The sequence below is a fragment of the Alosa pseudoharengus genome, unplaced genomic scaffold, assembly GCF_046254945.1.
Source record: "Alosa pseudoharengus isolate Yale_2024_CS ecotype anadromous, Long Island Sound unplaced genomic scaffold, YU_APseudo_1.1 YU_APseudo_1.1_scf_4, whole genome shotgun sequence".
In the NCBI taxonomy this organism is placed as follows: Eukaryota; Metazoa; Chordata; class Actinopteri; order Clupeiformes; family Clupeidae; genus Alosa; species Alosa pseudoharengus.
The window spans coordinates 34,834,688-34,974,656 of NW_027468774.1; the positions used below are offsets into that span (position 1 = coordinate 34,834,688).

A 139,969-nucleotide genomic window follows, 5' to 3' on the forward strand; every position below is an offset into this window, starting at 1 on the left:
TGTACCACTCTCCTTTCAAGGTTTTTCTAAAAATTAACATCAGTATAGCATCTCAAGATACTGCATCTCTTTTACGGTAGTCTCCACACTGCAAGTGACCAGTCCTACAAACACTTACCTCATCGAAGTCTTCACCAAAACCAACAGGTCTGGAAATAGCGTCTGAGATCTCTTGTGCAAGTTCCTGCTGTTCCGTGATATCCTGCATCAAATCATCCACTTTGTCTATGTCCCTGTAACCCCATGAAATTGATACATGGTTGAGTAAAATATAACAATCAAGAACCACAATACCCTGAAAGAACACGCCAATTTTATTAATGGACTTACATGTTTTCGTGTGCGGCCTTCATAGCCTTTGCTGCGAATCCCATATTCTTGAGCACCTCGGTGTTGGTGTTGGCGTTCTCCAGTGCCTCCCGTTGGAACTCGATGGTGGACAGAGTTCCATCGATCTGTGCCAGCTGCTTCTCATAGCGTTTCTTCCTCTTCAGTGCCTGTAAAGCAGCTGTTTTGAGAGTACATAGGTTAGTTCACAAACATGTGGGTAATCAACATAAGTTAACTGGTTACTTAGCTACTACAGTCATGGAACACCACACCCTATGTGTTATTACGTCAAACGTCCACAAATGTGTCATGTGAGGGGATGCCCGATTGTCGCAAATGGCACACACCCAGAATAGATCATGTCATTACCTTTACAATGCATTTTAGATGAAGGAACAGGATAACATAACTTGTTGGCCAACCACCACTAGCATGACAACTTCAGCCCTAACGTTATAGCGTGTTGTGAGAGAACACAGCTGAATGTCAACTTGGAGTGAGTCCTGTGGTTACAATGCTACCATAAACTACAATTAACGTTAGCTAGCTGTTGAGAACCCACTGACGTTAGCCAGTTCATTTGATTAAACTAATACATGTTTGTGGTAGGAGACCCCCTCACTCCCCAGTTCCACCAGAACGGGATATAACACCGTATGTTTCGAAACAATCCTTTGACAATACTCAAGCTAACGCTTTATAAGTATCCATATTTATCGTTAGCCTGCCAACTAGCTAGCTAGCTTGCTATCTGACATGAAGTTTCACAAGGCGTTTCAAGTGAATTGGCTAACATCAAACTGATATATTCCATTATTTTAAAAGTAGCACTGTGATACAATGTTTTAGATTCCATCATCAATACTCACAACGGATATACAAAATCTAACTTGCCTCGTTTGTTTTTCGTGCCGTTCTTTTTAGCAGTGACAAGTTCCTGTTCAATCTTTTTCTCTAAGAACTCCTGTTTTTTGGTCAACATCTCCTCTGTCTCGCGAAGTCGTTGGATGGCATCTTGTGGACTCGGTCCTTTTCCTCCTTTATTCCCTCCGCCAAACAACTTTCCAAACACAGACATGTTGAATAAAAAGGACAAAATCGAAACCTTTCCTCTAAACAGCTAGCTAAACGCCACTGAGTATGACTAGCTACGTCTTCGTCTGCCTTGTTGATGTTCTATTTCCGCGTTTAGGCCTGGTGACGTAATTTTCCAAGGTGGTGCTTTATCGCCACCAGCAGGAGGAATCGAAGAACTGGTTTGGGCCATGTTCCCTATGCGTGTTCAACACTATAGTGTGCCTACGCTGGCATGGAGTTACTACAGAGTAATTGGCATTGAAAAAATAACAATGGCGTTGATAAAAAAAAAAACTAGATCAACTACTAATCAAGTACTAGATCAACTTTGAACCGTGGTAAAGTTGGTTTTATATTGGACGTTGGATATTCGACACATTCGAAAAATCTATTTAGCACTGACTACGAGGGTCGAGTTTGTGTCAAACCAACTTTAATGTGTTTAAACAAGGCCTGCCTATATTACACAAAGCTTCTTTTGTCCAAAAACCCATGTTTTGATTTTATGAATTTTTTAGGCTGATAAAAGATTTCAATCTATTATGCGGCTTCACCTTTTGACTTACCCATACTAAAACACATCTGTTGCACTCAGCTAACTGGCCTTCATAGTACACAAAGCTTCTTTTTCCCTAAAACCTACTCTTTGATTTTATACAATTTTTAATGTTAAATGTTTCAAATCTATTATGCGGCTTGCCCTTTTGACCTACCCATGTCAAAACACATCTGGTGAACTCGGATTACTGCTCTATATAGTACACAAAGCTTCTTTTTCCCAAAAATCCATTCTTTGATTTTATAAATATTTTTTAATGTAAAAAAAATGCTTTAAATGCTTTAAATCTATTATGCGGCTTGACCTTTTGACCTAACCATGTCAAAACACATCTGTTGCACTCAGCTAACTGCCCTACATAATACACAACGCTTCTTTTTTCCAAAAAACTCACTTTTTGATTTTATATTATTTTTTTACTATTCAAAAATGCTATAAATCTATTATGCGAATTGACCTTTTGACCAACCCATGTCAAAACACATCTGCTGCACTCAGTTAACTGCCCTACATAGTACACAAAGCTTCTTTTTTTCAAAAACTTACTCTTTGATTTTATATACATTTTTTACTATTCAAAAATGCTATAAATCTATTATGCGGCTTGACCTTTTGACCTACCCATGTCAAAACACATCTGTTGCACTCAGCTAACTGGCCTTCATAGTACACAAAGCTTCTTTTTTTCAAAAACGCACTCTTTGATTTTATATAAATTTTTTACTATTAAAAAATGCTATAAATCTATTATGTACCTTCCCCTTTCGACTTACCCATATCAAAACACATCTGCTGCACTCGGCTAACTTGCCTACATAGTACACAAAGCTTCTTTTTTTCAAAAACACACTCTTTGATTTTATATAAATTTTTTACTATTCAAAAATGCTATAAATCTATTATGTGCCTTCCCCTTTCGCCTTACCCATATCAAAACACATCTGCTGCACTCGGCTAACTGCCCTACATAGTACACAAAGCTTCTTTTTTCCAAAAATGCACTCTTTGATTTTATATGAATTTTTTATTATTCAAAAATGCTATAAATCTATTATGCGGCTTGACCTTTTGACCTAACCATGTCAAAACACATCTGTTGCACTCAGCTAACTGCCCTACATAATACACAAAGCTTCTTTTTTCCAAAAACTCACTCTTTGATTTTATATAAATTTTTTACTTTATAAAAATGCTATAAATCTATTATGCGAATCGACCTTTTGACCTACCCATGTCAAAACACATCTGCTGCACTCAGCTAACTGCCCTACATAATACACAAAGCTTATTTTGTCCAAAAACTTACTCTTTGATTTTATATACATTTTTTACTATTCAAAAATGCTATAAATCTATTATGCGGCTTGACCTTTTGACCTACCCATGTCAAAACACATCTGCTGCACTCGGCTAACTGCCCTACATAGTACACAAAGCTTCTTTTTTCCAAAAATGCACTCTTTGATTTTATATTATTTTTTTACTATTCAAAAATGCTATAAATCTATTATGTGCCTTCACTTTTTGACCTACCCATGTCAAAACACATCTGTTGCACTCAGCTAACTGCCCTACATAGTACACAAAGCTTCTTTTTTTCAAAAACGCACTCTTTGATTTTCTATTATTTTTTTACTATTCAAAAATGCTATAAATCTATTATGTGCCTTCACCTTTTGACCTACCCATGTCAAAACACATCTGCTGCACTCGGCTAACTGCCCTACATAGTACACAAAGCTTCTTTTTTTTTAAAACGCACTCTTTGATTTTATAGAATTCTTTTACTATTCAAAAATGCTATAAATCTATTATGCAGCTTGACCTTTCGACTTACCCATGTCAAAACACATCTGTTGCACTCAGCTAACTTGCATACATAGTACACAAAGCTTCTTTTTTTCAAAAACGCACTCTTTGATTTTATATACATTTTTTACTATTCAAAAATGCTATAAATCTATTATGTGCCTTCCCCTTTCGACTTACCCATATCAAAACACATCTGCTGCACTCGGCTAACTTGCCTACATAGTACACAAAGCTTCTTTTTTTCAAAAACACACTCTTTGATTTTATATACATTTTTTACTATTCAAAAATGCTATAAATCTATTATGCGACCTGACCTTTTGACCTACCCATGTCAAAACACATCTGCTGCACTCAGCTAACTGCCCTACATAGTACACAAAGCTTATTTTTTTCCAAAGCCCACTCTTTGATTTTATAGATGTTTTATTATCAAAAAATGCTATAAATCTATATTATACATTTATTGAAAATTTAAAAAAATCCAGTTGATTTACACAGCCAAATGGAACTTTGGATGGAAAACAAAATATAGTTAACTTAATAAATATAAATGATGTATGTCTACCTACAAAGAGGTAGCTTGTTTTTTTGCATTTTTGAATAGTAATAAATTAATATAAAATCAAAGAGTGAGTTTTTGGAAAAAAAAAGCTTTGTGTACTACTGTATGTAGGACAGTTAGCTGAGTGCAGCAGATGTGTTTTGACATGGGTAGGTCAAAAGATGAAGGCGCATAATAAATTTATAGCATTTTTGAATAGTAAAAAATTTATATAAAATCAAAGAGTGAGTTTTTGGAAAAAAGAAGCTTTGTGTATTATGTAGGGCAGTTAGCTGAGTGCAACAGATGTGTTTTGACATGGTTAGGTCAAAAGGTCAAGCCGCATAATAGATTTATAGCATTTTTGAATAATAAAAAATTAATATAAAATCAAAGAGTGCATTTTTGGAAAAAAGAAGCTTTGTGTACTATGTAGGGCAGTTAGCCGAGTGCAGCAGATGTGTTTTGACATGGGTAGGTCAAAAGGTCAAGCCGCATAATAGATTTATAGCATTTTTGAATAATAAAAAATTTATATAAAATCAAAGAGTGAGTTTTTGGAAAAAATAAGCTTTGTGTATTATGTAGGGCAGTTAGCTGAGTGCAGCAGATGTGTTTTGACATGGGTAGGTCAAAAGGTCAAGCCGCATAATAGATTTATAGCATTTTTGAATAATAAAAAATTAATATAAAATCAAAGAGTGCATTTTTGGAAAAAAAAAGCTTTGTGTACTATGTAGGGCAGTTAGCCGAGTGCAGCAGATGTGTTTTGACATGGGTAGGTCAAAAGGTCAAGCCGCATAATAGATTTATAGCATTTTTGAATAATAAAAAATTAATATAAAATCAAAGAGTGAGTTTTTGGAAAAAATAAGCTTTGTGTACTATAAAGAAGGCCAGTTAGCTGAGTGCAACAGATGTGTTTTGACATGGGTAGGTCAAAAGGTCAAGCCGCATAATAGATTTATAGCATTTTTGAATAGTAAAAAATGTATATAAAATCAAAGAGTAAGTTTTTGAAAAAAAGAAGCTTTGTGTACTATGTAGGGCAGTTAACTGAGTGCAGCAGATGTGTTTTGACATGGGTTGGTCAAAAGGTCAATTCGCATAATAGATTTATAGCATTTTTGAATAGTAAAAAATTAATATAAAATCAAAGAGTGAGTTTTTTGGAAAAAAGAAGCTTTGTGTATTATGTAGGGCAGTTAGCTGAGTGCAACAGATGTGTTTTGACATGGTTAGGTCAAAAGGTCAAGCCGCATAATAGATTTATAGCATTTTTGAATAATAAAAAATGTATATAAAATCAAAGAGTGAGTTTTTGGAAAAAATAAGCTTTGTGTATTATGTAGGGCAGTTAGCTGAGTGCAGCAGATGTGTTTTGACATGGGTAGGTCAAAAGGTCAAGCCGCATAATAGATTTATAGCATTTTTGAATAATAAAAAATTAATATAAAATCAAAGAGTGCATTTTTGGAAAAAAAAAGCTTTGTGTACTATGTAGGGCAGTTAGCCGAGTGCAGCAGATGTGTTTTGACATGGGTAGGTCAAAAGGTCAAGCCGCATAATAGATTTATAGCATTTTTGAATAATAAAAAATTAATATAAAATCAAAGAGTGAGTTTTTGGAAAAAATAAGCTTTGTGTACTATGAAGGCCAGTTAGCTGAGTGCAACAGATGTGTTTTGGCATGGGTAGGTCAAAAGGTCAAGCCGCATAATAGATTTATAGCATTTTTGAATAGTAAAAAATTTATATAAAATCAAAGAGTGAGTTTTTGGAAAAAATAAGCTTTGTGTATTATGTAGGGCAGTTAGCTGAGTGCAGCAGATGTGTTTTGACATGGGTAGGTCAAAAGGTCAAGCCGCATAATAGATTTATAGCATTTTTGAATAGTAAAAAATTTATATAAAATCAAAGAGTGCATTTTTGGAAAAAAAAAGCTTTGTGTACTATGTAGGGCAGTTAGCCGAGTGCAGCAGATGTGTTTTGACATGGGTAGGTCAAAAGGTCAAGCCGCATAATAGATTTATAGCATTTTTGAATAATAAAAAATTAATATAAAATCAAAGAGTGAGTTTTTGGAAAAAATAAGCTTTGTGTACTATGAAGGCCAGTTAGCTGAGTGCAACAGATGTGTTTTGGCATGGGTAGGTCAAAAGGTCAAGCCGCATAATAGATTTATAGCATTTTTGAATAGTAAAAAATTAATATAAAATCAAAGAGTGAGTTTTTGGAAAAAATAAGCTTTGTGTACTATGAAGGCCAGTTAGCTGAGTGCAACAGATGTGTTTTGACATGGGTAGGTCAAAAGGTCAAGCCGCATAATAGATTTATAGCATTTTTGAATAGTAAAAAATGTATATAAAATCAAAGAGTAAGTTTTTGAAAAAAAGAAGCTTTGTGTACTATGTAGGGCAGTTAACTGAGTGCAGCAGATGTGTTTTGACATGGGTTGGTCAAAAGGTCAATTCGCATAATAGATTTATAGCATTTTTGAATAGTAAAAAATTAATATAAAATCAAAGAGTGAGTTTTTTGGAAAAAAGAAGCTTTGTGTATTATGTAGGGCAGTTAGCTGAGTGCAACAGATGTGTTTTGACATGGTTAGGTCAAAAGGTCAAGCCGCATAATAGATTTAAAGCATTTAAAGCATTTTTTTTACATTAAAAAATATTTATAAAATCAAAGAATGGATTTTTGGGAAAAAGAAGCTTTGTGTACTATATAGAGCAGTAATCCGAGTTCACCAGATGTGTTTTGACATGGGTAGGTCAAAAGGGCAAGCCGCATAATAGATTTGAAACATTTAACATTAAAAATTGTATAAAATCAAAGAGTAGGTTTTAGGGAAAAAGAAGCTTTGTGTACTAGAAAGGGCAGTAAGCCGAGTTCAGGAGATGTGTTTTAGTATGGGTAAGTCAAAAGGTGAAGCCGCATAATAGATTGAAATCTTTTATCAGCCTAAAAAATTCATAAAATCAAAACATGGGTTTTTGGACAAAAGAAGCTTTGTGTAATATAGGCAGGCCTTTAAAGTTGGTTTGACACAAACTCGACCCTCGTAGTCAGTGCTAAATAGATTTTTCGAATGTGTCGAATATCCAACGTCCAATATAAAACCAACTTTACCACGGTCAACTTTGATGCTTTTAAAAATTCTTCTCCTTACCTTTTTTTAATGACAATCTTTTCTTTGCGCTGACCCACTTGTCAACATGACGTTTTTGTCAGCATAGGCTCACCTTATCTCATAACAAAGGCTAACATTAAAATGATTTGGCTAAGGGTTTCCGTTGGTAAAGAGGGGCAAAATACTAAGACTACATCATGTCAAGTCATGTTCATGCTCAAGGCAACTAAAACCTTTAAAAAGACATTAAGAGTGAAAGTTAGATAAGTTGATGTAGCTCTCAATGCAGGTCGTATAGAGGGGAAACAATTCAAGAAACAGGCAACAAAGTTGTTGTTATTTTGTCTTATGTTAAAGTTGTCCTATAATAGTTTGCATAAACTAACTTGAAATGATGCATTGCATTCTAGTAGATCATCCTCTTGTTATAATAATTATATTACTTGATAGGGAAATTGTGTAGTCCACGGTCATCTCTGATCACCAATGAGTATTTTGGCATTTAGTTCAATGTGCATATTTAAGAGAACTGCCAAGATTGTGTATTAGTGGCGTGCCCGACCGATTGTGGTGGGCCACAACATTTTTTTTGTTCTAGGCCTACTCCAGCAGTGCCTATTTTGTCTAAATGTATTCCAGGGGATCTGGTTCCATGCTAAAGCAAACAACATGGTCTACAGTAGACTACTGTATTATTGTAATACAGTTTTAGAATTATAGAGTTCTAGGTTGCCAAGGTGCCAAGATTTTGATGTTCTTTTTCTGTTTGTGACTCTAGGGTAAGCAGCATAGATATATCTATGATATATCTATGGTAAGCAGCCTTGAGTCCACTGGGAGCAATGGTTTTCTTCTCTCTGAGAAAATTGGTTCATTTAGACAAAAACAGTGTGTGAAATAACTAGTCCAAAACTGTTTGGATGTACACATAACACATACAGTAGGCCTACTGTAATTTTAAGTCAACTAAATCTGCTGTGGTCAATAACAGTACGCCTATGGCAGGTTTGCTGTTTAATGGAAAATGTATGTAAGTAGGCCTAAGTTATATTTTATCACATAGGCCTGTAATTCTATCAACTAAATCTGCTGTGGTCAATAATATAACTAATCCAGAATGCTGCAGCTCGCCTGGTCTTCAATCAGCCAAAGAGGACACATGTAACTCCTCTCCTAGTTACTATCCATTGGCTCCCTATAGTAGCCAGAATTAAATTTAAATCTCTCACTTTGGCCTATAGGACACTGAATGGATCTGTTCCTCGTTATTTTAATTCAATGAACAAGACGTACATCCCCAACCGCCCACTGCGGTCTTCTGAAGAGTGTCAGCTAAGGAAATTCAAGGTTTCTACATCCATCATGAAGGCCATCTACACTTCAGCGGTTGAGAGTGTTCTAACTGGTAGCATCATCACCTGGTATGGGAACTCCACAGTTAGAGATTGTAGTACTCTGCAGAGAGTAGTGCGCTCAGCTGAACGTACTATAAGAACTCAACTCCCTGCTCTACAAGATATCTATTCCAGAAGAGTACTCCTAAGAGCCCAAAAGATTCTGAAGGACTCTTCTCATCCTAACAATGGATTATCCCTACCGCTGAAATTAAGAAGACGCCTATGTGGTCACAAAGCCAGAACTGAGAGACTCAGGAGAAGTTTTTATCCCCAGGCCATCCGAACTCTGAACTCACACTATACTGACTTTGCACACATTCACTTCTCAGCACTCATGACCCCCCCCCCCCCACACACACACACACACACACCTACATGACTTTTAGCACTTTTACATAATAATAATAATAATAATAATAATACATTTTATTTAAAGCGCCTTTCAAGTCATCCAAGGACACTGTACAATAAGAAAAAAGGATATAGACATAAGAGTAGCATCCCTCTCCCTATGCTATGCTTATTTTTTTTTCTTATTTCATCACATGTCAAAACACACACACACACACACACACACGCACACACACACATATCTGACTTTCTCCAACTTTTGCACATCTCCATAGAACTTTTTATTTATTATTTTTGATTTCTCCTCCATCTATCTACCCATGTCCTTGATTGCCTAGCCTTTCTGTCCCCCCACCCCCATCCCCAACACACACAAAAAAAACACACACACTTACATCATCACTGTCATCACCTCACATACATACAGCACACTGCTTGCTACAGTAAGCCTCCTCTACATACTTGCTGCACACTGCCCCCCCCCCCCCCTCCCTACATACACAGCACATTGTCTTCAGGATCTTCTCCAACACATATCCTCTACATACTTACAGCACACTGCCCCCACCTACCCACACACACACTACACACACACAGTCACTGCTCCACTCCCCTCCCGCCCACACACACATCTGCACTGTCATCACTCACATACATCATACATACAGTACTCTGCGTGCAATAGTAAGTCCCTTCACCATACTTGCAGTCAGGGCCTGAAGTTAACTTTTTTGGCCACCAGCCACTGTGGCAGGTGAATTTTGAAATCCACCTGCCACAGTGGTTTTTTACCAGCCAAAATTATTTTGTGCCCAAAATAAAGGTGAACGACTCAGAAAATGCATAAGAATGGTTCTTGAACTTGTACAGAATACACATTACAGTACTCAAGTAAAAGTAAAAAAGTACTTTGTTAATAAATTACTCAAGTAGGTCTAACAAGTTACTTTTTTGTAGGCCTACATTTTTATATTTTTGATGGACCTTTAAAGGGATACAAAAGTATCCTTTATGCCTATTTGCTTTTCTCCTCCTCTGTAGGCTAATCATATAGTCAAACATATTTTAAAAGCCCAATTCAAATACATTTTATTTAATATACTTTGTCATAGCCAGAATAAGCATTACGTGGCTATGGATTGAAAAGCAGTCTTCCAATACATTGCAGCTGATTCTTCTGCTTTGCATTGCTAGAAGTCTGGTTATAACTCCACCATACAGACAATGTAACCTAAAAACAATGGCTATATTATGGGTAGACCTATATTTAGGCTATAATAGCCTAGGCATATCCACTCGGGCAGAGCGACAGAGCAGGCTATCTGTTTTCTCAGCCGACCGGATCATGTCATGTCCTGCAACATAAATGAATGCTAGGCTTTTTCTAACTTGTATGCTCGATTTCCAGTGCATTTGATTTGCTTGTAAATTAAGTTGTAGGCCTACTTTCCTTGTCCAATGTGATTGTTAACGATGCTGGCCAGAAATTAATATACGTGAAAGTTTCCGTGTCATGTCATAGCCTACCTCTAGTCTCGTTGCTACTCTGGCAGCCTCGCCAGAAGATGCAGCAACTGTACGTCATTGTGTTAACTGAGCTGTTAGCTAGGCCAGGCATTACTTTTATAATCGTGGGCTAACGCATTCTGAAGCCTTCTTTTCTCCTGGGAGAGGTGCGCTTTTCCCTCTTCGAGATACTTTCTCCAATAATAAACTTGTACTCGTAATGTAAGGCAATTGAAATGTAGCGGAGTAAAAGAGTAGATTATTGGCTCAAAAATGTACTTGAGTAAGAGTAGAAGTAGGCTACCGTTTTGAAAAAGGAAAGATGTTTGCCGTTCCTCGAAAAAAAAATGTAACGCGTTAGGCTACTACCCACCCCTGCAAATGGGTTTGATCTCGCTTTCTCCGAGCCTACAAACGGCAATCTAGACAGTGCATCTCCTTGCTCAGTGTTGTGTTGTCTTATTGGCTACCCGCCAACGTGGCAGGTACATTGACAGTTTCACCCGCCAATCCCAAAAGTTACCCGCATTTGGCGTGTGGGCGGGTGCCAATTTCATGCCCTGCTTGCAGTACACTGCACCCCCACCCCTCTCCCCTACATACACAGCACATTATTTCATCAGGAAGCTTCTCCAACACACATCCCCAACATACTTACAGCACACTGCCCCCCCCCCCACCCCCAATACACAGCACATTGTCTCATGAGGAAGCTTCTCCAACACATATATTGCACACTGCCCTCTCCCCACATACACAGCACACTATCCCATCTCCCTTGTCATCCCCCCAACACACACACCAAGACCCCTGGCAGTTGGGTTAGCCCCTTGAGCCGTGGATCTGCCCAAGGTTTCTTCCTTAGTAAGGGAGTTTTTCCTTGCCCCTGTTGCTCTTGGGTGCTCCTTGTTGGTGCCCCCCCCCCCAATCCCAATCCTCCCCCACCTTTCTTATGCAGCCCTTGCCACTTAATCTACTAAACCCCTCTTCTACTGCACTTTTTACCCCCCCCCCCCCCCTCCATAAATGCACAAATAGGCTGACACCAGACATAATTTCACTGCATTTCTTACATCCAGTAACTATATGCATGTGACAATAAACTTCCTTGTATCCTTGTCTGTTGTGTCGACCAGTCATAAACACTAGGTCAAATTCAAGACTTTTTTCCTCAGTGGTTCCATGTTGGTGAAATGAGTTGCCCAGTGCTCTCCGTTCCTGTGATAGTTTTGGGTCTTTTAAGAGGGGTCTAAAGACATATCTGTTCAACATGCACTTCATTAGCAATTCTTATGTGTTATGGTTTGTATAGTATTGTTTTATTTTCATTAGGCTGTTGATTAATTTGACATTGTTGTTTATTATTGATATTCTCCATAATGTAGTCTTACCATGCTATTATTATTGTTATTATATTATTGATTGAATGTACATTATTGTTTATTGCTATTTTCCCTTTTTTTTCAGTTTATTTCATTAGTCTATGATTGATATGAATGGACATGGTTGTTTATTATGCTTATTATGCATGGTTGTTTATTATTTTGCTATTCTCCTTATTATAGTCTGACCAACATCTTAATTTGTTCCCTGTTAAAACGGTAAGTATGATATTGTTTTGTATTTGTATGTCGCTTTGAAAACCATAACCATAACCATAACCATAATGGTATATTATAGCTTCTAGATTAGGCTATGGCCAGCAAAGATTCTAGAGCGCTACGCTCTAGAATCTTTGATGGCCAGTGCAGTTACATCTGTGACTGTGATGTCATACTTACACACAGCTGACTGATGTCATAAAGGCGAATTCCGCTTAACCAAAGATCCTTGGTTAAGCGGAATTCGCCTTTATGACATCAGTCAGCTGTGTGTAAGTATGACATCACAGTCACAGATGTAACTGCACTTAATTATCAACCGTCTCTGGCTTAACTGTTGAGAGACACTGATCTGAAAAGAGAGTGGGCCTTTTGTCAGTTCTCATAAAGTAATGAGATGTAATGTGGAGATGATTTTCTCTACAGGCTTCAAATATATTGCTATAAGTGCATTACAAGAAAACAAAGGTAGGCCAGGTATTTTAAATATTTAATGTTAGGCCTATATTGTAGGTGTGATGTCTATACAGATTCATATATCAGATTCACATACAAATGGATAGTCTATAAAGCATTTTTTAAAGATAGACTTTGCAAGATTTTCACATTAATATAACCTTTACTAGATCAATTTGATGGTAAACGAACTTGTAATATTTGAATTGTTCACCTACCATATACACCATAGACATAGGCTAGCGAGTTGCTACCATACCGTTGTTTTCTATGGGAGGGCACCATGGGCGTCGGAGGCATTCTGAAAGTGGGTGGGACATTTCATTGGGGGGTATGCATTTGGACTAGATGCAATTTCCTGAATTCTGGTACATTTTAACAGGTTATTTAGATACTTCTATATAGTCTAACAAAATAAAGCTATTAATTCAATGACTAATTCGGAACCAGCTTTATTAACCTCATGGTATAGTTAATCATGCAGTTGCAATATCTGTTGAATTAAGTTATTTAATGCTTTGAATGCAACCCCGGAGTGGCTTTCGGGAGGATTCCCGGTGGGCCGTTAACTTTTTGTGCCAGTCTGAATGTCGTGAGCTTAATTGTTTCTGAAGTTCATTTGCTGCGCCCTCGCGGCACTTCAGCAGCCTACATGTAGAACGGTCGCAGCCCCTTACTCGCAGTTTCCCCAAATATTAACAAAGTAGCACTCACAAAAACTGTTCGAAAGTCGCAACTATATCTAGTCTATATTTACAACAATTAAGGGGAGTTTATGAGCGGTCCCTCCTCCAGTGGTACGGTCCTAACGAACGCCATGGTGACACACAGTTACAGTAATTGAGAGAAAAAAAAAATTGTTATTCTTCCACCGTCCAGTCCAGCAGCTGTCAACATACAACGGAAAACAGGCGATTTTGGAAGGTGTGTAGCCTATCTGCTTTAACTTTTTAAATCTAGGCGGCATTCCACCCAGTCCACCCAGAGTCAGAGGCCTACCCTCTGTGATATGAATGAATGTTCTGCCTTCATATGCTCAAGCAGGCCTTGTCCATGTCACAAATGTGTCCGACTTGCTGCAGCCACAATCATCTTGAAAGTAGCCTAGCCTAGGCCTGACAGGAGATAACATTCTACAATTTACACATTTTTTTCTCCTCTGTTGATCTCGGACATTGTTGGCGAATTTGTATATGCTTATAAAAACAAAATACCACTTAATTTCGGGTTAAAATGCGTTAACGCGCGTCACTGAAGTTTGTCCCGACTCCCGAGTAAAATATTTACCAATTTTTTTTGTAATGCCTTACATTAGCCTACCACGTTACAGCAAATTAGGCCCATTAGGCCTACATTATGGCACTTTTATAACGCCTTACTCCCAACACTGTATAGGCACAACAAAACACTAAGAGGGGAATTAACCCAAGTGCGTGCGTAAAGTCAAAAAACGCGTAACTACGCATATTTCACCCTGCCAGAATTCTCCCGTGTCATGCGCGATAGAGTGAGTTACGCGTTTTGGCACCCCTAAACTGGGTGTTTCTTATGTATACAACTCCTGCGTGCATTCGGCCACTGACTTTCCAGCTGGGTCTCCAACATGTCGCTCTCAAGCTCAGTCGCTTGCCGCCTTGCCAGAGCCAGAGGCTAAAACACGCTACTACATTTAAACACAATTGTTGCCGCAATTCGAGGCATTCCAGCCTACGAAATTAATAAAAATTAAATCATGCATAATTTAAAAATAACTCAATAGGCTACTTGGCTACGCAATAAGGTTTCCATTACAGCACCGCGGACATTCAATGAACGCATGAAAGGTTTGTTTGAAATCCCGACACTCTTTCAAGTACATGGAACGTAGGGCTAATAGTGATCATCAAATACCTCCCCAGATTTCAATGCCCATCAGTCCCAACATTTAACAATATAATCAAACAGTCCAAAAGTAAATTAAATATCAAACTAAACCGAAAATGTCATGCTTTTGAAGGCCTACCAGTATGCCGCTCCAAGAAACGCATGTCTCAAAATAAAACTCGCATAAGAAATAAAGGGCTGTCTCGAATACAATCCTGCCCCTAAAGGCCTGTACTTTGTCTTAAAACCCCAGCCATAATTTCAGGATTTACAGTATCTAAGTAGACAAACTGGCTTCATCCAACAGAGTGAATACCAGAGGTGGGACAAAGTCACTGTTTGGCAAGTCACAAGTAAGTCTCAAGTCTTAACGCTGAAGTCCAAGTCAAGTCCCAAGTCAAGACAGAGATGTCCCAAGCAAGTCCAAGTCAAGTATTACCAAGGCCAAGTCGAAACATGAAAGTTTCACGTGCGCACATGAAAGTTTTATGTGAAAAGGTTTTGCGTGTGCACGCGAAAGTTTCACGTGCGCACATGAAAGTTTCGCGTGAGTAAATGAAAGTTTCGCGTGAGCACATGAAACTAAACTTTAGATTTTTTTTTGCTCACGTCCTTAGGGGCTCCGTATATAAGCACAAGCCCAAAGACAAACAAAGTAGGCTATCCTTTGTTCTCTTACTGAGGAAAAGTAAGAGTGAATAGCCTACAGGATTTTTGATTCTAATGAGTTCACTATGTGATAGCCTACTATGTCCCGACTTTCATGCTAATGAAGCAACTTTAAAGGAACACACCGACTTTTTGGGACTTTAGCTCATTCACCGTTTTTCCCAGAGTTCGACAAGTCGAACGTGCGATATGTATGGAATATCATGTATGTGTATGCGATATGTATGTGGTGTGGAATTGGGTTAGCCTATTCACTGTCTCCCCTAGAGTTAGATAAGTAAGCAAAAGCATTTTTGTCTCCTTACATGCATTGTCTTACAGCTTAGTGAATGGAATCTCTTGTTGCATTGTTAGTAAAAGTGAGCCAATAAAAAAATCCCTAATTACTTGTGGCCTGTTATTCACAACGAGTAGGCTACAACTGGCCATGCAGATTAAGAAGACGAGGACATTTAGGCAGATATGTTGACTTGAGACTACAGTATATTGGGGCGAAGCACTGCTACTTGGGTGCAGAGATACGCAACACATAGCCTACCTTGTCTCACTCGCCACAGCACAGACAATCTCTAGGCTACTCTTTAAAAACAGCCCCTACAAGATGCTTGGCGATTCTGACCTTTTGACGATCGAAACTTATCTCAGCAACAGAGACATGATGCCCCAACTGGTCCCTAACAAGTCAAGAACTAGGCCTACAGTGTACATTGTACTCAATGTCCCCAAATATGTTGCTGGCTGCACTGCATTCTAAGCCATTCTATGTTACACACCCCATAGCTGTTTTGTCATTCAAAATGTTAGAATGGCTTAGAATGCAGTGCAGCCAGCAACATATGTTATGTAGGCTATATATGTAGAGTATTGGTCTTCACAACTGAATGTAAATGCCCCCGCCCCTTTTTTACAATATAAAAATGTCTAGTCATTTGTTATACCAATAGGCCTACTATAATAACAGTGCCGCATGGGGATTTGAAGAAAGAGGACCGATGCAGGCTATTTTTTTAGACCATTAGTAATTAAACAAAGTGTTCTATCATCATGGTCATGCGATCATTGAGGGCGAAGAGTGTCCAGCGCTCCACGCTCAACTTGTTTACCATTATGAGTGCACCATCCGTGTAGCCTACTTGCAGCGCACTTTGTTGTCAAAATTATCAGTGTGAATGCACTCATGTGAATGAATACACAGTGCTAGTGACGACCTAGTGACCATCCAAAGGATTTACATCTTATTATTGTGTATAAAAAATATTACATTAAAAAGGAAAAATGGTTGTGCTTTTGATTTTTTAATATTTTTAAAAACAGTATAGTTCTCTACTTCTACTTAAGTAAAGGAATTGTGTAGGCTACTTTGTTCACCTCTGCTATTGGTTTTACCAAGAATATTTGGCAGTATTTTTAAACTACAAAAATACACACCTTTAAAGTATTTTGGTAGAAAATGCAAAGCCATCCTCCTTCTAACCTCTGTGCGTGAGACCTTCTCAGCAGCAAGCACATGCTCCAGTACAGAATAAGGCCCCCACTGACGTGCAAATGAGCGATAGAAAACCGCAAATGAAAGCTTGATATTTATGTTGCAAAACACAACGCTGATATGGGTGTAAGCTTGAAATGCCATCAGTCATTGATGATGATTTATTGATTGTTTCGGTTAGCTCCGTGGAGCAAATTAAATTGTTTAGGCTATATCGAACCCATCGAACCACATCAAAGGGATCAGAGGATCCATCACAATATCACATGATCCAAGTCAGACGACAAATGGTAGCATGTTCAGTGATGTTCATCCCTTCTCACAATAGATAAGAGACCTGCATTCCATGCGAAATAGCGTTGTAATGCAGGTGTAACGTTAACGATGAACTTGAGGCTGCTGAAGTTGGTATGGGCAGAAAATAGTTTAAATTTTACCCATGCCGCAAGTCAAGTCATTACAAGTCAAAGGGGCAAAGTCAGAGTCGAGTCTTGAGTCAATAGCATGGAAGTCCAAGTCGAGTTACAAGTCATTTCTAATTTTGTCAAGTCGAGTCTGAAGTCATGAAAATCGTGACTCGAGTCTGACTCGAGTCCAAGTCATGTGACTCGAGTCCACACCTCTGGTGAATACGAGATTGTGCAGTCTTAGCTGTGGTTAGTGACGTGATGCTGTTAATGGGGAGTTTTACATAGCCTAGCGTAAACCTATAGGTTATTATTTATTTGGCGTACCTATAAGGCTTTTTTCCTTATCAAAAAGTGAGGGGGACGACTGATCTCTTCAACACTGCGGGGGATTTGGCGCTTGTCGCTGTGTGTGTGACAGAAGCGGAATGGGAGAATGCGTGTAACAAAAAAAAAAGCTTACGAACAATTTACGCGCAAATGGGAGAATCCAATGAAAATGACAATGAATCACTAAACAGATGCTGAAAACAGCACTGGTATTTCGCACGGCAAAAGTGGGACGTCCAAACTAACAATTTTAAAAATATAATGGCTCCGACGCCCATGGAGGGCACTGACAATTGAAAAAAGTTGATAAGATTACATTAAGGAGAATAGCAATAATAAACAAATGTCAATCAATCAATAACATAATGATAATAAACAAATACTATAATATACAAACCAACGCTTAATAAACTAAGTGCATGTTGAACAGATATGCCTTTAGACCCCTATTGAAAGACCCACAACTATCACAGGAACGGAGAGCACTGCAACTCATTCCACCAACATGGAACCACTGAGGAAAAGAGTCTTGCATTTGACCAATATTCATCATTTTTATAAAATATAATCATTTTTGCCTGTTGTTAATCCTTCACCTCCACAACAAAAGCATTTTCATTGTGTACAGGGGGGACAAGTCACAAGAAGTTTGTTATTTACAACAGCGTAAAACAGTTACAACAGAGTAAAATGGTTATGGTTATGGGATTTGACAAATGCTTTTGTCCAAAGCCACATATACATACAAAACAATACATTATTCAAATTTAACAGGGAACAATTTAAAATGTTGGTCAGACAAGGAGAATAGCAATAATAAACAATAATTTCAATGCAATCAATAATATAATAACAATAACAATAGCATGGTAAGACTACATTAAGGAGAATATCAATAATAAACAACATCAAATTAATCAACAGTCTAATGAAAATAAACAATACTATAACATACAAACCATACTATTGATATTCTCCTAAATGTAGTCTTACCATTGCTTTTATATTATTGATTGAATGGACATTATTGTTTATTATTGCTTTTTTCCCTCATTTTCATTGATTATTTCAATAGGCTATTGATGGAATTGACATTGTTTATTATTGCTATTCTCCTTATTATAGTCTGACCAACATTTTCATTTGTTCCCTGTTAAATTTAAGTATATTGTTTTGTATTTGTATGTCGCTTTGGACAAAAGTGTATCCATAACCATAACCATAACCAAATCTAAATTGCAATTTTGACAACAAATAGGATAAACCAGAGCCATATAAAGGTAAAAAAAAAATGGAACATTAGCGTCAATGGAGTTGTCGTAACTCTACCTTTATATGGCTCTGGGATAAACTGAATGTTGACATCAGTCTGGTTGACATCACTAACTTGCTCTGATGTCATAATGGTTTCCATGGAAGCAATCTATCCATCTTATAAGCTTGTGTGTAGGATAATTTTATTCACTTCTCATAGTACAGAGATGAGTATCAGTACAGAGATGACATATTTTAATTTAAAAAATGATTTACTTAAGTGCATGGAATATCAAAACAGCAAGTGTAAGTAAGTGGTTAATTTTCAACAAATCAATGATTGATTAAATAGACTTGGTTAAAAAGGCCTTTTTTTGAGATATCAAAATGTAAATTTAATCATAATTGTGGCTCAATGCAGTATACATAGCCTACACTGAGTTTTTCCCCCATAGCATCACTGAAAATGTTAAAGTGTAAGGATAGAATTCAAATTAGATTCAAGTTAGAATTCAAATTGAAATGTATGTTCTGAATCTAATCCTGATTCTTGCAGAATGCTGTGATGTCCAGTAGGAGACCTGTTGCTGAATAAGCAAATCTGCAGCAGGTAAAGGGTTGGACTTCTGGGAAATAGGGTGGTTGATTATCATTGATGCGATGAGTACAGAATGTAGAATGCGTTAAGCGAGAGAGGGTTACACTGTACAGATCTGTAAACATGTGTGTGTGTGTGTGTGTGTGTGTGTGTGTGTCTTCAGCCATTCCTACCATGGGCCAGTCTCTCCCAGGACAGTCCTTCCCAGAGGACCCTGCGGAGAAAGACTGCTTTATTTCTGGGCTTCAGGAGGAGTTTCTATATCTCTCAGAATACCTGAAGGGTCTGAAGAATGAGTATGTATCAACACTGATGCTCTGTCTGTTAACTACTACTATATACAACTATAATGATAACTACAACGTCTTAACATTATAGTTAGACGAACAACGTCTAGCTCTGCCACCGGTACGCTCAGGCCAATCCAGACTTTTCTCATCTGTTGTTCGTTTGTGGAACACACTGCCAGTTCCTACAAGGGCAGGGACATCCCTCTCCATTTTCAAAAAACTCATGAAGACCCAGCTCTTTAGAGAACATTTCCTCTCATAGCACTACTTACAACTAGTCTTGCTGATCCTAGCACTTACCACCTGTCTTGAACTGACACTCAACTGTTTAAAAACAGCACTCACTGACACACTTATTCTTACTGTACTCTACCTTTTTCAAATTGTTGAGAGAATTGCTTTAAAACTTAAACTGTTTGCCATGTTGTTAGTCGCTTTGGTCTATACTTTATTTATTTACTTTACTAATATACTTTATTTATTTTCATAGGGAATGGCTTACCTTCCATGAGATCATGGTTAATCCTGTGAGTATTTTCACATGTGGTGTAAACAACATTTTCACAATCCAGTTTTGTACTGGCCCTCTAGTCATACTGCTACATTTTACACTGGCAAATTCCCTGTGTTGTGCTATGAAGATTTAAGGTGCTTGTCAGTGTGAACCATCATTCTGTGTTTGTGGTGCAGTGCTGGGCTGAACTGTGCAGTTACACAGGTTATATCGGTGTCATGGTTATATCGGTGCCATGGGTAATAACTTCCTCCAACTTAACAACGACAAAAAAAAACAGAAGTTATTATTTTTGGTCCCTCTGAATCCAGAGTCTCCCCTGTGTCAAACCTGGGTGTTCTCATCCCCTATGTTACATGAAGTGCAAGAAACCTGGGTGTCATCTTTGACTCTGAGTTTTCCTTTAATAAGAAATAGCTGCGGTGGTAATAAAGAACAGCTTCTACCAGCTCAGAATCATCGCCAAATTGAAACCCTCTCTGTCATTTAATGACCTGGAGAAAGTAATTCACGCCTTCGTAATGAATCAAGGCTGGATTACTGTAATTCATTATACCTGGGACTTCCTCAATCACTCATTTCACGGCTCCAGCTGGTCCAGAATGTGGCAGCAAGACTGCTGACCGGATCTAAAAAGTGGGAGCATATTACCCCAATCCTAGCCTCTCTCCACTGGTTGCCCATCCAGTACAGAATCCATTTTAAGATTTTATTGATGGTTTTAAAGCTCTAAATGGTCTGGCCCCATCCTACATATCAGATCTCATCCACTACCATTCAGTCCCTTAGATCCTGCAGCAAGGGTCTTCTGCACGTCCCACGCTCCAGATTCAAGCAAAAAGGCGATAGAGCTTTTGCGGTAGCTGCAGCACGCCTTTGGAATCAGCTGCCGCCTTCTATCAGAGATGCTCCCTCCATCACTAGTTTTAAATCTAGGCTCAAAACACACTTCTTCTCCCTGGCGTTCACTGTCCGTGTATGATTGTTATTTATATCTGTATTTATGTATTGTCTTTTTATTTGCACTTGTACGGCACTGTGTAAACTGTATTTTATATGTGCCTTATGAATAAATGTTACTTACTTACTTTTTACATGAACTGTATTGGGGTGAAGTGTGGAGTGAGTGTACCCCTAGCTGTGTAGTGAGTAACAGCTCAGTCATACGCATCAATCAAACTTTGCCAGTGGGTGTTCCCAAAGTTCAGGGTGTGTACGGGGATGAGGGGAGAATGATAGGTCAACAACCAGTCTCCACTGTTAGCTTGCAGTGGAGGGTAGCTTGATAACTTGCTAATGACTGCTAATCTCCTTCCCTGAGAGATGTGCTAGCGGTTTAGCCTCCTTGCACATCCACCTCTTAATTCAAAGTGTTGCAAGTTTGTAAATTCGAGCCTAAGCCAATGCATGGCTGAACTGTCAGCACAACACAGGATATATTGAGTCTGCTTATGTAGGTGACGGTCTAGTCGTTTTTTTTTTTTTTTTTAAGTTTCCAAACAGCTAAGGTCTTGGGAAAGATCTCCCCTTTTTACATGTTAAGTAGCAGATGTGATTCTTTGTGTTCACTCTCCCCATATGAAACAGGTGACCAAAGCGGAGTTTTTCACTCTCCTGATTGACTTGGTCAAATACGTAGACCTGACCTCAGTAAAGGTGGTCATCCCTGCCCTCCTGAAGATGGTAAGAGAGCTTGCTAACCAAGACACTCAAGACCCTACCATCCAAGACCCCACCAAGACCCCTTCTGCCACATATGCTGAGGATGACCCAGGAATCAAGCTATTCAACAATGGGGTCCTTGTTGAAATTATACCCAGAACCAAAAGCAGCTGGGTATCAACTGCCTCATCCTGCAGCAAGACATCAACTGATTCACGAAAGAGGTAAGTTGTACAGCCAAGTATAAACCCATAGACATTTGCTGCAATACTAATAAGATGATGCATGCATGTTTTCTGGTTTTGGATAAAAGTCTAAAAAAATAGTTGCTGCTTTCTACAGGAAAACCACCACTGAGCAGCTGGTTGAAAATGTGTCCCAAAACCTCAGTGAATTCCTCCGAGTACAAGACCAGTCAATGGAGTGCTTTTTGGATGACCAGAAGAGGAACATCTCGGCTAAAAAGTGTCTGGCATGCATCAAAAAAGCTGTCAATGTACTAACTTGCCATTATTCATGTATAAATGACTTCCCACGTCCTCAACAACAAGTTTCAGAGGATGAAATTGAGGTCAAAGAAGTGTCTAATGGAAGTCAAAGGTCTGAGCTTTGCGTCAAAGTGGTTTCCAGTGAGGAATTCCACACCAAGGCCAAGAAAGCAGTCAAGGATGTCTTTATTGGAAACATGAAGCGATTTCAATCTGCTCCCCGCACTCCTTCCAGTGACTCGCTGGGAGTTGGAATTGAGACTTCTTCTTCTTTATGTCCTCAGCCTGTTGAAGAAGCTGCTACTGTGCTCATAGAGACTTTTGTGGGGGAGATGAAGAAGGTTGCTCTGTTGGCTGAATATGCGGATGAACCCATGTCTCCTGATGAGGGAAAAACACTTGACCAGACACAAAGAGTCCCCCCACATGTCTCTGGTCTTAAAACAAAAAAGGTTCAGGTAGCAGCAAAACAGATCTATGGAAAACTAAAAGTTACACTTAAGGATTTCTTCAGACATTTTCCCCTCCAGCATAGCCCAGCTGCCCTGAGAACTGAGGAACCAAATGAATTTGTCTCATTAGCCCTGGATGTTCATACAGCTCAAGTCAAACAGAAAAATCAGCGCCCAACAAATATCAAGAGTGACCAAGCTTTGCCTGTGGCTAAACCACTGAGCCCAGTTGCACGTAAGGTGCAGAGTGACATTGGTTGTCCTTTGAGTCCAAGTCAGCTGGACGACTGCACCAGAAACGTCTTAAAAGGAGTGCTGGCCTCTTACTTCTCTGGGCTGAAGCAGAACCCAATTCAGGAAGGCTTGGCTTCACCAGATCTGTTGGCTGATAAGAGCAGTTTTTTTGATGGTGTAATTGTCCAGTTAAAAAACATGGCTTGCTCTACATCTGCTGGGTGCAATGAGAGTGATGATTCAGAACTGACGAAAAATCATGTCACTGGAGTACTTAGAAAGCCTTGCTCATTCACAAGCATAAAAAGACTATCCGATGTAGAATTTCAGATGAATGCCTTCGAGGCAGTTACTAATGTGCTCGTTGGTTCAGTGCGAAGCTACACCTCCTTGCAATCATATACTACAGATATTTACAATGATGAATGGCAAGGAATGCCATGGAAAGACTTTGCCTCCAGAGATATGGATGCTCTTGTCACAGATATAGTTGATCAGTTTGTGAGCGACATACAGATGACTACACTCCTTTCAGCTTCTCCTGACCAAGTGGGCACCCGCTCATTTGAAACCAAGCTGGCAACTTTGAAGTACAAGCTTGCCACCTCAAATAACCAATTCATTATCTCAGCCTCAAACATGTATGAAAATGTACTGACTAAAGTTGGTACGTTTTTTGCTCAGTGCTCTTCCTTGTGTAACATCCCGGGAAAGCAGGCAGATGATGAGCCTGTGATGGACGGTCCATGCTTAAGTAGTCTCGAAACTACTCAGAGCATTGATGATACTCTGCTTGCCAACCCTCTCATTCACAAGAAAGACATTAAAGACATGGTTGACCTTGATGGCTGCACCAGAGAAATCATGTCAGAGCTTTTCATGGTGCTGAACGAAGAGAATGCAAAGGAGGACGCTGCCAACATTTCAGAGAAACTGTCCACCATCTCACTGGCAGACAAGGTAGTTGACTCAATCATTCCAAATTTGACTGATGAAAAAGATTCTGATCAATCTGCCCACAAGGACTGTAATGATTCGCCAGACTCATTATCTAAATTGATTGAGGAAGTATTCGGAGAGGAGGGTGCTCAGACAAATGCTATAATGTCAGTCAATGAAGTGTTGCTTCAGTCAACCACTAACCTCTCAAGGCTTACCACCTCCTCACTCAACCCTACCTCTGGGAATGTCCATGGGGTTGTCTCTGAAACAGAGATAGCTACAGAGGGTACCATTGAGAGAGAAACCAGCACTGATGTGGACAATGCCCATGCTTGCATTACCCGACAAGCAGTTGCAAGTGTGGTCAAAATGGTTAATGAAAAGATTAATTCAGAGAATGGTGGGTGTTCTTCATCAGAAATGCAGGATGGAGGACTCCACACAGTTGCTAAAAAGCTCTCGAGATCTCGTTCACAGGCAACCATTAACTACTTTACCCATGACTTTGTTGATCAAGTCTGTGGACTTTTCTTGAGCAGCAACAGAGTGGCTGCTCACAAGTTTGCTTCAGACAGCGTGCTTTTGGAGATGGGGCACTGCAGTGCATCAAGGAGGCACAATGTCTCTCAGCTTGTGGAGATCTATGCTAAGGAGACAGTGAAACACTACCTGCTCCCTCACTTCAATCTGCCTTTTTCATGGGGCATTCATCAGGGAGGCACCTCATGGCCTGCTTCAGCTCCAGTGTGCCTTCCCAGCTCTGGAACAGCACTCAATGAACAAACTGCACCAATGGGCTCTAGTTCCCCTTCAAAAATACTTTGTGACATAGTGAACCTTGTCATTAAAGCTATGGTCAGCGATGTTATGAACAGCCTATCACTGCCAATAGAGTCTGGCAAGAATAAAGACCAGTTAGGTCATTCACTTAAACCCTGTTGGGAGAATCTTCTGAGCACCGAGAGCTCAGCTGCCTTACCTCAAGAACTGGGTTTCCACAGAGACGAAGACGACATTCCTTTCCCATTCCCCAAGATCATGCCTGTGGACTCTGACAACTACGCTGGTTTGGTCACTCTGCTGGTTGTACGGCTGCTGATGCAGACTAAAGGTCAGGGACTGCAGTCCGAAGACCTGCTGGAGAGATCCAGACAACTGGTTGACAAAATCCTGTATGTCTTTGATATTGTGTCAGGGAGTTCTAGAAATGACCCCTATCCTCTCAACATCAGGATCCACAGAGTCTTCCGAATTGTCTACGGTCACCTCTTAAGGGAATTTGGCACTGAAGAGATCCTTTTGAAAGCAATGGTCAGAGAGGATCCTACCTTTGAGAAAACCTTGGTGTCTTCCCTCACTAAACAGCTCCTGCAGATTTGCAAGGAAGCTGAAAATGTCCCACCTGCTTCATCAAAGGAGAAAGTGGAGGCCAAGGCAGATTCCAGTGGTCCTGGAATGAAGATAAAGAACAAGAAAGGAATTCTTAAACTCTTCTCAAGAATTCCAAAACTGAAGATCTTCCAGAAGGTAATTACTTTGCAAACAACACACATACATTTCTTTGACTGCTTGAAATTGTATAATTGTTAAATCTATCTGAAGTTTTAGCCAAAACATGTTTAATTTGTTAGGACCAATACAAATAAAATTGAGTACTGCTTATAGTAAAATAGGTATTAATAAATTGGTAATGCCTGTTTCAATTAGAAATCCAAATCAGGCAGCATGGAAGATCGCCAGGCCTCCAAAAAGGGACAACTCGGTAAGTTTACCAGTCTCACTTTGCATATAAGGTGCAATCAGGGAGCAGTCTAGATCTCCCATAAGTAGGGTTGGGCACCGAAACACGGTTCTAATATGGCACCGGTGCCGACACAAACGGTAGTAACTGCATAGAATAACAACGTGGATTTCGGTGCCTCATTTCGGTGCTTAAATAGCGTTTTTATTTTATTTTTTTAATATGAGGCATCACTGCATGTCATGCGCCATCTCTAACGTCTTGCTCTGATAGCAACACATCCAGATGCAGTTAGCTAACATATGATAAACACTGGATGTATAAACCAGAGGGGTGCACCACATGACTGGACAGTGTTTGACAGCTTGCGTGAGCCCAAGTAGCTTACTTTAAAGCAATATCGCGAGCTCCTGTCAAAATCTAGCAGTGGGCCTAACTACACACAAGCAAAAGGCTATGAAACAACATCAACAGTAGGCTAGCCTAGCCTATATACAATATCCTTGCTAATGCGCTAACTGACATTTATTTGAAATGTTATCAGCAAAGTTGTAAGGTGAAAACTTTATTTCACGGTGTGTTAAACAACATAATGGCATGATATTAATCTTTCATGTGCATGAGGTCCATATAGCATCACAATGAATATGAAGATCATGTTAAAAGTTAGCTGGCAAAAACAAATATGTAGGTTACATACCTGATGTCACTGAGCTGTCAAAGAGGCTACGAAACCATCTCCGTACGTTATCGCTAATTAAACTCAGCTGACTGGTGTTAACGCATAGCCATAGTTGCTGTTAAAATGCCTTCTGCTGGGAATCTTAACACTTCAACACCGACATGTAGCCTAACATGTTCAAAACTACTGCGTGTTATGGGTTAAGACATACAATTTCTTGAAGCATTTGGCAACACACTGAATTAACTGGAAAGTAGAGTCCCTGTTAGATTAGCTTGCTTGCAAATGCCGTTGTCCATGACCTGGCAGTTTTATGGAGAGCGGTTTTAACATACCTTATGGCAAATCGCCTACACTGGGTAAACTTGAAAGCAGAGTTTACCATTGTGTGTGCATGCAGGGCAAGCTGTTTTACATTTAAATGTATTATTCATAGGAGCAATGACATATTGATAGTAAATTGAATATAACAATTTCATGTTCAAATTTGTCTCGTCAATAAAAAAAAGCAATTCATGCTTTAGACCATTTTAATTTAAAATATTTTAAAAACAAAGTACCGGTTCAGGCACCGTTTCGGCACCGGCACCATTTTAAAAGTATCGTTTTAGCACCGGTATCGGATAAAACCCAAACGATACCCAACCCTACCCATAAGTGTATCTCGAACAATCTCGAAAGATGATGAAAGAGAATAAAGGGGTACTTGGTGTAACACCAGTTCTCTGAAACTTTGAGTGTAGAGTTTCACAATGAGGATAATACTATCTATATTTCCAGTGTGCGGGGATGTAGTGCATTTGCACAGCCTACTGCACTGCCACAACCTACTGTAACCTAGACTTTCTCTAAAGGAGAATCGATTTCCTTCTCTAAGAAAGTGTGTTTAAGAGACAATTATACCACTTAACAATGGGGGTCTCATGGCAAACTGAAATCTGTAGCCCTTTGCTATCGTTCTTGTCCCCGATTCAGGACCTGACATAGCTTGGGACTTTCTTGGCATTGTCTGCAGTTATCCACTTCTGTAGCATACTTGAATCCCATGCACACTACTAAAAAGAGATGGAAATCCCTGGCTGCAACAAAGGCACTGCAGGTGGCTGGGCAGGCTTGTGCCTGCTGGTCCTCAGACAGAGCAGAGTTAGGTGGGCAGCCCAGAGGCTGGAGTGCGACTGAGCGATGAGATAGAATGGCAAGGTGGTAGCCGGTATGAGTAGTAATACCAGCAAGCCGTCTAAGCTTCTGGCAGGTTTCGTTCACAGCTGCATGCTGACCGTAATCTTTGCAATCACGCCCAGCAGTGATCTGTTGGGTCTCTGTAGAAGTGATTAGATGCTTCTACAGAGGTCGGGTATGGATTTCCCTCCCACAGGTGGATCTTGAACACGAGAACTTGTCTCCCTATCTGATCTCATTTCCTTTCCTCTCTCCCCTCCTTCTCAGATCCCACTGCCAGCGCTGTTCCCCTCAGTGAGAGTGCTGCCTCCTCAGAGCACAGGACAGGAGAGTGCAAGACCAGCACAGGCTTCTCCCTCTTCAAGAGACTCTCTGTCATCATGAGGAGGAAGTCCAGGGTCAGCCCTGTGTAACCAACTCATAACCCCTCAAAACATCTCAGCACTATTAAGTGTCTACCTTAATCAAACTAATTCACATCTTTATCGCTACATATTCCCCATTCTCTTAACCTAACCAAAAGCATAATAAAAATCACCTGAGCATTCATATCATTGTCATTTCCTTTAATTTTCTGTTTGCCCTGTGTGCATGTGCGGTTGGTGAAATTTGCACCACACATTAAAAATCCAAACTAAGAGTTATGTGTAATAAAGTGGAATGACACAGGAAAAAAATAATGAACGCCCCTACTGAAATTTCTTCAATACTTTGTGGAAAAGCCTTTGTTTGTAATGACAGCTTCAAGACATTTCCTGTGTGTCATTTACGGGCGATAGAGGGAGTTACGCATTTTGGCACCCCTAAACTGGGTGTTTCTTATGTATACAACTCTTGCGTGCATTCGGCCACTGACTTTCCAGCTGGGTCTCCAACATGTCGCTCTCAAGCTCAGTCACTTGCCGCCTTGCCAGAGCTTGCCAGAGGCTAAAACACGCTACTACATTTAAACACAATTGTTGCCGCAACTCGAGGCATTCCAGCCTACGAAATTAATAAAAAGTAAATCATGCATAATTTAAAAATAACTCAATAGGCTACTTGGCTACGCAATAAGGTTTCCATTACAGCACCGCATTCAATGAACGCATGAAAGCGGATGGTTTGTTTAAAATCCCGACACTCTTTCAAGTACATGGAACGTAGGGCTAATAGTGATCATCAAATACCTCCCCAGATTTCAGTGCCCATCAGTCCCAACATTTAACAATATAATCAAACAGTCCAAAAGTAAATATCAAACTAAACCGAAAATGTCCTGCTTTTGAAGGCCTACTAGTATGCCGCTCCAAGAAACGCATGTCTCAAAATAAAACTCGCATAAGAAATAAAGGGCTGTCTCGAATACAATCCTGCCCCTAAAGGCACTTTGTCTTAAGACCCCAACCATAATTTGAGGATTTACAGTATCTAAGTAGACAAACTGTCTTCATCCAACAGAGTGAATACGAGATTGTGCAGTCTTAGCTGTGGTTAGTGACGTGATGCTGTTAATGGGGAGTTTTACATAGCCTAGCGTAAACCTATAGGTTATAATTTATTTGGCGTACCTATAAGGCTTTTTTCCTTATCAAAAGTGAGGGGGACGACTGATCTCTTCAACACTGCGGGGGATTTGGCGCTTGTCGATGTGTGTGTGACAGAAGCGGAATGGGAGAATGCGTGTAACAAAAAAAAAGCTTACGGACAATTTACGCGGAAATGGGAGAATCCAATGAAAATGACAATGAATGACTAAACAGATGCTGAAAGCAGCACTGGTAATTTGCACGGCAAAAGTGTGTGTGTGTGTGTGTGCGTGTGTGTGTGTGTGTGGGGGGGGGGGGGGGGGGGGGTCCAAACTAACCATTTTAAAAATATAATGGCTCCGACGCCCATGGAGGGCACTGACAATTGAAAAAAGTTGATAAGATTACATTAAGGAGAAAAGCAATAATAAACAAATGTCAATTCAATCAGTAACATAATGATAATAAACAAATACTATAATATACAAACCAACACTTATGTTGAACAGATATGCCTTTAGACCCCTATTGAAAGATCCACAACTATCACAGGAACGGACAGCACTGCAACTCATTCCACCAACATGGAACCACTGAGGAAAAGAGTCTTGCATTTGACCAATATTCATCATTTTTATAAAATATAATAATTTTTGCCTGTTGTTAATCCTTCACCTCCACAAAAAAGCATTTTCATTGTGTACAGGGGGGGCATTTAACAGGGAACAATTTAAAATGTTGGTCAGACAAGGAGAATAGCAATAATAAACAATAATTTCCATTCAATCAATAATATAATAACAATAACAATAGCATGGTAAGACTACATTAAGGAGAATATCAATAATAAACAACATCAAATTAATCAACAGCCTAATGAAAAATCAACAGCCTAATGAAAATAAACAATACTATAACATACAAACCATACTATTGATATTCTCCTTAATGTAGTCTTACCATTGCTTTTATATTATTAATGATTGAATGGACATTATTGTTTATTATTGCTTTTTTCCCTCATTTTCATTGATTATTTCATTAGGCTATTGATGGAATTGACATTGTTTATTATTGCTATTCTCCTTATTATAGTCTGACGAACATTTTAATTTGTTCCCTGTTAAATTTAAGTATATTGTTTTGTATTTGTATGTCGCTTTGGACACAAGTGTATCCATAACCATAACCATAACCAAAACCAAATCTAAATTGCAATTTTGACAACAAATAGGATAAACTGAATGTTGACATCAGTCTGGTTGACATCACTAGCTTGCTCTGATGTCATAATGGTTTCCATGGAAGCAATCTATCCATCTTATAAGCTTGTGTGTAGGATAATTTTATTCACTTCTCATAGTACAGAGATGAGTATCAGTAGGCTACACATGACATATTTTCATTTAAAAAATGATTTACTTAAGTGCATGGAATATCAAAACAGCAAGTGTAAGTAAGTGGTTAATTTTCAACAAATCAATGATTGATTAAATAGTCTTGGTCAAAAGGCCTTTTTTTGAGATATCAAAATGTAAATTGAATCATAATTGTGGCTCAATGCAGTATACATAGCCTACACTGTGTTTTTTCCCCATAGCATCACTGAAAATGTTAAAGTGTAATGATTATGGAGTTAGAATTCAAATTTAAATTGATGTTCTGAATTTAATCCTGATTCTTGCAGAATGCTGTGATGTCCAGTAAGAGACCTGTTGCTGAATAAGCAAATCTGCAGCAGGTAAAGGGTTGGACTTCTGGGAAATAGGGTGGTTGATTATCATTGATGCGATGAGTACAGAATGTAGAATGCGTTAAGCGAGAGAGGGTTACACTGTACAGATCTGTAAACATGTGTGTGTGTGTGTGTGTGTGTGTCTTCAGCCATTCCTACCATGGGCCAGTCTCTCCCAGGACAGTCCTTCCCAGAGGACCCTGCGGAGAAAGACTGCTTTATTTCTGGGCTTCAGGAGGAGTTTCTATATCTCTCAGAATACCTGAAGGGTCTGAAGAATGAGTATGTATCAACACTGATGCTCTGTCTGTTAACTACTACTATATACAACTATAATGATAACTACAACGTCTTAACATTATAGTTAGACGAACAACGTCTAGCTCTGCCACCGGTACGCTCAGGCCAATCCAGACTTTTCTCATCTGTTGTTCGTTTGTGGAACACACTGACAGTTCCTACAAGGGCAGGGACATCCCTCTCCATTTTCAAAAGACTCATGAAGACCCAGCTCTTTAGAGAACATTTCCTCTCATAGCACTACTTACAACTAGTCTTGCTGATCCTAGCACTTACCACCTGTCTTGAACTGACACTCAACTGTTTAAAAACAGCACTCACTGACACACTTATTCTTACTGTACTCTACCTTTTTCAAATTGTCCTAAAATTGTTGAGAGAATTGCTTTAAAACTTAAACTGTTTGCCATGTTGTTAGTCGCTTTGGTCTAATATATACTTTATTTATTTACTTTACTAATATACTTTATTTATTTTCATAGGGAATGGCTTACCTTCCATGAGATCATGGTTAATCCTGTGAGTATTTTCACATGTGGTGTAAACAACATTTTCACAATCCAGTTTTGTACTGGCCCTCTAGTCATACTGCTACATTTTACACTGGCAAATTCCCTGTGTTGTGCTATGAAGATTTAAGGTGCTTGTCAGTGTGAACCATCATTCTGTGTTTGTGGTGCAGTGCTGGGCTGAACTGTGCAGTTACACAGGTTATATCGGTGTCATGGTTATATCGGTGCCATGGGTAATAACTTCCTCCAACTTAACAACGACAAAACAGAAGTTATTATTTTTGGTCCCTCTAAATCCAGAGTCTCCCCTGTGTCAAACCTGGGTGTTCTCATCCCCTATGTTACATGAAGTGCAAGAAACCTGGGTGTCATCTTTGACTCTGAGTTTTCCTTTAATAAGAAATAGCTGCGGTGGTAATAAAGAACAGCTTCTACCAGCTCAGAATCATCGCCAAATTGAAACCCTCTCTGTCATTTAATGACCTGGAGAAAGTAATTCACGCCTTCATTACATCAAGGCTGGATTACTGTAATTCATTATACCTGGGACTTCCTCAATCACTCATTTCACGGCTCCAGCTGGTCCAGAATGTGGCAGCAAGACTGCTGACCGGATCTAAAAAGTGGGAGCATATTACCCCAATCCTAGCCTCTCTCCACTGGTTGCCCATCCAGTACAGAATCCATTTTAAGATTTTATTGATGGTTTTAAAGCTCTAAATGGTCTGGCCCCATCCTACATATCAGATCTCATCCACTACCATTCAGTCCCTTAGATCCTGCAGCAAGGGTCTTCTGCACGTCCCACGCTCCAGATTCAAGCAAAGGCGATAGAGCTTTTGCGGTAGCTGCAGCACGCCTTTGGAATCAGCTGCCGCCTTCTATCAGAGATGCTCCCTCCATCACTAGTTTTAAATCTAGGCTCAAAACACACTTCTTCTCCCTGGCGTTCACTGTCCGTGTATGATTGTTATTTATATCTGTATTTATGTATTGTCTTTTTATTTGCACTTGTACGGCACTGTGTAAACTGTATTTTATATGTGCCTTATGAATAAATGTTACTTACTTACTTTTTACATGAACTGTATTGGGGTGAAGTGTGGAGTGAGTGTACCCCTAGCTGTGTAGTGAGTAACAGCTCAGTCATACGCATCAATCAAACTTTGCCAGTGGGTGTTCCCAAAGTTCAGGGTGTGTACGGGGATGAGGGGAGAATGATAGGTCAACAACCAGTCTCCACTGTTAGCTTGCAGTGGAGGGTAGCTTGATAACTTGCTAATGACTGCTAATCTCCTTCCCTGAGAGATGTGCTAGCGGTTTAGCCTCCTTGCACATCCACCTCTTAATTCAAAGTGTTGCAAGTTTGTAAATTCGAGCCTAAGCCAATGCATGGCTGAACTGTCAGCACAACACAGGATATATTGAGTCTGCTTATGTAGGTGACGGTCTAGTCGTTTTTTTTTTTTTTTTTAAGTTTCCAAACAGCTACGGTCTTGGGAAAGATCTCCCCTTTTTACATGTTAAGTAGCAGATGTGATTCTTTGTGTTCACTCTCCCCATATGAAACAGGTGACCAAAGCGGAGTTTTTCACTCTCCTGATTGACTTGGTCAAATACGTAGACCTGACCTCAGTAAAGGTGGTCATCCCTGCCCTCCTGAAGATGGTAAGAGAGCTTGCTAACCAAGACACTCAAGACCCTACCATCCAAGACCCCACCAAGACCCCTTCTGCCACATATGCTGAGGATGACCCAGGAATCAAGCTATTCAACAATGGGGTCCTTGTTGAAATTATACCCAGAACCAAAAGCAGCTGGGTATCAACTGCCTCATCCTGCAGCAAGACATCAACTGATTCACGAAAGAGGTAAGTTGTACAGCCAAGTATAAACCCATAGACATTTGCTGCAATACTAATAAGATGATGCATGCATGTTTTCTGGTTTTGGATAAAAGTCTAAAAAAATAGTTGCTGCTTTCTACAGGAAAACCACCACTGAGCAGCTGGTTGAAAATGTGTCCCAAAACCTCAGTGAATTCCTCCGAGTACAAGACCAGTCAATGGAGTGCTTTTTGGATGACCAGAAGAGGAACATCTCGGCTAAAAAGTGTCTGGCATGCATCAAAAAAGCTGTCAATGTACTAACTTGCCATTATTCATGTATAAATGACTTCCCACGTCCTCAACAACAAGTTTCAGAGGATGAAATTGAGGTCAAAGAAGTGTCTAATGGAAGTCAAAGGTCTGAGCTTTGCGTCAAAGTGGTTTCCAGTGAGGAATTCCACACCAAGGCCAAGAAAGCAGTCAAGGATGTCTTTATTGGAAACATGAAGCGATTTCAATCTGCTCCCCGCACTCCTTCCAGTGACTCGCTGGGAGTTGGAATTGAGACTTCTTCTTCTTTATGTCCTCAGCCTGTTGAAGAAGCTGCTACTGTGCTCATAGAGACTTTTGTGGAGGAGATGAAGAAGGTTGCTCTGTTGGCTGAATATGCGGATGAACCCATGTCTCCTGATGAGGGAAAAACACTTGACCAGACACAAAGAGTCCCCCCACATGTCTCTGGTCTTAAAACAAAAAAGGTTCAGGTAGCAGCAAAACAGATCTATGGAAAACTAAAAGTTACACTTAAGGATTTCTTCAGACATTTTCCCCTCCAGCATAGCCCAGCTGCCCTGAGAACTGAGGAACCAAATGAATTTGTCTCATTAGCCCTGGATGTTCATACAGCTCAAGTCAAACAGAAAAATCAGCGCCCAACAAATATCAAGAGTGACCAAGCTTTGCCTGTGGCTAAACCACTGAGCCCAGTTGCACGTAAGGTGCAGAGTGACATTGGTTGTCCTTTGAGTCCAAGTCAGCTGGACGACTGCACCAGAAACGTCTTAAAAGGAGTGCTGGCCTCTTACTTCTCTGGGCTGAAGCAGAACCCAATTCAGGAAGGCTTGGCTTCACCAGATCTGTTGGCTGATAAGAGCAGTTTTTTTGATGGTGTAATTGTCCAGTTAAAAAACATGGCTTGCTCTACATCTGCTGGGTGCAATGAGAGTGATGATTCAGAACTGACGAAAAATCATGTCACTGGAGTACTTAGAAAGCCTTGCTCATTCACAAGCATAAAAAGACTATCCGATGTAGAATTTCAGATGAATGCCTTCGAGGCAGTTACTAATGTGCTCGTTGGTTCAGTGCAAAGCTACACCTCCTTGCAATCATATACTACAGATATTTACAATGATGAATTGCAAGGAATGCCATGGAAAGACTTTGCCTCCAGAGATATGGATGCTCTTGTCACAGATATAGTTGATCAGTTTGTGAGCGACATACAGATGACTACACTCCTTTCAGCTTCTCCTGACCAAGTGGGCACCCGCTCATTTGAAACCAAGCTGGCAACCTTGAAGAACAAGCTTGCCACCTCAAATAACCAATTCATTATCTCAGCCTCAAACATGTATGAAAATGTACTGACTAAAGTTGGTAAGTTTTTTGCTCAGTGCTCTTCCTTGTGTAACATCTCGGGAAAGCAGGCAGATGATGAGCCTGTGATGGACGGTCCATGCTTAAGTAGTCTCGAAACTACTCAGAGCATTGATGATACTCTGCTTGGCAACCCTCTCATTCACAAGAAAGACATTAAAGACATGGTTGACCTTGATGGCTGCACCAGAGAAATCATGTCAGAGCTTTTCATGGTGCTGAACGAAGAGAATGCAAAGGAGGACGCTGCCAACATTTCAGAGAAACTGTCCACCATCTCACTGGCAGACAAGGTAGTTGACTCAATCATTCCAAATTTGACTGATGAAAAAGATTCTGATCAATCTGCCCACAAGGACTGTAATGATTCGCCAGACTCATTATCTAAATTGATTGAGGAAGTATTCGGAGAGGAGGGTGCTCAGACAAATGCTATAATGTCAGTCAATGAAGTGTTGCTTCAGTCAACCACTAACCTCTCAAGGCTTACCACCTCCTCACTCAACCCTACCTCTGGGAATGTCCATGGGGTTGTCTCTGAAACAGAGATAACTACAGAGGGTACCATTGAGAGAGAAACCAGCACTGATGTGGACAATGCCCATGCTTGCATTACCCGACAAGCAGTTGCAAGTGTGGTCAAAATGGTTAATGAAAAGATTAATTCAGAGAATGGTGGGTGTTCTTCATCAGAAATGCAGGATGGAGGACTCCACACAGTTGCTAAAAAGCTCTCGAGATCTCGTTCACAGGAAACCATTAACTACTTTACCCATGACTTTGTTGATCAAGTCTGTGGACTTTTCTTGAGCAGCAACAGAGTGGCTGCTCACAAGTTTGCTTCAGACAGCGTGCTTTTGGAGATGGGGCACTGCAGTGCATCAAGGAGGCACAATGTCTCTCAGCTTGTGGAGATCTATGCTAAGGAGACAGTGAAACACTACCTGCTCCCTCACTTCAATCTGCCTTTTTCATGGGGCATTAATCAGGGAGGCTCCTCATGGCCTGCTTCAGCTCCAGTGTGCCTTCCCAGCTCTGGAACAGCACTCAATGAACAAACTGCACCAATGGGCTCTAGGTCCCCTTCAAAAATACTTTGTGACATAGTGAACCTTGTCATTAAAGCTATGGTCAGCGATGTTATGAACAGTCTATCACTGCCAATAGAGTCTGGCAAGAATAAAGACCAGTTAGGTCATTCACTTAAACCCTGTTGGGAGAATCTTCTGAGCACCGAGAGCTCAGCTGCCTTACCTCAAGAACTGGGTTTCCACAGAGACGAAGACGACATTCCTTTCCCATTCCCCAAGATCATGCCTGTGGACTCTGACAACTACGCTGGTTTGGTCACTCTGCTGGTTGTACGGCTGCTGATGCAGACTAAAGGTCAGGGACTGCAGTCCGAAGACCTGCTGGAGAGATCCAGACAACTGGTTGACAAAATCCTGTATGTCTTTGATATTGTGTCAGGGAGTTCTAGAAATGACCCCTATCCTCTCAACATCAGGATCCACAGGGTCTTCCGAATTGTCTACGGTCACCTCTTAAGGGAATTTGGCACTGAAGAGATCCTTTTGAAAGCAATGGTCAGAGAGGATCCTACCTTTGAGAAAACCTTGGTGTCTTCCCTCACTAAACAGCTCCTGCAGATTTGCAAGGAAGCTGAAAATGTCCCACCTGCTTCATCAAAGGAGAAAGTGGAGGCCAAGGCAGATTCCAGTGGTCCTGGAATGAAGATAAAGAACAAGAAAGGAATTCTTAAACTCTTCTCAAGAATTCCAAAACTGAAGATCTTCCAGAAGGTAATTACTTTGCAAACAACACACATACATTTCTTTGACTGCTTGAAATTGTATAATTGTTACATCTATCTGAAGTTTTAGCCAAAACATGTTTAATTTGTTAGGACCAATACAAATAAAATTGAGTACTGCTTATAGTAAAATAGGTATTAATAAATTGGTAATGCCTGTTTCAATTAGAAATCCAAATCAGGCAGCATGGAAGATCGCCAGGCCTCCAAAAAGGGACAACTCGGTAAGTTTACCAGTCTCACTTTGCATATAAGGTGCAATCAGGGAGCAGTCTAGATCTCCCATAAGTAGGGTTGGGCACCGAAACACGGTTCTAATATGGCACCGGTGCCGACACAAACGGTAGTAACTGCATAGAATAACAACGTGGATTTCGGTGCCTCATTTCGGTGCTTAAATAGCGTTTTTATTTTATTTTTTTAATACGAGGCATCACTGCATGTCATGCGCCATCTCTAACGTCTTGCTCTGATAGCAACACATCCAGATGCAGTTAGCTAACATATGATAAACACTGGATGTATAAACCAGAGGGGTTCACCACATGACTGGACAGTGTTTGACAGCTTGCGTGAGCCCAAGTAGCTTACTTTAAAGCGATATCGCGAGCTCCTGTCAAAATCTAGCAGTGGGCCTAACTACACACAAGCAAAAGGCTATGAAACAACATCAACAGTAGGCTAGCCTAGCCTATATACAATATCCTTGCTAATGCGCTAACTGACATTTATTTGAAATGTTATCAGCAAAGTTGTAAGGTGAAAACTTTATTTCACGGTGTGTTAAACAACATAATGGCATGATATTAATCTTTCATGTGCATGAGGTCCATATAGCATCACAATGAATATGAAGATCATGTTAAAAGTTAGCTGGCAAAAACAAATATGTAGGTTACATACCTGATGTCACTGAGCTGTCAAAGAGGCTACGAAACCATCTCCGTACGTTATCGCTAATTAAACTCAGCTGACTGGTGTTAACGCATAGCCATAGTTGCTGTTAAAATGCCTTCTGCTGGGAATCTTAGCACTTCAACACCGACATGTAGCCTAACATGTTCAAAACTACTGCGTGTTATGGGTTAAGACATACAATTTCTTGAAGCATTTGGCAACACACTGAATTAACTGGAAAGTAGAGTCCCTGTTAGATTAGCTTGCTTGCAAATGCCGTTGTCCATGACCTGGCAGTTTTATGGAGAGCGGTTTTAACATACCTTATGGCAAATCGCCTACACTGGGTAAACTTGAAAGCAGAGTTTACCATTGTGTGTGCATGCAGGGCAAGCTGTTTTACATTTAAATGTATTATTCATAGGAGCAATGACATATTGATAGTAAATTGAATATAACAATTTCATGTTCAAATTTGTCTCGTCAATAAAAAAAAGCAATTCATGCTTTAGACCATTTTAATTTAAAATATTTTAAAAACAAAGTACCGGTTCAGGCACCGTTTCGGCACCGGCACCATTTTAAAAGTATCGTTTTAGCACCGGTATCGGATAAAACCCAAACGATACCCAACCCTACCCATAAGTGTATCTCGAACAATCTCGAAAGATGATGAAAGAGAATAAAGGGGTACTTGGTGTAACACCAGTTCTCTGAAACTTTGAGTGTAGAGTTTCACAATGAGGATAATACTATCTATATTTCCAGTGTGCGGGGATGTAGTGCATTTGCACAGCCTACTGCACTGCCACAACCTACTGTAACCTAGACTTTCTCTAAAGGAGAATCGATTTCCTTCTCTAAGAAAGTGTGTTTAAGAGACAATTATACCACTTAACAATGGGGGTCTCATGGCAAACTGAAATCTGTAGCCCTTTGCTATCGTTCTTGTCCCCGATTCAGGACCTGACATAGCTTGGGACTTTCTTGGCATTGTCTGCAGTTATCCACTTCTGTAGCATACTTGAATCCCATGCACACTACTAAAAAGAGATGGAAATCCCTGGCTGCAACAAAGGCACTGCAGGTGGCTGGGCAGGCTTGTGCCTGCTGGTCCTCAGACAGAGCAGAGTTAGGTGGGCAGCCCAGAGGCTGGAGTGCGACTGAGCGATGAGATAGAATGGCAAGGTGGTAGCCGGTATGAGTAGTAATACCAGCAAGCCGTCTAAGCTTCTGGCAGGTTTCGTTCACAGCTGCATGCTGACCGTAATCTTTGCAATCACGCCCAGCAGTGATCTGTTGGGTCTCTGTAGAAGTGATTAGATGCTTCTACAGAGGTCGGGTATGGATTTCCCTCCCACAGGTGGATCTTGAACACGAGAACTTGTCTCCCTATCTGATCTCATTTCCTTTCCTCTCTCCCCTCCTTCTCAGATCCCACTGCCAGCGCTGTTCCCCTCAGTGAGAGTGCTGCTTCCTCAGAGCACAGGACAGGAGAGTGCAAGACCAGCACAGGCTTCTCCCTCTTCAAGAGACTCTCTGTCATCATGAGGAGGAAGTCCAGGGTCAGCCCTGTGTAACCAACTCATAACCCCTCAAAACATCTCAGCACTATTAAGTGTCTACCTTAATCAAACTAATTCACATCTTTATCGCTACATATTCCCCATTCTCTTAACCTAACCAAAAGCATAATAAAAATCACCTGAGCATTCATATCATTGTCATTTCCTTTAATTTTCTGTTTGCCCTGTGTGCATGTGCGGTTGGTGAAATTTTCACCACACATTAAAAATCCAAACTAAGAGTTATGTGTAATAAAGTGGAATGACACAGGAAAAAAATAATGAACGCCCCTACTGAAATTTCTTCAATACTTTGTGGAAAAGCCTTTGTTTGTAATGACAGCTTCAAGACATTTCCTGTGTGTCATTTACGGGCGATAGAGGGAGTTACGCATTTTGGCACCCCTAAACTGGGTGTTTCTTATGTATACAACTCTTGCGTGCATTCGGCCACTGACTTTCCAGCTGGGTCTCCAACATGTCGCTCTCAAGCTCAGTCGCTTGCCGCCTTGCCAGAGCTTGCCAGAGGCTAAAACACGCTACTACATTTAAACACAATTGTTGCCGCAACTCGAGGCATTCCAGCCTACGAAATTAATAAAAAGTAAATCATGCATAATTTAAAAATAACTCAATAGGCTACTTGGCTACGCAATAAGGTTTCCATTACAGCACCGCATTCAATGAACGCATGAAAGCGGATGGTTTGTTTAAAATCCCGACACTCTTTCAAGTACATGGAACGTAGGGCTAATAGTGATCATCAAATACCTCCCCAGATTTCAGTGCCCATCAGTCCCAACATTTAACAATATAATCAAACAGTCCAAAAGTAAATATCAAACTAAACCGAAAATGTCCTGCTTTTGAAGGCCTACTAGTATGCTGCTCCAAGAAACGCATGTCTCAAAATAAAACTCGCATAAGAAATAAAGGGCTGTCTCGAATACAATCCTGCCCCTAAAGGCCTGTACTTTGTCTTAAGACCCCAACCATAATTTGAGGATTTACAGTATCTAAGTAGACAAACTGGCTTCATCCAACAGAGTGAATACGAGATTGTGCAGTCTTAGCTGTGGTTAGTGACGTGATGCTGTTAATGGGGAGTTTTACATAGCCTAGCGTAAACCTATAGGTTATTATTTATTTGGCGTACCTATAAGGCTTTTTTCCTTATCAAAAGTGAGGGGGACGACTGATCTCTTCAACACTGCGGGGGATTTGGCGCTTGTCGCTGTGTGTGTGACAGAAGCGGAATGGGAGAATGCGTGTAACAAAAAAAAAGCTTACGGACAATTTACGCGCAAATGGGAGAATCCAATGAAAATGACAATGAATGACTAAACAGATGCTGAAAGCAGCACTGGTAATTTGCACGGCAAAAGTGTGTGTGTGTGTGTCAAATACTGTAATATACAAACCAACACTTATGTTGAACAGATATGCCTTTAGACCCCTATTGAAAGATCCACAACTATCACAGGAACGGACAGCACTGCAACTCATTCCACCAACATGGAACCACTGAGGAAAAGAGTCTTGCATTTGACCAATATTCATCATTTTTATAAAATATAATCATTTTTGCCTGTTGTTAATCCTTCACCTCCACAAAAAAGCATTTTCATTGTGTACAGGGGGGACATTTAACAGGGAACAATTTAAAATGTTGGTCAGACAAGGAGAATAGCAATAATAAACAATAATTTCCATTCAATAAATAATATAATAACAATAAGCATATATAGCAAGCATATATAGCATGGTAAGACTACATTAAGGAGAATATCAATAATAAACAACATCAAATTAATCAACAGCCTAATGAAAAATCAACAGCCTAATGAAAATAAACAATACTATAACATACAAACCATACTATTGATATTCTCCTTAATGTAGTCTTACCATTGCTTTTATATTATTGATTGAATGGACATTATTGTTTATTATTGCTTTTTTCCCTCATTTTCATTGATTATTTCATTAGGCTATTGATGGAATTGACATTGTTTATTATTGCTATTCTCCTTATTATAGTCTGACCAACATTTTAATTTGTTCCCTGTTAAATTTAAGTATATTGTTTTGTATTTGTATGTCGCTTTGGACACAAGTGTATCCATAACCATAACCATAACCAAAACCAAATCTAAATTGCAATTTTGACAACAAATAGGATAAACTGAATGTTGACATCAGTCTGGTTGACATCACTAGCTTGCTCTGATGTCATAATGGTTTCCATGGAAGCAATCTATCCATCTTATAAGCTTGTGTGTAGGATCATTTTATTCACTTCTCATAGTACAGAGATGAGTATCAGTAGGCTACACATGACATATTTTCATTTAAAAAATGATTTACTTAAGTGCATGGAATATCAAAACAGCAAGTGTAAGTAAGTGGTTAATTTTCAACAAATCAATGATTGATTAAATAGTCTTGGTCAAAAGGCCTTTTTTTGAGATATCAAAATGTAAATTGAATCATAATTGTGGCTCAATGCAGTATACATAGCCTACACTGAGTTTTTTCCCCATAGCATCACTGAAAATGTTAAAGTGTAATGATTATGGAGTTAGAATTCAAATTGAAATTTATGTTCTGAATCTAATCCTGATTCTTGCAGAATGCTGTGATGTCCAGTAGGAGACCTGTTGCTGAATAAGCAAATCTGCAGCAGGTAAAGGGTTGGACTTCTGGGAAATAGGGTGGTTGATTATCATTGATGCGATGAGTACAGAATGTAGAATGCGTTAAGCGAGAGAGGGTTACACTGTACAGATCTGTAAACATGTGTGTGTGTGTGTGTGTGTGTGTCTTCAGCCATTCCTACCATGGGCCAGTCTCTCCCAGGACAGTCCTTCCCAGAGGACCCTGCGGAGAAAGACTGCTTTATTTCTGGGCTTCAGGAGGAGTTTCTATATCTCTCAGAATACCTGAAGGGTCTGAAGAATGAGTATGTATCAACACTGATGCTCTGTCTGTTAACTACTACTATATACAACTATAATGATAACTACAACGTCTTAACATTATAGTTAGACGAACAACGTCTAGCTCTGCCACCGGTACGCTCAGGCCAATCCAGACTTTTCTCATCTGTTGTTCGTTTGTGGAACACACTGCCAGTTCCTACAAGGGCAGGGACATCCCTCTCCATTTTCAAAAAACTCATGAAGACCCAGCTCTTTAGAGAACATTTCCTGTCATAGCACTACTTACAACTAGTCTTGCTGATCCTAGCACTTACCACCTGTCTTGAACTGACACTCAACTGTTTAAAAACAGCACTCACTGACACACTTATTCTTACTGTACTCTACCTTTTTCAAATTGTCCTAAAATTGTTGAGAGAATTGCTTTAAAACTTAAACTGTTTGCCATGTTGTTAGTCGCTTTGGTCTAATATATACTTTATTTATTTACTTTACTAATATACTTTATTTATTTTCATAGGGAATGGCTTACCTTCCATGAGATCATGGTTAATCCTGTGAGTATTTTCACATGTGGTGTAAACAACATTTTCACAATCCAGTTTTGTACTGGCCCTCTAGTCATACTGCTACATTTTACACTGGCAAATTCCCTGTGTTGTGCTATGAAGATTTAAGGTGCTTGTCAGTGTGAACCATCATTCTGTGTTTGTGGTGCAGTGCTGGGCTGAACTGTGCAGTTACACAGGTTATATCGGTGTCATGGTTATATCGGTGCCATGGGTAATAACTTCCTCCAACTTAACAACGACAAAACAGAAGTTATTATTTTTGGTCCCTCTAAATCCAGAGTCTCCCCTGTGTCAAACCTGGGTGTTCTCATCCCCTATGTTACATGAAGTGCAAGAAACCTGGGTGTCATCTTTGACTCTGAGTTTTCCTTTAATAAGAAATAGCTGCGGTGGTAATAAAGAACAGCTTCTACCAGCTCAGAATCATCGCCAAATTGAAACCCTCTCTGTCATTTAATGACCTGGAGAAAGTAATTCACGCCTTCATTACATCAAGGCTGGATTACTGTAATTCATTATACCTGGGACTTCCTCAATCACTCATTTCACGGCTCCAGCTGGTCCAGAATGTGGCAGCAAGACTGCTGACCGGATCTAAAAAGTGGGAGCATATTACCCCAATCCTAGCCTGTCTCCACTGGTTGCCCATCCAGTACAGAATCCATTTTAAGATTTTATTGATGGTTTTAAAGCTCTAAATGGTCTGGCCCCATCCTACATATCAGATCTCATCCACTACCATTCAGTCCCTTAGATCCTGCAGCAATGGTCTTCTGCACGTCCCACGCTCCAGATTCAAGCAAAAAGGCGATAGAGCTTTTGCGGTAGCTGCACCACGCCTTTGGAATCAGCTGCCGCCTTCTATCACAGATGCTCCCTCCATCACTAGTTTTAAATCTAGGCTCAAAACACACTTCTTCTCCCTGGCGTTCACTGTCCGTGTATGATTGTTATTTATATCTGTATTTATGTATTGTCTTTTTATTTGCACTTGTACGGCACTGTGGTCAGTGTAAACTGTATTTTATATGTGCCTTATGAATAAATGTTACTTACTTACTTTTTACATGAACTGTATTGGGGTGAAGTGTGGAGTGAGTGTACCCCTAGCTGTGTAGTGAGTAACAGCTCAGTCATACGCATCAATCAAACTTTGCCAGTGGGTGTTCCCAAAGTTCAGGGTGTGTACGGGGATGAGGGGAGAATGATAGGTCAACAACCAGTCTCCACTGTTAGCTTGCAGTGGAGGGTAGCTTGATAACTTGCTAACGTTAGATAGTTAATCTCATTCAACATTGGGATTGTTTTGGGATTACAATATGGACGATTTTAGAATGTTAAGTGTTTTTTTTTTAGCGCCTGCATGGCTGCGTTTTTAAAAGTTGAAAAAGTTTAAACTTTTCATGTGAGCAAAGCCAGCAACACCTCCCACAGAGTCATGACACTCCCACAATTCAGTTTGGCAGTGCATGAAGTCGGCCCATGTAAGGTGAATATGAAGCGCCACCGCCGAAGCTTTCGATGGAGGCGTGTGACTGCTAATCTCCTTCCCTGAGAGATGTGCTAGCGGTTTAGCCTCCTTGCACATCCACCTCTTAATTCAAAGTGTTGCAAGTTTGTAAATTCGAGCCTAAGCCAATGCATGGCTGAACTGTCAGCACAACACAGGATATATTGAGTCTGCTTATGTAGGTGACGGTCTAGTCGTTTTTTTTTTTTTTTTTAAGTTTCCAAACAGCTAAGGTCTTGGGAAAGATCTCCCCTTTTTACATGTTAAGTAGCAGATGTGATTCTTTGTGTTCACTCTCCCCATATGAAACAGGTGACCAAAGCGGAGTTTTTCACTCTCCTGATTGACTTGGTCAAATACGTAGACCTGACCTCAGTAAAGGTGGTCATCCCTGCCCTCCTGAAGATGGTAAGAGAGCTTGCTAACCAAGACACTCAAGACCCTACCATCCAAGACCCCACCAAGACCCCTTCTGCCACATATGCTGAGGATGACCCAGGAATCAAGCTATTCAACAATGGGGTCCTTGTTGAAATTATACCCAGAACCAAAAGCAGCTGGGTATCAACTGCCTCATCCTGCAGCAAGACATCAACTGATTCACGAAAGAGGTAAGTTGTACAGCCAAGTATAAACCCATAGACATTTGCTGCAATACTAATAAGATGATGCATGCATGTTTTCTGGTTTTGGATAAAAGTCTAAAAAAATAGTTGCTGCTTTCTACAGGAAAACCACCACTGAGCAGCTGGTTGAAAATGTGTCCCAAAACCTCAGTGAATTCCTCCGAGTACAAGACCAGTCAATGGAGTGCTTTTTGGATGACCAGAAGAGGAACATCTCGGCTAAAAAGTGTCTGGCATGCATCAAAAAAGCTGTCAATGTACTAACTTGCCATTATTCATGTATAAATGACTTCCCACGTCCTCAACAACAAGTTTCAGAGGATGAAATTGAGGTCAAAGAAGTGTCTAATGGAAGTCAAAGGTCTGAGCTTTGCGTCAAAGTGGTTTCCAGTGAGGAATTCCACACCAAGGCCAAGAAAGCAGTCAAGGATGTCTTTATTGGAAACATGAAGCGATTTCAATCTGCTCCCCGCACTCCTTCCAGTGACTCGCTGGGAGTTGGAATTGAGACTTCTTCTTCTTTATGTCCTCAGCCTGTTGAAGAAGCTGCTACTGTGCTCATAGAGACTTTTGTGGGGGAGATGAAGAAGGTTGCTCTGTTGGCTGAATATGCGGATGAACCCATGTCTCCTGATGAGGGAAAAACACTTGACCAGACACAAAGAGTCCCCCCACATGTCTCTGGTCTTAAAACAAAAAAGGTTCAGGTAGCAGCAAAACAGATCTATGGAAAACTAAAAGTTACACTTAAGGATTTCTTCAGACATTTTCCCCTCCAGCATAGCCCAGCTGCCCTGAGAACTGAGGAACCAAATGAATTTGTCTCATTAGCCCTGGATGTTCATACAGCTCAAGTCAAACAGAAAAATCAGCGCCCAACAAATATCAAGAGTGACCAAGCTTTGCCTGTGGCTAAACCACTGAGCCCAGTTGCACGTAAGGTGCAGAGTGACATTGGTTGTCCTTTGAGTCCAAGTCAGCTGGACGACTGCACCAGAAACGTCTTAAAAGGAGTGCTGGCCTCTTACTTCTCTGGGCTGAAGCAGAACCCAATTCAGGAAGGCTTGGCTTCACCAGATCTGTTGGCTGATAAGAGCAGTTTTTTTGATGGTGTAATTGTCCAGTTAAAAAACATGGCTTGCTCTACATCTGCTGGGTGCAATGAGAGTGATGATTCAGAACTGACGAAAAATCATGTCACTGGAGTACTTAGAAAGCCTTGCTCATTCACAAGCATAAAAAGACTATCCGATGTAGAATTTCAGATGAATGCCTTCGAGGCAGTTACTAATGTGCTCGTTGGTTCAGTGCGAAGCTACACCTCCTTGCAATCATATACTACAGATATTTACAATGATGAATGGCAAGGAATGCCATGGAAAGACTTTGCCTCCAGAGATATGGATGCTCTTGTCACAGATATAGTTGATCAGTTTGTGAGCGACATACAGATGACTACACTCCTTTCAGCTTCTCCTGACCAAGTGGGCACCCGCTCATTTGAAACCAAGCTGGCAACTTTGAAGAACAAGCTTGCCACCTCAAATAACCAATTCATTATCTCAGCCTCAAACATGTATGAAAATGTACTGACTAAAGTTGGTACGTTTTTTGCTCAGTGCTCTTCCTTGTGTAACATCCCGGGAAAGCAGGCAGATGATGAGCCTGTGATGGACGGTCCATGCTTAAGTAGTCTCGAAACTACTCAGAGCATTGATGATACTCTGCTTGCCAACCCTCTCATTCACAAGAAAGACATTAAAGACATGGTTGACCTTGATGGCTGCACCAGATAAATCATGTCAGAGCTTTTCATGGTGCTGAACGAAGAGAATGCAAAGGAGGCCGCTGCCAACATTTCAGAGAAACTGTCCACCATCTCACTGGCAGACAAGGTAGTTGACTCAATCATTCCAAATTTGACTGATGAAAAAGATTCTGATCAATCTGCCCACAAGGACTGTAATGATTCGCCAGACTCATTATCTAAATTGATTGAGGAAGTATTCGGAGAGGAGGGTGCTCAGACAAATGCTATAATGTCAGTCAGTGAAGTGTTGCTTCAGTCAACCACTAACCTCTCAAGGCTTACCACCTCCTCACTCAACCCTACCTCTGGGAATGTCCATGGGGTTGTCTCTGAAACAGAGATAACTACAGAGGGTACCATTGAGAGAGAAACCAGCACTGATGTGGACAATGCCCATGCTTGCATTACCCGACAAGCAGTTGCAAGTGTGGTCAAAATGGTTAATGAAAAGATTAATTCAGAGAATGGTGGGTGTTCTTCATCAGAATTGCAGGATGGAGGACTCCACACAGTGGCTAAAAAGCTCTCGAGATCTCGTTCACAGGAAACCATTAACTACTTTACCCATGACTTTGTTGATCAAGTCTGTGGACTTTTCTTGAGCAGCAACAGAGCGGCTGCTCACAAGTTTGCTTCAGACAGCGTGCTTTTGGAGATGGGGCACTGCAGTGCATCAAGGAGGCACAATGTCTCTCAGCTTGTGGAGATCTATGCTAAGGAGACAGTGAAACACTACCTGCTCCCTCACTTCAATCTGCCTTTTTCATGGGGCATTAATCAGGGAGGCTCCTCATGGCCTGCTTCAGCTCCAGTGTGCCTTCCCAGCTCTGGAACAGCACTCAATGAACAAACTGCACCAATGGGCTCTAGGTCCCCTTCAAAAATACTTTGTGACATAGTGAACCTTGTCATTAAAGCTATGGTCAGCGATGTTATGAACAGCCTATCACTGCCAATAGAGTCTGGCAAGAATAAAGACCAGTTAGGTCATTCACTTAAACCCTGTTGGGAGAATCTTCTGAGCACCGAGAGCTCAGCTGCCTTACCTCAAGAACTGGGTTTCCACAGAGACGAAGACGACATTCCTTTCCCATTCCCCAAGATCATGCCTGTGGACTCTGACAACTACGCTGGTTTGGTCACTCTGCTGGTTGTACGGCTGCTGATGCAGACTAAAGGTCAGGGACTGCAGTCCGAAGACCTGCTGGAGAGATCCAGACAACTGGTTGACAAAATCCTGTATGTCTTTGATATTGTGTCAGGGAGTTCTAGAAATGACCCCTATCCTCTCAACATCAGGATCCACAGGGTCTTCCGAATTGTCTACGGTGACCTCTTAAGGGAATTTGGCACTGAAGAGATCCTTTTGAAAGCAATGGTCAGAGAGGATCCTACCTTTGAGAAAACCTTGGTGTCTTCCCTCACTAAACAGCTCCTGCAGATTTGCAAGGAAGCTGAAAATGTCCCACCTGCTTCATCAAAGGAGAAAGTGGAGGCCAAGGCAGATTCCAGTGGTCCTGGAATGAAGATAAAGAACAAGAAAGGAATTCTTAAACTCTTCTCAAGAATTCCAAAACTGAAGATCTTCCAGAAGGTAATTACTTTGCAAACAACACACATACATTTCTTTGACTGCTTGAAATTGTATAATTGTTACATCTATCTGAAGTTTTAGCCAAAACATGTTTAATTTGTTAGGACCAATACAAATAAAATTGAGTACTGCTTATAGTAAAATAGGTATTAATAAATTGGTAATGCCTGTTTCAATTAGAAATCCAAATCAGGCAGCATGGAAGATCGCCAGGCCTCCAAAAAGGGACAACTCGGTAAGTTTACCAGTCTCACTTTGCATATAAGGTGCAATCAGGGAGCAGTCTAGATCTCCCATAAGTGTATCTCGAACAATCTCGAAAGATGATGAAAGAGAATAAAGGGGTACTTGGTGTAACACCAGTTCTCTGAAACTTTGAGTGTAGAGTTTCACAATGAGGATGATACTATCTATATTTCCAGTGTGCGGGGATGTAGTGCATTTGCACAGCCTACTGCACTGCCACAACCTACTGTAACCTAGACTTTCTCTAAAGGAGAATCGATTTCCTTCTCTAAGAAAGTGTGTTTAAGAGACAATTATACCACTTAACAATGGGGGTCTCATGGCAAACTGAAATCTGTAGCCGTTTGCTATCGTTCTTGTCCCCGATTCAGGACCTGACATAGCTTGGGACTTTCTTGGCATTGTCTGCAGTTATCCACTTCTGTAGCATACTTGAATCCCATGCACACTACTAAAAAGGGATGGAAATCCCTGGCTGCAACAAAGGCACTGCAGGTGGCTGGGCAGGCTTGTGCCTGCTGGTCCTCAGACAGAGCAGAGCTAGGTGGGCAGCCCAGAGGCTGGAGTGCGACTGAGCGATGAGATAGAATGGCAAGGTGGTAGCCGGTATGAGTAGTAATACCAGCAAGCCGTCTAAGCTTCTGGCAGGTTTCGTTCACAGCTGCATGCTGACCGTAATCTTTGCAATCACGCCCAGCAGTGATCTGTTGGGTCTCTGTAGAAGTGATTAGATGCTTCTACAGAGGTCGGGTATGGATTTCCCTCCCACAGGTGGATCTTGAACACGAGAACTTGTCTCTATCTATCTGATCTCATTTCCTTTCCTCTCTCCCCTCCTTCTCAGATCCCACTGCCAGCGTTGTTCCCCTCAGTGAGAGTGCTGCCTCCTCAGAGCACAGGACAGGAGAGTGCAAGACCAACACAGGCTTCTCCCTCTTCAAGAGACTCTCTGTCATCATGAGGAGGAAGTCCAGGGTCAGCCCTGTGTAACCAACTCATAACCCCTCAAAACATCTCAGCACTATTAAGTGTCTACCTTAATCAAACTAATTCACATCTTTATCGCTACATATTTTTCCCCATTCTCTTAACCTAACCAAAAGCATAATAAAAATCACCTGAGCATTCATATCATTGTCATTTCCTTTCATTTTCTGTTTGCCCTGTGTGCATGTGCGGTTGGTGAAATTTTCACCACACATTAAAAATCCAAACTAAGAGTTATGTGTAATAAAGTGGAATGACACAGGAAAAAAATAATGAACGCCCCTACTGAAATTTCTTCAATACTTTGTGGAAAAGCCTTTGTTTGTAATGACAGCTTCAAGACATTTCCTGTGTGTCATTTACGCGCGATAGAGGGAGTTACGCGTTTTGGCACCCCTAAACTGGGTGTTTCTTATGTATACAACTCTTGCGTGCATTCGGCCACTGACTTTCCAGCTGGGTCTCCAACATGTCGCTCTCAAGCTCAGTCGCTTGCCGCCTTGCCAGAGCTTGCCAGAGGCTAAAACACGCTACTACATTTAAACACAATTGTTGCCGCAACTCGAGGCATTCCAGCCTACGAAATTAATAAAAAGTAAATCATGCATAATTTAAAAATAACTCAATAGGCTACTTGGCTACGCAATAAGGTTTCCATTACAGCGCCGCATTCAATGAACGCATGAAAGCGGATAGTTTGTTTAAAATCCCGACACTCTTTCAAGTACATGGAACGTAGGGCTAATAGTGATCATCAAATACCTCCCCAGATTTCAGTGCCCATCAGTCCCAACATTTAACAATATAATCAAACAGTCCAAAAGTAAATATCAAACTAAACCGAAAATGTCATGCTTTTGAAGGCCTACTAGTATGCCGCTCCAAGAAACGCATGTCTCAAAATAAAACTCGCATAAGAAATAAAGGGCTGTCTCGAATACAATCCTGCCCCTAAAGGCCTGTACTTTGTCTTAAGACCCCAACCATAATTTGAGGATTTACAGTATCTAAGTAGACAAACTGGCTTCATCCAACAGAGTGAATACGAGATTGTGCAGTCTTAGCTGTGGTTAGTGACGTGATGCTGTTAATGGGGAGTTTTACATAGCCTAGCGTAAACCTATAGGTTATTATTTATTTGGCGTACAAGGCTTTTTTCCTTATCAAAAGTGAGGGGGACGACTGATCTCTTCAACACTGCGGGGGATTTGGCGCTTGTCGCTGTGTGTGTGACAGAAGCGGAATGGGAGAATGCGTGTAACAAAAAAAAAGCTTACGAACAATTTACGCGCAAATGGGAGAATCCAATGAAAATGACAATGAATGACTAAACAGATGCTGAAAGCAGCACTGGTAATTTGCACGGCAAAAGTGTGTGTGTGTGTGTGTGTGTGGGGGGGGGGGGGTCCAAACTAACCATTTAAAAAATATAATGGCTCCGACGCCCATGGAGGGCACTGACAATTGAAAAAAGTTGATAAGATTACATTAAGGAGAAAAGCAATAATAAACAAATGTCAATTCAATCAGTAACATAATGATAATAAACAAATACTATAATATACAAACCAACACTTATGTTGAACAGATATGCCTTTAGACCCCTATTGAAAGATCCACAACTATCACAGGAACGGACAGCACTGCAACTCATTCCACCAACATGGAACCACTGAGGAAAAGAGTCTTGCATTTGACCAATATTCATCATTTTTATAAAATATAATCATTTTTGCCTGTTGTTAATCCTTCACCTCCACAAAAAAGCATTTTCATTGTGTACAGGGGGGACATTTAACAGGGAACAATTTAAAATGTTGGTCAGACAAGGAGAATAGCAATAATAAACAATAATTTCCATTCAATCAATAATATAATAACAATAAGCATATATAGCAAGCATATATAGCATGGTAAGACTACATTAAGGAGAACATCAATAATAAACAACATCAAATTAATCAACAGCCTAATGAAAAATCAACAGCCTAATGAAAATAAACAATACTATAACATACAAACCATACTATTGATATTCTCCTTAATGTAGTCTTACCATTGCTTTTATATTATTGATTGAATGGACATTATTGTTTATTATTGCTTTTTTCCCTCATTTTCATTGATTATTTCATTAGGCTATTGATGGAATTGACATTGTTTATTATTGCTATTCTCCTTATTATAGTCTGACCAACATTTTAATTTGTTCCCTGTTAAATTTAAGTATATTGTTTTGTATTTGTATGTCGCTTTGGACACAAGTGTATCCATAACCATAACCAAAACCAAATCTAAATTGCAATTTTGACAACAAATAGGATAAACTGAATGTTGACATCAGTCTGGTTGACATCACTAGCTTGCTCTGATGTCATAATGGTTTCCATGGAAGCAATCTATCCATCTTATAAGCTTGTGTGTAGGATCATTTTATTCACTTCTCATAGTACAGAGATGAGTATCAGTAGGCTACACATGACATATTTTCATTTAAAAAATGATTTACTTAAGTGCATGGAATATCAAAACAGCAAGTGTAAGTAAGTGGTTAATTTTCAACAAATCAATGATTGATTAAATAGTCTTGGTCAAAAGGCCTTTTTTTGAGATATCAAAATGTAAATTGAATCATAATTGTGGCTCAATGCAGTATACATAGCCTACACTGAGTTTTTTCCCCATAGCATCACTGAAAATGTTAAAGTGTAATGATTATGGAGTTAGAATTCAAATTGAAATTTATGTTCTGAATCTAATCCTGATTCTTGCAGAATGCTGTGATGTCCAGTAGGAGACCTGTTGCTGAATAAGCAAATCTGCAGCAGGTAAAGGGTTGGACTTCTGGGAAATAGGGTGGTTGATTATCATTGATGCGATGAGTACAGAATGTAGAATGCGTTAAGCGAGAGAGGGTTACACTGTACAGATCTGTAAACATGTGTGTGTGTGTGTGTGTGTGTGTGTGTGTGTGTGTGTGTCTTCAGCCATTCCTACCATGGGCCAGTCTCTCCCAGGACAGTCCTTCCCAGAGGACCCTGCGGAGAAAGACTGCTTTATTTCTGGGCTTCAGGAGGAGTTTCTATATCTCTCAGAATACCTGAAGGGTCTGAAGAATGAGTATGTATCAACACTGATGCTCTGTCTGTTAACTACTACTATATACAACTATAATGATAACTACAACGTCTTAACATTATAGTTAGACGAACAACGTCTAGCTCTGCCACCGGTACGCTCAGGCCAATCCAGACTTTTCTCATCTGTCAGTTCCTACAAGGGCAGGGACATCCCTCTCCATTTTCAAAAAACTCATGAAGACCCAGCTCTTTAGAGAACATTTCCTCTCATAGCACTACTTACAACTAGTCTTGCTGATCCTAGCACTTACCACCTGTCTTGAACTGACACTCAACTGTTTAAAAACAGCACTCACTGACACACTTATTCTTACTGTACTCTACCTTTTTCAAATTGTTGAGAGAATTGCTTTAAAACTTAAACTGTTTGCCATGTTGTTAGTCGCTTTGGTCTATACTTTATTTATTTACTTTACTAATATACTTTATTTATTTTCATAGGGAATGGCTTACCTTCCATGAGATCATGGTTAATCCTGTGAGTATTTTCACATGTGGTGTAAACAACATTTTCACAATCCAGTTTTGTACTGGCCCTCTAGTCATACTGCTACATTTTACACTGGCAAATTCCCTGTGTTGTGCTATGAAGATTTAAGGTGCTTGTCAGTGTGAACCATCATTCTGTGTTTGTGGTGCAGTGCTGGGCTGAACTGTGCAGTTACACAGGTTATATCGGTGTCATGGTTATATCGGTGCCATGGGTAATAACTTCCTCCAACTTAACAACGACAAAAAAAAACAGAAGTTATTATTTTTGGTCCCTCTGAATCCAGAGTCTCCCCTGTGTCAAACCTGGGTGTTCTCATCCCCTATGTTACATGAAGTGCAAGAAACCTGGGTGTCATCTTTGACTCTGAGTTTTCCTTTAATAAGAAATAGCTGCGGTGGTAATAAAGAACAGCTTCTACCAGCTCAGAATCATCGCCAAATTGAAACCCTCTCTGTCATTTAATGACCTGGAGAAAGTAATTCACGCCTTCGTAATGAATCAAGGCTGGATTACTGTAATTCATTATACCTGGGACTTCCTCAATCACTCATTTCACGGCTCCAGCTGGTCCAGAATGTGGCAGCAAGACTGCTGACCGGATCTAAAAAGTGGGAGCATATTACCCCAATCCTAGCCTCTCTCCACTGGTTGCCCATCCAGTACAGAATCCATTTTAAGATTTTATTGATGGTTTTAAAGCTCTAAATGGTCTGGCCCCATCCTACATATCAGATCTCATCCACTACCATTCAGTCCCTTAGATCCTGCAGCAAGGGTCTTCTGCACGTCCCACGCTCCAGATTCAAACAAAAAGGCGATAGAGCTTTTGCGGTAGCTGCAGCACGCCTTTGGAATCAGCTGCCGCCTTCTATCAGAGATGCTCCCTCCATCACTAGTTTTAAATCTAGGCTCAAAACACACTTCTTCTCCCTGGCGTTCACTGTCCGTGTATGATTGTTATTTATATCTGTATTTATGTATTGTCTTTTTATTTGCACTTGTACGGCACTGTGTAAACTGTATTTTATATGTGCCTTATGAATAAATGTTACTTACTTACTTTTTACATGAACTGTATTGGGGTGAAGTGTGGAGTGAGTGTACCCCTAGCTGTGTAGTGAGTAACAGCTCAGTCATACGCATCAATCAAACTTTGCCAGTGGGTGTTCCCAAAGTTCAGGGTGTGTACGGGGATGAGGGGAGAATGATAGGTCAACAACCAGTCTCCACTGTTAGCTTGAGCTTGCAGTGGAGGGTAGCTTGATAACTTGCTAATGACTGCTAATCTCCTTCCCTGAGAGATGTGCTAGCGGTTTAGCCTCCTTGCACATCCACCTCTTAATTCAAAGTGTTGCAAGTTTGTAAATTCGAGCCTAAGCCAATGCATGGCTGAACTGTCAGCACAACACAGGATATATTGAGTCTGCTTATGTAGGTGACGGTCTAGTCGTTTTTTTTTTTTTTTTTAAGTTTCCAAACAGCTAAGGTCTTGGGAAAGATCTCCCCTTTTTACATGTTAAGTAGCAGATGTGATTCTTTGTGTTCACTCTCCCCATATGAAACAGGTGACCAAAGCGGAGTTTTTCACTCTCCTGATTGACTTGGTCAAATACGTAGACCTGACCTCAGTAAAGGTGGTCATCCCTGCCCTCCTGAAGATGATAAGAGAGCTTGCTAACCAAGACACTCAAGACCCTACCATCCAAGACCCCACCAAGACCCCTTCTGTCACATATGCTGAGGATGACCCAGGAATCAAGCTATTCAACAATGGGGTCCTTGTTGAAATTATACCCAGAACCAAAAGCAGCTGGGTATCAACTGCCTCATCCTGCAGCAAGACATCAACTGATTCACGAAAGAGGTAAGTTGTACAGCCAAGTATAAACCCATAGACATTTGCTGCAATACTAATAAGATGATGCATGCATGTTTTCTGGTTTTGGATAAAAGTCTAAAAAAATAGTTGCTGCTTTCTACAGGAAAACCACCACTGAGCAGCTGGTTGAAAATGTGTCCCAAAACCTCAGTGAATTCCTCCGAGTACAAGACCAGTCAATGGAGTGCTTTTTGGATGACCAGAAGAGGAACATCTCGGCTAAAAAGTGTCTGGCATGCATCAAAAAAGCTGTCAATGTACTAACTTGCCATTATTCATGTATAAATGACTTCCCACGTCCTCAACAACAAGTTTCAGAGGATGAAATTGAGGTCAAAGAAGTGTCTAATGGAAGTCAAAGGTCTGAGCTTTGCGTCAAAGTGGTTTCCAGTGAGGAATTCCACACCAAGGCCAAGAAAGCAGTCAAGGATGTCTTTATTGGAAACATGAAGCGATTTCAATCTGCTCCCCGCACTCCTTCCAGTGACTCGCTGGGAGTTGGAATTGAGACTTCTTCTTCTTTATGTCCTCAGCCTGTTGAAGAAGCTGCTACTGTGCTCATAGAGACTTTTGTGGGGGAGATGAAGAAGGTTGCTCTGTTGGCTGAATATGCGGATGAACCCATGTCTCCTGATGAGGGAAAAACACTTGACCAGACACAAAGAGTCCCCCCACATGTCTCTGGTCTTAAAACAAAAAAGGTTCAGGTAGCAGCAAAACAGATCTATGGAAAACTAAAAGTTACACTTAAGGATTTCTTCAGACATTTTCCCCTCCAGCATAGCCCAGCTGCCCTGAGAACTGAGGAACCAAATGAATTTGTCTCATTAGCCCTGGATGTTCATACAGCTCAAGTCAAACAGAAAAATCAGCGCCCAACAAATATCAAGAGTGACCAAGCTTTGCCTGTGGCTAAACCACTGAGCCCAGTTGCACGTAAGGTGCAGAGTGACATTGGTTGTCCTTTGAGTCCAAGTCAGCTGGACGACTGCACCAGAAACGTCTTAAAAGGAGTGCTGGCCTCTTACTTCTCTGGGCTGAAGCAGAACCCAATTCAGGAAGGCTTGGCTTCACCAGATCTGTTGGCTGATAAGAGCAGTTTTTTTGATGGTGTAATTGTCCAGTTAAAAAACATGGCTTGCTCTACATCTGCTGGGTGCAATGAGAGTGATGATTCAGAACTGACGAAAAATCATGTCACTGGAGTACTTAGAAAGCCTTGCTCATTCACAAGCATAAAAAGACTATCCGATGTAGAATTTCAGATGAATGCCTTCGAGGCAGTTACTAATGTGCTCGTTGGTTCAGTGCGAAGCTACACCTCCTTGCAATCATATACTACAGATATTTACAATGATGAATGGCAAGGAATGCCATGGAAAGACTTTGCCTCCAGAGATATGGATGCTCTTGTCACAGATATAGTTGATCAGTTTGTGAGCGACATACAGATGACTACACTCCTTTCAGCTTCTCCTGACCAAGTGGGCACCCGCTCATTTGAAACCAAGCTGGCAACTTTGAAGAACAAGCTTGCCACCTCAAATAACCAATTCATTATCTCAGCCTCAAACATGTATGAAAATGTACTGACTAAAGTTGGTAAGTTTTTTGCTCAGTGCTCTTCCTTGTGTAACATCCCGGGAAAGCAGGCAGATGATGAGCCTGTGATGGACGGTCCATGCTTAAGTAGTCTCGAAACTACTCAGAGCATTGATGATACTCTGCTTGCCAACCCTCTCATTCACAAGAAAGACATTAAAGACATGGTTGACCTTGATGGCTGCACCAGAGAAATCATGTCAGAGCTTTTCATGGTGCTGAACGAAGAGAATGCAAAGGAGGACGCTGCCAACATTTCAGAGAAACTGTCCACCATCTCACTGGCAGACAAGGTAGTTGACTCAATCATTCCAAATTTGACTGATGAAAAAGATTCTGATCAATCTGCCCACAAGGACTGTAATGATTCGCCAGACTCATTATCTAAATTGATTGAGGAAGTATTCGGAGAGGAGGGTGCTCAGACAAATGCTATAATGTCAGTCAATGAAGTGTTGCTTCAGTCAACCACTAACCTCTCAAGGCTTACCACCTCCTCACTCAACCCTACCTCTGGGAATGTCCATGGGGTTGTCTCTGAAACAGAGATAGCTACAGAGGGTACCATTGAGAGAGAAACCAGCACTGATGTGGACAATGCCCATGCTTGCATTACCCGACAAGCAGTTGCAAGTGTGGTCAAAATGGTTAATGAAAAGATTAATTCAGAGAATGGTGGGTGTTCTTCATCAGAAATGCAGGATGGAGGACTCCACACAGTTGCTAAAAAGCTCTCGAGATCTCGTTCACAGGAAACCATTAACTACTTTACCCATGACTTTGTTGATCAAGTCTGTGGACTTTTCTTGAGCAGCAACAGAGCGGCTGCTCACAAGTTTGCTTCAGACAGCGTGCTTTTGGAGATGGGGCACTGCAGTGCATCAAGGAGGCACAATGTCTCTCAGCTTGTGGAGATCTATGCTAAGGAGACAGTGAAACACTACCTGCTCCCTCACTTCAATCTGCCTTTTTCATGGGGCATTAATCAGGAAGGCTCCTCATGGCCTGCTTCAGCTCCAGTGTGCCTTCCCAGCTCTGGAACAGCACTCAATGAACAAACTGCACCAATGGGCTCTAGGTCCCCTTCAAAAATACTTTGTGACATAGTGAACCTTGTCATTAAAGCTATGGTCAGCGATGTTATGAACAGCCTATCACTGCCAATAGAGTCTGGCAAGAATAAAGACCAGTTAGGTCATTCACTTAAACCCTGTTGGGAGAATCTTCTGAGCACCGAGAGCTCAGCTGCCTTACCTCAAGAACTGGGTTTCCACAGAGACGAAGACGACATTCCTTTCCCATTCCCCAAGATCATGCCTGTGGACTCTGACAACTACGCTGGTTTGGTCACTCTGCTGGTTGTACGGCTGCTGATGCAGACTAAAGGTCAGGGACTGCAGTCCGAAGACCTGCTGGAGAGATCCAGACAACTGGTTGACAAAATCCTGTATGTCTTTGATATTGTGTCAGGGAGTTCTAGAAATGACCCCTATCCTCTCAACATCAGGATCCACAGGGTCTTCCGAATTGTCTACGGTGACCTCTTAAGGGAATTTGGCACTGAAGAGATCCTTTTGAAAGCAATGGTCAGAGAGGATCCTACCTTTGAGAAAACCTTGGTGTCTTCCCTCACTAAACAGCTCCTGCAGATTTGCAAGGAAGATGAAAATGTCCCACCTGCTTCATCAAAGGAGAAAGTGGAGGCCAAGGCAGATTCCAGTGGTCCTGGAATGAAGATAAAGAACAAGAAAGGAATTCTTAAACTCTTCTCAAGAATTCCAAAACTGAAGATCTTCCAGAAGGTAATTACTTTGCAAACAACACACATACATTTCTTTGACTGCTTGAAATTGTATAATTGTTAAATCTATCTGAAGTTTTAGCCAAAACATGTTTAATTTGTTAGGACCAATACAAATAAAATTGAGTACTGCTTATAGTAAAATAGGTATTAATAAATTGGTAATGCCTGTTTCAATTAGAAATCCAAATCAGGCAGCATGGAAGATCGCCAGGCCTCCAAAAAGGGACAACTCGGTAAGTTTACCAGTCTCACTTTGCATATAAGGTGCAATCAGGGAGCAGTCTAGATCTCCCATAAGTGTATCTCGAACAATCTCGAAAGATGATGAAAGAGAATAAAGGGGTACTTGGTGTAACACCAGTTCTCTGAAACTTTGAGTGTAGAGTTTCACAATGAGGATGATACTATCTATATTTCCAGTGTGCGGGGATGTAGTGCATTTGCACAGCCTACTGCACTGCCACAACCTACTGTAACCTAGACTTTCTCTAAAGGAGAATCGATTTCCTTCTCTTAGAAAGTGTGTTTAAGAGACAATTATACCACTTAACAATGGGGGTCTCATGGCAAACTGAAATCTGTAGCCGTTTGCTATCGTTCTTGTCCCCGATTCAGGACCTGACATAGCTTGGGACTTTCTTGGCATTGTCTGCAGTTATCCACTTCTGTAGCATACTTGAATCCCATGCACACTACTAAAAAGGGATGGAAATCCCTGGCTGCAACAAAGGCACTGCAGGTGGCTGGGCAGGCTTGTGCCTGCTGGTCCTCAGACAGAGCAGAGCTAGGTGGGCAGCCCAGAGGCTGGAGTGCGACTGAGCGATGAGATAGAATGGCAAGGTGGTAGCCGGTATGAGTAGTAATACCAGCAAGCCGTCTAAGCTTCTGGCAGGTTTCGTTCACAGCTGCATGCTGACCGTAATCTTTGCAATCACGCCCAGCAGTGATCTGTTGGGTCTCTGTAGAAGTGATTAGATGCTTCTACAGAGGTCGGGTATGGATTTCCCTCCCACAGGTGGATCTTGAACACGAGAACTTGTCTCTATCTATCTGATCTCATTTCCTTTCCTCTCTCCCCTCCTTCTCAGATCCCACTGCCAGCGTTGTTCCCCTCAGTGAGAGTGCTGCCTCCTCAGAGCACAGGACAGGAGAGTGCAAGACCAACACAGGCTTCTCCCTCTTCAAGAGACTCTCTGTCATCATGAGGAGGAAGTCCAGGGTCAGCCCTGTGTAACCAACTCATAACCCCTCAAAACATCTCAGCACTATTAAGTGTCTACCTTAATCAAACTAATTCACATCTTTATCGCTACATATTTTTCCCCATTCTCTTAACCTAACCAAAAGCATAATAAAAATCACCTGAGCATTCATATCATTGTCATTTCCTTTCATTTTCTGTTTGCCCTGTGTGCATGTGCGGTTGGTGAAATTTTCACCACACATTAAAAATCCAAACTAAGAGTTATGTGTAATAAAGTGGAATGACACAGGAAAAAAATAATGAACACCCCTACTGAAATTTCTTCAATACTTTGTGGAAAAGCCTTTGTTTGTAATGACAGCTTCAAGACATTTCCTGTGTGTCATTTACGCGCGATAGAGGGAGTTACGCGTTTTGGCACCCCTAAACTGGGTGTTTCTTATGTATACAACTCTTGCGTGCATTCGGCCACTGACTTTCCAGCTGGGTCTCCAACATGTCGCTTTCAAGCTCAGTCGCTTGCCGCCTTGCCAGAGCTTGCCAGAGGCTAAAACACGCTACTACATTTAAACACAATTGTTGCCGCAACTCGAGGCATTCCAGCCTACGAAATTAATAAAAAGTAAATCATGCATAATTTAAAAATAACTCAATAGGCTACTTGGCTACGCAATAAGGTTTCCATTACAGCACCGCATTCAATGAACGCATGAAAGCGGATAGTTTGTTTAAAATCCCGACACTCTTTCAAGTACATGGAACGTAGGGCTAATAGTGATCATCAAATACCTCCCCAGATTTCAGTGCCCATCAGTCCCAACATTTAACAATATAATCAAACAGTCCAAAAGTAAATATCAAACTAAACCGAAAATGTCATGCTTTTGAAGGCCTACTAGTATGCCGCTCCAAGAAACGCATGTCTCAAAATAAAACTCGCATAAGAAATAAAGGGCTGTCTCGAATACAATCCTGCCCCTAAAGGCCTGTACTTTGTCTTAAGACCCCAACCATAATTTGAGGATTTACAGTATCTAAGTAGACAAACTGGCTTCATCCAACAGAGTGAATACGAGATTGTGCAGTCTTAGCTGTGGTTAGTGACGTGATGCTGTTAATGGGGAGTTTTACATAGCCTAGCGTAAACCTATAGGTTATTATTTATTTGGCGTACAAGGCTTTTTTCCTTATCAAAAGTGAGGGGGACGACTGATCTCTTCAACACTGCGGGGGATTTGGCGCTTGTCGCTGTGTGTGTGACAGAAGCGGAATGGGAGAATGCGTGTAACAAAAAAAAAGCTTACGGACAATTTACGCGCAAATGGGAGAATCCAATGAAAATGACAATGAATGACTAAACAGATGCTGAAAGCAGCACTGGTAATTTGCACGGCAAAAGTGTGTGTGTGTGTGTGTGTGGGGGGGGGGGGGGGTCCAAACTAACCATTTTAAAAATATAATGGCTCCGACGCCCATGGAGGGCACTGACAATTGAAAAAAGTTGATAAGATTACATTAAGGAGAAAAGCAATAATAAACAAATGTCAATTCAATCAGTAACATAATGATAATAAACAAATACTATAATATACAAACCAACACTTATGTTGAACAGATATGCCTTTAGACCCCTATTGAAAGATCCACAACTATCACAGGAACGGACAGCACTGCAACTCATTCCACCAACATGGAACCACTGAGGAAAAGAGTCTTGCATTTGACCAATATTCATCATTTTTATAAAATATAATCATTTTTGCCTGTTGTTAATCCTTCACCTCCACAAAAAAGCATTTTCATTGTGTACAGGGGGGACATTTAACAGGGAACAATTTAAAATGTTGGTCAGACAAGGAGAATAGCAATAATAAACAATAATTTCCATTCAATCAATAATATAATAACAATAAGCATATATAGCAAGCATATATAGCATGGTAAGACTACATTAAGGAGAACATCAATAATAAACAACATCAAATTAATCAACAGCCTAATGAAAAATCAACAGCCTAATGAAAATAAACAATACTATAACATACAAACCATACTATTGATATTCTCCTTAATGTAGTCTTACCATTGCTTTTATATTATTGATTGAATGGACATTATTGTTTATTATTGCTTTTTTCCCTCATTTTCATTGATTATTTCATTAGGCTATTGATGGAATTGACATTGTTTATTATTGCTATTCTCCTTATTATAGTCTGACCAACATTTTAATTTTTTCCCTGTTAAATTTAAGTATATTGTTTTGTATTTGTATGTCGCTTTGGACACAAGTGTATCCATAACCATAACCAAAACCAAATCTAAATTGCAATTTTGACAACAAATAGGATAAACTGAATGTTGACATCAGTCTGGTTGACATCACTAGCTTGCTCTGATGTCATAATGGTTTCCATGGAAGCAATCTATCCATCTTATAAGCTTGTGTGTAGGATCATTTTATTCACTTCTCATAGTACAGAGATGAGTATCAGTAGGCTACACATGACATATTTTCATTTAAAAAATGATTTACTTAAGTGCATGGAATATCAAAACAGCAAGTGTAAGTAAGTGGTTAATTTTCAACAAATCAATGATTGATTAAATAGTCTTGGTCAAAAGGCCTTTTTTTGAGATATCAAAATGTAAATTGAATCATAATTGTGGCTCAATGCAGTATACATAGCCTACACTGAGTTTTTTCCCCATAGCATCACTGAAAATGTTAAAGTGTAATGATTATGGAGTTAGAATTCAAATTGAAATTTATGTTCTGAATCTAATCCTGATTCTTGCAGAATGCTGTGATGTCCAGTAGGAGACCTGTTGCTGAATAAGCAAATCTGCAGCAGGTAAAGGGTTGGACTTCTGGGAAATAGGGTGGTTGATTATCATTGATGCGATGAGTACAGAATGTAGAATGCGTTAAGCGAGAGAGGGTTACACTGTACAGATCTGTAAACATGTGTGTGTGTGTGTGTGTGTGTGTGTGTGTGTGTGTGTGTCTTCAGCCATTCCCCCCATGGGCCCGTCTCTCCCAGGACAGTCCTTCCCAGAGGACCATGCGGAGAAAGACTGCTTTATTTCTGGGCTTCAGGAGGAGTTTCTATATCTCTCAGAATACCTGAAGGGTCTGAAGAATGAGTATGTATCAACACTGATGCTCTGTCTGTTAACTACTACTATATACAACTATAATGATAACTACAACGTCTTAACATTATAGTTAGACGAACAACGTCTAGCTCTGCCACCGGTACGCTCAGGCCAATCCAGACTTTTCTCATCTGTTGTTCGTTTGTGGAACACACTGCCAGTTCCTACAAGGGCAGGGACATCCCTCTCCATTTTCAAAAAACTCATGAAGACCCAGCTCTTTAGAGAACATTTCCTCTCATAGCACTACTTACAACTAGTCTTGCTGATCCTAGCACTTACCACCTGTCTTGAACTGACACTCAACTGTTTAAAAACAGCACTCACTGACACACTTATTCTTACTGTACTCTACCTTTTTCAAATTGTTGAGAGAATTGCTTTAAAACTTAAACTGTTTGCCATGTTGTTAGTCGCTTTGGTCTATACTTTATTTATTTACTTTACTAATATACTTTATTTATTTTCATAGGGAATGGCTTACCTTCCATGAGATCATGGTTAATCCTGTGAGTATTTTCACATGTGGTGTAAACAACATTTTCACAATCCAGTTTTGTACTGGCCCTCTAGTCATACTGCTACATTTTACACTGGCAAATTCCCTGTGTTGTGCTATGAAGATTTAAGGTGCTTGTCAGTGTGAACCATCATTCTGTGTTTGTGGTGCAGTGCTGGGCTGAACTGTGCAGTTACACAGGTTATATCGGTGTCATGGTTATATCGGTGCCATGGGTAATAACTTCCTCCAACTTAACAACGACAAAAAAAAACAGAAGTTATTATTTTTGGTCCCTCTGAATCCAGAGTCTCCCCTGTGTCAAACCTGGGTGTTCTCATCCCCTATGTTACATGAAGTGCAAGAAACCTGGGTGTCATCTTTGACTCTGAGTTTTCCTTTAATAAGAAATAGCTGCGGTGGTAATAAAGAACAGCTTCTACCAGCTCAGAATCATCGCCAAATTGAAACCCTCTCTGTCATTTAATGACCTGGAGAAAGTAATTCACGCCTTCGTAATGAATCAAGGCTGGATTACTGTAATTCATTATACCTGGGACTTCCTCAATCACTCATTTCACGGCTCCAGCTGGTCCAGAATGTGGCAGCAAGACTGCTGACCGGATCTAAAAAGTGGGAGCATATTACCCCAATCCTAGCCTCTCTCCACTGGTTGCCCATCCAGTACAGAATCCATTTTAAGATTTTATTGATGGTTTTAAAGCTCTAAATGGTCTGGCCCCATCCTACATATCAGATCTCATCCACTACCATTCAGTCCCTTAGATCCTGCAGCAAGGGTCTTCTGCACGTCCCACGCTCCAGATTCAAGCAAAAAGGCGATAGAGCTTTTGCGGTAGCTGCAGCACGCCTTTGGAATCAGCTGCCGCCTTCTATCAGAGATGCTCCCTCCATCACTAGTTTTAAATCTAGGCTCAAAACACACTTCTTCTCCCTGGCGTTCACTGTCCGTGTATGATTGTTATTTATATCTGTATTTATGTATTGTCTTTTTATTTGCACTTGTACGGCACTGTGTAAACTGTATTTTATATGTGCCTTATGAATAAATGTTACTTACTTACTTTTTACATGAACTGTATTGGGGTGAAGTGTGGAGTGAGTGTACCCCTAGCTGTGTAGTGAGTAACAGCTCAGTCATACGCATCAATCAAACTTTGCCAGTGGGTGTTCCCAAAGTTCAGGGTGTGTACGGGGATGAGGGGAGAATGATAGGTCAACAACCAGTCTCCACTGTTAGCTTGCAGTGGAGGGTAGCTTGATAACTTGCTAATGACTGCTAATCTCCTTCCCTGAGAGATGTGCTAGCGGTTTAGCCTCCTTGCACATCCACCTCTTAATTCAAAGTGTTGCAAGTTTGTAAATTCGAGCCTAAGCCAATGCATGGCTGAACTGTCAGCACAACACAGGATATATTGAGTCTGCTTATGTAGGTGACGGTCTAGTCGTTTTTTTTTTTTTTTTTAAGTTTCCAAACAGCTACGGTCTTGGGAAAGATCTCCCCTTTTTACATGTTAAGTAGCAGATGTGATTCTTTGTGTTCACTCTCCCCATATGAAACAGGTGACCAAAGCGGAGTTTTTCACTCTCCTGATTGACTTGGTCAAATACGTAGACCTGACCTCAGTAAAGGTGGTCATCCCTGCCCTCCTGAAGATGGTAAGAGAGCTTGCTAACCAAGACACTCAAGACCCTACCATCCAAGACCCCACCAAGACCCCTTCTGCCACATATGCTGAGGATGACCCAGGAATCAAGCTATTCAACAATGGGGTCCTTGTTGAAATTATACCCAGAACCAAAAGCAGCTGGGTATCAACTGCCTCATCCTGCAGCAAGACATCAACTGATTCACGAAAGAGGTAAGTTGTACAGCCAAGTATAAACCCATAGACATTTGCTGCAATACTAATAAGATGATGCATGCATGTTTTCTGGTTTTGGATAAAAGTCTAAAAAAATAGTTGCTGCTTTCTACAGGAAAACCACCACTGAGCAGCTGGTTGAAAATGTGTCCCAAAACCTCAGTGAATTCCTCCGAGTACAAGACCAGTCAATGGAGTGCTTTTTGGATGACCAGAAGAGGAACATCTCGGCTAAAAAGTGTCTGGCATGCATCAAAAAAGCTGTCAATGTACTAACTTGCCATTATTCATGTATAAATGACTTCCCACGTCCTCAACAACAAGTTTCAGAGGATGAAATTGAGGTCAAAGAAGTGTCTAATGGAAGTCAAAGGTCTGAGCTTTGCGTCAAAGTGGTTTCCAGTGAGGAATTCCACACCAAGGCCAAGAAAGCAGTCAAGGATGTCTTTATTGGAAACATGAAGCGATTTCAATCTGCTCCCCGCACTCCTTCCAGTGACTCGCTGGGAGTTGGAATTGAGACTTCTTCTTCTTTATGTCCTCAGCCTGTTGAAGAAGATGCTACTGTGCTCATAGAGACTTTTGTGGGGGAGATGAAGAAGGTTGCTCTGTTGGCTGAATATGCGGATGAACCCATGTCTCCTGATGAGGGAAAAACACTTGACCAGAGACAAAGAGTCCCCCCACATGTCTCTGGTCTTAAAACAAAAAAGGTTCAGGTAGCAGCAAAACAGATCTATGGAAAACTAAAAGTTACACTTAAGGATTTCTTCAGACATTTTCCCCTCCAGCATAGCCCAGCTGCCCTGAGAACTGAGGAACCAAATGAATTTGTCTCATTAGCCCTGGATGTTCATACAGCTCAAGTCAAACAGAAAAATCAGCGCCCAACAAATATCAAGAGTGACCAAGCTTTGCCTGTGGCTAAACCACTGAGCCCAGTTGCACGTAAGGTGCAGAGTGACATTGGTTGTCCTTTGAGTCCAAGTCAGCTGGACGACTGCACCAGAAACGTCTTAAAAGGAGTGCTGGCCTCTTACTTCTCTGGGCTGAAGCAGAACCCAATTCAGGAAGGCTTGGCTTCACCAGATCTGTTGGCTGATAAGAGCAGTTTTTTTGATGGTGTAATTGTCCAGTTAAAAAACATGGCTTGCTCTACATCTGCTGGGTGCAATGAGAGTGATGATTCAGAACTGACGAAAAATCATGTCACTGGAGTACTTAGAAAGCCTTGCTCATTCACAAGCATAAAAAGACTATCCGATGTAGAATTTCAGATGAATGCCTTCGAGGCAGTTACTAATGTGCTCGTTGGTTCAGTGCGAAGCTACACCTCCTTGCAATCATATACTACAGATATTTACAATGATGAATTGCAAGGAATGCCATGGAAAGACTTTGCCTCCAGAGATATGGATGCTCTTGTCACAGATATAGTTGATCAGTTTGTGAGCGACATACAGATGGCTACACTCCTTTCAGCTTCTCCTGACCAAGTGGGCACCCGCTCATTTGAAACCAAGCTGGCAACTTTGAAGAACAAGCTTGCCACCTCAAATAACCAATTCATTATCTCAGTCTCAAACATGTATGAAAATTTACTGACTAAAGTTGGTAAGTTTTTTGCTCAGTGCTCTTCCTTGTGTAACATCCCGGGAAAGCAGGCAGATGATGAGCCTGTGATGGACGGTCCATGCTTAAGTAGTCTCGAAACTACTCAGAGCATTGATGATACTCTGCTTGCCAAAACTCTCATTCACAAGAAAGACATTAAAGACATGGTTGACCTTGATGGCTGCACCAGAGAAATCATGTCAGAGCTTTTCATGGTGCTGAACGAAGAGAATGCAAAGGAGGACGCTGCCAACATTTCAGAGAAACTGTCCACCATCTCACTGGCAGACAAGGTAGTTGACTCAATCATTCCAAATTTGACTGATGAAAAAGATTCTGATCAATCTGCCCACAAGGACTGTAATGATTCGCCAGACTCATTATCTAAATTGATTGAGGAAGTATTCGGAGAGGAGGGTGCTCAGACAAATGCTATAATGTCAGTCAATAAGGTGTTGCTTCAGTCAACCACTAACCTCTCAAGGCTTACCACCTCCTCACTCAACCCTACCTCTGGGAATGTCCATGGGGTTGTGTCTGAAACAGAGATAACTACAGAGGGTACCCTTGAGAGAGAAACCAGCACTGATGTGGACAATGCCCATGCTTGCATTACCCGACAAGCAGTTGCAAGTGTGGTCAAAATGGTTAATGAAAAGATTAATTCAGAGAATGGTGGGTGTTCTTCATCAGAAATGCAGGATGGAGGACTCCACACAGTTGCTAAAAAGCTCTCGAGATCTCGTTCACAGGAAACCATTAACTACTTTACCCATGACTTTGTTGATCAAGTCTGTGGACTTTTCTTGAGCAGCAACAGAGTGGCTGCTCACAAGTTTGCTTCAGACAGCGTGCTTTTGGAGATGGGGCACTGCAGTGCATCAAGGAGGCACAATGTCTCTCAGCTTGTGGAGATCTATGCTAAGGAGACAGTGAAACACTACCTGCTCCCTCACTTCAATCTGCCTTTTTCATGGGGCATTAATCAGGGAGGCTCCTCATGTCCTGCTTCAGCTCCAGTGTGCCTTCCCAGCTCTGGAACAGCACTCAATGAACAAACTGCACCAATGGGCTCTAGGTCCCCTTCAAAAATACTTTGTGACATAGTGAACCTTGTCATTAAAGCTATGGTCAGCGATGTTATGAACAGCCTATCACTGCCAATAGAGTCTGGCAAGAATAAAGACCAGTTAGGTCATTCACTTAAACCCTGTTGGGAGAATCTTCTGAGCACCGAGAGCTCAGCTGCCTTACCTCAAGAACTGGGTTTCCACAGAGACGAAGACGACATTTCTTTCCCATTCCCCAAGATCATGCCTGTGGACTCTGACAACTACGCTGGTTTGGTCACTCTGCTGGTTGTACGGCTGCTGATGCAGACTAAAGGTCAGGGACTGCAGTCCGAAGACCTGCTGGAGAGATCCAGACAACTGGTTGACAAAATCCTGTATGTCTTTGATATTGTGTCAGGGAGTTCTAGAAATGACCCCTATCCTCTCAACATCAGGATCCACAGGGTCTTCCGAATTGTCTACGGTGACCTCTTAAGGGAATTTGGCACTGAAGAGATCCTTTTGAAAGCAATGGTCAGAGAGGATCCTACCTTTGAGAAAACCTTGGTGTCTTCCCTCACTAAACAGCTCCTGCAGATTTGCAAGGAAGCTGAAAATGTCCCACCTGCTTCATCAAAGGAGAAAGTGGAGGCCAAGGCAGATTCCAGTGGTCCTGGAATGAAGATAAAGAACAAGAAAGGAATTCTTAAACTCTTCTCAAGAATTCCAAAACTGAAGATCTTCCAGAAGGTAATTACTTTGCAAACAACACACATACATTTCTTTGACTGCTTGAAATTGTATAATTGTTACATCTATCTGAAGTTTTAGCCAAAACATGTTTAATTTGTTAGGACCAATACAAATAAAATTGAGTACTGCTTATAGTAAAATAGGTATTAATAAATTGGTAATGCCTGTTTCAATTAGAAATCCAAATCAGGCAGCATGGAAGATCGCCAGGCCTCCAAAAAGGGACAACTCGGTAAGTTTACCAGTCTCACTTTGCATATAAGGTGAAATCAGGGAGCAGTCTAGATCTCCCATAAGTGTATCTCGAACAATCTCGAAAGATGATGAAAGAGAATAAAGGGGTACTTGGTGTAACACCAGTTCTCTGAAACTTTGAGTGTAGAGTTTCACAATGAGGATGATACTATCTATATTTCCAGTGTGCGGGGATGTAGTGCATTTGCACAGCCTACTGCACTGCCACAACCTACTGTAACCTAGACTTTCTCTAAAGGAGAATCGATTTCTTCTCTAAGAAAGTGTGTTTAAGAGACAATTATACCACTTAACAATGGGGGTCTCATGGCAAACTGAAATCTGTAGCCCTTTGCTATCGTTCTTGTCCCCGATTCAGGACCTGACATAGCTTGGGACTTTCTTGGCATTGTCTGCAGTTATCCACTTCTGTAGCATACTTGAATCCCATGCACACTACTAAAAAGGGATGGAAATCCCTGGCTGCAACAAAGGCACTGCAGGTGGCTGGGCAGGCTTGTGCCTGCTGGTCCTCAGACAGAGCAGAGCTAGGTGGGCAGCCCAGAGGCTGGAGTGCGACTGAGCGATGAGATAGAATGGCAAGGTGGTAGCCGGTATGAGTAGTAATACCAGCAAGCCGTCTAAGCTTCTGGCAGGTTTCGTTCACAGCTGCATGCTGACCGTAATCTTTGCAATCACGCCCAGCAGTGATCTGTTGGGTCTCTGTAGAAGTGATTAGATGCTTCTACAGAGGTCGGGTATGGATTTCCCTCCCGCAGGTGGATCTTGAACACGAGAACTTGTCTCCCTATCTGATCTCATTTCCTTTCCTCTCTCCCCTCCTTCTCAGATCCCATTGCCAGCGCTGTTCCCCTCAGTGAGAGTGCTGCCTCCTCAGAGCACAGGACAGGAGAGTGCAAGACCAGCACAGGCTTCTCCCTCTTCAAGAGACTCTCTGTCATCATGAGGAGGAAGTCCAGGGTCAGCCCTGTGTAACCAACTCATAACCCCTCAAAACATCTCAGCACTATTAAGTGTCTATCTTAATCAAACTAATTCTAGATCTTTATCGCTACATATTTTTCCCCATTCTCTTAACCTAACCAAAAGCATAATAAAAATCACCTGAGCATTCATATCATTGTCATTTCCTTTCATTTTCTGTTTGCCCTGTGTGCATGTAACCTGACTCCGCCAGATGGATTTGCTCCGCATATCCATCTGGGAACTTTTCATTGAAGAACTTTTGGGAAGGGGCGGACATACTGGTTAGCTGATTGGATAAACCATCTGTCTATCACCACCTTTGTTGGTTATCGACGGGCCAAATCAACCAATTAAATGAACAAAGTATTCTTCTAATGCCGTTTAACATACAATTAAGTTAGGTAACGTGACAAACGTTAAGATGTTTTAACTTACCATTTATGAACCTAATCAACGACAATTCCCATCAAGTTTTCACGGTAGGCCCTACACTTCTGAAGAAAGTATATTCCTCCATTATGAACTGGAATCACCCGTGGAGGATGTCTGTGTCGTTCATTCCTCCCAGCTGCATGGCTGAGACTCATAGCTTCACAGTTTACCCAGGAATACTTTCTAATTTGAATAAAACTTCTCTGTGGATGCCGTCATGTTGTTCGTTGCGTCACACCTCAACCCGCCTCAAAGCCAACGCTGATTGGACGTTCGTTTGGTGAACTGCTCCAAATTTTCTTTAACGGAAAGTATCCAGACTGATCTGCGACTGAAACCCTGAAGCTCGCAAGATCAGGATGGTCTCACGAGGCTAGTGTGCATGTGCAGTTGGTGAAATTTTCACCACACATTAAAAATCCAAACTAAGAGTTATGTGTAATAAAGTGGAATGACACAGGAAAAAAATAATGAACGCCCCTACTGAAATTTCTTCAATACTTTGTGGAAAAGCCTTTGTTTGTAATGACAGTTTCAAGACATTTCCTGTGTGTCATTTACGGGCGATAGAGGGAGTTACGCGTTTCTTATGTATACAACTCTTGCGTGTATTCGGCCACTGACTTTCCAGCTGGGTCTCCAACATGTCGCTCTCAAGCTCAGTCGCTTGCCGCCTTGCCAGAGCATGCCAGAGGCTAAAACACGCTACTACATTTAAACACAATTGTTGCCGCAACTCGAGGCATTCCAGCCTACGAAATTAATAAAAAGTAAATCATGCATAATTTAAAAATAACTCAATAGGCTACTTGGCTACGCAATAAGGTTTCCATTACAGCACCGCATTCAATGAACGCATGAAAGCGGATGGTTTGTTTAAAATCCCGACACTCTTTCAAGTACATGGAACGTAGGGCTAATAGTGATCATCAAATACCTCCCCAGATTTCAGTGCCCATCAGTCCCAACATTTAACAATATAATCAAACAGTCCAAAAGTAAATATCAAACTAAACCGAAAATGTCCTGCTTTTGAAGGCCTACTAGTATGCCGCTCCAAGAAACGCATGTCTCAAAATAAAACTCGCATAAGAAATAAAGGGCTGTCTCGAATACAATCCTGCCCCTAAAGGCCTGTACTTTGTCTTAAGACCCCAACCATAATTTGAGGATTTACAGTATCTAAGTAGACAAACTGGCTTCATCCAACAGAGTGAATACGAGATTGTGCAGTCTTAGCTGTGGTTAGTGACGTGATGCTGTTAATGGGGAGTTTTACATAGCCTAGCGTAAACCTATAGGTTATTATTTATTTGGCGTACCTATAAGGCTTTTTTCCTTATCAAAAGTGAGGGGGACGACTGATCTCTTCAACACTGCGGGGGATTTGGCGCTTGTCGCTGTGTGTGTGACAGAAGCGGAATGGGAGAATGCGTGTAACAAAAAAAAAGCTTACGGACAATTTACGCGCAAATGGGAGAATCCAATGAAAATGACAATGAATGACTAAACAGATGCTGAAAACAGCACTGGTCATTTGCAAGGCAAAAGTGTGTGTGTGTGTGTGGTTGGGGGGGGGGGGGTGTCCAAACTAACCATTTAAAAAATATAATGGCTCCGACGCCCATGGAGGGCACTGACAATTGAAAAAAGTTGATAAGATTACAAGAAAAGTAATAATAAACAAATGTCAATTCAATCAATAACATATTTAATGATAATAAACAAATACTATAATATACAAACCAACACTTATGTTGAACAGATATGCCTTTAGACCCCTATTGAAAGATCCACAACTATCACAGGAACGGACAGCACTGCAACTCATTCCACCAACATGGAACCACTAGGGAATAGAGTCTTGCATTTGACCAATATTCATCATTTTTATAAAATATAATCATTTTTTTCTGTTGTTAATCCTTCACCTCCACAAAAAAGCATTTTCATTGTGTACAGGGGGGACATTTAACAGGGAACAATTTAAAATATTGGTCAGACAAGGAGAATAGCAATAATAAACAATAATTTCCATTCAATCAATAATATAATAACAATAACAATAGCATGGTAAGACTACATTAAGGAGAATATCAATAATAAACAACATCAAATTAATCAACAGCCTAATGAAAAATCAACAGCCTAATGAAAATAAACAATACTATAACATACAAACCATACTATTGATATTCTCCTTAATGTAGTCTTACCATTGCTTTTATATTATTGATTGAATGGACATTATTGTTTATTATTGCTTTTTTCCCTCATTTTCATTGATTATTTCATTAGGCTATTGATGGAATTGACATTGTTTATTATTGCTATTCTCCTTATTATAGTCTGACCAACATTTTAATTTGTTCCCTGTTAAATTTAAGTATATTGTTTTGTATTTGTATGTCGCTTTGGACACAAGTGTATCCATAACCATAACCATAACCAAAACCAAATCTAAATTGCAATTTTGACAACAAATAGGATAAACTAAATGTTGACATCAGTCTGGTTGACATCACTAGCTTGCTCTGATGTCATAATGGTTTCCATGGAAGCAATCTATCCATCTTATAAGCTTGTGTGTAGGATCATTTTATTCACTTCTCATAGTACAGAGATGAGTATCAGTAGGCTACACATGACATATTTTCATTTAAAAAATGATTTACTTAAGTGCATGGAATATCAAAACAGCAAGTGTAAAGTAAGTGGTTAATTTTCAACAAATCAATGATTGATTAAATAGACTTGGTCAAAAGGCCTTTTTTTGAGATATCAAAATGTAAATTTAATCATAATTGTGGCTCAATGCCGTATACATAGCCTACACTGAGTTTTTTCCCCATAGCATCACTGAAAATGTTAAAGTGTAATGATTATGGAGTTAGAATTCAAATTGAAATTTATGTTCTGAATCTAATCCTGATTCTTGCAGAATGCTGTGATGTCCAGTAGGAGACCTGTTGCTGAATAAGCAAATCTGCAGCAGGTAAAGGGTTGGACTTCTGGGAAATAGGGTGGTTGATTATCATTGATGCGATGAGTACAGAATGTAGAATGCGTTAAGCGAGAGAGGGTTACACTGTACAGATCTGTAAACATGTGTGTGTGTGTGTGTGTGTGTGTGTGTGTCTTCAGCCATTCCTACCATGGGCCAGTCTCTCCCAGGACAGTCCTTCCCAGAGGACCCTGCGGAGAAAGACTGCTTTATTTCTGGGCTTCAGGAGGAGTTTCTATATCTCTCAGAATACCTGAAGGGTCTGAAGAATGAGTATGTATCAACACTGATGCTCTGTCTGTTAACTACTACTATATACAACTATAATGATAACTACAACGTCTTAACATTATAGTTAGACGAACAACGTCTAGCTCTGCCACCGGTACGCTCAGGCCAATCCAGACTTTTCTCATCTGTTGTTCGTTTGTGGAACACACTGCCAGTTCCTACAAGGGCAGGGACATCCCTCTCCATTTTCAAAAAACTCATGAAGACCCAGCTCTTTAGAGAACATTTCCTGTCATAGCACTACTTACAACTAGTCTTGCTGATCCTAGCACTTACCACCTGTCTTGAACTGACACTCAACTGTTTAAAAACAGCACTCACTGACACACTTATTCTTACTGTACTCTACCTTTTTCAAATTGTCCTAAAATTGTTGAGAGAATTGCTTTAAAACTTAAACTGTTTGCCATGTTGTTAGTCGCTTTGGTCTAATATATACTTTATTTATTTACTTTACTAATATACTTTATTTATTTTCATAGGGAATGGCTTACCTTCCATGTGATAATGGTTAATCCTGTGAGTATTTTCACATGTGGTGTAAACAACATTTTCACAATCCAGTTTTGTACTGGCCATCTAGTCATACTGCTACATTTTACACTGGCAAATTCCCTGTGTTGTGCTATGAAGATTTAAGGTGCTTGTCAGTGTGAACCATCATTCTGTGTTTGTGGTGCAGTGCTGGGCTGAACTGTGCAGTTACACAGGTTATATCGGTGTCATGGTTATATCGGTGCCATGGGTAATAACTTCCTCCAACTTAACAACGACAAAACAGAAGTTATTATTTTTGGTCCCTCTAAATCCAGAGTCTCCCCTGTGTCAAACCTGGGTGTTCTCATCCCCTATGTTACATGAAGTGCAAGAAACCTGGGTGTCATCTTTGACTCTGAGTTTTCCTTTAATAAGAAATAGCTGCGGTGGTAATAAAGAACAGCTTCTACCAGCTCAGAATCATCGCCAAATTGAAACCCTCTCTGTCATTTAATGACCTGGAGAAAGTAATTCACGCCTTCATTACATCAAGGCTGGATTACTGTAATTCATTATACCTGGGACTTCCTCAATCACTCATTTCACGGCTCCAGCTGGTCCAGAATGTGGCAGCAAGACTGCTGACCGGATCTAAAAAGTGGGAGCATATTACCCCAATCCTAGCCTGTCTCCACTGGTTGCCCATCCAGTACAGAATCCATTTTAAGATTTTATTGATGGTTTTAAAGCTCTAAATGGTCTGGCCCCATCCTACATATCAGATCTCATCCACTACCATTCAGTCCCTTAGATCCTGCAGCAATGGTCTTCTGCACGTCCCACGCTCCAGATTCAAGCAAAAAGGCGATAGAGCTTTTGCGGTAGCTGCACCACGCCTTTGGAATCAGCTGCCGCCTTCTATCACAGATGCTCCCTCCATCACTAGTTTTAAATCTAGGCTCAAAACACACTTCTTCTCCCTGGCGTTCACTGTCCGTGTATGATTGTTATTTATATCTGTATTTATGTATTGTCTTTTTATTTGCACTTGTACGGCACTGTGGTCAGTGTAAACTGTATTTTATATGTGCCTTATGAATAAATGTTACTTACTTACTTTTTACATGAACTGTATTGGGGTGAAGTGTGGAGTGAGTGTACCCCTAGCTGTGTAGTGAGTAACAGCTCAGTCATACGCATCAATCAAACTTTGCCAGTGGGTGTTCCCAAAGTTCAGGGTGTGTACGGGGATGAGGGGAGAATGATAGGTCAACAACCAGTCTCCACTGTTAGCTTGCAGTGGAGGGTAGCTTGATAACTTGCTAACGTTAGATAGTTCATCTCATTCAACATTGGGATTGTTTTGGGATTACAATATGGACGATTTTAGAATGTTAAGTGTTTTTTTTTTTAGCGCCTGCATGCCTACGTTTTTAAAAGTTGAAAAAGTTTAAACTTTTGATGTGAGCAAAGCCAGCAACACCTCCCACAGAGTCATGACACTCCCACAATTCAGTTTGGCAGTGCATGAAGTCGGCCCATGTAAAGTGAATATAAAGCGCCACCGCCGAAGCTTTCGATGGAGGCGTGTGACTGCTAATCTCCTTCCCTGAGAGATGTGCTAGCGGTTTAGCCTCCTTGCACATCCACCTCTTAATTCAAAGTGTTGCAAGTTTGTAAATTCGAGCCTAAGCCAATGCATGGCTGAACTGTCAGCACAACACAGGTTATATTGAGTCTGCTTATGTAGGTGATGGTCTAGTCGGTTTTTTTTGTTTTTTTTTACGTTTCCAAACAGCTAAGGTCTTGGGAAAGATCTCCCCTTTTTACATGTTAAGTAGCAGATGTGATTCTTTGTGTTCACTCTCCCCATATGAAACAGGTGACTAAAGCGGAGTTTTTCACTCTCCTGATTGACTTGGTCAAATACGTAGACCTGACCTCAGTAAAGGTGGTCATCCCTGCCCTCCTGAAGATGGTAAGAGAGCTTGCTAACCAAGACACTCAAGACCCTACCATCCAAGACCCCACGAAGACCCCTTCTGCCACATATGCTGAGGATGACCCAGGAATCAAGCTATTCAACAATGGGGTCCTTGTTGAAATTATACCCAGAACCAAAAGCAGCAGGGTATCATTAGCCTCATCCTGCAGCAAGACATCAACTGATTCACGAAAGAGGTAAGTTGTACAGCCAAGTATAAACCCATAGACATTTGCTGCAATACTAATAAGATGATGCATGCATGTTTTCTGGTTTTGGATAAAAGTAAAAAAAAATTGTTGCTGCTTTCTACAGGAAAACCACCACTGAGCAGCTGGTTGAAAATGTGTCCCAAAACCTCAGTGAATTCCTCCGAGTACAAGACCAGTCAATGGAGTGCTTTTTGGATGACCAGAAGAGGAACATCTCGGCTAAAAAGTGTCTGGCATGCATCAAAAAAGCTGTGAATGTACTAACTTGCCATTATTCATGTATAAATGACTTCCCACGTCCTCAACAACAAGTTGCAGAGGATGAAATTAAGGTCAAAGAAGTGTCTAATGGAAGTCAAAGGTCTGAGCTTTGCGTCAAAGTGGTTTCCAGTGAGGAATTCCACACCAAGGCCAAGAAAGCAGTCAAGGATGTCTTTATTGGAAACATGAAGCGATTTCAATCTGCTCCCCGCACTCCTTCCAGTGACTCGCTGGGAGTTGGAATTGAGACTTCTTCTTCTTTATGTCCTCAGCCTGTTGAAGAAGCTGCTACTGTGCTCATAGAGACTTTTGTGGAGGAGATGAAGAAGGTTGCTCTGTTGGCTGAATATGCGGATGAACCCATGTCTCCTGATGAGGGAAAAACACTTGACCAGACACAAAGTGTCCCCCCACATGTCTCTGGTCTTAAAACAAAAAAGGTTCAGGTAGCAGCAAAACAGATCTATGGAAAACTAAAAGTTACACTTAAGGATTTCTTCAGACATTTTCCCCTCCAGCATAGCCCAGCTGCCCTGAGAACTGAGGAACCAAATGAATTTGTCTCATTAGCCCTGGATGTTCATACAGCTCAAGTCAAACAGAAAAATCAGCGCCCAACAAATATCAAGAGTGACCAAGCTTTGCCTGTGGCTAAACCACTGAGCCCAGTTGCACGTAAGGTGCAGAGTGACATTGGTTGTCCTTTGAGTCCAAGTCAGCTGGACGACTGCACCAGAAACGTCTTAAAAGGAGTGCTGGCCTCTTACTTCTCTGGGCTGAAGCAGAACCCAATTCAGGAAGGTTTGGCTTCACCAGATCTGTTGGCTGATAAGAGCAGTTTTTTTGATGGTGTAATTGTCCAGTTAAAAAACATGGCTTGCTCTACATCTGCTGGGTGCAATGAGAGTGATGATTCAGAACTGACGAAAAATCATGTCACTGGAGTACTTAGAAAGCCTTGCTCATTCACAAGCATAAAAAGACTATCCGATGTAGAATTTCAGATGAATGCCTTCGAGGCAGTTACTAATGTGCTCGTTGGTTCAGTGCGAAGCTACACCTCCTTGCAATCATATACTACAGATATTTACAATGATGAATTGCAAGGAATGCCATGGAAAGACTTTGCCTCCAGAGATATGGATGCTCTTGTCACAGATATAGTTGATCAGTTTGTGAGCGACATACAGATGACTACACTCCTTTCAGCTTCTCCTGACCAAGTGGGCACCCGCTCATTTGAAACCAAGCTGGCAACTTTGAAGAACAAGCTTGCCACCTCAAATAACCAATTCATTATCTCAGCCTCAAACATGTATGAAAATGTACTGACTAAAGTTGGTAAGTTTTTTGCTCAGTGCTCTTCCTTGTGTAACATCCCGGGAAAGCAGGCAGATGATGAGCCTGTGATGGACGGTCCATGCTTAAGTAGTCTCGAAACTACTCAGAGCATTGATGATACTCTGCTTGCCAACCCTCTCATTCACAAGAAAGACATTAAAGACATGGTTGACCTTGATGGCTGCACCAGAGAAATCATGTCAGAGCTTTTCATGGTGCTGAACGAAGAGAATGCAAAGGAGGACGCTGCCAACATTTCAGAGAAACTGTCCACCATCTCACTGGCAGACAAGGTAGTTGACTCAATCATTCCAAATTTGACTGATGAAAAAGATTCTGATCAATCTGCCCACAAGGACTGTAATGATTCGCCAGACTCATTATCTAAATTGATTGAGGAAGTATTCGGAGAGGAGGGTGCTCAGACAAATGCTATAATGTCAGTCAATGAAGTGTTGCTTCAGTCAACCACTAACCTCTCAAGGCTTACCACCTCCTCACTCAACCCTACCTCTGGGAATGTCCATGGGGTTGTCTCTGAAACAGAGATAACTACAGAGGGTACCCTTGAAAGAGAAACCAGCACTGATGTGGACAATGCCCATGCTTGCATTACCCGACAAGCAGTTGCAAGTGTGGTCAAAATGGTTAATGAAAAGATTAATTCAGAGAATGGTGGGTGTTCTTCATCAGAAATGCAGGATGGAGGACTCCACACAGTTGCTAAAAAGCTCTCGAGATCTCGTTCACAGGAAACCATTAACTACTTTACCCATGACTTTGTTGATCAAGTCTGTGGACTTTTCTTGAGCAGCAACAGAGTGGCTGATCACAAGTTTGCTTCAGACAGCGTGCTTTTGGAGATGGGGCACTGCAGTGCATCAAGGAGGCACAATGTCTCTCAGCTTGTGGAGATCTATGCTAAGGAGACAGTGAAACACTACCTGCTCCCTCACTTCAATCTGCCTTTTTCATTGGGGATTAATCAGGGAGGCTCCTCATGGCCTGCTTCAGCTCCAGTGTGCCTTCCCAGCTCTGGAACAGCACTCAATGAACAAACTGCACCAATGGGCTCTAGGTCCCCTTCAAAAATACTTTGTGACATAGTGAACCTTGTCATTAAAGCTATGGTCAGCGATGTTATGAACAGCCTATCACTGCCAATAGAGTCTGGCAAGAATAAAGACCAGTTAGGTCATTCACTTAAACCCTGTTGGGAGAATCTTCTGAGCACCGAGAGCTCAGCTGCCTTACCTCAAGAACTGGGTTTCCACAGAGACGAAGACGACATTCCTTTCCCATTCCCCAAGATCATGCCTGTGGACTCTGACAACTACGCTGGTTTGGTCACTCTGCTGGTTGTACGGCTGCTGATGCAGACTAAAGGTCAGGGACTGCAGTCCGAAGACCTGCTGGAGAGATCCAGACAACTGGTTGACAAAATCCTGTATGTCTTTGATATTGTGTCAGGGAGTTCTAGAAATGACCCCTATCCTCTCAACATCAGGATCCACAGGGTCTTCCGAATTGTCTACGGTGACCTCTTAAGGGAATTTGGCACTGAAGAGATCCTTTTGAAAGCAATGGTCAGAGAGGATCCTACCTTTGAGAAAACCTTGGTGTCTTCCCTCACTAAACAGCTCCTGCAGATTTGCAAGGAAGATGAAAATGTCCCCCCTGCTTCATCAAAGGAGAAAGTGGAGGCCAAGGCAGATTCCAGTGGTCCTGGAATGAAGATAAAGAACAAGAAAGGAATTCTTAAACTCTTCTCAAGAATTCCAAAACTGAAGATCTTCCAGAAGGTAATTACTTTGCAAACAACACACATACATTTCTTTGACTGCTTGAAAATATATAATTGTTACATCTATCTGAAGTTTTAGCCAAAACATGTTTAATTTGTTAGGACCAATACAAATAAAATTGAGTATAGTAAAATAGGTATTAATAAATTGGTAATGCCTGTTTCAATTAGAAATCCAAATCAGGCAGCATGGAAGATCGCCAGTCCTCCAAAAAGGGACAACTCGGTAAGTTTACCAGTCTCACTTTGCATATAAGGTGCAATCAGGGAGCAGTCTAGATCTCGCATAAGTGTATCTCGAACAATCTCGAAAGATGATGAAAGAGAATAAAGGGGTACTTGGTGTAACACCAGTTCTCTGAAACTTTGAGTGTAGAGTTTCACAATGAGGATAATACTATCTATATTTCCAGTGTGCGGGGATGTAGTGCATTTGCACAGCCTACTGCACTGCCACAACCTACTGTAACCTAGACTTTCTCTAAAGGAGAATCGATTTCCTTCTCTAAGAAAGTGTGTTTAAGAGACAATTATACCACTTAACAATGGGGGTCTCATGGCAAACTGAAATCTGTAGCCCTTTGCTATCGTTCTTGTCCCCGATTCAGGACCTGACATAGCTTGGGACTTTCTTGGCATTGTCTGCAGTTATCCACTTCTGTAGCATACTTGAATCCCATGCACACTACTAAAAAGGGATGGAAATCCCTGGCTGCAACAAAGGCACTGCAGGTGGCTGGGCAGGCTTGTGCCTGCTGGTCCTCAGACAGAGCAGAGCTAGGTGGGCAGCCCAGAGGCTGGAGTGCGACTGAGCGATGAGATAGAATGGCAAGGTGGTAGCCGGTATGAGTAGTAATACCAGCAAGCCGTCTAAGCTTCTGGCAGGTTTCGTTCACAGCTGCATGCTGACCGTAATCTTTGCAATCACGCCCAGCAGTGATCTGTTGGGTCTCTGTAGAAGTGATTAGATGCTTCTACAGAGGTCGGGTATGGATTTCCCTCCCGCAGGTGGATCTTGAACACGAGAACTTGTCTCCCTATCTGATCTCATTTCCTTTCCTCTCTCCCCTCCTTCTCAGATCCCACTGCCAGCGCTGTTCCCCTCAGTGAGAGTGCTGCCTCCTCAGAGCACAGGACAGGAGAGTGCAAGACCAGCACAGGCTTCTCCCTCTTCAAGAGACTCTCTGTCATCATGAGGAGGAAGTCCAGGGTCAGCCCTGTGTAACCAACTCATAACCCCTCAAAATATCTCAGCACTATTAAGTGTCTACCTTAATCAAACTAATTCACATCTTTATCGCTACATATTCCCCATTCTCTTAACCTAACCAAAAGCATAATAAAAATCACCTGAGCATTCATATCATTGTCATTTCCTTTAATTTTCTGTTTGCCCTGTGTGCATGTGCGGTTGGTGAAATTTTCACCACACATTAAAAATCCAAACTAAGAGTTATGTGTAATAAAGTGGAATGACACAGGAAAAAAATAATGAACGCCCCTACTGAAATTTCTTCAATACTTTGTGGAAAAGCCTTTGTTTGTAATGACAGCTTCAAGACATTTCCTGTGTGTCATTTACGGGCGATAGAGGGAGTTACGCATTTTGGCACCCCTAAACTGGGTGTTTCTTATGTATACAACTCTTGCGTGCATTCGGCCACTGACTTTCCAGCTGGGTCTCCAACATGTCGCTCTCAAGCTCAGTCGCTTGCCGCCTTGCCAGAGCTTGCCAGAGGCTAAAACACGCTACTACATTTAAACACAATTGTTGCCGCAACTCATGCATAATTTAAAAATAACTCAATAGGCTACTTGGCTACGCAATAAGGTTTCCATTACAGCACCGCATTCAATGAACGCATGAAAGCGGATGGTTTGTTTAAAATCCCGACACTCTTTCAAGTACATGGAACGTAGGGCTAATAGTGATCATCAAATACCTCCCCAGATTTCAGTGCCCATCAGTCCCAACATTTAACAATATAATCAAACAGTCCAAAAGTAAATATCAAACTAAACCGAAAATGTCATGCTTTTGAAGGCCTACTAGTATGCCGCTCCAAGAAACGCATGTCTCAAAATAAAACTCGCATAAGAAATAAAGGGCTGTCTCGAATACAATCCTGCCCCTAATGGCATGTACTTTGTCTTAAGACCCCAACCATAATTTGAGGATTTACAGTATCTAAGTAGACAAACTGGCTTCATCCAACAGAGTGAATACGAGATTGTGCAGTCTTAGCTGTGGTTAGTGACGTGATGCTGTTAATGGGGAGTTTTACATAGCCTAGCGTAAACCTATAGGTTATTATTTATTTGGTGTACCTATTAGGCTTTATTCCTTATCAAAAGTGAGGGGGACTGTAACGACTTCAATCACTTCAATCACCCACTCGTCAAGCCCAAGGACATTTCGACGTTCAGCATCGCCCACCTACTGATTACTTGTGTGCCTGCACCTGTATAGTTTACCTGCACCTGTATTCACTAGATTGACAGCACCTGTTTTGTTTACCTGCACCTGTATCCACTTATTTTCAGTTGTATTTGAACCCCTTAGTTTGGCTTGCACCTTGCAAAGTCTACTAGTTGCTATAGACTGCTCTGGTGTTGTTTGTGACTCTTCAAGTGTCATTGTGAAGCCAGTGATGAAACTTCTCAGTTACCTCGCACTTGCGTCTTGCCATCCTTGAAGTGTGACAGGGACGACTGATCTCTTCAACACTGCGGGGGATTTGGCGCTTGTCGCTGTGTGTGTGACAGAAGCGGAATGGGAGAATGCGTGTAACAAAAAAAAAGCTTACGAACAATTTACGCGCAAATGGGAGAATCCAATGAAAATGACAATGAATGACTAAACAGATGCTGAAAGCAGCACTGGTAATTTGCACGGCAAAAGTGTGTGTGTGTGTGTGTGTGTGTGTGTGTGTGTGTGTGTGTGGGGGGGGGGGGGTCCAAACTAACCATTTTAAAAATATAATGGCTCCGACGCCCATGGAGGGCACTGACAATTGAAAAAAGTTGATAAGATCACATTAAGGAGAAAAGCAATAATAAACAAATGTCAATTCAATCAATAACATAATGATAATAAACAAATACTATAATATACAAACCAACACTTATGTTGAACAGATATGCCTTTAGACCCCTATTGAAAGATCCGCAACTATCACAGGAACGGACAGCACTGCAACTCATTCCACCAACATGGAACCACTGAGGAAAAGAGTCTTGCATTTGACCAATATTCATCATTTTTATAAAATATAATCATTTTTGCCTGTTGTTAATCCTTCACCTCCACAAAAAAGCATTTTCATTGTGTACAGGGGGGACATTTAACAGGGAACAATTTAAAATGTTGGTCAGACAAGGAGAATAGCAATAATAAACAATAATTTCCATTCAATCAATAATATAATAACAATAACAATAGCATGGTAAGACTACATTAAGGAGAATATCAATAATAAACAACATCAAATTAATCAACAGCCTAATGAAAAATCAACAGCCTAATGAAAATAAACAATACTATAACATACAAACCATACTATTGATATTCTCCTTAATGTAGTCTTACCATTGCTTTTATATTATTGATTGAATGGACATTATTGTTTATTATTGCTTTTTTCCCTCATTTTCATTGATTATTTCATTAGGCTATTGATGGAATTGACATTGTTTATTATTGCTATTCTCCTTATTATAGTCTGACCAACATTTTAATTTGTTCCCTGTTAAATTTAAGTATATTGTTTTGTATTTGTATGTCGCTTTGGACACAAGTGTATCCATAACCATAACCATAACCAAAACCAAATCTAAATTGCAATTTTGACAACAAATAGGATAAACTGAATGTTGACATCAGTCTGGTTGACATCACTAGCTTGCTCTGATGTCATAATGGTTTCCATGGAAGCAATCTATCCATCTTATAAGCTTGTGTGTAGGATCATTTTATTCACTTCTCATAGTACAGAGATGAGTATCAGTAGGCTACACATGACATATTTTAATTTAAAAAATGATTTACTTAAGTGCATGGAATATCAAAACAGCAAGTGTAAGTAAGTGGTTAATTTTCAACAAATCAATGATTGATTAAATAGACTTGGTCAAAAGGCCTTTTTTTGAGTTATCAAAATGTAAATGTAGTCATAATTGTGGCTCAATGCAGTATACATAGCCTACACTGAGTTTTTTCCCCATAGCATCACTGAAAATGTTAAAGTGTAATGATTATGGAGTTAGAATTCAAATTTAAATTTATGTTCTGAATTTAATCCTGATTCTTGCAGAATGCTGTGATGTCCAGTAAGAGACCTGTTGCTGAATAAGCAAATCTGCAGCAGGTAAAGGGTTGGACTTCTGGGAAATAGGGTGGTTGATTATCATTGATGCGATGAGTACAGAATGTAGAATGCGTTAAGCGAGAGAGGGTTACACTGTACAGATCTGTAAACATGTGTGTGTGTGTGTGTGTGTGTGTGTGTGTGTCTTCAGCCATTCCTACCATGGGCCAGTCTCTCCCAGGACAGTCCTTCCCAGAGGACCCTGCGGAGAAAGACTGCTTTATTTCTGGGCTTCAGGAGGAGTTTCTATATCTCTCAGAATACCTGAAGGGTCTGAAGAATGAGTATGTATCAACACTGATGCTCTGTCTGTTAACTACTACTATATACAACTATAATGATAACTACAACGTCTTAACATTATAGTTAGACGAACAACGTCTAGCTCTGCCACCGGTACGCTCAGGCCAATCCAGACTTTTCTCATCTGTTGTTCGTTTGTGGAACACACTGCCAGTTCCTACAAGGGCAGGGACATCCCTCTCCATTTTCAAAAAACTCATGAAGACCCAGCTCTTTAGAGAACATTTCCTGTCATAGCACTACTTACAACTAGTCTTGCTGATCCTAGCACTTACCACCTGTCTTGAACTGACACTCAACTGTTTAAAAACAGCACTCACTGACACACTTATTCTTACTGTACTCTACCTTTTTCAAATTGTCCTAAAATTGTTGAGAGAATTGCTTTAAAACTTAAACTGTTTGCCATGTTGTTAGTCGCTTTGGTCTAATATATACTTTATTTATTTACTTTACTAATATACTTTATTTATTTTCATAGGGAATGGCTTACCTTCCATGAGATCATGGTTAATCCTGTGAGTATTTTCACATGTGGTGTAAACAACATTTTCACAATCCAGTTTTGTACTGGCCCTCTAGTCATACTGCTACATTTTACACTGGCAAATTCCCTGTGTTGTGCTATGAAGATTTAAGGTGCTTGTCAGTGTGAACCATCATTCTGTGTTTGTGGTGCAGTGCTGGGCTGAACTGTGCAGTTAGCTGTGTAGTGAGTAACAGCTCAGTCATACGCATCAATCAAACTTTGCCAGTGGGTGTTCCCAAAGTTCAGGGTGTGTACGGGGATGAGGGGAGAATGATAGGTCAACAACCAGTCTCCACTGTTAGCTTGCAGTGGAGGGTAGCTTGATAACTTGCTAACGTTAGATAGTTCATCTCATTCAACATTGGGATTGTTTTGGGATTACAATATGGACGATTTTAGAATGTTAAGTGTTTTTTTTTTTAGCGCCTGCATGCCTACGTTTTTAAAAGTTGAAAAAGTTTAAACTTTTGATGTGAGCAAAGCCAGCAACACCTCCCACAGAGTCATGACACTCCCACAATTCAGTTTGGCAGTGCATGAAGTCGGCCCATGTAAAGTGAATATAAAGCGCCACCGCCGAAGCTTTCGATGGAGGCGTGTGACTCCTAATCTCCTTCCCTGAGAGATGTGCTAGCGGTTTAGCCTCCTTGCACATCCACCTCTTAATTCAAAGTGTTGCAAGTTTGTAAATTCGAGCCTAAGCCAATGCATGGCTGAACTGTCAGCACAACACAGGTTATATTGAGTCTGCTTATGTAGGTGATGGTCTAGTCGGTTTTTTTTGTTTTTTTTTACGTTTCCAAACAGCTAAGGTCTTGGGAAAGATCTCCCCTTTTTACATGTTAAGTAGCAGATGTGATTCTTTGTGTTCACTCTCCCCATATGAAACAGGTGACTAAAGCGGAGTTTTTCACTCTCCTGATTGACTTGGTCAAATACGTAGACCTGACCTCAGTAAAGGTGGTCATCCCTGCCCTCCTGAAGATGGTAAGAGAGCTTGCTAACCAAGACACTCAAGACCCTACCATCCAAGACCCCACGAAGACCCCTTCTGCCACATATGCTGAGGATGACCCAGGAATCAAGCTATTCAACAATGGGGTCCTTGTTGAAATTATACCCAGAACCAAAAGCAGCAGGGTATCATTAGCCTCATCCTGCAGCAAGACATCAACTGATTCACGAAAGAGGTAAGTTGTACAGCCAAGTATAAACCCATAGACATTTGCTGCAATACTAATAAGATGATGCATGCATGTTTTCTGGTTTTGGATAAAAGTAAAAAAAAATTGTTGCTGCTTTCTACAGGAAAACCACCACTGAGCAGCTGGTTGAAAATGTGTCCCAAAACCTCAGTGAATTCCTCCGAGTACAAGACCAGTCAATGGAGTGCTTTTTGGATGACCAGAAGAGGAACATCTCGGCTAAAAAGTGTCTGGCATGCATCAAAAAAGCTGTGAATGTACTAACTTGCCATTATTCATGTATAAATGACTTCCCACGTCCTCAACAACAAGTTGCAGAGGATGAAATTAAGGTCAAAGAAGTGTCTAATGGAAGTCAAAGGTCTGAGCTTTGCGTCAAAGTGGTTTCCAGTGAGGAATTCCACACCAAGGCCAAGAAAGCAGTCAAGGATGTCTTTATTGGAAACATGAAGCGATTTCAATCTGCTCCCCGCACTCCTTCCAGTGACTCGCTGGGAGTTGGAATTGAGACTTCTTCTTCTTTATGTCCTCAGCCTGTTGAAGAAGCTGCTACTGTGCTCATAGAGACTTTTGTGGAGGAGATGAAGAAGGTTGCTCTGTTGGCTGAATATGCGGATGAACCCATGTCTCCTGATGAGGGAAAAACACTTGACCAGACACAAAGTGTCCCCCCACATGTCTCTGGTCTTAAAACAAAAAAGGTTCAGGTAGCAGCAAAACAGATCTATGGAAAACTAAAAGTTACACTTAAGGATTTCTTCAGACATTTTCCCCTCCAGCATAGCCCAGCTGCCCTGAGAACTGAGGAACCAAATGAATTTGTCTCATTAGCCCTGGATGTTCATACAGCTCAAGTCAAACAGAAAAATCAGCGCCCAACAAATATCAAGAGTGACCAAGCTTTGCCTGTGGCTAAACCACTGAGCCCAGTTGCACGTAAGGTGCAGAGTGACATTGGTTGTCCTTTGAGTCCAAGTCAGCTGGACGACTGCACCAGAAACGTCTTAAAAGGAGTGCTGGCCTCTTACTTCTCTGGGCTGAAGCAGAACCCAATTCAGGAAGGTTTGGCTTCACCAGATCTGTTGGCTGATAAGAGCAGTTTTTTTGATGGTGTAATTGTCCAGTTAAAAAACATGGCTTGCTCTACATCTGCTGGGTGCAATGAGAGTGATGATTCAGAACTGACGAAAAATCATGTCACTGGAGTACTTAGAAAGCCTTGCTCATTCACAAGCATAAAAAGACTATCCGATGTAGAATTTCAGATGAATGCCTTCGAGGCAGTTACTAATGTGCTCGTTGGTTCAGTGCGAAGCTACACCTCCTTGCAATCATATACTACAGATATTTACAATGATGAATTGCAAGGAATGCCATGGAAAGACTTTGCCTCCAGAGATATGGATGCTCTTGTCACAGATATAGTTGATCAGTTTGTGAGCGACATACAGATGACTACACTCCTTTCAGCTTCTCCTGACCAAGTGGGCACCCGCTCATTTGAAACCAAGCTGGCAACTTTGAAGAACAAGCTTGCCACCTCAAATAACCAATTCATTATCTCAGCCTCAAACATGTATGAAAATGTACTGACTAAAGTTGGTAAGTTTTTTGCTCAGTGCTCTTCCTTGTGTAACATCCCGGGAAAGCAGGCAGATGATGAGCCTGTGATGGACGGTCCATGCTTAAGTAGTCTCGAAACTACTCAGAGCATTGATGATACTCTGCTTGCCAACCCTCTCATTCACAAGAAAGACATTAAAGACATGGTTGACCTTGATGGCTGCACCAGAGAAATCATGTCAGAGCTTTTCATGGTGCTGAACGAAGAGAATGCAAAGGAGGACGCTGCCAACATTTCAGAGAAACTGTCCACCATCTCACTGGCAGACAAGGTAGTTGACTCAATCATTCCAAATTTGACTGATGAAAAAGATTCTGATCAATCTGCCCACAAGGACTGTAATGATTCGCCAGACTCATTATCTAAATTGATTGAGGAAGTATTCGGAGAGGAGGGTGCTCAGACAAATGCTATAATGTCAGTCAATGAAGTGTTGCTTCAGTCAACCACTAACCTCTCAAGGCTTACCACCTCCTCACTCAACCCTACCTCTGGGAATGTCCATGGGGTTGTCTCTGAAACAGAGATAACTACAGAGGGTACCCTTGAGAGAGAAACCAGCACTGATGTGGACAATGCCCATGCTTGCATTACCCGACAAGCAGTTGCAAGTGTGGTCAAAATGGTTAATGAAAAGATTAATTCAGAGAATGGTGGGTGTTCTTCATCAGAAATGCAGGATGGAGGACTCCACACAGTTGCTAAAAAGCTCTCGAGATCTCGTTCACAGGAAACCATTAACTACTTTACCCATGACTTTGTTGATCAAGTCTGTGGACTTTTCTTGAGCAGCAACAGAGTGGCTGATCACAAGTTTGCTTCAGACAGCGTGCTTTTGGAGATGGGGCACTGCAGTGCATCAAGGAGGCACAATGTCTCTCAGCTTATGGAGATCTATGCTAAGGAGACAGTGAAACACTACCTGCTCCCTCACTTCAATCTGCCTTTTTCATTGGGGATTAATCAGGGAGGCTCCTCATGGCCTGCTTCAGCTCCAGTGTGCCTTCCCAGCTCTGGAACAGCACTCAATGAACAAACTGCACCAATGGGCTCTAGGTCCCCTTCAAAAATACTTTGTGACATAGTGAACCTTGTCATTAAAGCTATGGTCAGCGATGTTATGAACAGCCTATCACTGCCAATAGAGTCTGGCAAGAATAAAGACCAGTTAGGTCATTCACTTAAACCCTGTTGGGAGAATCTTCTGAGCACCGAGAGCTCAGCTGCCTTACCTCAAGAACTGGGTTTCCACAGAGACGAAGACGACATTCCTTTCCCATTCCCCAAGATCATGCCTGTGGACTCTGACAACTACGCTGGTTTGGTCACTCTGCTGGTTGTACGGCTGCTGATGCAGACTAAAGGTCAGGGACTGCAGTCCGAAGACCTGCTGGAGAGATCCAGACAACTGGTTGACAAAATCCTGTATGTCTTTGATATTGTGTCAGGGAGTTCTAGAAATGACCCCTATCCTCTCAACATCAGGATCCACAGGGTCTTCCGAATTGTCTACGGTGACCTCTTAAGGGAATTTGGCACTGAAGAGATCCTTTTGAAAGCAATGGTCAGAGAGGATCCTACCTTTGAGAAAACCTTGGTGTCTTCCCTCACTAAACAGCTCCTGCAGATTTGCAAGGAAGATGAAAATGTCCCCCCTGCTTCATCAAAGGAGAAAGTGGAGGCCAAGGCAGATTCCAGTGGTCCTGGAATGAAGATAAAGAACAAGAAAGGAATTCTTAAACTCTTCTCAAGAATTCCAAAACTGAAGATCTTCCAGAAGGTAATTACTTTGCAAACAACACACATACATTTCTTTGACTGCTTGAAAATATATAATTGTTACATCTATCTGAAGTTTTAGCCAAAACATGTTTAATTTGTTAGGACCAATACAAATAAAATTGAGTATAGTAAAATAGGTATTAATAAATTGGTAATGCCTGTTTCAATTAGAAATCCAAATCAGGCAGCATGGAAGATCGCCAGTCCTCCAAAAAGGGACAACTCGGTAAGTTTACCAGTCTCACTTTGCATATAAGGTGCAATCAGGGAGCAGTCTAGATCTCCCATAAGTGTATCTCGAACAATCTCGAAAGATGATGAAAGAGAATAAAGGGGTACTTGGTGAAACACCAGTTCTCTGAAACTTTGAGTGTAGAGTTTCACAATGAGGATAATACTATCTATATTTCCAGTGTGCGGGGATGTAGTGCATTTGCACAGCCTACTGCACTGCCACAACCTACTGTAACCTAGACTTTCTCTAAAGGAGAATCGATTTCCTTCTCTAAGAAAGTGTGTTTAAGAGACAATTATACCACTTAACAATGGGGGTCTCATGGCAAACTGAAATCTGTAGCCCTTTGCTATCGTTCTTGTCCCCGATTCAGGACCTGACATAGCTTGGGACTTTCTTGGCATTGTCTGCAGTTATCCACTTCTGTAGCATACTTGAATCCCATGCACACTACTAAAAAGAGATGGAAATCCCTGGCTGCAACAAAGGCACTGCAGGTGGCTGGGCAGGCTTGTGCCTGCTGGTCCTCAGACAGAGCAGAGTTAGGTGGGCAGCCCAGAGGCTGGAGTGCGACTGAGCGATGAGATAGAATGGCAAGGTGGTAGCCGGTATGAGTAGTAATACCAGCAAGCCGTCTAAGCTTCTGGCAGGTTTCGTTCACAGCTGCATGCTGACCGTAATCTTTGCAATCACGCCCAGCAGTGATCTGTTGGGTCTCTGTAGAAGTGATTAGATGCTTCTACAGAGGTCGGGTATGGATTTCCCTCCCGCAGGTGGATCTTGAACACGAGAACTTGTCTCCCTATCTGATCTCATTTCCTTTCCTCTCTCCCCTCCTTCTCAGATCCCACTGCCAGCGCTGTTCCCCTCAGTGAGAGTGCTGCCTCCTCAGAGCACAGGACAGGAGAGTGCAAGACCAGCACAGGCTTCTCCCTCTTCAAGAGACTCTCTGTCATCATGAGGAGGAAGTCCAGGGTCAGCCCTGTGTAACCAACTCATAACCCCTCAAAATATCTCAGCACTATTAAGTGTCTACCTTAATCAAACTAATTCACATCTTTATCGCTACATATTCCCCATTCTCTTAACCTAACCAAAAGCATAATAAAAATCACCTGAGCATTCATATCATTGTCATTTCCTTTAATTTTCTGTTTGCCCTGTGTGCATGTGCGGTTGGTGAAATTTTCACCACACATTAAAAATCCAAACTAAGAGTTATGTGTAATAAAGTGGAATGACACAGGAAAAAAATAATGAACGCCCCTACTGAAATTTCTTCAATACTTTGTGGAAAAGCCTTTGTTTGTAATGACAGCTTCAAGACATTTCCTGTGTGTCATTTACGGGCGATAGAGGGAGTTACGCATTTTGGCACCCCTAAACTGGGTGTTTCTTATGTATACAACTCTTGCGTGCATTCGGCCACTGACTTTCCAGCTGGGTCTCCAACATGTCGCTCTCAAGCTCAGTCGCTTGCCGCCTTGCCAGAGCTTGCCAGAGGCTAAAACACGCTACTACATTTAAACACAATTGTTGCCGCAACTCATGCATAATTTAAAAATAACTCAATAGGCTACTTGGCTACGCAATAAGGTTTCCATTACAGCACCGCATTCAATGAACGCATGAAAGCGGATGGTTTGTTTAAAATCCCGACACTCTTTCAAGTACATGGAACGTAGGGCTAATAGTGATCATCAAATACCTCCCCAGATTTCAGTGCCCATCAGTCCCAACATTTAACAATATAATCAAACAGTCCAAAAGTAAATATCAAACTAAACCGAAAATGTCATGCTTTTGAAGGCCTACTAGTATGCCGCTCCAAGAAACGCATGTCTCAAAATAAAACTCGCATAAGAAATAAAGGGCTGTCTCGAATACAATCCTGCCCCTAATGGCATGTACTTTGTCTTAAGACCCCAACCATAATTTGAGGATTTACAGTATCTAAGTAGACAAACTGGCTTCATCCAACAGAGTGAATACGAGATTGTGCAGTCTTAGCTGTGGTTAGTGACGTGATGCTGTTAATGGGGAGTTTTACATAGCCTAGCGTAAACCTATAGGTTATTTATTTGGTGTACCTATTAGGCTTTATTCCTTATCAAAAGTGAGGGGGACTGTAACGACTTCAATCACTTCAATCACCCACTCGTCAAGCCCAAGGACATTTCGACGTTCAGCATCGCCCACCTACTGATTACTTGTGTGCCTGCACCTGTATAGTTTACCTGCACCTGTATTCACTAGATTGACAGCACCTGTTTTGTTTACCTGCACCTGTATCCACTTATTTTCAGTTGTATTTGAACCCCTTAGTTTGGCTTGCACCTTGCAAAGTCTACTAGTTGCTATAGACTGCTCTGGTGTTGTTTGTGACTCTTCAAGTGTCATTGTGAAGCCAGTGATGAAACTTCTCAGTTACCTCGCACTTGCGTCTTGCCATCCTTGAAGTGTGACAGGGACGACTGATCTCTTCAACACTGCGGGGGATTTGGCGCTTGTCGCTGTGTGTGTGACAGAAGCGGAATGGGAGAATGCGTGTAACAAAAAAAAAGCTTACGAACAATTTACGCGCAAATGGGAGAATCCAATGAAAATGACAATGAATGCTGAAAGCAGCACTGGTAATTTGCACGGCAAAAGTGTGTGTGTGTGTGTGTGTGTGTGTGTGTGTGTGTGTGTGGGGGGGGGGGGGTCCAAACTAACCATTTTAAAAATATAATGGCTCCGACGCCCATGGAGGGCACTGACAATTGAAAAAAGTTGATAAGATCGATCACATTAAGGAGAAAAGCAATAATAAACAAATGTCAATTCAATCAATAACATAATGATAATAAACAAATACTATAATATACAAACCAACACTTATGTTGAACAGATATGCCTTTAGACCCCTATTGAAAGATCCGCAACTATCACAGGAACGGACAGCACTGCAACTCATTCCACCAACATGGAACCACTGAGGAAAAGAGTCTTGCATTTGACCAATATTCATCATTTTTATAAAATATAATCATTTTTGCCTGTTGTTAATCCTTCACCTCCACAAAAAAGCATTTTCATTGTGTACAGGGGGGACATTTAACAGGGAACAATTTAAAATGTTGGTCAGACAAGGAGAATAGCAATAATAAACAATAATTTCCATTCAATCAATAATATAATAACAATAACAATAGCATGGTAAGACTACATTAAGGAGAATATCAATAATAAACAACATCAAATTAATCAACAGCCTAATGAAAAATCAACAGCCTAATGAAAATAAACAATACTATAACATACAAACCATACTATTGATATTCTCCTTAATGTAGTCTTACCATTGCTTTTATATTATTGATTGAATGGACATTATTGTTTATTATTGCTTTTTTCCCTCATTTTCATTGATTATTTCATTAGGCTATTGATGGAATTGACATTGTTTATTATTGCTATTCTCCTTATTATAGTCTGACCAACATTTTAATTTGTTCCCTGTTAAATTTAAGTATATTGTTTTGTATTTGTATGTCGCTTTGGACACAAGTGTATCCATAACCATAACCATAACCAAAACCAAATCTAAATTGCAATTTTGACAACAAATAGGATAAACTGAATGTTGACATCAGTCTGGTTGACATCACTAGCTTGCTCTGATGTCATAATGGTTTCCATGGAAGCAATCTATCCATCTTATAAGCTTGTGTGTAGGATCATTTTATTCACTTCTCATAGTACAGAGATGAGTATCAGTAGGCTACACATGACATATTTTAATTTAAAAAATGATTTACTTAAGTGCATGGAATATCAAAACAGCAAGTGTAAGTAAGTGGTTAATTTTCAACAAATCAATGATTGATTAAATAGACTTGGTCAAAAGGCCTTTTTTTGAGTTATCAAAATGTAAATGTAGTCATAATTGTGGCTCAATGCAGTATACATAGCCTACACTGAGTTTTTTCCCCATAGCATCACTGAAAATGTTAAAGTGTAATGATTATGGAGTTAGAATTCAAATTTAAATTTATGTTCTGAATTTAATCCTGATTCTTGCAGAATGCTGTGATGTCCAGTAAGAGACCTGTTGCTGAATAAGCAAATCTGCAGCAGGTAAAGGGTTGGACTTCTGGGAAATAGGGTGGTTGATTATCATTGATGCGATGAGTACAGAATGTAGAATGCGTTAAGCGAGAGAGGGTTACACTGTACAGATCTGTAAACATGTGTGTGTGTGTGTGTGTGTGTGTCTTCAGCCATTCCTACCATGGGCCAGTCTCTCCCAGGACAGTCCTTCCCAGAGGACCCTGCGGAGAAAGACTGCTTTATTTCTGGGCTTCAGGAGGAGTTTCTATATCTCTCAGAATACCTGAAGGGTCTGAAGAATGAGTATGTATCAACACTGATGCTCTGTCTGTTAACTACTACTATATACAACTATAATGATAACTACAACGTCTTAACATTATAGTTAGACGAACAACGTCTAGCTCTGCCACCGGTACGCTCAGGCCAATCCAGACTTTTCTCATCTGTTGTTCGTTTGTGGAACACACTGCCAGTTCCTACAAGGGCAGGGACATCCCTCTCCATTTTCAAAAAACTCATGAAGACCCAGCTCTTTAGAGAACATTTCCTGTCATAGCACTACTTACAACTAGTCTTGCTGATCCTAGCACTTACCACCTGTCTTGAACTGACACTCAACTGTTTAAAAACAGCACTCACTGACACACTTATTCTTACTGTACTCTACCTTTTTCAAATTGTCCTAAAATTGTTGAGAGAATTGCTTTAAAACTTAAACTGTTTGCCATGTTGTTAGTCGCTTTGGTCTAATATATACTTTATTTATTTACTTTACTAATATACTTTATTTATTTTCATAGGGAATGGCTTACCTTCCATGAGATCATGGTTAATCCTGTGAGTATTTTCACATGTGGTGTAAACAACATTTTCACAATCCAGTTTTGTACTGGCCCTCTAGTCATACTGCTACATTTTACACTGGCAAATTCCCTGTGTTGTGCTATGAAGATTTAAGGTGCTTGTCAGTGTGAACCATCATTCTGTGTTTGTGGTGCAGTGCTGGGCTGAACTGTGCAGTTACACAGGTTATATCGGTGTCATGGTTATATCGGTGCCATGGGTAATAACTTCCTCCAACTTAACAACGACAAAACAGAAGTTATTATTTTTGGTCCCTCTAAATCCAGAGTCTCCCCTGTGTCAAACCTGGGTGTTCTCATCCCCTATGTTACATGAAGTGCAAGAAACCTGGGTGTCATCTTTGACTCTGAGTTTTCCTTTAATAAGAAATAGCTGCGGTGGTAATAAAGAACAGCTTCTACCAGCTCAGAATCATCGCCAAATTGAAACCCTCTCTGTCATTTAATGACCTGGAGAAAGTAATTCACGCCTTCATTACATCAAGGCTGGATTACTGTAATTCATTATACCTGGGACTTCCTCAATCACTCATTTCACGGCTCCAGCTGGTCCAGAATGTGGCAGCAAGACTGCTGACCGGATCTAAAAAGTGGGAGCATATTACCCCAATCCTAGCCTGTCTCCACTGGTTGCCCATCCAGTACAGAATCCATTTTAAGATTTTATTGATGGTTTTAAAGCTCTAAATGGTCTGGCCCCATCCTACATATCAGATCTCATCCACTACCATTCAGTCCCTTAGATCCTGCAGCAATGGTCTTCTGCACGTCCCACGCTCCAGATTCAAGCAAAAAGGCGATAGAGCTTTTGCGGTAGCTGCACCACGCCTTTGGAATCAGCTGCCGCCTTCTATCAGAGATGCTCCCTCCATTACTAGTTTTAAATCTAGGCTCAAAACACACTTCTTCTCCCTGGCGTTCACTGTCCGTGTATGATTGTTATTTATATCTGTATTTATGTATTGTCTTTTTATTTGCACTTGTACGGCACTGTGGTCAGTGTAAACTGTATTTTATATGTGCCTTATGAATAAATGTTACTTACTTACTTTTTACATGAACTGTATTGGGGTGAAGTGTGGAGTGAGTGTACCCCTAGCTGTGTAGTGAGTAACAGCTCAGTAATACGCATCAATCAAACTTTGCCAGTGGGTGTTCCCAAAGTTCAGGGTGTGTACCAGGGATGAGGGGAGAATGATAGGTCAACAACCAGTCTCCACTGTTAGCTTGCAGTGGAGGGTAGCTTGATAACTTGCTAACGTTAGATAGTTCATCTCATTCAACATTGGGATTGTTTTGGGATTACAATATGGACGATTTTAGAATGTTAAGTGTTTTTTTTTTTAGCGCCTGCATGGCTGCGTTTTTAAAAGTTGAAAAAGTTTAAACTTTTCATGTGAGCAAAGCCAGCAACACCTCCCACAGAGTCATGACACTCCCACAATTCAGTTTGGCAGTGCATGAAGTCGGCCCATGTAAAGTGAATATGAAGCGCCACCGCCGAAGCTTTCGATGGAGGCGTGTGACTGCTAATCTCCTTCCCTGAGAGATGTGCTAGCGGTTTAGCCTCCTTGCACATCCACCTCTTAATTCAAAGTGTTGCAAGTTTGTAAATTCGAGCCTAAGCCAATGCATGGCTGAACTGTCAGCACAACACAGGATATATTGAGTCTGCTTATGTAGGTGACGGTCTAGTCGTTTTTTTTTTTTTTTTTAAGTTTCCAAACAGCTAAGGTCTTGGGAAAGATCTCCCCTTTTTACATGTTAAGTAGCAGATGTGATTCTTTGTGTTCACTCTCCCCATATGAAACAGGTGACCAAAGCGGAGTTTTTTACTCTCCTGATTGACTTGGTCAAATACGTAGACCTGACCTCAGTAAAGGTGGTCATCCCTGCCCTCCTGAAGATGGTAAGAGAGCTTGCTAACCAAGACACTCAAGACCCTACCATCCAAGACCCCACCAAGACCCCTTCTGCCACATATGCTGAGGATGACCCAGGAATCAAGCTATTCAACAATGGGGTCCTTGTTGAAATTATACCCAGAACCAAAAGCAGCAGGGTATCATTTGCCTCATCCTGCAGCAAGACATCAACTGATTCACGAAAGAGGTAAGTTGTACAGCCAAGTATAAACCCATAGACATTTGCTGCAATACTAATAAGATGATGCATGCATGTTTTCTGGTTTTACTTTTACTTAGACTTTTTAGATAAAAGTCTAAAAAAATTGTTGCTGCTTTCTACAGGAAAACCACCACTGAGCAGCTGGTTGAAAATGTGTCCCAAAACCTCAGTGAATTCCTCCGAGTACAAGACCAGTCAATGGAGTGCTTTTTGGATGACCAGAAGAGGAACATCTCGGCTAAAAAGTGTCTGGCATGCATCAAAAAAGCTGTGAATGTACTAACTTGCCATTATTCATGTATAAATGACTTCCCACGTCCTCAACAACAAGTTGCAGAGGATGAAATTAAGGTCAAAGAAGTGTCTAATGTAAGTCAAAGGTCTGAGCTTTGCGTCAAAGTCGTTTCCAGTGAGGAATTCCACACCAAGGCCAAGAAAGCAGTCAAGGATGTCTTTATTGGAAACATGAAGCGATTTCAATCTGCTCCCCGCACTCCTTCCAGTGACTCGCTGGGAGTTGGAATTGAGACTTCTTCTTCTTTATGTCCTCAGCCTGTTGAAGAAGCTGCTACTGTGCTCATAGAGACTTTTGTGGAGGAGATGAAGAAGGTTGCTCTGTTGGCTGAATATGCGGATGAACCCATGTCTCCTGATGAGGGAAAAACACTTGACCAGACACAAAGAGTCCCCCCACATGTCTCTGGTCTTAAAACAAAAAAGGTTCAGGTAGCAGCAAAACAGATCTATGGAAAACTAAAAGTTACACTTAAGGATTTCTTCAGACATTTTCCCCTCCAGCATAGCCCAGCTGCCCTGAGAACTGAGGAACCAAATGAATTTGTCTCATTAGCCCTGGATGTTCATACAGCTCAAGTCAAACAGAAAAATCAGCGCCCAACAAATATCAAGAGTGACCAAGCTTTGCCTGTGGCTAAACCACTGAGCCCAGTTGCACGTAAGGTGCAGAGTGACATTGGTTGTCCTTTGAGTCCAAGTCAGCTGGACGACTGCACCAGAAACGTCTTAAAAGGAGTGCTGGCCTCTTACTTCTCTGGGCTGAAGCAGAACCCAATTCAGGAAGGCTTGGCTTCACCAGATCTGTTGGCTGATAAGAGCAGTTTTTTTGATGGTGTAATTGTCCAGTTAAAAAACATGGCTTGCTCTACATCTGCTGGGTGCAATGAGAGTGATGATTCAGAACTGACGAAAAATCATGTCTCTGAAGTACTTAGAAAGCCTTGCTCATTCACAAGCATAAAAAGACTATCCGATGTAGAATTTCAGATGAGTGCCTTCGAGGCAGTTACTAATGTGCTCGTTGGTTCAGTGCGAAGCTACACCTCCTTGCAATCATATACTACAGATATTTACAAAGATGAATTGCAAGGAATGCCATGGAAAGACTTTGCCTCCAGAGATATGGATGCTCTTGTCACAGATATAGTTGATCAGTTTGTGAGCGACATACAGATGACTACACTCCTTTCAGCTTCTCCTGACCAAGTGGGAACCCGCTCATTTGAAACCAAGCTGGCAACTTTGAAGAACAAGCTTGCCACCTCAAATAACCAATTCATTATCTCAGCCTCAAACATGTATGAAAATTTACTGACTAAAGTTGGTAAGTTTTTTGCTCAGTGTTCTTCCTTGTGTAACATCCCGGGAAAGCAGGCAGATGATGAGCCTGTGATGGACGGTCCATGCTTAAGTAGTCTCGAAACTACTCAGAGCATTGATGATACTCTGCTTGCCAACCCTCTCATTCACAAGAAAGACATTAAAGACATGGTTGACCTTGATGGCTGCACCAGAGAAATCATGTCAGAGCTTTTCATGGTGCTGAACGAAGAGAATGCAAAGGAGGACGCTGCCAACATTTCAGAGAAACTGTCCACCATCTCACTGGCAGACAAGGTAGTTGACTCAATCATTCCAAATTTGACTGATGAAAAAGATTCTGATCAATCTGCCCACAAGGACTGTAATGATTCGCCAGACTCATTATCTAAATTGATTGAGGAAGTATTCGGAGAGGAGGGTGCTCAGACAAATGCTATAATGTCAGTCAATGAAGTGTTGCTTCAGTCAACCACTAACCTCTCAAGGCTTACCACCTCCTCACTCAACCCTACCTCTGGGAATGTCCATGGGGTTGTCTCTGAAACAGAGATAACTACAGAGGGTACCATTGAGAGAGAAACCAGCACTGATGTGGACAATGCCCATGCTTGCATTACCCGACAAGCAGTTGCAAGTGTGGTCAAAATGGTTAATGAAAAGATTAATTCAGAGAATGGTGGGTGTTCTTCATCAGAATTGCAGGATGGAGGACTCCACACAGTTGCTAAAAAGCTCTCGAGATCTCGTTCACAGGAAACCATTCACTACTTTACCCATGACTTTGTTGATCAAGTCTGTGGACTTTTCTTGAGCAGCAACAGAGCGGCTGCTCACAAGTTTGCTTCAGACAGCGTGCTTTTGGAGATGGGGCACTGCAGTGCATCAAGGAGGCACAATGTCTCTCAGCTTGTGGAGATCTATGCTAAGGAGACAGTGAAACACTACCTGCTCCCTCACTTCAATCTGCCTTTTTCATGGGGCATTAATCAGGGAGGCTCCTCATGGCCTGCTTCAGCTCCAGTGTGCCTTCCCAGCTCTGGAACAGCACTCAATGAACAAACTGCACCAATGGGCTCTAGGTCCCCTTCAAAAATACTTTGTGACATAGTGAACCTTGTCATTAAAGCTATGGTCAGCGATGTTATGAACAGCCTATCACTGCCAATAGAGTCTGGCAAGAATAAAGACCAGTTAGGTCATTCACTTAAACCCTGTTGGGAGAATCTTCTGAGCACCGAGAGCTCAGCTGCCTTACCTCAAGAACTGGGTTTCCACAGAGACGAAGACGACATTCCTTTCCCATTCCCCAAGATCATGCCTGTGGACTCTGACAACTACGCTGGTTTGGTCACTCTGCTGGTTGTACGGCTGCTGATGCAGACTAAAGGTCAGGGACTGCAGTCCGAAGACCTGCTGGAGAGATCCAGACAACTGGTTGACAAAATCCTGTATGTCTTTGATATTGTGTCAGGGAGTTCTAGAAATGACCCCTATCCTCTCAACATCAGGATCCACAGGGTCTTCCGAATTGTCTACGGTGACCTCTTAAGGGAATTTGGCACTGAAGAGATCCTTTTGAAAGCAATGGTCAGAGAGGATCCTACCTTCGAGAAAACCTTGGTGTCTTCCCTCACTAAACAGCTCCTGCAGATTTGCAAGGAAGCTGAAAATGTCCCACCTGCTTCATCAAAGGAGAAAGTGGAGGCCAAGGCAGATTCCAGTGGTCCTGGAATGAAGATAAAGAACAAGAAAGGAATTCTTAAACTCTTCTCAAGAATTCCAAAACTGAAGATCTTCCAGAAGGTAATTACTTTGCAAACAACACACATACATTTCTTTGACTGCTTGAAATTGTATAATTGTTACATCTATCTGAAGTTTTAGCCAAAACATGTTTAATTTGTTAGGACCAATAAAAAATAAAATTGAGTACTGCTTATAGTAAAACAGGTATTAATAAATTGGTAATGCCTGTTTCAATTAGAAATCCAAATCAGGCAGCATGGAAGATCGCCAGGCCTCCAAAAAGGGACAACTCGGTAAGTTTACCAGTCTCACTTTGCATATAAGGTGCAATCAGGGAGCAGTCTAGATCTCCCATAAGTAGGGTTGGGCACCGAAACACGGTTCTAATATGGCACCGGTGCCGACACAAACGGTAGTAACTGCATAGAATAACAACGTGGATTTCGGTGCCTCATTTCGGTGCTTAAATAGCGTTTTTATTTTATTTTTTTAATACGAGGCATCACTGCATGTCATGCGCCATCTCTAACGTCTTGCTCTGATAGCAACACATCCAGATGCAGTTAGCTAACATATGATAAACACTGGATGTATAAACCAGAGGGGTTCACCACATGACTGGACAGTGTTTGACAGCTTGCGTGAGCCCAAGTAGCTTACTTTAAAGCGATATCGCGAGCTCCTGTCAAAATCTAGCAGTGGGCCTAACTACACACAAGCAAAAGGCTATGAAACAACATCAACAGTAGGCTAGCCTAGCCTATATACAATATCCTTGCTAATGCGCTAACTGACATTTATTTGAAATGTTATCAGCAAAGTTGTAAGGTGAAAACTTTATTTCACGGTGTGTTAAACAACATAATGGCATGATATTAATCTTTCATGTGCATGAGGTCCATATAGCATCACAATGAATATGAAGATCATGTTAAAAGTTAGCTGGCAAAAACAAATATGTAGGTTACATACCTGATGTCACTGAGCTGTCAAAGAGGCTACGAAACCATCTCCGTACGTTATCGCTAATTAAACTCAGCTGACTGGTGTTAACGCATAGCCATAGTTGCTGTTAAAATGCCTTCTGCTGGGAATCTTAGCACTTCAACACCGACATGTAGCCTAACATGTTCAAAACTACTGCGTGTTATGGGTTAAGACATACAATTTCTTGAAGCATTTGGCAACACACTGAATTAACTGGAAAGTAGAGTCCCTGTTAGATTAGCTTGCTTGCAAATGCCGTTGTCCATGACCTGGCAGTTTTATGGAGAGCGGTTTTAACATACCTTATGGCAAATCGCCTACACTGGGTAAACTTGAAAGCAGAGTTTACCATTGTGTGTGCATGCAGGGCAAGCTGTTTTACATTTAAATGTATTATTCATAGGAGCAATGACATATTGATAGTAAATTGAATATAACAATTTCATGTTCAAATTTGTCTCGTCAATAAAAAAAAGCAATTCATGCTTTAGACCATTTTAATTTAAAATATTTTAAAAACAAAGTACCGGTTCAGGCACCGTTTCGGCACCGGCACCATTTTAAAAGTATCGTTTTAGCACCGGTATCGGATAAAACCCAAACGATACCCAACCCTACCCATAAGTGTATCTTGAACAATCTCGAAAGATGATGAAAGAGAATAAAGGGGTACTTGGTGTAACACCAGTTCTCTGAAACTTTGAGTGTAGAGTTTCACAATGAGGATAATACTATCTATATTTCCAGTGTGCGGGGATGTAGTGCATTTGCACAGCCTACTGCACTGCCACAACCTACTGTAACCTAGACTTTCTCTAAAGGAGAATCGATTTCCTTCTCTAAGAAAGTGTGTTTAAGAGACAATTATACCACTTAACAATGGGGGTCTCATGGCAAACTGAAATCTGTAGCCCTTTGCTATCGTTCTTGTCCCCGATTCAGGACCTGACATAGCTTGGGACTTTCTTGGCATTGTCTGCAGTTATCCACTTCTGTAGCATACTTGAATCCCATGCACACTACTAAAAAGAGATGGAAATCCCTGGCTGCAACAAAGGCACTGCAGGTGGCTGGGCAGGCTTGTGCCTGCTGGTCCTCAGACAGAGCAGAGTTAGGTGGGCAGCCCAGAGGCTGGAGTGCGACTGAGCGATGAGATAGAATGGCAAGGTGGTAGCCGGTATGAGTAGTAATACCAGCAAGCCGTCTAAGCTTCTGGCAGGTTTCGTTCACAGCTGCATGCTGACCGTAATCTTTGCAATCACGCCCAGCAGTGATCTGTTGGGTCTCTGTAGAAGTGATTAGATGCTTCTACAGAGGTCGGGTATGGATTTCCCTCCCACAGGTGGATCTTGAACACGAGAACTTGTCTCCCTATCTGATCTCATTTCCTTTCCTCTCTCCCCTCCTTCTCATATCCCACTGCCAGCGCTGTTCCCCTCAGTGAGAGTGCTGCTTCCTCAGAGCACAGGACAGGAGAGTGCAAGACCAGCACAGGCTTCTCCCTCTTCAAGAGACTCTCTGTCATCATGAGGAGGAAGTCCAGGGTCAGCCCTGTGTAACCAACTCATAACCCCTCAAAACATCTCAGCACTATTAAGTGTCTACCTTAATCAAACTAATTCACATCTTTATCGCTACATATTCCCCATTCTCTTAACCTAACCAAAAGCATAATAAAAATCACCTGAGCATTCATATCATTGTCATTTCCTTTAATTTTCTGTTTGCCCTGTGTGCATGTGCGGTTGGTGAAATTTTCACCACACATTAAAAATCCAAACTAAGAGTTATGTGTAATAAAGTGGAATGACACAGGAAAAAAATAATGAACGCCCCTACTGAAATTTCTTCAATACTTTGTGGAAAAGCCTTTGTTTGTAATGACAGCTTCAAGACATTTCCTGTGTGTCATTTACGGGCGATAGAGGGAGTTACGCATTTTGGCACCCCTAAACTGGGTGTTTCTTATGTATACAACTCTTGCGTGCATTCGGCCACTGACTTTCCAGCTGGGTCTCCAACATGTCGCTCTCAAGCTCAGTCGCTTGCCGCCTTGCCAGAGCTTGCCAGAGGCTAAAACACGCTACTACATTTAAACACAATTGTTGCCGCAACTCGAGGCATTCCAGCCTACGAAATTAATAAAAAGTAAATCATGCATAATTTAAAAATAACTCAATAGGCTACTTGGCTACGCAATAAGGTTTCCATTACAGCACCGCATTCAATGAACGCATGAAAGCGGATGGTTTGTTTAAAATCCCGACACTCTTTCAAGTACATGGAACGTAGGGCTAATAGTGATCATCAAATACCTCCCCAGATTTCAGTGCCCATCAGTCCCAACATTTAACAATATAATCAAACAGTCCAAAAGTAAATATCAAACTAAACCGAAAATGTCCTGCTTTTGAAGGCCTACTAGTATGCCGCTCCAAGAAACGCATGTCTCAAAATAAAACTCGCATAAGAAATAAAGGGCTGTCTCGAATACAATCCTGCCCCTAAAGGCCTGTACTTTGTCTTAAGACCCCAACCATAATTTGAGGATTTACAGTATCTAAGTAGACAAACTGGCTTCATCCAACAGAGTGAATACGAGATTGTGCAGTCTTAGCTGTGGTTAGTGACGTGATGCTGTTAATGGGGAGTTTTACATAGCCTAGCGTAAACCTATAGGTTATAATTTATTTGGCGTACCTATAAGGCTTTTTTCCTTATCAAAAGTGAGGGGGACGACTGATCTCTTCAACACTGCGGGGGATTTGGCGCTTGTCGATGTGTGTGTGACAGAAGCGGAATGGGAGAATGCGTGTAACAAAAAGAAAGCTTACGGACAATTTACGCGCAAATGGGAGAATCCAATGAAAATGACAATGAATGACTAAACAGATGCTGAAAGCAGCACTGGTAATTTGCACGGCAAAAGTGTGTGTGTGTGTGTCAAATACTGTAATATACAAACCAACACTTATGTTGAACAGATATGCCTTTAGACCCCTATTGAAAGATCCACAACTATCACAGGAACGGACAGCACTGCAACTCATTCCACCAACATGGAACCACTGAGGAAAAGAGTCTTGCATTTGACCAATATTCATCATTTTTATAAAATATAATCATTTTTGCCTGTTGTTAATCCTTCACCTCCACAAAAAAGCATTTTCATTGTGTACAGGGGGGACATTTAACAGGGAACAATTTAAAATGTTGGTCAGACAAGGAGAATAGCAATAATAAACAATAATTTCCATTCAATAAATAATATAATAACAATAAGCATATATAGCAAGCATATATAGCATGGTAAGACTACATTAAGGAGAATATCAATAATAAACAACATCAAATTAATCAACAGCCTAATGAAAAATCAACAGCCTAATGAAAATAAACAATACTATAACATACAAACCATACTATTGATATTCTCCTTAATGTAGTCTTACCATTGCTTTTATATTATTGATTGAATGGACATTATTGTTTATTATTGCTTTTTTCCCTCATTTTCATTGATTATTTCATTAGGCTATTGATGGAATTGACATTGTTTATTATTGCTATTCTCCTTATTATAGTCTGACCAACATTTTAATTTGTTCCCTGTTAAATTTAAGTATATTGTTTTGTATTTGTATGTCGCTTTGGACACAAGTGTATCCATAACCATAACCATAACCAAAACCAAATCTAAATTGCAATTTTGACAACAAATAGGATAAACTGAATGTTGACATCAGTCTGGTTGACATCACTAGCTTGCTCTGATGTCATAATGGTTTCCATGGAAGCAATCTATCCATCTTATAAGCTTGTGTGTAGGATCATTTTATTCACTTCTCATAGTACAGAGATGAGTATCAGTAGGCTACACATGACATATTTTCATTTAAAAAATGATTTACTTAAGTGCATGGAATATCAAAACAGCAAGTGTAAGTAAGTGGTTAATTTTCAACAAATCAATGATTGATTAAATAGTCTTGGTCAAAAGGCCTTTTTTTGAGATATCAAAATGTAAATTGAATCATAATTGTGGCTCAATGCAGTATACATAGCCTACACTGAGTTTTTTCCCCATAGCATCACTGAAAATGTTAAAGTGTAATGATTATGGAGTTAGAATTCAAATTGAAATTTATGTTCTGAATCTAATCCTGATTCTTGCAGAATGCTGTGATGTCCAGTAGGAGACCTGTTGCTGAATAAGCAAATCTGCAGCAGGTAAAGGGTTGGACTTCTGGGAAATAGGGTGGTTGATTATCATTGATGCGATGAGTACAGAATGTAGAATGCGTTAAGCGAGAGAGGGTTACACTGTACAGATCTGTAAACATGTGTGTGTGTGTGTGTGTGTGTCTTCAGCCATTCCTACCATGGGCCAGTCTCTCCCAGGACAGTCCTTCCCAGAGGACCCTGCGGAGAAAGACTGCTTTATTTCTGGGCTTCAGGAGGAGTTTCTATATCTCTCAGAATACCTGAAGGGTCTGAAGAATGAGTATGTATCAACACTGATGCTCTGTCTGTTAACTACTACTATATACAACTATAATGATAACTACAACGTCTTAACATTATAGTTAGACGAACAACGTCTAGCTCTGCCACCGGTACGCTCAGGCCAATCCAGACTTTTCTCATCTGTTGTTCGTTTGTGGAACACACTGCCAGTTCCTACAAGGGCAGGGACATCCCTCTCCATTTTCAAAAAACTCATGAAGACCCAGCTCTTTAGAGAACATTTCCTGTCATAGCACTACTTACAACTAGTCTTGCTGATCCTAGCACTTACCACCTGTCTTGAACTGACACTCAACTGTTTAAAAACAGCACTCACTGACACACTTATTCTTACTGTACTCTACCTTTTTCAAATTGTCCTAAAATTGTTGAGAGAATTGCTTTAAAACTTAAACTGTTTGCCATGTTGTTAGTCGCTTTGGTCTAATATATACTTTATTTATTTACTTTACTAATATACTTTATTTATTTTCATAGGGAATGGCTTACCTTCCATGAGATCATGGTTAATCCTGTGAGTATTTTCACATGTGGTGTAAACAACATTTTCACAATCCAGTTTTGTACTGGCCCTCTAGTCATACTGCTACATTTTACACTGGCAAATTCCCTGTGTTGTGCTATGAAGATTTAAGGTGCTTGTCAGTGTGAACCATCATTCTGTGTTTGTGGTGCAGTGCTGGGCTGAACTGTGCAGTTACACAGGTTATATCGGTGTCATGGTTATATCGGTGCCATGGGTAATAACTTCCTCCAACTTAACAACGACAAAACAGAAGTTATTATTTTTGGTCCCTCTAAATCCAGAGTCTCCCCTGTGTCAAACCTGGGTGTTCTCATCCCCTATGTTACATGAAGTGCAAGAAACCTGGGTGTCATCTTTGACTCTGAGTTTTCCTTTAATAAGAAATAGCTGCGGTGGTAATAAAGAACAGCTTCTACCAGCTCAGAATCATCGCCAAATTGAAACCCTCTCTGTCATTTAATGACCTGGAGAAAGTAATTCACGCCTTCATTACATCAAGGCTGGATTACTGTAATTCATTATACCTGGGACTTCCTCAATCACTCATTTCACGGCTCCAGCTGGTCCAGAATGTGGCAGCAAGACTGCTGACCGGATCTAAAAAGTGGGAGCATATTACCCCAATCCTAGCCTGTCTCCACTGGTTGCCCATCCAGTACAGAATCCATTTTAAGATTTTATTGATGGTTTTAAAGCTCTAAATGGTCTGGCCCCATCCTACATATCAGATCTCATCCACTACCATTCAGTCCCTTAGATCCTGCAGCAATGGTCTTCTGCACGTCCCACGCTCCAGATTCAAGCAAAAAGGCGATAGAGCTTTTGCGGTAGCTGCACCACGCCTTTGGAATCAGCTGCCGCCTTCTATCAGAGATGCTCCCTCCATCACTAGTTTTAAATCTAGGCTCAAAACACACTTCTTCTCCCTGGCGTTCACTGTCCGTGTATGATTGTTATTTATATCTGTATTTATGTATTGTCTTTTTATTTGCACTTGTACGGCACTGTGGTCAGTGTAAACTGTATTTTATATGTGCCTTATGAATAAATGTTACTTACTTACTTTTTACATGAACTGTATTGGGGTGAAGTGTGGAGTGAGTGTACCCCTAGCTGTGTAGTGAGTAACAGCTCAGTCATACGCATCAATCAAACTTTGCCAGTGGGTGTTCCCAAAGTTCAGGGTGTGTACGGGGATGAGGGGAGAATGATAGGTCAACAACCAGTCTCCACTGTTAGCTTGCAGTGGAGGGTAGCTTGATAACTTGCTAACGTTAGATAGTTAATCTCATTCAACATTGGGATTGTTTTGGGATTACAATATGGACGATTTTAGAATGTTAAGTGTTTTTTTTTTAGCGCCTGCATGGCTGCGTTTTTAAAAGTTGAAAAAGTTTAAACTTTTCATGTGAGCAAAGCCAGCAACACCTCCCACAGAGTCATGACACTCCCACAATTCAGTTTGGCAGTGCATGAAGTCGGCCCATGTAAAGTGAATATGAAGCTCCACCACCGAAGCTTTCGATGGAGGCGTGTGACTGCTAATCTCCTTCCCTGAGAGATGTGCTAGCGGTTTAGCCTCCTTGCACATCCACCTCTTAATTCAAAGTGTTGCAAGTTTGTAAATTCGAGCCTAAGCCAATGCATGGCTGAACTGTCAGCACAACACAGGATATATTGAGTCTGCTTATGTAGGTGACGGTCTAGTCGTTTTTTTTTTTTTTTTTTTTTAAGTTTCCAAACAGCTACGGTCTTGGGAAAGATCTCCCCTTTTTACATGTTAAGTAGCAGATGTGATTCTTTGTGTTCACTCTCCCCATATGAAACAGGTGACCAAAGCGGAGTTTTTCACTCTCCTGATTGACTTGGTCAAATACGTAGACCTGACATCAGTAAAGGTGGTCATCCCTGCCCTCCTGAAGATGGTAAGAGAGCTTGCTAACCAAGACACTCAAGACCCTACCATCCAAGACCCCACCAAGACCCCTTCTGCCACATATGCTGAGGATGACCCAGGAATCAAGCTATTCAACAATGGGGTCCTTGTTGAAATTATACCCAGAACCAAAAGCAGCAGGGTATCAACTGCCTCATCCTGCAGCAAGACATCAACTGATTCACGAAAGAGGTAAGTTGTACAGCCAAGTATAAACCCATAGACATTTGCTGCAATACTAATAAGATGATGCATGCATGTTTTCTGGTTTTGGATAAAAGTCTAAAAAAATAGTTGCTGCTTTCTACAGGAAAACCACCACTGAGCAGCTGGTTGAAAATGTGTCCCAAAACCTCAGTGAATTCCTCCGAGTACAAGACCAGTCAATGGAGTGCTTTTTGGATGACCAGAAGAGGAACATCTCGGCTAAAAAGTGTCTGGCATGCATCAAAAAAGCTGTGAATGTACTAACTTGCCATTATTCATGTATAAATGACTTCCCACGTCCTCAACAACAAGTTGCAGAGGATGAAATTGAGGTCAAAGAAGTGTCTAATGGAAGTCAAAGGTCTGAGCTTTGCGTCAAAGTGGTTTCCAGTGAGGAATTCCACACCAAGGCCAAGAAAGCAGTCAAGGATGTCTTTATTGGAAACATGAAGCGATTTCAATCTGCTCCCCGCACTCCTTCCAGTGACTCGCTGGGAGTTGGAATTGAGACTTCTTCTTCTTTATGTCCTCAGCCTGTTGAAGAAGCTGCTACTGTGCTCATAGAGACTTTTGTGGAGGAGATAAAGAAGGTTGCTCTGTTGGCTGAATATGCGGATGAACCCATGTCTCCTGATGAGGGAAAAACACTTGACCAGACACAAAGAGTCCCCCCACATGTCTCTGGTCTTAAAACAAAAAAGGTTCAGGTAGCAGCAAAACAGATCTATGGAAAACTAAAAGTTACACTTAAGGATTTCTTCAGACATTTTCCCCTCCAGCATAGCCCAGCTGCCCTGAGAACTGAGGAACCAAATGAATTTGTCTCATTAGCCCTGGATGTTCATACAGCTCAAGTCAAACAGAAAAATCAGCGCCCAACAAATATCAAGAGTGACCAAGCTTTGCCTGTGGCTAAACCACTGAGCCCAGTTGCACGTAAGGTGCAGAGTGACATTGGTTGTCCTTTGAGTCCAAGTCAGCTGGACGACTGCACCAGAAACGTCTTAAAAGGAGTGCTGGCCTCTTACTTCTCTGGGCTGAAGCAGAACCCAATTCAGGAAGGCTTGGCTTCACCAGATCTGTTGGCTGATAAGAGCAGTTTTTTTGATGGTGTAATTGTCCAGTTAAAAAACATGGCTTGCTCTACATCTGCTGGGTGCAATGAGAGTGATGATTCAGAACTGACGAAAAATCATGTCACTGAAGTACTTAGAAAGCCTTGCTCATTCACAAGCATAAAAAGACTATCCGATGTAGAATTTCAGATGAATGCCTTCGAGGCAGTTACTAATGTGCTCGTTGGTTCAGTGCGAAGCTACACCTCCTTGCAATCATATACTACAGATATTTACAAAGATGAATTGCAAGGAATGCCATGGAAAGACTTTGCCTCCAGAGATATGGATGCTCTTGTCACAGATATAGTTGATCAGTTTGTGAGCGACATACAGATGACTACACTCCTTTCAGCTTCTCCTGACCAAGTGGGAACCCGCTCATTTGAAACCAAGCTGGCAACTTTGAAGAACAAGCTTGCCACCTCAAATAACCAATTCATTATCTCAGCCTCAAACATGTATGAAAATTTACTGACTAAAGTTGGTAAGTTTTTTGCTCAGTGTTCTTCCTTGTGTAACATCCCGGGAAAGCAGGCAGATGATGAGCCTGTGATGGACGGTCCATGCTTAAGTAGTCTCGAAACTACTCAGAGCATTGATGATACTCTGCTTGCCAACCCTCTCATTCACAAGAAAGACATTAAAGACATGGTTGACCTTGATGGCTGCACCAGAGAAATCATGTCAGAGCTTTTCATGGTGCTGAACGAAGAGAATGCAAAGGAGGACGCTGCCAACATTTCAGAGAAACTGTCCACCATCTCACTGGCAGACAAGGTAGTTGACTCAATCATTCCAAATTTGACTGATGAAAAAGATTCTGATCAATCTGCCCACAAGGACTGTAATGATTCGCCAGACTCATTATCTAAATTGATTGAGGAAGTATTCGGAGAGGAGGGTGCTCAGACAAATGCTATAATATCAGTCAATGAAGTGTTGCTTCAGTCAACCACTAACCTCTCAAGGCTTACCACCTCCTCACTCAACCCTACCTCTGGGAATGTCCATGGGGTTGTCTCTGAAACAGAGATAACTACAGAGGGTACCATTGAGAGAGAAACCAGCACTGATGTGGACAATGCCCATGCTTGCATTACCCGACAAGCAGTTGCAAGTGTGGTCAAAATGGTTAATGAAAAGATTAATTCAGAGAATGGTGGGTGTTCTTCATCAGAATTGCAGGATGGAGGACTCCACACAGTTGCTAAAAAGCTCTCGAGATCTCGTTCACAGGAAACCATTAACTACTTTACCCATGACTTTGTTGATCAAGTCTGTGGACTTTTCTTGAGCAGCAACAGAGCGGCTGCTCACAAGTTTGCTTCAGACAGCGTGCTTTTGGAGATGGGGCACTGCAGTGCATCAAGGAGGCACAATGTCTCTCAGCTTGTGGAGATCTATGCTAAGGAGACAGTGAAACACTACCTGCTCCCTCACTTCAATCTGCCTTTTTCATGGGGCATTAATCAGGGAGGCTCCTCATGGCCTGCTTCAGCTCCAGTGTGCCTTCCCAGCTCTGGAACAGCACTCAATGAACAAACTGCACCAATGGGCTCTAGGTCCCCTTCAAAAATACTTTGTGACATAGTGAACCTTGTCATTAAAGCTATGGTCAGCGATGTTATGAACAGCCTATCACTGCCAATAGAGTCTGGCAAGAATAAAGACCAGTTAGGTCATTCACTTAAACCCTGTTGGGAGAATCTTCTGAGCACCGAGAGCTCAGCTGCCTTACCTCAAGAACTGGGTTTCCACAGAGACGAAGACGACATTCCTTTCCCATTCCCCAAGATCATGCCTGTGGACTCTGACAACTACGCTGGTTTGGTCACTCTGCTGGTTGTACGGCTGCTGATGCAGACTAAAGGTCAGGGACTGCAGTCCGAAGACCTGCTGGAGAGATCCAGACAACTGGTTGACAAAATCCTGTATGTCTTTGATATTGTGTCAGGGAGTTCTAGAAATGACCCCTATCCTCTCAACATCAGGATCCACAGGGTCTTCCGAATTGTCTACGGTGACCTCTTAAGGGAATTTGGCACTGAAGAGATCCTTTTGAAAGCAATGGTCAGAGAGGATCCTACCTTTGAGAAAACCTTGGTGTCTTCCCTCACTAAACAGCTCCTGCAGATTTGCAAGGAAGCTGAAAATGTCCCACCTGCTTCATCAAAGGAGAAAGTGGAGGCCAAGGCAGATTCCAGTGGTCCTGGAATGAAGATAAAGAACAAGAAAGGAATTCTTAAACTCTTCTCAAGAATTCCAAAACTGAAGATCTTCCAGAAGGTAATTACTTTGCAAACAACACACATACATTTCTTTGACTGCTTGAAATTGTATAATTGTTACATCTATCTGAAGTTTTAGCCAAAACATGTTTAATTTGTTAGGACCAATACAAATAAAATTGAGTACTGCTTATAGTAAAATAGGTATTAATAAATTGGTAATGCCTGTTTCAATTAGAAATCCAAATCAGGCAGCATGGAAGATCGCCAGGCCTCCAAAAAGGGACAACTCGGTAAGTTTACCAGTCTCACTTTGCATATAAGGTGCAATCAGGGAGCAGTCTAGATCTCCCATAAGTGTATCTCGAACAATCTCGAAAGATGATGAAAGAGAATAAAGGGGTACTTGGTGTAACACCAGTTCTCTGAAACTTTGAGTGTAGAGTTTCACAATGAGGATGATACTATCTATATTTCCAGTGTGCGGGGATGTAGTGCATTTGCACAGCCTACTGCACTGCCACAACCTACTGTAACCTAGACTTTCTCTAAAGGAGAATCGATTTCCTTCTCTAAGAAAGTGTGTTTAAGAGACAATTATACCACTTAACAATGGGGGTCTCATGGCAAACTGAAATCTGTAGCCCTTTGCTATCGTTCTTGTCCCCGATTCAGGACCTGACATAGCTTGGGACTTTCTTGGCATTGTCTGCAGTTATCCACTTCTGTAGCATACTTGAATCCCATGCACACTACTAAAAAGGGATGGAAATCCCTGGCTGCAACAAAGGCACTGCAGGTGGCTGGGCAGGCTTGTGCCTGCTGGTCCTCAGACAGAGCAGAGCTAGGTGGGCAGCCCAGAGGCTGGAGTGCGACTGAGCGATGAGATAGAATGGCAAGGTGGTAGCCGGTATGAGTAGTAATACCAGCAAGCCGTCTAAGCTTCTGGCAGGTTTCGTTCACAGCTGCATGCTGACCGTAATCTTTGCAATCACGCCCAGCAGTGATCTGTTGGGTCTCTGTAGAAGTGATTAGATGCTTCTACAGAGGTCGGGTATGGATTTCCCTCCCACAGGTGGATCTTGAACACGAGAACTTGTCTCTATCTATCTGATCTCATTTCCTTTCCTCTCTCCCCTCCTTCTCAGATCCCACTGCCAGCACTGTTCCCCTCAGTGAGAATGCTGCCTCCTCAGAGCACAGGACAGAAGAGTGCAAGACCAACACAGGCTTCTCCCTCTTCAAGAGACTCTCTGTCATCATGAGGAGGAAGTCCAGGGTCAGCCCTGTGTAACCAAACTCATAACCCCTCAAAACATCTCAGCACTATTAAGTGTCTACCTTAATCAAACTAATTCACATCTTTATCGCTACATATTTTTCCCCATTCCCTTAACCTAACCAAAAGCATAATAAAAATCACCTGAGCATTAATATCATTGTCATTTCCTTTCATTTTCTGTTTGCCCTGTGTGCATGTGCGGTTGGTGAAATTTTCACCACACATTAAAAATCCAAACTAAGAGTTATGTGTAATAAAGTGGAATGACACAGGAAAAAAATAATGAACGCCCCTACTGAAATTTCTTCAATACTTTGTGGAAAAGCCTTTGTTTGTAATGACAGCTTCAAGACATTTCCTGTGTGTCATTTACGCGCGATAGAGGGAGTTACGCGTTATGGCACCCCTAAACTGGGTGTTTCTTATGTATACAACTCTTGCGTGCATTCGGCCACTGACTTTCCAGCTGGGTCTCCAACATGTCGCTCTCAAGCTTAGTCGCTTGCCGCCTTGCCAGAGCTTGCCAGAGGCTAAAACACGCTACTACATTTAAACACAATTGTTGCCGCAACTCGAGGCATTCCAGCCTACGAAATTAATAAAAAGTAAATCATGCATAATTTAAAAATAACTCAATAGGCTACTTGGCTACGCAATAAGGTTTCCATTACAGCACCGCATTCAATGAACGCATGAAAGCGGATGGTTTGTTTAAAATCCCGACACTCTTTCAAGTACATGGAACGTAGGGCTAATAGTGATCATCAAATACCTCCCCAGATTTCAGTGCCCATCAGTCCCAACATTTAACAATATAATCAAACAGTCCAAAAGAAAATATCAAACTAAACCGAAAATGTCATGCTTTTGAAGGCCTACCAGTATGCCGCTCCAAGAAACGCATGTCTCAAAATAAAACTCGCATAAGAAATAAAGGGCTGTCTCGAATACAATCCTGCCCCTAAAGGCCTGTACTTTGTCTAAAGACCCCAACCATAATTTGAGGATTTACATTATCTAAGTAGACAAACTGGCTTCATCCAACAGAGTGAATACGAGATTGTGCAGTCTTAGCTGTGGTTAGTGACGTGATGCTGTTAATGGGGAGTTTTACATAGCCTAGCGTAAACCTATAGGTTATTATTTATTTGGCGTACCTATAAGGCTTTTTTCCTTATCAAAAGTGAGGGGGACGACTGATCTCTTCAACACTGCGGGGGATTTGCCGCTTGTCGCTGTGTGTTTGACAGAAGCGGAATGGGAGAATGCGTGTGTAGCGTCCGAGGTAAGTGTAATGTGTGCAAAACACTAAAAGAATTGGGAGAGCCGCGGCATGTTCAGCTGTTTACTTTCACTCGTATGCACGAACACACAGAGACCGGAAACCAGCAGCGGTCATATCAAAATAAAGGCACCATATAAAACCATGTCGTGGAGACATAACATTTTCCCCCCTCCCCAGGGAAGACACAACTTATATCCCTGAGTGAAATACAACACAATTAATAAATCCTAAATAAAACCTGTAGTAGGTGTCAGTCGGATACTTTGCGCATGACTACTGTGACAGTCCAACTTTAACTAATCATTACAAGGCTACAGTATTTCGAACTTGGCCTAAAGTGCCTTAAAACACCAGACTCAGTAACTGGAACAGTCTGGATGAGCTGGTACTCGCAACGCATAGTAAACAGCAGTAATCTTAAAAATCTGCAACATAATCCTCAAGGTAGCCCGGTTTGGTGCGGGCACGGACTGGTCGTGCTGCGGGGTTAACTGGGCCTCCAGAGTCCGGATCAGGATCTCGGCTGACCTCCAGGTCTGTTGCGGTAGGTGGGGCCACTTTGCGGAGACGGCGTGCATGCCACCGCGTTCCATCTGAAAGGCGAAAGGTGGCAGGGCCCAGTTGCTCAGTCACCTGGTAAGGCGCTGACCAAAATGTCCATTTGGATGTGCTCCCAAGGCCCAGCTGGCCACTGCAGTGGCTGAAGGGGCGGAGCTGGTGGGGGGCCAGTCTTCCCACTCACCAAGCAGGCTGTGCAGTCTCTCACCATAGCCTCAACATCACCGTCTATGCCTGGCCACCAGACCACTTCTTGGCAGCGCTGCTTAACCTTGACAATGCCGAGGTGGCCTTCGTGAGCCATGGACAGGACGCGTGCCCGTAAGGTGGAGGGTACGACTGTGCGATGGCCCCTTGCAACGCAGTGGTCGTTCCAACAAAAAAGTTAATCTTTAAAGCGGCGGAATGGCACCAGACTCTCTGGTAGGCTGGAGGCTGGAGGCCACCCAGAGTAGATGAAAGTGCGGAGTTGTGAGAGCACTGGGTCCTGTTCAGAGGCCTGTTGGAGCTCGTGAAGTGACACTGTCGCCTCCAGAGGGGAGTGGAGGAGCTGGATGAGGTCCAGGTCGCTGTTGTCTGTATTCGGGTCCACAGCTGAAGGTGGCGTGGAGCGTGAAAGTAAGTCCGCCACCACATTCTCTCGCCCCGGTGTGAACTGTAGCGTGAAATTGTACTGGTGAAGTCTCTCGTACCATCGGTGGATGTGCAGAGGCCTGTGCCCAGAACCAGACGTCGCCAGCAAGGCTGTAAGTGCTTGGTGATCCGTCCGTAATGTGAATGAACGGCCATACACGTACATATGCCACCGCTCACAAGCCCAGACACAGTCCAGGGCCTCTCTCTCCCCAACGGAATACTTCTGTTCTGCAGAACTGAGGGCTCGGGAGGCGAACGCAATAGGTCGCTCCGTGCCGCTGTGGAACTGAGACAGCACAGCCCCCACTGCGTAGTTGGAGGCATCACAGGTGAGAAACGTTGGGCTGGATGGGTCGAAGTGTGCGAGTACTGGTGGTGCGATGAGCTGGGCCTTCAGCTGTATGACAGCATCGTTGCAGGCAGGGGTCCAAAACCATTGGGCGTCCTTTTTGAGGAGCTGCCGTAGAGGGGCGGTGGTGGAGGAGTACTGGGGAAGAAAGCGCAAGTAGTAGGCTGTCATGCCAAGGAAAGAGGCAATTTGGGCCGGGCTGGAGGGCATGGGCAGCCGTTGAATGGCCTCCACATTAGAATGAAGTGGGCTGAGGCCTTCTGAGCTCAGACGAAACCCCACAAACTCCACTTCGGATGCAGAAAAAATACATTTCTCCCCATTTAGCGTGAGAGTATGGGAGGCCAGTGTGTCGAGCACCCGTGTGAGTCGCTGGTCATGGATTACTGGTGTTGGTCCATGTACTACTATGTCGTCCAGAAATATCACCACCCCTGGGATACCAGCGAAGATGGTGGACATTATTTTCTGGAAACAGCTAGGGGCGGAGCATAGGCCAAAAGGGACCCTCGTGTAACGGAAGAGGCCTGCGTGTGTGACGAAAGCGGTGAGGTTACGACTGTCCGGGTGCAGAGGTACCTGCAGGTAGCCTTGGCAGAGGTCCAGCTTTGAAAACATTGTGGAGCCGTAAAACTGAGAAGTCAGTTCCTCTGCTGTGGGCAGCGGGTATTTGTCGGGCACAACGGCCTTGTTCACCGCCCTCAGGTCCACACACACACGCAAACCCCCTGACTTCTTCTTCGCAATGACCAGGTTAGAGATCCAGGGCGAGGCGTTGACTTGCTCGATGATGCCTATGTCCAACAGCTTTGTCAGCTCTGCTGTGACGTCATCTCGTAGTGCCAGGGGAATGCGTCGGAGAGGCTGTATGACCGGGTGTATGTCCACGTGGAGTAGAGGCTGATGGGTGAAAGCCGAGATACAGCCAAGGCCTGAAAAGAGTGCTGGCCATCGCTGTTCCCATGGTGTGCTAACCTGGAGAATCTTAGCCCCACAGCTGTCCATGAACGTGAAGCCCAAGCTGGTGATGAGGTCCAAGCCCATGAGGTTAGCTCCATGCCGCGCCACCTGAAAGGTGAAGGAAGCCATGGATTTGTTGCCGTGTCGCACTGAACAGCTGAGGGAGCCCACTAAGTCGATCTGTGCATTGCCATATCCATGGAGAACGGCCGAAGGTGTCTGCAGCATGACGTGGGGCAGGAAGCGCTTAACTGTGGCCCAGTTGAGAAGAGATAAAGCCGCTCCGGTATCCAGCAGCAACGGTACACAGACCCCATCTAATTCCACCGTGCACGTCTTGAAGGACACACGGGCAGAGCTGACTGAGTGTATTGGTGTTGGGGCTGACGAGCTAGCCCCAGCCTGTCGTGGGCCCGACCGTGGGCCGACCCCAGCCGGTGCAGAACGACAGACTTTGGCAAAGTGGTTGTCTTTCCCACAGCGCTGGCATGCTTGTCCTCTGGCAGGGCATGTTGGGGCTCTGCTCATGTGAGAAGAGGAGCCACAGTTGCCACAGCTGCGACGTGGCTGTCTACGTGTGCGAGCTGTGTAATTTATCCCTGTGTCCGTGTCTGATGATGCGGGGCTAGGTGAGCGCTCAGGATCTACATGCTGAGTTAAGGCGGGCTGAGGAGGTGCGCGGGAAGCTAGCTGTGATGTCAGCTCGGTAGCTTTTTCTATTTGCAAGGCTATTTCCAGCGCTTTTTTAAGAGTCAGATCATCCGGTGACATGATAAGCTTCTCGCGAATTTTGGGGTGGGTTGCATGCTCTGCAAGCTGGTCCCTTATCATTTCTTCCTCCATATCACCGAACTTGCAGAAAACAGCTAAACTGCGGAGGTCGGCTACATAATGCTGAACTGAATTTTTGCTTGCGCTGCCGGAAGACAATTCGGCGGAGAATGACAGTCTGTGGAGCAGCAAAGTGTGCTTCGAGTAGTTTAGTAGCCTCCTTATACTTTTTCCCTTGTCCCAGGGTTCTAAAAATGCGCTGTCCCTCGGTACCGAGGCAATGCACGAGAAGTGCTCTCCGTCGCGGGTCACTAGCCTCCTCCAGGCCGAGAGCTGCGAGATAAGTTTCAAACGACTCCAGCCAACGGATCCACGGTACCGGAGGCTCGCCCGGTAATGCCAGGAAAGGTGTAGGTGGTGGGAGTGCAAGCTCCATCCTCGTCGCCAATGTAATGTGTGCAAAACACTAAAAGAATTGGGAGAGCTGCGGCATGTTCAGCTGTTTACTTTCACTCGTATGCACGAACACACAGAGACCGGAAACCAGCAGCGGTCATATCAAAATAAAGGCACCATATAAAACCATGTCGTGGAGACATAACAGTAAGGCTCACTTAAGAACATGCACACTGATACGTAAATCTTTGGATGAGACAATGGCTCTCCGTTTTAATGGCGGTTCACCACAACTTACAACAATGAGATCTCTCCCACACCGGAACTTCAACACCCCCCAAACTCGTCATTACCATGATAATTGATAATCAACGCTGTTCTCATATTAAATGCTACATTCTTCCCCCCCATCAAGAAGGAATGTCCTCGTTTCTTGAGAACTGCAAATCAAAATAAAAAAAACACATCCGTTATAATAACGTCAAAGTAATTATATACCACACTAAACTCCCTCCCCTTAAGGCTACAATAAAGCAGATCAGAACATCCTGCCCTGAGTATTGTGTAACCGAACAGACAGGGGGAAGAGAGAGAAAGAGAGAGAGAGAAAATGAGCATGCACGCGTGTCGATGTGATGTCAGTCCATGACAAAGTCCCTCAATTTCTTCGGGAGCTGGACTACTCTTCCAGCCCGTGAGGTCCTCCCATCTATGGCTGTGGGCGAGGGAAATCCGGCACTCACAGCAGGCTGGTCACCATCCAGATCCTCACCATGCTCTTGGAGGGCCTTGCTGGTGCTCCCCGGGTCATCCACAGGAGGTGCTGGAGGTCCGGCAGTCACAGGTAGGCCTCTGGGAGAGACAGGCCACGGTAAAGTGTACGGGCGCAGTCTGTTATAATTAGCTCGCACGAGGGGAGAGTTACCCTCTAATGGACTGGTCAGTTCATAGGTGACACCAACCTCACCCGAGACATCCAAACGTCCTTGCACTCTGTAAGGCCCCTTCCAATGAGGTGCCAACTTGAGACGGCTCTCTGTAGGATCATGTAGCCACACAATGTGAATGTCTCATGTGAACGTCATAGTGGGCTTTCTGACGCTCTTGTGCCACAGTCTGATTGTCTGTGGCTCTCTTGAACGCTGTTTCTAAACCTGCCCTGAGGGAGGCAGCAAAACTCCCCGGGCAAGTATTTCCCCAACTTGTTGCTGTCTGAGGACCAAGGAGCACATCAGCTGGGATCCTCGCTTCTCTGCCATGGGTGAGGAAGAAAGGGGTGAATCCAGTGCTGGCATGCACACTAGTGTTGTAGGCAAAAGCGACCTGTTTCAGAAAGGAGAGAAGGGTCTTCGCCAATTGGTCAATTAAAGTTCGATTCAGCCTTTCGACCATGCCATCTGAGCGAGGGTTGTATGGTGTAGTACGAGTCTTTTTTATACCTAGCAGTTGACACATGTTCCTGACTAGTTCAGACTCAAACTGTGTGTTCACTGTGTGCTGTTTGTGTTTCACTAATTCACCGATTGGGTTAAATGCAGAGACCAAATTTCCCTCACGGGATCAAAAAAGTATATATACTTATACTTATATTAAACTGCCTCCCCATATCTGTATGCAATGTCTCCATTACCCCAATGTTCCATTACATACTCATTAAACAGACAAGAGGCAACTGTCATTGCTGTCTGGTCAGGTATGGCATACAAGTTCACATATTTGGTATAATAGTCTTCTACAGCCAGCACATATCTGTTCCCCCAGATGTCACAGGCAGCTCTAAAATGTCAGCAGCCACCCGCTGGAAAGCTCATCAAAGGTGCCTGGTACTTAGGAACAGGTGACTTCCTCCTCTGGCATGCATAGCACTCCTCACACCACTTCCCTATGTCACGGTGCATGCTGGGCCAAAAGCACATGCGGCGTGCTCGTGCCAGGACCTTTTCGAAGGCCAGATGACCTACAAGTGGGCCTCCATGCAGCTGACTCAAGAGCTCTGGGACCAATGCAGCTGGAATTACTGTTTGTGCTATCTGCCCAATTCCAGGTTGCTCCAGCATGCGTAACAGCATAACAGTCCATCGGCCAAGGTAAGGGCTGGGAACTCACTCCACAACCGCCTCACAGTTAGAGGGGCCTTTTTCACCTTCCACCTCAGGGGCCTCTGGCCACTTTCCACCCATGACATCACTAAGCCGATATCAGTGTCGTTCCTCTGCATGTCCTTGATTGAAGTACCATCCTGAGACAAAGAGTACAACATAGGCAGGTCTGGTGTGGTGTCAGTCTCTGGCTGGGACTGCTGCTCACCTGCTAGTGGATTGACAGGAACCTGAGGTGGGGTGTCCATTATACACGCAACAGGAAAATCGCTGCCAACGTCTGTTTGTGTTGCTGCATGAACGTTCATGGGAGGGGCCTGGCTGGCAGTATCACAGTCATCATCCGAAGGCCGCCGGCGAGACAGAGCGTCCTCGTTCGCATGTCGTGAGCCCTCCTTATGAACTATGACCCAGTCATAAGGGTCAAGCTCCAGAGCCCACCTGGTGCGCCGTCCTGTCCTGTCATTAGCCAGGGAGAGATGTCGTAGTCCAAGCAGGGGCCTATGGTCAGTGACAATAGTAAACGCCTGGAGCCCCAGGTAATGTCTGAAGTGACGCACAGCCCACACAATGGCCCACATTTCCCTATCAAACGTAGACCATTTCCGCTCTGCTGCTGTGAGGGAGTGACTAGCAAAGCCCACCACTCTCTCAACGCCATCTGACTTCTGAGCCAACACAGCGCCCACTGCAACCTGGGATGCATCTGTATATAATGTGAATGGCAGTGAGAAGTCTGGATGAGCCATCACTGGTTCTGAACAGAGGGCATCACGCAAAAAGTCAAATGAGGCCTGGCACTCTGACGTCCACTGAAAAGCACGTCTTTACCCATCAAATGGTTAAGTGGGGCAGCTTGTTGTGCAAAACCCTGAATGAACCTTCTGTAATATGAGCTCAGTCCGAGAAATGCACGTACCTCTGTTGCTGACCGTGGGACAGGCCATGACTGTACCTTTTTGATGTTGCGTGGGTCAGGTCGTAGCCCTTCATGTGAGATCACATGGCCCAGGAACACAAAATGATCCCGGGCCAGGTGGCACTTCCTTGCATTCAGCCTCAGTCCAGCTCCTTCTATCCTCTTAAGAACCTCATTCAGGTGTGCGAGATGGTCATTAAAAGAGCGGCTGTATAGAAGTATATCGTCCAAATAGACCATGCAGATGTTCCAGGGGAGGCCTTTCAACACCAGTTAAATAAAACGCTGAACGTGGCAGGAGCGTTGGTAAGGCCCATGGGCATAGAACAGAACTGGTACAATCCACAGTCAAGGATCTGTCAGTGTTCCGATTAATCCGGAAAAAGTTCGAAAGAAATAAAATACGAGTGCTTTTATCCCACCGCTGCCACCAATGTAGCGTCCGAGGTAAGGCTCACTTAAGAACATGCACACTGATACGTAAATCTTTGGATGAGACAATGGCTCTCCGTTTTAATGGCGGCTCACCACAACTTACAACAACGAGATCTCTCCCACACTGGAACTTCAACACCCCCCAAACTCGTCATTACCATGGTAACTGATAATCAACGCTGTTCTCATATTACATGCTACACGTGTAACAAAAAAAAAGCTTACGAACAATTTACGCGCAAATGGGAGAATCCAATGAAAATGACAATGAATGACTAAACAGATGCTGAAAACAGCACTGGTATTTCGCACGGCAAAAGTGTGTGCGTGTGGCTCCGACGCCCATGGAGGGCACTGACAATTGAAAAAAGTTGATAAGATTACATTAAGGAGAAAAGCAATAATAAACAAATGTCAATTCAATCAATAACATAATGATAATAAACAAATACTATAATATACAAACCAACACTTAATAAACTAAGTGCATGTTGAACAGATATGCCTTTAGACCCCTATTGAAAGACCCACAACTATCACAGGAACAGAAAGCACTGCAACTCATTCCACCAACATGGAACCACTGAGGAAAAGAGTCTTGCATTTGACCAATATTCATCATTTTTATAAAATATAATAATTTTTGCCTGTTGTTAATCCTTCACCTCCACAAAAAAGCATTTTCATTGTGTACAGGGGGGACAAGTCACAAGAAGTTTGTTATTTACAACAGCAGAGTAAAATGGTTATGGTTATGGGATTTGGCAAATGCTTTTATCCAAAGCCACATATACATACAAAACAATACATTATTCAAATTTAACAGGGAACAATTTAAAATGTTGGTCAGACAAGGAGAATAGCAATAATAAACAATAATTTCCATTCAATCAATAATACAATAACAATAGCAATAGCATGGTAAGACTACATTAAGGAGAATATCAATAATAAAAAACATCAAATTAATCAACAGCCTAATGAAAAATCAACAGCCTAATGAAAATAAACAATACTATAACATACAAACCATACTATTGATATTCTCCTTAATGTAGTCTTACCATTGCTTTTATATTATTGATTGAATGGACATTATTGTTTATTATTGCTTTTTCCCCTCATTTTCATTGATTATTTAATTAGGCTATTGATGGAATTGACATTGTTTATTATTGCTATTATCCTTATTATAGTTTGACCAACATTTTAATTTGTTCCCTGTTAAATTTAAGTATATTGTTTTGTATTTGTATGTCGCTTTGGACACAAGTGTATCCATAACCATAACCATAACCATAACCAAATCTAAATTGCAATTTTGACAACAAATAGGATAAACGGAATGTTGACATCAGTCTGGTTGACATCACTAGCTTGCTCTGATGTCATAATGGTTTCCATGGAAGCAATCTATCCATCTTATAAGCTTGTATGTAGGATAATTTTATTTACTTCTCATAGTACAGAGATGAGTATCAGTACACATGACATATTTTCATTTAAAAAATGATTTACTTAAGTGCATGGAATATCAAAACAGCAAGTGTAAGTAAGTGGTTAATTCAACAAATCAATGATTGATTAAATAGTCTTGGTCAAAAGGCCTTTTTTTGAGATATCAAAATGTAAATTGAATCATAATTGTGGCTCAATACAGTATACATAGCCTACACTGAGTTTTTTCCCCATAGCATCACTGAAAATGTTAAAGTGTAATGATTATGGAGTTAGAATTCAAATTGAAATTTATGTTCTGAATCTAATCCTGATTCTTGCAGAATGCTGTGATGTCCAGTAGGAGACCTGTTGCTGAATAAGCAAATCTGCCGCAGGTAAAGGGTTGGAGATTCTGGGAAATAGGGTGGTTGATTATCATTGATGCGATGAGTACAGAATGTAGAATGCGCTAAGCGAGAGAGGGTTACACTGTACAGATCTGTAAACATGTGTGTGTGTGTGTGTGTGTGTGTGTGTCTTTAGCCATTCCTACCATGGGCCAGTCTCTCCCAGGACAGTCCTTCCCAGAGGACCCTGCGGAGAAAGACTGCTTTATTTCTGGGCTTCAGGAGGAGTTTCTATATCTCTCAGAATACCTGAAGGGTCTGAAGAATGAGTATGTATCAACACTGATGCTCTGTCTGTTAACTACTACTATATACAACTATAATGATAACTACAACGTCTTAACATTATAGTTAGACGAACAACGTCTAGCTCTACCACCGGTACGCTCAGGCCAATCCAGACTTTTCTCATCTGTTGTTCGTTTGTGGAACACACTGCCAGTTCCTACAAGGGCAGGGACATCCCTCTCCATTTTCAAAAAACTCATGAAGACCCAGCTCTTTAGAGAACATTTCCTCTCATAGCACTACTTACAACTAGTCTTGCTGATCCTAGCACTTACCACCTGTCTTGAACTGACACTCAACTGTTTAAAAACAGCAGTCACTGACACACTTATTCTTACTGTACTCTACCTTTTTCAAATTGTCCTAAAATTGTTGAGAGAATTGCTTTAAAACTTAAACTGTTTGCCATGTTGTTAGTCGCTTTGGTCTAATATATACTTTATTTATTTACTTTACTAATATACTTTATTTATTTTCATAGGGAATGGCTTACCTTCCATGAGATCATGGTTAATCCTGTGAGTATTTTCACATGTGGTGTAAACAACATTTTCACAATCCAGTTTTGTACTGGCCCTCTAGTCATACTGCTACATTTTACACTGGCAAATTCCCTGTGTTGTGCTATGAAGATTTAAGGTGCTTGTCAGTGTGAACCATCATTCTGTGTTTGTGGTGCAGTGCTGGGCTGAACTGTGCAGTTACACAGGTTATATCGGTGTCATGGTTATATCGGTGCCATGGGTAATAACTTCCTCCAACTTAACAACGACAAAAAAAAACAGAAGTTATTATTTTTGGTCCCTCTGAATCCAGAGTCTCCCCTGTGTCAAACCTGGGTGTTCTCATCCCCTATGTTACATGAAGTGCAAGAAACCTGGGTGTCATCTTTGACTCTGAGTTTTCCTTTAATAAGAAATAGCTGCGGTGGTAATAAAGAACAGCTTCTACCAGCTCAGAATCATCGCCAAATTGAAACCCTCTCTGTCATTTAATGACCTGGAGAAAGTAATTCACGCCTTCGTAATGAATCAAGGCTGGATTACTGTAATTCATTATACCTGGGACTTCCTCAATCACTCATTTCACGGCTCCAGCTGGTCCAGAATGTGGCAGCAAGACTGCTGACCGGATCTAAAAAGTGGGAGCATATTACCCCAATCCTAGCCTCTCTCCACTGGTTGCCCATCCAGTACAGAATCCATTTTAAGATTTTATTGATGGTTTTAAAGCTCTAAATGGTCTGGCCCCATCCTACATATCAGATCTCATCCACTACCATTCAGTCCCTTAGATCCTGCAGCAAGGGTCTTCTGCACGTCCCACGCTCCAGATTCAAACAAAAAGGCGATAGAGCTTTTGCGGTAGCTGCAGCACGCCTTTGGAATCAGCTGCCGCCTTCTATCAGAGATGCTCCCTCCATCACTAGTTTTAAATCTAGGCTCAAAACACACTTCTTCTCCCTGGCGTTCACTGTCCGTGTATGATTGTTATTTATATCTGTATTTATGTATTGTCTTTTTATTTGCACTTGTACGGCACTGTGTAAACTGTATTTTATATGTGCCTTATGAATAAATGTTACTTACTTACTTTTTACATGAACTGTATTGGGGTGAAGTGTGGAGTGAGTGTACCCCTAGCTGTGTAGTGAGTAACAGCTCAGTCATACGCATCAATCAAACTTTGCCAGTGGGTGTTCCCAAAGTTCAGGGTGTGTACGGGGATGAGGGGAGAATGATAGGTCAACAACCAGTCTCCACTGTTAGCTTGCAGTGGAGGGTAGCTTGATAACTTGCTAACGTTAGATAGTTCATCTCATTCAACATTGGGATTGTTTTGGGATTACAATATGGACGATTTTAGAATGTTAAGTGTTTTTTTTTTTAGCGCCTGCATGCCTACGTTTTTAAAAGTTGAAAAAGTTTAAACTTTTGATGTGAGCAAAGCCAGCAACACCTCCCACAGAGTCATGACACTCCCACAATTCAGTTTGGCAGTGCATGAAGTCGGCCCATGTAAAGTGAATATAAAGCGCCACCGCCGAAGCTTTCGATGGAGGCGTGTGACTGCTAATCTCCTTCCCTGAGAGATGTGCTAGCGGTTTAGCCTCCTTGCACATCCACCTCTTAATTCAAAGTGTTGCAAGTTTGTAAATTCGAGCCTAAGCCAATGCATGGCTGAACTGTCAGCACAACACAGGTTATATTGAGTCTGCTTATGTAGGTGATGGTCTAGTCGGTTTTTTTTGTTTTTTTTTACGTTTCCAAACAGCTAAGGTCTTGGGAAAGATCTCCCCTTTTTACATGTTAAGTAGCAGATGTGATTCTTTGTGTTCACTCTCCCCATATGAAACAGGTGACTAAAGCGGAGTTTTTCACTCTCCTGATTGACTTGGTCAAATACGTAGACCTGACCTCAGTAAAGGTGGTCATCCCTGCCCTCCTGAAGATGGTAAGAGAGCTTGCTAACCAAGACACTCAAGACCCTACCATCCAAGACCCCACGAAGACCCCTTCTGCCACATATGCTGAGGATGACCCAGGAATCAAGCTATTCAACAATGGGGTCCTTGTTGAAATTATACCCAGAACCAAAAGCAGCAGGGTATCATTAGCCTCATCCTGCAGCAAGACATCAACTGATTCACGAAAGAGGTAAGTTGTACAGCCAAGTATAAACCCATAGACATTTGCTGCAATACTAATAAGATGATGCATGCATGTTTTCTGGTTTTGGATAAAAGTAAAAAAAAATTGTTGCTGCTTTCTACAGGAAAACCACCACTGAGCAGCTGGTTGAAAATGTGTCCCAAAACCTCAGTGAATTCCTCCGAGTACAAGACCAGTCAATGGAGTGCTTTTTGGATGACCAGAAGAGGAACATCTCGGCTAAAAAGTGTCTGGCATGCATCAAAAAAGCTGTGAATGTACTAACTTGCCATTATTCATGTATAAATGACTTCCCACGTCCTCAACAACAAGTTGCAGAGGATGAAATTAAGGTCAAAGAAGTGTCTAATGGAAGTCAAAGGTCTGAGCTTTGCGTCAAAGTGGTTTCCAGTGAGGAATTCCACACCAAGGCCAAGAAAGCAGTCAAGGATGTCTTTATTGGAAACATGAAGCGATTTCAATCTGCTCCCCGCACTCCTTCCAGTGACTCGCTGGGAGTTGGAATTGAGACTTCTTCTTCTTTATGTCCTCAGCCTGTTGAAGAAGCTGCTACTGTGCTCATAGAGACTTTTGTGGAGGAGATGAAGAAGGTTGCTCTGTTGGCTGAATATGCGGATGAACCCATGTCTCCTGATGAGGGAAAAACACTTGACCAGACACAAAGTGTCCCCCCACATGTCTCTGGTCTTAAAACAAAAAAGGTTCAGGTAGCAGCAAAACAGATCTATGGAAAACTAAAAGTTACACTTAAGGATTTCTTCAGACATTTTCCCCTCCAGCATAGCCCAGCTGCCCTGAGAACTGAGGAACCAAATGAATTTGTCTCATTAGCCCTGGATGTTCATACAGCTCAAGTCAAACAGAAAAATCAGCGCCCAACAAATATCAAGAGTGACCAAGCTTTGCCTGTGGCTAAACCACTGAGCCCAGTTGCACGTAAGGTGCAGAGTGACATTGGTTGTCCTTTGAGTCCAAGTCAGCTGGACGACTGCACCAGAAACGTCTTAAAAGGAGTGCTGGCCTCTTACTTCTCTGGGCTGAAGCAGAACCCAATTCAGGAAGGTTTGGCTTCACCAGATCTGTTGGCTGATAAGAGCAGTTTTTTTGATGGTGTAATTGTCCAGTTAAAAAACATGGCTTGCTCTACATCTGCTGGGTGCAATGAGAGTGATGATTCAGAACTGACGAAAAATCATGTCACTGGAGTACTTAGAAAGCCTTGCTCATTCACAAGCATAAAAAGACTATCCGATGTAGAATTTCAGATGAATGCCTTCGAGGCAGTTACTAATGTGCTCGTTGGTTCAGTGCGAAGCTACACCTCCTTGCAATCATATACTACAGATATTTACAATGATGAATTGCAAGGAATGCCATGGAAAGACTTTGCCTCCAGAGATATGGATGCTCTTGTCACAGATATAGTTGATCAGTTTGTGAGCGACATACAGATGACTACACTCCTTTCAGCTTCTCCTGACCAAGTGGGCACCCGCTCATTTGAAACCAAGCTGGCAACTTTGAAGAACAAGCTTGCCACCTCAAATAACCAATTCATTATCTCAGCCTCAAACATGTATGAAAATGTACTGACTAAAGTTGGTAAGTTTTTTGCTCAGTGCTCTTCCTTGTGTAACATCCCGGGAAAGCAGGCAGATGATGAGCCTGTGATGGACGGTCCATGCTTAAGTAGTCTCGAAACTACTCAGAGCATTGATGATACTCTGCTTGCCAACCCTCTCATTCACAAGAAAGACATTAAAGACATGGTTGACCTTGATGGCTGCACCAGAGAAATCATGTCAGAGCTTTTCATGGTGCTGAACGAAGAGAATGCAAAGGAGGACGCTGCCAACATTTCAGAGAAACTGTCCACCATCTCACTGGCAGACAAGGTAGTTGACTCAATCATTCCAAATTTGACTGATGAAAAAGATTCTGATCAATCTGCCCACAAGGACTGTAATGATTCGCCAGACTCATTATCTAAATTGATTGAGGAAGTATTCGGAGAGGAGGGTGCTCAGACAAATGCTATAATGTCAGTCAATGAAGTGTTGCTTCAGTCAACCACTAACCTCTCAAGGCTTACCACCTCCTCACTCAACCCTACCTCTGGGAATGTCCATGGGGTTGTCTCTGAAACAGAGATAACTACAGAGGGTACCCTTGAGAGAGAAACCAGCACTGATGTGGACAATGCCCATGCTTGCATTACCCGACAAGCAGTTGCAAGTGTGGTCAAAATGGTTAATGAAAAGATTAATTCAGAGAATGGTGGGTGTTCTTCATCAGAAATGCAGGATGGAGGACTCCACACAGTTGCTAAAAAGCTCTCGAGATCTCGTTCACAGGAAACCATTAACTACTTTACCCATGACTTTGTTGATCAAGTCTGTGGACTTTTCTTGAGCAGCAACAGAGTGGCTGCTCACAAGTTTGCTTCAGACAGCGTGCTTTTGGAGATGGGGCACTGCAGTGCATCAAGGAGGCACAATGTCTCTCAGCTTGTGGAGATCTATGCTAAGGAGACAGTGAAACACTACCTGCTCCCTCACTTCAATCTGCCTTTTTCATTGGGGATTAATCAGGGAGGCTCCTCATGGCCTGCTTCAGCTCCAGTGTGCCTTCCCAGCTCTGGAACAGCACTCAATGAACAAACTGCACCAATGGGCTCTAGGTCCCCTTCAAAAATACTTTGTGACATAGTGAACCTTGTCATTAAAGCTATGGTCAGCGATGTTATGAACAGCCTATCACTGCCAATAGAGTCTGGCAAGAATAAAGACCAGTTAGGTCATTCACTTAAACCCTGTTGGGAGAATCTTCTGAGCACCGAGAGCTCAGCTGCCTTACCTCAAGAACTGGGTTTCCACAGAGACGAAGACGACATTCCTTTCCCATTCCCCAAGATCATGCCTGTGGACTCTGACAACTACGCTGGTTTGGTCACTCTGCTGGTTGTACGGCTGCTGATGCAGACTAAAGGTCAGGGACTGCAGTCCGAAGACCTGCTGGAGAGATCCAGACAACTGGTTGACAAAATCCTGTATGTCTTTGATATTGTGTCAGGGAGTTCTAGAAATGACCCCTATCCTCTCAACATCAGGATCCACAGGGTCTTCCGAATTGTCTACGGTGACCTCTTAAGGGAATTTGGCACTGAAGAGATCCTTTTGAAAGCAATGGTCAGAGAGGATCCTACCTTTGAGAAAACCTTGGTGTCTTCCCTCACTAAACAGCTCCTGCAGATTTGCAAGGAAGATGAAAATGTCCCCCCTGCTTCATCAAAGGAGAAAGTGGAGGCCAAGGCAGATTCCAGTGGTCCTGGAATGAAGATAAAGAACAAGAAAGGAATTCTTAAACTCTTCTCAAGAATTCCAAAACTGAAGATCTTCCAGAAGGTAATTACTTTGCAAACAACACACATACATTTCTTTGACTGCTTGAAAATGTATAATTGTTACATCTATCTGAAGTTTTAGCCAAAACATGTTTAATTTGTTAGGACCAATACAAATAAAATTGAGTACTGCTTATAGTAAAATAGGTATTAATAAATTGGTAATGCCTGTTTCAATTAGAAATCCAAATCAGGCAGCATGGAAGATCGCCAGTCCTCCAAAAAGGGACAACTCGGTAAGTTTACCAGTCTCACTTTGCATATAAGGTGCAATCAGGGAGCAGTCTAGATCTCCCATAAGTGTATCTCGAACAATCTCGAAAGATGATGAAAGAGAATAAAGGGGTACTTGGTGTAACACCAGTTCTCTGAAACTTTGAGTGTAGAGTTTCACAATGAGGATAATACTATCTATATTTCCAGTGTGCGGGGATGTAGTGCATTTGCACAGCCTACTGCACTGCCACAACCTACTGTAACCTAGACTTTCTCTAAAGGAGAATCGATTTCCTTCTCTAAGAAAGTGTGTTTAAGAGACAATTATACCACTTAACAATGGGGGTCTCATGGCAAACTGAAATCTGTAGCCCTTTGCTATCGTTCTTGTCCCCGATTCAGGACATGACATAGCTTGGGACTTTCTTGGTATTGTCTGCAGTTATCCACTTCTGTAGCATACTTGAATCCCATGCACACTACTAAAAAGGGATGGAAATCCCTGGCTGCAACAAAGGCACTGCAGGTGGCTGGGCAGGCTTGTGCCTGCTGGTCCTCAGACAGAGCAGAGCTAGGTGGGCAGCCCAGAGGCTGGAGTGCGACTGAGCGATGAGATAGAATGGCAAGGTGGTAGCCGGTATGAGTAGTAATACCAGCAAGCCGTCTAAGCTTCTGGCAGGTTTCGTTCACAGCTGCATGCTGACCGTAATCTTTGCAATCACGCCCAGCAGTGATCTGTTGGGTCTCTGTAGAAGTGATTAGATGCTTCTACAGAGGTCGGGTATGGATTTCCCTCCCACAGGTGGATCGATCTTGAACACGAGAACTTGTCTCCCTATCTGATCTCATTTCCTTTCCTCTCTCCCCTCCTTCTCAGATCCCACTGCCAGCGCTGTTCCCCTCAGTGAGAGTGCTGCCTCCTCAGAGCACAGGACAGGAGAGTGCAAGACCAGCACAGGCTTCTCCCTCTTCAAGAGACTCTCTGTCATCATGAGGAGGAAGTCCAGGGTCAGCCCTGTGTAACCAACTCATAACCCCTCAAAACATCTCAGCACTATTAAGTGTCTACCTTAATCAAACTAATTCACATCTTTATTGCTACATATTCCCCATTCTCTTAACCTAACCAAAAGCATAATAAAAATCACCTGAGCATTCATATCATTGTCATTTCCTTTAATTTTCTGTTTGCCCTGTGTGCATGTGCGGTTGGTGAAATTTTCACCACACATTAAAAATCCAAACTAAGAGTTATGTGTAATAAAGTGGAATGACACAGGAAAAAAATAATGAACGCCCCTACTGAAATTTCTTCAATACTTTGTGGAAAAGCCTTTGTTTGTAATGACAGCTTCAAGACATTTCCTGTGTGTCATTTACGGGCGATAGAGGGAGTTACGCATTTTGGCACCCCTAAACTGGGTGTTTCTTATGTATACAACTCTTGCGTGCATTCGGCCACTGACTTTCCAGCTGGGTCTCCAACATGTCGCTCTCAAGCTCAGTCGCTTGCCGCCTTGCCAGAGCTTGCCAGAGGCTAAAACACGCTACTACATTTAAACACAATTGTTGCCGCAACTCATGCATAATTTAAAAATAACTCAATAGGCTACTTGGCTACGCAATAAGGTTTCCATTACAGCACCGCATTCAATGAACGCATGAAAGCGGGTGGTTTGTTTAAAATCCCGACACTCTTTCAAGTACATGGAATGTAGGGCTAATAGTGATCATCAAATACCTCCCCAGATTTCAGTGCCCATCAGTCCCAACATTTAACAATATAATCAAACAGTCCAAAAGTAAATATCAAACTAAACCGAAAATGTCATGCTTTTGAAGGCCTACTAGTATGCCGCTCCAAGAAACGCATGTCTCAAAATAAAACTCGCATAAGAAATAAAGGGCTGTCTCGAATACAATCCTGCCCCTAATGGCCTGTACTTTGTCTTAAGACCCCAACCATAATTTGAGGATTTACAGTATCTAAGTAGACAAACTGGCTTCATCCAACAGAGTGAATACGAGATTGTGCAGTCTTAGCTGTGGTTAGTGACGTGATGCTGTTAATGGGGAGTTTTACATAGCCTAGCGTAAACCTATAGGTTATTATTTATTTGGCGTACCTATTAGGCTTTTTTCCTTATCAAAAGTGAGGGGGACTGTAACGACTTCAATCACTTCAATCACCCTCTCGTCAAGCCCAAGGACATTTCGACGTTCAGCATCGCCCACCTACTGATTACTTGTGTGCCTGCACCTGTATAGTTTACCTGCACCTGTATTCACTAGATTGACAGCACCTGTTTTGTTTACCTGCACCTGTATCCACTTATTTTCAGTTGTATTTGAACCCCTTAGTTTGGCTTGCACCTTGCAAAGTCTACTAGTTGCTATAGACTGCTCTGGTGTTGTTTGTGACTCTTCAAGTGTCATTGTGAAGCCAGTGATGAAACTTCTCAGTTACCTCGCACTTGCGTCTCGCCATCCTTGAAGTGTGACAGGGACGACTGATCTCTTCAACACTGCGGGGGATTTGGCGCTTGTCGCTGTGTGTGTGACAGAAGCGGAATGGGAGAATGCGTGTAACAAAAAAAAAGCTTACGAACAATTTACGCGCAAATGGGAGAATCCAATGAAAATGACAATGAATGACTAAACAGATGCTGAAAGCAGCACTGGTAATTTGCACGGCAAAAGTGTGTGTGTGTGTGTGTGTGTGTGTGTGTGTGTGGGGGGGGGGGGTCCAAACTAACCATTTTAAAAATATAATGGCTCCGACGCCCATGGAGGGCACTGACAATTGAAAAAAGTTGATAAGATCACATTAAGGAGAAAAGCAATAATAAACAAATGTCAATTCAATCAATAACATAATGATAATAAACAAATACTATAATATACAAACCAACACTTATGTTGAACAGATATGCCTTTAGACCCCTATTGAAAGATCCGCAACTATCACAGGAACGGACAGCACTGCAACTCATTCCACCAACATGGAACCACTGAGGAAAAGAGTCTTGCATTTGACCAATATTCATCATTTTTATAAAATATAATCATTTTTGCCTGTTGTTAATCCTTCACCTCCACAAAAAAGCATTTTCATTGTGTACAGGGGGGACATTTAACAGGGAACAATTTAAAATGTTGGTCAGACAAGGAGAATAGCAATAATAAACAATAATTTCCATTCAATCAATAATATAATAACAATAGCATGGTAAGACTACATTAAGGAGAATATCAATAATAAACAACATCAAATTAATCAACAGCCTAATGAAAAATCAACAGCCTAATGAAAATAAACAATACTATAACATACAAACCATACTATTGATATTCTCCTTAATGTAGTCTTACCATTGCTTTTATATTATTGATTGAATGGACATTATTGTTTATTATTGCTTTTTTCCCTCATTTTCATTGATTATTTCATTAGGCTATTGATGGAATTGACATTGTTTATTATTGCTATTCTCCTTATTATAGTCTGACCAACATTTTAATTTGTTCCCTGTTAAATTTAAGTATATTGTTTTGTATTTGTATGTCGCTTTGGACACAAGTGTATCCATAACCATAACCATAACCAAAACCAAATCTAAATTGCAATTTTGACAACAAATAGGATAAACTGAATGTTGACATCAGTCTGGTTGACATCACTAGCTTGCTCTGATGTCATAATGGTTTCCATGGAAGCAATCTATCCATCTTATAAGCTTGTGTGTAGGATCATTTTATTCACTTCTCATAGTACAGAGATGAGTATCAGTAGGCTACACATGACATATTTTCATTTAAAAAATGATTTACTTAAGTGCATGGAATATCAAAACAGCAAGTGTAAGTAAGTGGTTAATTTTCAACAAATCAATGATTGATTAAATAGACTTGGTCAAAAGGCCTTTTTTTGAGTTATCAAAATGTAAATGTAGTCATAATTGTGGCTCAATGCAGTATACATAGCCTACACTGAGTTTTTTCCCCATAGCATCACTGAAAATGTTAAAGTGTAATGATTATGGAGTTAGAATTCAAATTTAAATTTATGTTCTGAATTTAATCCTGATTCTTGCAGAATGCTGTGATGTCCAGTAAGAGACCTGTTGCTGAATAAGCAAATCTGCAGCAGGTAAAGGGTTGGACTTCTGGGAAATAGGGTGGTTGATTATCATTGATGCGATGAGTACAGAATGTAGAATGCGTTAAGCGAGAGAGGGTTACACTGTACAGATCTGTAAACATGTGTGTGTGTGTGTGTGTGTGTGTGTGTGTGTCTTCAGCCATTCCTACCATGGGCCAGTCTCTCCCAGGACAGTCCTTCCCAGAGGACCCTGCGGAGAAAGACTGCTTTATTTCTGGGCTTCAGGAGGAGTTTCTATATCTCTCAGAATACCTGAAGGGTCTGAAGAATGAGTATGTATCAACACTGATGCTCTGTCTGTTAACTACTACTATATACAACTATAATGATAACTACAACGTCTTAACATTATAGTTAGACGAACAACGTCTAGCTCTGCCACCGGTACGGTCAGGCCAATCCAGACTTTTCTCATCTGTTGTTCGTTTGTGGAACACACTGCCAGTTCCTACAAGGGCAGGGACATCCCTCTCCATTTTCAAAAAACTCATGAAGACCCAGCTCTTTAGAGAACATTTCCTGTCATAGCACTACTTACAACTAGTCTTGCTGATCCTAGCACTTACCACCTGTCTTGAACTGACACTCAACTGTTTAAAAACAGCACTCACTGACACACTTATTCTTACTGTACTCTACCTTTTTCAAATTGTCCTAAAATTGTTGAGAGAATTGCTTTAAAACTTAAACTGTTTGCCATGTTGTTAGTCGCTTTGGTCTAATATATACTTTATTTATTTACTTTACTAATATACTTTATTTATTTTCATAGGGAATGGCTTACCTTCCATGAGATCATGGTTAATCCTGTGAGTATTTTCACATGTGGTGTAAACAACATTTTCACAATCCAGTTTTGTACTGGCCCTCTAGTCATACTGCTACATTTTACACTGGCAAATTCCCTGTGTTGTGCTATGAAGATTTAAGGTGCTTGTCAGTGTGAACCATCATTCTGTGTTTGTGGTGCAGTGCTGGGCTGAACTGTGCAGTTACACAGGTTATATCGGTGTCATGGTTATATCGGTGCCATGGGTAATAACTTCCTCCAACTTAACAACGACAAAACAGAAGTTATTATTTTTGGTCCGTCTAAATCCAGAGTCTCCCCTGTGTCAAACCTGGGTGTTTTCATCCCCTATGTTACATGAAGTGCAAGAAACCTGGGTGTCATCTTTGACTCTGAGTTTTCCTTTAATAAGAAATAGCTGCGGTGGTAATAAAGAACAGCTTCTACCAGCTCAGAATCATCGCTAAATTGAAACCCTCTCTGTCATTTAATGACCTGGAGAAAGTAATTCACGCCTTCATTACATCAAGGCTGGATTACTGTAATTCATTATACCTGGGACTTCCTCAATCACTCATTTCACGGCTCCAGCTGGTCCAGAATGTGGCAGCAAGACTGCTGACCGGATCTAAAAAGTGGGAGCATATTACCCCAATCCTAGCCTGTCTCCACTGGTTGCCCATCCAGTACAGAATCCATTTTAAGATTTTATTGATGGTTTTAAAGCTCTAAATGGTCTGGCCCCATCCTACATATCAGATCTCATCCACTACCATTCAGTCCCTTAGATCCTGCAGCAATGGTCTTCTGCACGTCCCACGCTCCAGATTCAAGCAAAAAGGCGATAGAGCTTTTGCGGTAGCTGCACCACGCCTTTGGAATCAGCTGCCGCCTTCTATCACAGATGCTCCCTCCATCACTAGTTTTAAATCTAGGCTCAAAACACACTTCTTCTCCCTGGCGTTCACTGTCCGTGTATGATTGTTATTTATATCTGTATTTATGTATTGTCTTTTTATTTGCACTTGTACGGCACTGTGGTCAGTGTAAACTGTATTTTATATGTGCCTTATGAATAAATGTTACTTACTTACTTTTTACATGAACTGTATTGGGGTGAAGTGTGGAGTGAGTGTACCCCTAGCTGTGTAGCGAGTAACAGCTCAGTCATACGCATCAATCAAACTTTGCCAGTGGGTGTTCCCAAAGTTCAGGGTGTGTACGGGGATGAGGGGAGAATGATAGGTCAACAACCAGTCTCCACTGTTAGCTTGCAGTGGAGGGTAGCTTGATAACTTGCTAACGTTAGATAGTTCATCTCATTCAACATTGGGATTGTTTTGGGATTACAATATGGACGATTTTAGAATGTTAAGTGTTTTTTTTTTTTAGCGCCTGCATGGCTACGTTTTTAAAAGTTGAAAAAGTTTAAACTTTTGATGTGAGCAAAGCCAGCAACACCTCCCACAGAGTCATGACACTCCCACAATTCAGTTTGGCAGTGCATGAAGTCGGCCCATGTAAAGTGAATATAAAGCGCCACCGCCGAAGCTTTCGATGGAGGCGTGTGACTGCTAATCTCCTTCCCTGAGAGATGTGCTAGCGGTTTAGCCTCCTTGCACATCCACCTCTTAATTCAAAGTGTTGCAAGTTTGCAAATTCGAGCCTAAGCCAATGCATGGCTGAACTGTCAGCACAACACAGGTTATATTGAGTCTGCTTATGTAGGTGATGGTCTAGTCGTTTTTTTTTGTTTTTTTTTAAGTTTCCAAACAGCTAAGGTCTTGGGAAAGATCTCCCCTTTTTACATGTTAAGTAGCAGATGTGATTCTTTGTGTTCACTCTCCCCATATGAAACAGGTGACTAAAGCGGAGTTTTTCACTCTCCTGATTGACTTGGTCAAATACGTAGACCTGACCTCAGTAAAGGTGGTCATCCCTGCCCTCCTGAAGATGGTAAGAGAGCTTGCTAACCAAGACACTCAAGACCCTACCATCCAAGACCCCACGAAGACCCCTTCTGCCACATATGCTGAGGATGACCCAGGAATCAAGCTATTCAACAATGGGGTCCTTGTTGAAATTATACCCAGAACCAAAAGCAGCAGGGTATCATTTGCCTCATCCTGCAGCAAGACATCAACTGATTCACGAAAGAGGTAAGTTGTACAGCCAAGTATAAACCCATAGACATTTGCTGCAATACTAATAAGATGATGCATGCATGTTTTCTGGTTTTGGATAAAAGTAAAAAAAAATTGTTGCTGCTTTCTACAGGAAAACCACCACTGAGCAGCTGGTTGAAAATGTGTCCCAAAACCTCAGTGAATTCCTCCGAGTACAAGACCAGTCAATGGAGTGCTTTTTGGATGACCAGAAGAGGAACATCTCGGCTAAAAAGTGTCTGGCATGCATCAAAAAAGCTGTGAATGTACTAACTTGCCATTATTCATGTATAAATGACTTCCCACGTCCTCAACAACAAGTTGCAGAGGATGAAATTAAGGTCAAAGAAGTGTCTAATGGAAGTCAAAGGTCTGAGCTTTGCGTCAAAGTGGTTTCCAGTGAGGAATTCCACACCAAGGCCAAGAAAGCAGTCAAGGATGTCTTTATTGGAAACATGAAGCGATTTCAATCTGCTCCCCGCACTCCTTCCAGTGACTCGCTGGGAGTTGGAATTGAGACTTCTTCTTCTTTATGTCCTCAGCCTGTTGAAGAAGCTGCTACTGTGCTCATAGAGACTTTTGTGGAGGAGATGAAGAAGGTTGCTCTGTTGGCTGAATATGCGGATGAACCCATGTCTCCTGATGAGGGAAAAACACTTGACCAGACACAAAGTGTCCCCCCACATGTCTCTGGTCTTAAAACAAAAAAGGTTCAGGTAGCAGCAAAACAGATCTATGGAAAACTAAAAGTTACACTTAAGGATTTCTTCAGACATTTTCCCCTCCAGCATAGCCCAGCTGCCCTGAGAACTGAGGAACCAAATGAATTTGTCTCATTAGCCCTGGATGTTCATACAGCTCAAGTCAAACAGAAAAATCAGCGCCCAACAAATATCAAGAGTGACCAAGCTTTGCCTGTGGCTAAACCACTGAGCCCAGTTGCACGTAAGGTGCAGAGTGACATTGGTTGTCCTTTGAGTCCAAGTCAGCTGGACGACTGCACCAGAAACGTCTTAAAAGGAGTGCTGGCCTCTTACTTCTCTGGGCTGAAGCAGAACCCAATTCAGGAAGGTTTGGCTTCACCAGATCTGTTGGCTGATAAGAGCAGTTTTTTTGATGGTGTAATTGTCCAGTTAAAAAACATGGCTTGCTCTACATCTGCTGGGTGCAATGAGAGTGATGATTCAGAACTGACGAAAAATCATGTCACTGGAGTACTTAGAAAGCCTTGCTCATTCACAAGCATAAAAAGACTATCCGATGTAGAATTTCAGATGAATGCCTTCGAGGCAGTTACTAATGTGCTCGTTGGTTCAGTGCGAAGCTACACCTCCTTGCAATCATATACTACAGATATTTACAATGATGAATTGCAAGGAATGCCATGGAAAGACTTTGCCTCCAGAGATATGGATGCTCTTGTCACAGATATAGTTGATCAGTTTGTGAGCGACATACAGATGACTACACTCCTTTCAGCTTCTCCTGACCAAGTGGGCACCCGCTCATTTGAAACCAAGCTGGCAACTTTGAAGAACAAGCTTGCCACCTCAAATAACCAATTCATTATCTCAGCCTCAAACATGTATGAAAATGTACTGACTAAAGTTGGTAAGTTTTTTGCTCAGTGCTCTTCCTTGTGTAACATCCCGGGAAAGCAGGCAGATGATGAGCCTGTGATGGACGGTCCATGCTTAAGTAGTCTCGAAACTACTCAGAGCATTGATGATACTCTGCTTGCCAACCCTCTCATTCACAAGAAAGACATTAAAGACATGGTTGACCTTGATGGCTGCACCAGAGAAATCATGTCAGAGCTTTTCATGGTGCTGAACGAAGAGAATGCAAAGGAGGACGCTGCCAACATTTCAGAGAAACTGTCCACCATCTCACTGGCAGACAAGGTAGTTGACTCAATCATTCCAAATTTGACTGATGAAAAAGATTCTGATCGATCAATCTGCCCACAAGGACTGTAATGATTCGCCAGACTCATTATCTAAATTGATTGAGGAAGTATTCGGAGAGGAGGGTGCTCAGACAAATGCTATAATGTCAGTCAATAAGGTGTTGCTTCAGTCAACCACTAACCTCTCAAGGCTTACCACCTCCTCACTCAACCCTACCTCTGGGAATGTCCATGGGGTTGTGTCTGAAACAGAGATAACTACAGAGGGTACCCTTGAGAGAGAAACCAGCACTGATGTGGACAATGCCCATGCTTGCATTACCCGACAAGCAGTTGCAAGTGTGGTCAAAATGGTTAATGAAAAGATTAATTCAGAGAATGGTGGGTGTTCTTCATCAGAAATGCAGGATGGAGGACTCCACACAGTTGCTAAAAAGCTCTCGAGATCTCGTTCACAGGAAACCATTAACTACTTTACCCATGACTTTGTTGATCAAGTCTGTGGACTTTTCTTGAGCAGCAACAGAGTGGCTGCTCACAAGTTTGCTTCAGACAGCGTGCTTTTGGAGATGGGGCACTGCAGTGCATCAAGGAGGCACAATGTCTCTCAGCTTGTGGAGATCTATGCTAAGGAGACAGTGAAACACTACCTGCTCCCTCACTTCAATCTGCCTTTTTCATGGGGCATTAATCAGGGAGGCTCCTCATGGCCTGCTTCAGCTCCAGTGTGCCTTCCCAGCTCTGGAACAGCACTCAATGAACAAACTGCACCAATGGGCTCTAGGTCCCCTTCAAAAATACTTTGTGACATAGTGAACCTTGTCATTAAAGCTATGGTCAGCGATGTTATGAACAGCCTATCACTGCCAATAGAGTCTGGCAAGAATAAAGACCAGTTAGGTCATTCACTTAAACCCTGTTGGGAGAATCTTCTGAGCACCGAGAGCTCAGCTGCCTTACCTCAAGAACTGGGTTTCCACAGAGACGAAGACGACATTCCTTTCCCATTCCCCAAGATCATGCCTGTG

General features: G+C 41.8%; 15 protein-coding genes and 4 long non-coding RNA genes across 19 annotated transcripts in view; 18 read left to right on the forward strand and 1 right to left on the reverse strand.

The window, feature by feature from the left end:
- Nucleotides 1–1,509, reverse strand: part of LOC143102439 (charged multivesicular body protein 4b) — a 3,273-nt gene extending 1,764 nt beyond the window's left edge. Inside the window, exons 1-3 of the mRNA XM_076266014.1 lie at nt 1,225–1,509; nt 331–508; nt 119–233 (exon numbers count right to left, since the gene is read on the reverse strand). Of these exons, the coding sequence (XP_076122129.1) occupies nt 119–233; nt 331–508; nt 1,225–1,408 (477 nt within the window). The 5' untranslated portion in view covers nt 1,409–1,509. The remainder of the gene's footprint in view (nt 1–118; nt 234–330; nt 509–1,224) is intronic.
- Nucleotides 1,510–19,331: 17,822 nt separating this feature from the next.
- On the forward strand, nt 19,332–25,228 carry LOC143102920 (uncharacterized). Its single transcript, XM_076266713.1, has 7 exons — nt 19,332–19,385; nt 19,537–19,669; nt 20,154–20,190; nt 21,765–22,063; nt 22,182–23,973; nt 24,433–25,066; nt 25,188–25,228. Exons 2-7 carry the CDS (start codon nt 19,548–19,550, stop codon nt 25,226–25,228), a joined length of 2,925 nt encoding a protein of 974 aa, XP_076122828.1. The 5' UTR covers nt 19,332–19,385; nt 19,537–19,547.
- A 5,511-nt stretch (nt 25,229–30,739) lies between these two features.
- LOC143102921 (uncharacterized) lies at nt 30,740–39,390 on the forward strand. The gene is made up of 7 exons (XM_076266714.1): nt 30,740–30,806; nt 30,950–31,082; nt 31,583–31,619; nt 33,185–33,483; nt 33,602–36,902; nt 37,083–37,137; nt 39,245–39,390. Exons 2-7 carry the CDS (start codon nt 30,961–30,963, stop codon nt 39,388–39,390), a joined length of 3,960 nt encoding a protein of 1,319 aa, XP_076122829.1. The 5' UTR covers nt 30,740–30,806; nt 30,950–30,960.
- A 2,617-nt stretch (nt 39,391–42,007) lies between these two features.
- LOC143102922 (uncharacterized) lies at nt 42,008–46,821 on the forward strand. The gene is made up of 5 exons (XM_076266715.1): nt 42,008–42,061; nt 42,205–42,337; nt 42,838–42,874; nt 44,712–45,010; nt 45,129–46,821. The coding sequence occupies exons 2-5, from the start codon at nt 42,216–42,218 to the stop codon at nt 46,819–46,821; spliced, it is 2,151 nt and encodes a 716-aa protein (XP_076122830.1). The 5' UTR covers nt 42,008–42,061; nt 42,205–42,215.
- A 560-nt stretch (nt 46,822–47,381) lies between these two features.
- On the forward strand, nt 47,382–49,765 carry LOC143103230 (uncharacterized). The gene is made up of 3 exons (XM_076267049.1): nt 47,382–48,429; nt 48,610–48,664; nt 49,520–49,765. The coding sequence occupies exons 1-3, from the start codon at nt 47,491–47,493 to the stop codon at nt 49,663–49,665; spliced, it is 1,140 nt and encodes a 379-aa protein (XP_076123164.1). The 5' UTR covers nt 47,382–47,490; the 3' UTR covers nt 49,666–49,765.
- A 2,671-nt stretch (nt 49,766–52,436) lies between these two features.
- On the forward strand, nt 52,437–57,830 carry LOC143102923 (uncharacterized). Its single transcript, XM_076266716.1, has 6 exons — nt 52,437–52,490; nt 52,650–52,782; nt 53,244–53,280; nt 54,861–55,159; nt 55,278–57,779; nt 57,821–57,830. The coding sequence occupies exons 2-6, from the start codon at nt 52,661–52,663 to the stop codon at nt 57,828–57,830; spliced, it is 2,970 nt and encodes a 989-aa protein (XP_076122831.1). The 5' UTR covers nt 52,437–52,490; nt 52,650–52,660.
- On the forward strand, nt 57,786–59,914 carry LOC143103231 (uncharacterized). Its single transcript, XM_076267050.1, has 3 exons — nt 57,786–58,578; nt 58,759–58,813; nt 59,669–59,914. Exons 1-3 carry the CDS (start codon nt 57,844–57,846, stop codon nt 59,812–59,814), a joined length of 936 nt encoding a protein of 311 aa, XP_076123165.1. The 5' UTR covers nt 57,786–57,843; the 3' UTR covers nt 59,815–59,914.
- A 2,955-nt stretch (nt 59,915–62,869) lies between these two features.
- Nucleotides 62,870–66,264, forward strand: LOC143102924 (uncharacterized). The gene is made up of 5 exons (XM_076266718.1): nt 62,870–62,931; nt 63,416–63,452; nt 65,027–65,325; nt 65,444–66,047; nt 66,190–66,264. The coding sequence occupies exons 2-5, from the start codon at nt 63,441–63,443 to the stop codon at nt 66,262–66,264; spliced, it is 990 nt and encodes a 329-aa protein (XP_076122833.1). The 5' UTR covers nt 62,870–62,931; nt 63,416–63,440.
- A 711-nt stretch (nt 66,265–66,975) lies between these two features.
- LOC143103233 (uncharacterized) lies at nt 66,976–70,031 on the forward strand. The gene is made up of 3 exons (XM_076267051.1): nt 66,976–68,744; nt 68,925–68,979; nt 69,832–70,031. Exons 1-3 carry the CDS (start codon nt 67,011–67,013, stop codon nt 69,975–69,977), a joined length of 1,935 nt encoding a protein of 644 aa, XP_076123166.1. The 5' UTR covers nt 66,976–67,010; the 3' UTR covers nt 69,978–70,031.
- A 4,171-nt stretch (nt 70,032–74,202) lies between these two features.
- On the forward strand, nt 74,203–78,733 carry LOC143102925 (uncharacterized). The gene is made up of 5 exons (XM_076266719.1): nt 74,203–74,214; nt 74,378–74,440; nt 76,055–76,353; nt 76,472–78,531; nt 78,723–78,733. Exons 1-5 carry the CDS (start codon nt 74,203–74,205, stop codon nt 78,731–78,733), a joined length of 2,445 nt encoding a protein of 814 aa, XP_076122834.1.
- Nucleotides 78,734–78,830: 97 nt separating this feature from the next.
- Nucleotides 78,831–81,102, forward strand: LOC143103234 (uncharacterized). Its single transcript, XM_076267052.1, has 3 exons — nt 78,831–79,772; nt 79,946–80,000; nt 80,854–81,102. Exons 1-3 carry the CDS (start codon nt 78,834–78,836, stop codon nt 80,997–80,999), a joined length of 1,140 nt encoding a protein of 379 aa, XP_076123167.1. The 5' UTR covers nt 78,831–78,833; the 3' UTR covers nt 81,000–81,102.
- Nucleotides 81,103–84,074: 2,972 nt separating this feature from the next.
- Nucleotides 84,075–84,966, forward strand: LOC143102971 (uncharacterized). Its single transcript, XR_012982672.1, has 3 exons — nt 84,075–84,141; nt 84,293–84,425; nt 84,926–84,966. It is a non-coding gene; the product is annotated as an uncharacterized LOC143102971 (long non-coding RNA).
- Nucleotides 84,967–88,748: 3,782 nt separating this feature from the next.
- On the forward strand, nt 88,749–90,912 carry LOC143103236 (uncharacterized). Its single transcript, XM_076267056.1, has 3 exons — nt 88,749–89,582; nt 89,756–89,810; nt 90,664–90,912. Exons 1-3 carry the CDS (start codon nt 88,848–88,850, stop codon nt 90,807–90,809), a joined length of 936 nt encoding a protein of 311 aa, XP_076123171.1. The 5' UTR covers nt 88,749–88,847; the 3' UTR covers nt 90,810–90,912.
- Nucleotides 90,913–93,871: 2,959 nt separating this feature from the next.
- LOC143102969 (uncharacterized) lies at nt 93,872–94,755 on the forward strand. Its single transcript, XR_012982671.1, has 3 exons — nt 93,872–93,938; nt 94,082–94,214; nt 94,715–94,755. It is a non-coding gene; the product is annotated as an uncharacterized LOC143102969 (long non-coding RNA).
- Nucleotides 94,756–105,433: 10,678 nt separating this feature from the next.
- Nucleotides 105,434–106,302, forward strand: LOC143103239 (uncharacterized). Its single transcript, XR_012982755.1, has 3 exons — nt 105,434–105,487; nt 105,629–105,761; nt 106,262–106,302. It is a non-coding gene; the product is annotated as an uncharacterized LOC143103239 (long non-coding RNA).
- A 4,471-nt stretch (nt 106,303–110,773) lies between these two features.
- On the forward strand, nt 110,774–113,093 carry LOC143102926 (uncharacterized). The gene is made up of 3 exons (XM_076266720.1): nt 110,774–111,857; nt 112,038–112,092; nt 112,948–113,093. Exons 1-3 carry the CDS (start codon nt 110,919–110,921, stop codon nt 113,091–113,093), a joined length of 1,140 nt encoding a protein of 379 aa, XP_076122835.1. The 5' UTR covers nt 110,774–110,918.
- An 11,254-nt stretch (nt 113,094–124,347) lies between these two features.
- On the forward strand, nt 124,348–130,989 carry LOC143102927 (uncharacterized). The gene is made up of 5 exons (XM_076266721.1): nt 124,348–124,368; nt 125,983–126,281; nt 126,400–129,700; nt 129,881–129,935; nt 130,793–130,989. The coding sequence occupies exons 1-5, from the start codon at nt 124,348–124,350 to the stop codon at nt 130,936–130,938; spliced, it is 3,822 nt and encodes a 1,273-aa protein (XP_076122836.1). The 3' UTR covers nt 130,939–130,989.
- Nucleotides 130,990–133,998: 3,009 nt separating this feature from the next.
- On the forward strand, nt 133,999–134,890 carry LOC143102973 (uncharacterized). The gene is made up of 3 exons (XR_012982673.1): nt 133,999–134,065; nt 134,217–134,349; nt 134,850–134,890. It is a non-coding gene; the product is annotated as an uncharacterized LOC143102973 (long non-coding RNA).
- A 4,224-nt stretch (nt 134,891–139,114) lies between these two features.
- LOC143103243 (uncharacterized) overlaps nt 139,115–139,969 on the forward strand; it is a 3,831-nt gene continuing 2,976 nt past the window's right edge. The window contains exon 1 of the mRNA XM_076267062.1: nt 139,115–139,969. This exon is cut by the window's right edge and continues 480 nt beyond it. Coding sequence (XP_076123177.1) covers nt 139,292–139,969 — 678 coding nt within the window. The 5' untranslated portion in view covers nt 139,115–139,291.

Excerpts from the sequence above, each read along its gene's own strand:
- LOC143102920 (XM_076266713.1), top strand. The coding sequence starts at position 19,548 with ATGGGCCAGTCTCTCCCAGGACAGTCCTTCCCAGAGGACCCTGCGGAG. Across the intron at positions 19,670-20,153 it reads CTGAAGGGTCTGAAGAATGA|GGAATGGCTTACCTTCCATG; the intron begins GTATGTATCAAC and ends TTATTTTCATAG. Across the intron at positions 22,064-22,181 it reads TCAACTGATTCACGAAAGAG|GAAAACCACCACTGAGCAGC; the intron begins GTAAGTTGTACA and ends TGCTTTCTACAG.
- LOC143102921 (XM_076266714.1), top strand. The coding sequence starts at position 30,961 with ATGGGCCAGTCTCTCCCAGGACAGTCCTTCCCAGAGGACCCTGCGGAG. Across the intron at positions 31,083-31,582 it reads CTGAAGGGTCTGAAGAATGA|GGAATGGCTTACCTTCCATG; the intron begins GTATGTATCAAC and ends TTATTTTCATAG. Across the intron at positions 31,620-33,184 it reads ATGAGATCATGGTTAATCCT|GTGACCAAAGCGGAGTTTTT; the intron begins GTGAGTATTTTC and ends CATATGAAACAG.
- LOC143102922 (XM_076266715.1), top strand. The coding sequence starts at position 42,216 with ATGGGCCAGTCTCTCCCAGGACAGTCCTTCCCAGAGGACCCTGCGGAG. Across the intron at positions 42,338-42,837 it reads CTGAAGGGTCTGAAGAATGA|GGAATGGCTTACCTTCCATG; the intron begins GTATGTATCAAC and ends TTATTTTCATAG. Across the intron at positions 42,875-44,711 it reads ATGAGATCATGGTTAATCCT|GTGACCAAAGCGGAGTTTTT; the intron begins GTGAGTATTTTC and ends CATATGAAACAG.
- LOC143103230 (XM_076267049.1), top strand. The coding sequence starts at position 47,491 with ATGGGGCACTGCAGTGCATCAAGGAGGCACAATGTCTCTCAGCTTGTG. Across the intron at positions 48,430-48,609 it reads AACTGAAGATCTTCCAGAAG|AAATCCAAATCAGGCAGCAT; the intron begins GTAATTACTTTG and ends TGTTTCAATTAG. Across the intron at positions 48,665-49,519 it reads CTCCAAAAAGGGACAACTCG|ATCCCACTGCCAGCGTTGTT; the intron begins GTAAGTTTACCA and ends CCTCCTTCTCAG.
- LOC143102923 (XM_076266716.1), top strand. The coding sequence starts at position 52,661 with ATGGGCCAGTCTCTCCCAGGACAGTCCTTCCCAGAGGACCCTGCGGAG. Across the intron at positions 52,783-53,243 it reads CTGAAGGGTCTGAAGAATGA|GGAATGGCTTACCTTCCATG; the intron begins GTATGTATCAAC and ends TTATTTTCATAG. Across the intron at positions 55,160-55,277 it reads TCAACTGATTCACGAAAGAG|GAAAACCACCACTGAGCAGC; the intron begins GTAAGTTGTACA and ends TGCTTTCTACAG.
- LOC143103231 (XM_076267050.1), top strand. The coding sequence starts at position 57,844 with ATGGGCTCTAGGTCCCCTTCAAAAATACTTTGTGACATAGTGAACCTT. Across the intron at positions 58,579-58,758 it reads AACTGAAGATCTTCCAGAAG|AAATCCAAATCAGGCAGCAT; the intron begins GTAATTACTTTG and ends TGTTTCAATTAG. Across the intron at positions 58,814-59,668 it reads CTCCAAAAAGGGACAACTCG|ATCCCACTGCCAGCGTTGTT; the intron begins GTAAGTTTACCA and ends CCTCCTTCTCAG.
- LOC143102924 (XM_076266718.1), top strand. Across the intron at positions 65,326-65,443 it reads TCAACTGATTCACGAAAGAG|GAAAACCACCACTGAGCAGC; the intron begins GTAAGTTGTACA and ends TGCTTTCTACAG. Across the intron at positions 66,048-66,189 it reads TTAAAACAAAAAAGGTTCAG|CTCAAGTCAAACAGAAAAAT; the intron begins GTAGCAGCAAAA and ends ATGTTCATACAG.
- LOC143103233 (XM_076267051.1), top strand. The coding sequence starts at position 67,011 with ATGGACGGTCCATGCTTAAGTAGTCTCGAAACTACTCAGAGCATTGAT. Across the intron at positions 68,745-68,924 it reads AACTGAAGATCTTCCAGAAG|AAATCCAAATCAGGCAGCAT; the intron begins GTAATTACTTTG and ends TGTTTCAATTAG. Across the intron at positions 68,980-69,831 it reads CTCCAAAAAGGGACAACTCG|ATCCCATTGCCAGCGCTGTT; the intron begins GTAAGTTTACCA and ends CCTCCTTCTCAG.
- LOC143102925 (XM_076266719.1), top strand. Across the intron at positions 74,441-76,054 it reads TGGTTATATCGGTGCCATGG|GTGACTAAAGCGGAGTTTTT; the intron begins GTAATAACTTCC and ends CATATGAAACAG. Across the intron at positions 76,354-76,471 it reads TCAACTGATTCACGAAAGAG|GAAAACCACCACTGAGCAGC; the intron begins GTAAGTTGTACA and ends TGCTTTCTACAG.
- LOC143103234 (XM_076267052.1), top strand. The coding sequence starts at position 78,834 with ATGGGGCACTGCAGTGCATCAAGGAGGCACAATGTCTCTCAGCTTGTG. Across the intron at positions 79,773-79,945 it reads AACTGAAGATCTTCCAGAAG|AAATCCAAATCAGGCAGCAT; the intron begins GTAATTACTTTG and ends TGTTTCAATTAG. Across the intron at positions 80,001-80,853 it reads CTCCAAAAAGGGACAACTCG|ATCCCACTGCCAGCGCTGTT; the intron begins GTAAGTTTACCA and ends CCTCCTTCTCAG.
- LOC143103236 (XM_076267056.1), top strand. The coding sequence starts at position 88,848 with ATGGGCTCTAGGTCCCCTTCAAAAATACTTTGTGACATAGTGAACCTT. Across the intron at positions 89,583-89,755 it reads AACTGAAGATCTTCCAGAAG|AAATCCAAATCAGGCAGCAT; the intron begins GTAATTACTTTG and ends TGTTTCAATTAG. Across the intron at positions 89,811-90,663 it reads CTCCAAAAAGGGACAACTCG|ATCCCACTGCCAGCGCTGTT; the intron begins GTAAGTTTACCA and ends CCTCCTTCTCAG.
- LOC143102926 (XM_076266720.1), top strand. The coding sequence starts at position 110,919 with ATGGGGCACTGCAGTGCATCAAGGAGGCACAATGTCTCTCAGCTTGTG. Across the intron at positions 111,858-112,037 it reads AACTGAAGATCTTCCAGAAG|AAATCCAAATCAGGCAGCAT; the intron begins GTAATTACTTTG and ends TGTTTCAATTAG. Across the intron at positions 112,093-112,947 it reads CTCCAAAAAGGGACAACTCG|ATCCCACTGCCAGCACTGTT; the intron begins GTAAGTTTACCA and ends CCTCCTTCTCAG.
- LOC143102927 (XM_076266721.1), top strand. The coding sequence starts at position 124,348 with ATGGTTATATCGGTGCCATGG. Across the intron at positions 124,369-125,982 it reads TGGTTATATCGGTGCCATGG|GTGACTAAAGCGGAGTTTTT; the intron begins GTAATAACTTCC and ends CATATGAAACAG. Across the intron at positions 126,282-126,399 it reads TCAACTGATTCACGAAAGAG|GAAAACCACCACTGAGCAGC; the intron begins GTAAGTTGTACA and ends TGCTTTCTACAG.